At 35.8% G+C, this 144,179-nt stretch overlaps 1 protein-coding gene and 1 non-coding gene across 2 annotated transcripts; both read left to right on the top strand.

Moving 5' to 3' along the window:
- Positions 1-30,747: 30,747 nt before the first annotated feature.
- SYT10 (synaptotagmin 10) lies at positions 30,748-98,117 on the top strand. The gene is made up of 7 exons (XM_032432829.1): positions 30,748-31,182; positions 48,832-49,189; positions 62,932-63,499; positions 85,024-85,144; positions 88,068-88,239; positions 90,825-90,954; positions 93,952-98,117. Exons 1-7 carry the CDS (start codon positions 31,032-31,034, stop codon positions 94,021-94,023), a joined length of 1,572 nt encoding a protein of 523 aa, XP_032288720.1. The 5' UTR covers positions 30,748-31,031; the 3' UTR covers positions 94,024-98,117.
- A 10,052-nt stretch (positions 98,118-108,169) lies between these two features.
- LOC116621622 lies at positions 108,170-108,242 on the top strand. Its single transcript, XR_004297427.1, has one exon. It is a non-coding gene; the product is annotated as a small nucleolar RNA SNORD112 (small nucleolar RNA).
- The last annotated feature ends 35,937 nt before the right edge of the window (positions 108,243-144,179 follow it).

Genomic DNA, 144,179 nt, shown 5'->3' with positions numbered 1-144,179 from the left:
GGAATGATATCCAATAGTGTGATATAAATATAATTAGAGATCTAGAAGAAAAAAATTGAGGGAGAATGAAACAGAAGAAATACTGGAAGAAATAAAACAGAGTATTTTCCAAAACTGGTGAAAGATATCAAGCTCCAAAACTTCAAGAAATTCAGCAAACCTGCTACAGGATTAAGAAAACACATATTCAGGCATGCCTGGATGGCTCAGTCGATTAAGCCTCCAACTCTTAATTTTGGTTCAGGTCATGATCTCAGGATCATGAGATTGAACCCCACAGTGGATACCATGCTCTGAGCAGAGTCTGCTTGAAATTCTCTTTCTCCCTCTGCCCCTCCCCCAGCTTGCACACACTTTCTCTAATTAATTTTTTAAAAATTTTTAAATAAAAATTTTTTTAAATTAAAAAACAAATATTGAAAAAACACATGTGGTCATCATCATAAAACTGCTAAAAAGCCAAAGATAAAGTGAAACAAGAAAAGACATTACATTCAGAAAAGCAAAGATTAACAGTAAAAACAGTGGGAGGCAAGACAACATTATGAAAGTGCTAGGGGAAAAAATGCCCATGCCAAAATTTAATATCCAATAAAAATATAATTTTTAAATCAAGTGAAAAAACATAATGATGGTGATATGTCAAAAGGACATAGGAACCAAATGAAACAGTACCCAGTGGCCAAAGCTGGAATAATTTCAGCAAAAAAATAAATAAAATAGTTTGGGGTTATAACAGTATAAAATAAGTCCCCATGAATCCATACTGATATAAATAAATGATTCAATAGGTAAATGGAAGAGAAAAGACAAATCTACCATTCAGAAGTATTCTCCCATACAGAAGATTCCAAATAATTTGGAAAATAGCAGATATTCTGCCTTTGGTGAGGTAAGACAAAACTCCCTACTCGTTCACGTTCCTTTGGGGCTCTTGCCCAGATAGAAAACTTAGAAGAGGGAGGTTATAAGAATGAACTATGATTATTGTAGTTAATTCTGGAGATGTAACTCACACTCATCCTCTCCCACTGCCATTCAAATTTTCCTCCCCTTAGCTATTACATGGCAGTTTTGGCTGGCTTATCTGGAGGTATGAGGCAAGCTTTAATTCTCACAGGGTCTGAATCCTTGTAATCACATGCTTCCCTGGCCTAGGTTGTTACATGGGTTTGGTCACACTGACGATGGGGCAAGGTAGTACCAGAGGCACTCAAGTAAATCATCCAAGTAAATGCACATGAATGTTATTATTACTATAAATTATATCATTGTATGTCATCTTCAACTTGCTTTTTTTTTACTCTATATTAGTGGTATGGTTCATTCCTCTGCAATGCAGTTTACTGTTCAGTTAACCATATTGCAATATATTTGTGTTGTTCATCTGGTAGATATTTATTCTATTTCCATTTGTCGAGATTACAAATGCTGATGCTTTGAACATTCTTAAACACATCTGTGTTTGAACAGTGCAAGAGTCTTTCTGTGGTATATGTCTAAGACAGTGCTTCCTATGTCAAAGGGTATGTGCATTTTCAATATCAGTCTTTGCCAAATTTAGAGTTCAAATTTATACCAGGAGTGTATAAAAATTTTTGTTGCTCCATGTTTTCAACAACACTTGGTATTGACAGACTTTTTACCTGTAGCTAACCTGATGAGTCTGAAATGTAAACCGTTGTGGTTTAAATTTGCATTTCTCTGATTAGTATGGTAGAGGGCATTTTTTCACATTTTTGGCAACTTATGTATTTCCTTTAGTGACATATCTGTTCAAAACTTTAGTTATTTTTTCATATTTTAATATTGTAATATTTTATATAATACATAAAAAAATTTTCATATGTGTTGAAAGCAATTTGCTTTCCAGTATAGATTTTTGTTTACTTCTTAACAATGTCTTTTGATGAGTCCGTTTTTTTAATGTAATAAAATTTATCAAATATTTATTTAAGGTTTTGTGCCTTTGTGTGATGTCCTTTCTCTATTCCAAGGCCATGAAGATAATTTCTTACATTTTCTTATACAAGTTAAAAAGCTTTGTCACACTTAAATTTTAATCCAGTAAACACTGATTTTTTTCTCAAATATTATCCCAATAATATTTACAGAAATATTCACCCTTTGTGCACCATGTGCAATGCTACCTCTGTCATGTATTAAATTTCCATATCTGCATAGGTCTGTTACTAGGCTATCCTGTGTTATTGGATTGTCTGTAACTGTACGAATAATATTCCTATATGTTTGAAACAAGTCCTTAAATCTTTGGAACAAATCCCATTTTCCTTGTCTCCCTGTCTTGTTCTTTACTTTTCTATTAGAATCATCATTAGAATGATTCATCATTAGAAATTTGACCACACGCACACACAAAAGAACTTGTCTGGATTTTAACTGAAACTGGTTAAAATTTTTAGTTCCTTTTGGGCAAATTTGATATTTTAAATGGGCTTCAAGTCATGAACATGATATATTCTTACATTTAATTAAGTTTCCTTGACTATCTTCCAATAAGTTTTTAAATTAACTCATTAAATGTTTTACAAATTTTGTTAGGGTTATTCCTAAATATCTTATATTTTCCATGCTTATTGTTAATGGTGTATTTTAAATTTTAAATTTTTAGCTCTTACTTCTTTAATGTAGTAATGCCATGGATCTCTTACACTGCTTTTACAATAATAAAAATAACATTTATATAATGCCTATTACATGCAGATACAATTCTATATTCTTTACTCAAATCTTTTAAGTCTCAGTGAGATTTATATCATTATTATCTACCTTTTTTTTAGTTTTTATTTAAATTCCAGTTACTTTACAGTGTACTACTAGTTTCAGGTGTATGATTTGGTGATTCAGCACACATACATCACTGGTGCTCATCACAACAAGGGGGCACTCCTTAATCCCCATCATCTATTTAATCCATCCCCCCACCCACCTCCACTCTGGTAGCCATCAGTTTGTTCTCTATAGATAAGAGTCTGTTTCTTGGTTTTCTTCTCTTTTTCCCCCCCTATGTTTCTCTGTTTTGTTTCTTAAATTCCACATATGAGTGAAAACATATGGTATTGGTCTTTCTCTGACTGACTTATTTTGCTTAGCATAATACTTTCTAGCTCCATCCATGTCATTGCAAATGGCAAGATTTCATTCTTTTTTATGGCTGAGTAATATTCTAGTGTGTGTGTGTGTGTGTGTGTGTGTGTGTGTGTGTTGTGTGTGTGTACCACATCTTCTTTATCCATTCATCAGGCAATGGACAAATCCAAGAATACATTAAAAAAATCATTCACCACGATCAAGTGGGATTTATTCCTGGGTTGCAAGGGTGGTTCAATATTCACAAATCAATCAACATGATACACCACATTAATAAAAGAAAGGATAAGAACTATATGGTTACTTCAATATCCTTCTGAATATGTTATCATGTGCATTAGAAATTCTTCTTTGCAATGCAAGGCTTTTGATATATATTATCTTTAACATATGAACTTTTGATTAACTAAATTATAGTCAGAACACATCTATATGATTACCAATTATTTGAAAATTTTGAGGCTTCATTTATGTCATGTTAATTGTTCAATTCGGTAAATATTTCATGAATGGTTAAGAAAGATATGAGTTGTTCATGGGGCTCCTGGGTGGCTTAGTCAGTTAAGTGTTCAACTCTTAATTTCAGCTCAGGTCATGATCTCACAGTCCTGGGACTGAGCCCCACACAGGGCTCCCCATTCAGCTGGGAGTCTGAGATTCTCTCTCTCCCTCTCCCTACACCCCTCCCCTCCCTCCGCCCCGGTGAGCAGACGCGTGTGTACCCTCTCTAAAAAAAAAAAACATGTTTTAAGAATGATATGAGTTGTTCAAATTTCAATTATGTTGTATCCACTTTATCAAGCTTACTAATTTTATCCTATATCCTTATTAATGTGTGCTTGATTCATCAATTATTTGATAGGTATATTGAAATCTCACAAGATGATGGTTAATTTGCCCACAAATGTTTATAGTTATTTGAATTTTTTCTCATATAACCTGAGATTATACTATTACAAACTTGATGTTCAGAAGTAAATTATGTTCATGGAGGCCTGAACCTATTGAAATTATATTTTGACCTTTCTTTAATAGCTTTTGCTATAAAATATATTTTGTATTGACTTAATGATACAAATATTATTTTAGCAATTAAAAACACATAATATTAAGTAGTATTAACTTATTCTCACCTATTCACCAGTTTAAGCCTTATATAAAGCCTAATTAGGAGAGACTATGCCTATGTTTTATTTAATAGTAGAAAAGAGATTATTTTCCCACTGTAAATATTATATTCTCAAATGTCAGACTCTTGTATCTTCCATCTTGGTATTGAACCAAAAAATATATATCAGGAAATGACAGAAACAGATACAAACCCAGTAAGACACGCATATACACACCATTAAAAATTCTCCAAAAAGCAAAAAAGGATCTATTCATATTTTGGTTAAATATCAGAAAATGTCATGTTTCTGGTCAAATATCCAGTAGATTTGTATGTATTTGGTTACTTTCAATAGCTCCCATGATCTGTTGATTTTTTTGCCATATGTCAGGCAACTATGCATTGTACATGTATAATATCAGGGTGTACACTTAAGCAGGTTATTTGGTTTTACCTTCGCCCCAGTTTCAGCATCTTTAAAAAAACCACAATAATATCAATTTATTTTTTGAGTTGCTTTTTGGTGTTATAAATTTATTAGAAATACCCTCTTCTATGAGTTTTCCTGAGGGGTAGAAGATAAGCCTCTGTAAGTTAACTTACAGATAAGCCTCTGTAAGTTAAAAAACAAAAAACCTAAGCTTGGAATACCGTACTGAAGGCATGTGAATCGATAAGGGTGAAAAGTAAGCCTTCAATAGGTAGCTTTTTTCTTAAAAAAATAATAATGCACACACATGTACACAAACATACACATACACAAAGAACTAACAATTTTCTCTTTAAAAATGTTTACAAGTAAAACAGTATGGAGTTTCCTCAAAAAGTTGAAAATAGAGCTACCCTATGACCCAGCAATTGCACTCCTGGGTATTTACCACAAAGATACAAATGTAGTGATCCGAAGGGGTACGTGCACCCCAATATTTATAGCAGCAATGTCCACAATAGCCAAACTATGGAAAGAGCCAAGATGTCCATCAACAGATGAATGGATAAAGAAGATGTGGTATATATATACAATGGAATATTATGCAGCCATCAAAAAAAACACACAAAATCTTGCCATTTGCAACGACATGGATGGAACTAGAGGGTATTATGCTAAGTGAAATAAGTCAATCAGAGAAAGACAAGTATCATATGATCTCACTGATATGAGGAATTCTTAATCTCAGGAAACAAACAGGGTTGCTGGAGTGGTAGGGGTGGGAGGGATGGGGTTGCTGGGTGATGGACATTGGGGACGGTATGTGCTATGGTGAGTGCTGTGAATTGTGTAAGACTGATGAATCACAGACCTGTACCTCTGAAACAAATAATACATTATATGTTAAAAAAAAAAAAAAGAAGATAGTAGGAAGGGAAAAATGAAGGGGGGGAATCAGAGGGGGAGATGAACCATGAGAGACTACGGACTATGAGAAACAAACTGAGGGTTTTAGAGGGGAGGGGGTGGGGGGATGGGTTAGCCTGGTGATGGGTATTAAGGAGGGCACGTATTGAATGGAGCATTGGGTGTTATATGCAAACAATGAATCATGGAACACTACATCAAAAACTAATGATGTAATGTATGGTGACTAACATAACATAATAAAATAAAATTTTAAAACAATTTAAAAAAATTAAAATTAAAATTAAAATAAATAAAAGAGAAAAATGTTTCCAAGTAATGAGCACACTGATAAAAGGGCAATTTAATAATAACAGTAACTGATAGGCTTATTGCCAGAATTTTATTGATCTACTTGTCTACAAGAATAAATCTCTTTTCACACTACTCATCTGTTTATGTTTTATGACTGTGCTTACAAAATTTTTCTCCTTTGCTAAATGTTTTTGTATATCAATAATTAAATGTTCTCCTTTAGTTTTCAGATTTAAAATATCCATGCAGCTCATATGAACACTTTATAATATTAGAAAAAGGTAAGAACATAGTCCCTATTAAGTATAAAATTATTTATTAAGCTATACTGTTTTTCATTTTCTGTATTTTATGATTGTGCAAAGTATAACCTTTGTCTGAGTTTCACTTTTAATTAAGCTTTGTATATTTTTCAGACTCAATGAGGATAGAAAGAGCAATCATACAACTGGTAAGAGCCAGCATATACAGCACACCAGGCTTGAAATTAGTGGTGGCAAAGATAATTAACAGATAATGTCAATGCAATGAAGTATTGTCACAAGATAATGGTCTCCTGCTGCTATATAAATGTTGAAATGGAACCCATTTTTCAAAAAAAATGTCAAAGCTGAGACAGGAATTTTTATCTCATAAAATAATAACCTTTAAACAATGTTGTATTGCAATAATTTATTTTGGATACATTATACCTTGCTCTAAAAAATGTTAGAAAAGTAAATATTTTATAATAGAGATGCTATAATTGTGTCCTGACAGTTATTTGTTATTATATTCAATGTTATGGTTATTCAGATTGATCAAAATCTGGCTTCTTTATTTTTAACAATTTAGAAATGTTTAGTGTATTTTCCAGCACAGCTACTTATCATTTTACTTCGTACACAGGTACCCTGGAAAAACTCTACTTGAAAATGATGATTAGCCTCTGAGAGACTAAATGGAAAAATTATGTGCTAATTTATTATCAATAAGCCTGACTTACTGATGTTTTTAAATTCATTGTTATATTTTTATCTAATACCTTCAATTGAATATTATAGTTTAATATGCCTATTTTTTTAACTTACATTTTTTTCTAAGGAGTATATCTTTCCAGCTCGCAGATGATTGGAAGTAATATCACAAACCCAAATGACAAGTAAGTAATCACATATGAATTATTACATGACTCATGAATTAATATTGGAGGCTATTGCCAAGATACCTTTGTGTAACTTATTTGATCTAAAACTTACTTTGTTAAAATAATTTCGTGCCAGTTAAAGATTGTTTCTCTGCTGAAAACCCTCTTTTCCCTCCTGCTATGCAATAGTGGAAATAATAATGTAAGCTTGTAAACATTTTCCTTTGCCAGTTGGTACATGTTAAGCTTTGTTAGAGCAGAGTGCTGCAGGAACTCAGCAGCAGGAAGGGTCTTTTCTTGGTTTCAGGATGCTCCTCTGGGTAAACTGCAGTGCACAACAGCCAACAGCACTCCTTCCCCCAGCAGGCAGTTTCCCAATTCACATCCTTGCAGGAGGATTACCAGCAAGTCCCCAGCCCTGGACCTCAGTGAACATTTTCACCATTGTATGAGGTACTGCTATACCCTCTCTAACCAGGTCTAGGTCTCAGCCTCGGGAAGAAGGTTCTTCCATATTTGTTCCTTCTTTCAGTACTCTGTCTCAGCCAAAAAGGTAGGGGCTCTTCCTTGTATCTGCTCTTCTTGTATTCTTTATTTTAGTAGGTAATCCATTATAATTCTTTATATTAAACCTTCCCTGCTAAAATTACTATGTAGTTTCTCTGTCTTGACTGGACTCTGACTAGCACAACTTTTTCCCATCATTTAAAAGCAAACAAAAAAAGTTACCAGAATGTAATGGGTTCCTTATTTTCTTATTGAGGTGTAATGTATTTAATACATAATTAACCATTTAAAAGTATGTAACTCAGTGCATTTAATACATTCACAATGTTACTCAACCACCACATACCTCTATCTAGTTCCAAGATTTTTTTTTTTTTGGTCCAAACATATATAAGAATTTTATTACAATTATAGTTTAAAAACAATAGAAAATAATTATTTTAAATGTGGAACTGAGACTATTGGTTAGCAATATGAAAATGAACAAATTGGATCAATATCTTTCTATGAAAAGCAAAATCATTTCCATATGGAGTAAAAATTTAAATATAAAAAAATCAAACTATCGTAAAATAAGCATACTATAATGTGCTATTAGTCTTTTTTTTAATTTTTTATTGTTATGTTAATCACCACACATTACATCATTAGTTTTTGATGTAGTGTTCCATGATTCATTGTTTGTGCATAACACCCAGTGCTCCATGCAGAATGTGCCCTCTTTAATACCCATCACCAGGCTAACCCATCCTCCCACCCCCCTCCCCTCTAGAACCCTCAGTTTGTTTTTCAGAGTCCATCGTCTCTCATGGTTCGTCTCCCCTTCTAGTTCCAAGATATTTTTATCACCTCAAAGAAAACCCTATTCTCATTAAATGGTCACTCCCCATTCACCTTTGCCTCATTCCTAGAAATCACCAATCTGCTTTCTGTCTTTATAGCTTTACCTATGTTGATTATTTCATATAAATGGAATATATGTGAACTTTTCTACCTGGCTTCATTCACATAATGCTTTCAAGCTTCATGGAGGCATGTATCAGTACTTCATTACTTCATGGATACATGGAGGCATGTATCAGTACTTCATTACTTTTTAAGGTAACATTTCATTCTATGTATATACCACGTTTGCTTATCCATACATCTATTGAAAGACATTTGAGTTATTTGTACCTTTTAGCTATTTTAAGTAGTGCTGCTATGAATATTCATATACAAGAATTGGTATGCATCTCTGTTTTTAATTCTTTGGAGTAAATACTTATGAGTGCAAATACTAGCCATATGATAATTCTGTTTAAACTTTTTGATGAACCACCAAACTGTTTTCCATGGTAGCTGCACCATTTTATATTCCCTCCAGCAATGTACAATAGTTCCAGTTTCTCCACATTCTTACCATTTGTTGTTTTTCATTTTTTTTTAAGTTATAGCCATCCTCCTGGGTGTGAAGCAGTATCTCATTGTGGCTCTAATTTGGATTTCCCTAATGATGTTGAGCATCTTATGTTTGTTGGCCATTATATATCTGCTCTGGAGAAATGTCTATTCAAGTCCTTTGCCCATTTTTAAGTTAGGTTGGATGTCATTTTGTTGAGTTGAAAAAATTCTTTACATATTCTGGATAATAGACTTTTACCAGATATATGATTTACAAATATTTTCTCCTATTATTTGGGTTGTCTTCTTACTTTCTTGATAATGTCCTTTGGTGAACAAAAGTTTTAAAATTTTACGTAGTCCAATATATCTACTTTTTCTTGTGTTGCTTGTTCTTCAGTGTTACATTGAAGAATCCATTGCCAAATCCAACATCATGAAGATGTATCACTATGGTTTCTTGTAAGAGTTTTATAGCTTTAGCTCTTATATTTACATAACTGATCCAGTTTGAGTTAACTTTTTTGCACCAGGTGAAGCAAGCATAACTTCATTCTTTTGTATGTGGATATCCAGTTGTGCCATCACCATTTGTTGAAAAAACTACTATTTCCTCATTGAATGGACTTGTCACCCTTGTCAAAAATCAGTTGCACACAGGGGTGCCTGGTTGGCTCTGTCAGTAGAGTTTGCAACCCTTGATCTCGGGGTCATGAGTTCAAGCCCCATGTTGGTATAGAGCTTACTTTAAAAATCAATTGCACACAAACATATGGATTTAATTCAGGACTTTCGATTGTATTCCACCTAGCTGTATGTCTATTCTTATACTAGTACCACACTGTTTTGACAACTGCAGCTTTTATATCATGTATCCTGGACAATGTTCCATGTGCACTTGGAAGAATGTGTATTCTGATGTTTTTGGATACAGTGTCCTATATATGTCTGTTAAGTCCAGTTACTTTATAACGCCGTTCAAGTCCTCTACTTCCTTATTAGTCTTCCATCTAAATGTTCTATCCATTACTGAAAGTGGGGTATTGAAATTTCCAATGATTATTATACAACTGTTTATTTCTCCTTTCAATTCTGTCAGTGTTTGCTTCAAATATTTTAAGGCTTTGTTGTTTGGTATATGTTTATAATTTTTATATCTTCTTGATTAATTTTGACTTAAACTCTCCTTTTCTCATATTATAATAGCTACCTTAGCTCTCTTGTTGTTTCTATTTGCATCTTTTTTCCATCCCTTCTCTTTGAACCTATTTGTACCTCTGGATCTAAAGTGAGTTTCCTGGGTCATGTTTTGGGTTTTTACATCTATTGTGCCAATCTCTGTCTTAAATTGGTGAGTTTAATCCATTTACACTTAAAGTGATTAATGATAAGTAAGGACTTCTCTATTTTGAAATTTGTTTTCTGTATGTTCTTAACTTTTATTGTTCTTCAATTTCTCTAATACTACTTTATTTTCTGCTTGGTTATTTCCAGTGTATCATTTTGACTTCCTTCTCATTTTTTTTCTGTATTCTTTCAGTAATTTTCTTAGTAATTTCCCTAGGGATTACAATTAGCAACATAAATTTAGAACAGCCTACTCTTAATTGATACCTACTTAAATTCAATAGCATTCACAAACTCTGTTTCTATATAGCTCCATGACCCCTTTATGTTTTTATTGTCAAAAATTACATCTTTGTACATTGTGTTTCTGCTGAGGTTTTTATAATAATTGTTTTATACATTTATTTTTCAAATCATATATGAAAAGAAAGAGGTGTTACAGACCAAGAATACAATAATACCTACTTTATATTTACCTGTGTAGTTACCTTTCCTGTGTATACCTTCAAGTTACTTTCTAGTCTTTTCATTTCACCATAAAGGGCTACCTTCAACATTTCTTATAGGGCGAGTCTACAGCTTTTATTTTTATATTAATATCTTAATTTCTTTTTCATTTTTGAAAGATAGTTGGCCCAGATATAAACTTCTTGGTTAACAGCTTTTTTTTCTTTCAGCAACTTAAATATGTCATGAACTGTCTGCTGGTCTGTATGATTTCTAACGGTAATTAGTTATTAATCTTATTCAGGATCAATGGTTGATGATGACTCATTTCTCTCTTACTATTTTCAAGATCTTCATCCTTGGTTTTTCAGTTTTATTATGTGTCTCAGTGTTAATCTTTGAGTTCATGCTACTGAAGTTTGATGAACTTCTTGGATTTGTAGATTCACTTCTTTCATCAAGTTTGTGAGTTTTTAGCCATTATTTCTTTATATACTGTTTTTCCTCTTTAACGCTTTGTTTTGGAGCTCCCATAATGCTATGCTAGTCCACTTGATAGTGCCCAAAAGATTCCTTAAGCCCAGTTCATTTTACATCATTTTTTTTTCTTTCTATTCCTCAGAGTGGATAATTTCAATTGTCCTCTATTTGGGTTTATTGATTCTTTCTTCTGCCTACTCAAATATACTACAATATATTGCATTTTTTTCAGCTCCAAAATTTCTATCTGATTTCTATTTTATAATTTGTATGTCCTTACTGATATTCTCTATTTCATGAGACATCAGTCTCCTGGTTTCTTTTAATTCCTTCAATGGCTTCTTTTAGCTCTTTGAGAAAATTAAGACAGTTGATTTAAAATGTTGTCTATTAAATCCAATGTCTAGGCTTTTTCAGTTATGGTTTCTGTCCATTTTTTTTTTTTTTTCTGGGAGTGGGCCATACTTTCCTGCTTCTTTTTATGCTCTTTTTTTTTTCTTTTTTTCTTTTTTTTTTGCTGCAAAGTTGATATTTTGAATATTATAATGTGGGAACTCCAGAAATCAGACTCTTCTCCTCTCCCCCCCCCCCTCAGGTTTGCTATTGTTGCTTGTTGAGGGCTGCACTTATCCATTCATTTAGTGATTTCTCCAAGCTATTTTAGCAAAATTTGTTTTCCATATTGTATGTAGTCACTCATTCTCTGTTCCATTGTCTCAAGATTTAGCCAGTGACCCAACTGACATTTCTTTAAATGCTAAAACTTAGCAACTATTTCTTTCATTAAGTACTTCCCTGGTTGCTATAAATTTTTCATAAGATTCTAGAGTTCTAAGAAGTTTATTCTTTTTTTGCCACCTTAATGATAATTTCAGTGGAGTGAGTTCCCTACTCTATTTTCCATATCATCACTGTTAAAGTGTATTTTTTAAATGTTTTATACCAAAAAAGTGACAAATTATTGACAGAATCTTGAATTACAAATGGAAAGAACTATCTTACTTGAATTCATAACTTACTTTGAACATATTCTCTATATAGGACCTAGATGATTGACAAGCTTTGCTAAATCTTTGAATCCTATAAATCAAATTATTTTTCCATGCTTTACCCATTATGTTTTCTAGAGATCTTTTCAGTAGAATTCAAAAGTAGTAAAATTTCTTAAGCAGGTATCTTTTTAAGGGATCTTATTCCACATATTGTAGTACATTTTATCAAATTCAAGGATACAGTATTATATAAAATTTATAAAAATTGCAATTATATAAAATTGCAAGAACATTTTAAAGACATTTACCATTTTCTGTTCTTTTAATATAATGATGACTGTAAGTTTTCAGCTGGTATGACCAAGATGAAATATCTTTAAAAAGGGGGCTATGATTGTAAAAATCTAAATTCTCCCCTAAAGAATCATGCTGCACCCCAGATATGAGAAACCCATTTACAGAATAATAATATCACACTGCAAAGACTAGCATACCAGATAATTTTTCCCTCTACATTTCATTTCAATTCAAATGAGAAATAAGCTCAGGAAGAGAACTTATTTTATAATAAAAAGATTTTTTTAATCTTAATTCCATTTTTGTTCATACTGCTATTCAAATATCAATAAGAAAATTGCCCATAGACAGCAAAGAAAATTTTGTCCATTTACCAACATTAACATTACAAAAAAAAGAGAGAGACGTGTAACCCATTTGAATTTTATTATAGACAACAAAATAAAAAGGCAATGCAAAAATAATTATATATATGTTTAAAATGAGAACATTCAGAATGGGTGTGCTTCTTCAATCTGGTGGCTTTGCACAGCTGATTTCTCAATGCTCTTCCAGAATTCAGCTAATGGAAAATAAGTCATTTGTATTTGTTCTCAAAATGTTGTTGTTTCTTTCCTCCAAGAAAGCAAGCAAATTAGTTCAAGGAAACAATCTAGATACTAACCCATTTGTATACGTATATATATGAATGAAAACTCAATTAAAATAATTTTTTCAAAGAATATATTCACCAAACCAGAACTGATATATGCCAGGGCTTTACAAGTCCTTAAACAAAACAAGAAGACAGAATTAAAGAAAATATTCCTGTCAGCCCAGGAGGGTGGAATTAAATAGAAAGTCCAAAATTAAAGTGGTAGCAAAGTGAATCTAATAAAAATGAACAGGAATGTGTGTGTAGGATGGGAAATTGGGCTCATAAAGAGGGAGCAGGGTAGAAAAATAATTGATTCAATTAACTTGCAAATTTTAAAGTTTCTCTTTTCTGACCTTTGTATTTTTCAACACTGGCTATGAATCAAAGCCACCTGTGGCACTTTGTAAAAATGCAGGTTTCTGGCATCTCCCCTTCTGGGAATCTTATTCATGAGTCTACCGTATAATCCAAGCATGAGTATTTTAGGAAGCCCTGTAGGTAATTCTGATGAATATCCAGAGGAGCAAATTGCTAATTTATTTGCATAGATGTTTAATGAATATATATATACATTTAATATTTTTTTACTTTTATATATCTGTGCCCATTTTACTGGCAAAATTTTAATCTCTACCCTTTTTTTAAGATTTTATTTACTTATTTGAGAGGGTGCACACACGTGCACTGGTGTGCGTGAGCAGGGGGAGGGGTAGAGGGAGAGAGACTATGAAGCAGACTCCACACTGAGCACAGAGAGCACTGAGCATGGAGATCGAGACCAAACCCAATGTGAGGCTCGATCTCACAACCGCAAGACCATGACTTGAGTCAAAACCGAGAGTCAGATGCTTAACTGATTGAGCCACCCACGTGCCCCCTAATCTCTATTCTTTGAAACTCCACAATGGTAATAGATGCATGAATTTAAATAAATTTATTTTGTGGGCAACTTAAATTTTATTTAATGATCAAATAAAAAGTAGAAACTGAGAGATATTTTAGTCTTACTATACTATAAAGAGTAAGATGCAAGAATAAATGCAAGGCCTAAAATTCAGTAACTACTCAATGTAAACTACCAAGTTTGCTCTATACTCAGAGTCTTTGCCTAGAAAGTCAAATAAAACTTGAAGTATATTTAATTCATTTCCTATTATGTCTTACATGGAAGCAAAAATGTCTGTTATGTCCTTTTTCATGGCCTGCTATGGCCCCTTGGTACAATGTCATTACAATCACCAGGATTTTTGTTTCTTCTGATAACAAATAAGATTATAAATGCGACAGAAAAATTGAGTTTTGACTCTGTTAACAGCTTGAGTGTAGCCACTCTGGGTAAAAGGGTGACCTTAATTCTAGAAAGTCTGAAAGGACATTAGGGTGATAGTGAAGTAACACCCATTCTTTCTTGGCAGATTGTGACTGTGAGTCTTAGGCTTTCTCACCCAAAAATAAATTTCCAAGGAAAGGCTACAAGTATCTATCACTCTTAGAAGACTGAACTATTGTTCATGCAGTGGAAACTTCACAGATTTTAGTCTGAATAAACTACATTTATATTCTAGCCCCAGTATGTTCTAGTTGGGTAAGTATGTGGAGTATCCAATGGCAATATTTTGCATTTCTCTATACCCACATCATGCCATGGGTTACCAGTGTTCTCTTTACCACTCAAGATAGAGTCATTAAAGCTTTTAAATCTAATGAGATTAGAGAATCAGTTCCAGAACACCCAGAACCAATTTTAAAAATTTACCCTAAAATTCCCTTTTTCTAGAACCATTCTGGGTACCGAAATCTCTATTAGTCAGGATTCTAACAGAGCAATAGTACTAGTAAGATAGATAGATAGATGATAGATGATAGATAGATAGATATAGATATAGATAGATAAATCTTTTTTAACAAAAAAGATTTGTTTCAAAGAATTAGCTTACACAGTTGTGGGGGCTAGCAAGTCTAAATTTAATTAATTAAATTAAAAACTAAATAAATAAATAATTTAATTTAAAAACTGGGTACTACCGCCCAGTCATGTTGACATGTAAAACTAACCACAGCAGACCCCTCTGCTTGGAAATGACAATAGCAACTTCTGAATAAATGAGTAATCAATTTGGATGTCTTTATGTGACCCATGTCTTCCTTACAACATATTATTATGTAATTTGTTGCATATAATTATCATTCCGTTGAAATCACCTCTTATGTTACATCTAATGTATAATTAATATGTAAATCGTTGTTTTCACAGTTAAATTTTTATAAAAATCACTATTGGTTGTTCACTTTATTCCAAAATTAAAACCGTGGGACAATATCAGCAGGTACATTGATATTTCAATATGAGGACAGGCACAGAGTGATATTAATTTCTGTCACTTCCTAAAATTTTCTGTAGGTCATGGCTATCTTCCATGAAATTCTGATGTAAAATTATAGGAAAATATGCTTCTACAAGCTCCTAAGATGTGTTGATTCATCCTAAATTTAAGAAGTATGTTCCATCTCTTTAGTGACACCTTCCGTCATGCTACAATTCTTCACATAATATGGTAGGAAGAAGAATCCTAGCCCTTCTATATGAGAGTACTCCAACCATAACACCCACTAATAATTTCATTTAGTTAAACTTTGTTCAAATATAGAGCAAAAATAGAGCATTGTTCAAATATAGTTCAAATATAGTTTTTCAATTTCAATAGCATATATTAAAAAATTATTAACTCTGAATGCAGATTTATACTTTTTGACGCCTGCAGTATCCCCAGATCCTGAGACCTTACCTGGCATAAAGAGGATTCACAATTAATTTTTTAGTTTTTTAAATATAAAAATGAGCTTTATGAGATATAATTCACACACCATAATATTCACCCTTTTAAAGGTGTATAATTCAGTGTTTTTTAGTATAATCACATAGTTGTGCAAACATCACCACTATATAATTTTAGAACATTTTTATCACCCCAAAAAGAAACCCCATATCCATTAGAAATCATTTCCCATTCCCTCATTTTTGTCTAAGACTCTGAGAGCTGGTAATCTAATTTCTATCTCTATGGATTTGTGTACTCTGAACCTTTCCTATAAATAGAATCATACAATATGTGGTTTTTGTGACGGGCTTCTTTCACTTAGCACAATATTACAGGTTCATCCATGTTGTGTTATATATCAATACTTCATTTTTATTGCCCAATGTGTGTCACTATAAGGATATACCACATTTGTTTATCCATTCATGAATTGATGGATGTTATCACTTTTTGGCTATTAGGAATAAAAATTCCATGAATATTAATGTACAATTATTTTGTGTGTGAACATGTTTTCAATTCTTTTGGGTAGATTCCTAGAAGTGGAATTTCTGGTCATATTGGGAACCCTATATTAAACATTTTGAGGAACTTCCAAACTGTTTTCCAAAATGGCTGCACCATTTACATCCCTTACTTATTTTGTTCATTGCTGTATCTCCACCACTTAGAAAATTGCCCAGTAGGTCTCATACCTATATATATTGAATGAATGAACTGATTGAATGAATAAATAAATAGAGTTTTCCTACTTATTAACAAGTTCTCACTACAACAAATTATTGCCAAGCACTTATTTAAAAGAAGTTGTAAGGAGGCATTCCTAATCTCATTGTCACTAGTTAAAGCAGAAAGGAATTTCAAATAGTTTCCTACAACTCAGGAGCACATTAGCTCAAGGAATAATCTCCTGAACATTATTTTTGTCAAGAACACAGGAATTACACATTCAAAGTAACTGACAGATATATATCAGGATTTATTCATAATTAAAACAGCAGATCAGCTCAGTTAATTAGTGTATATGCCAATAAAACCAAGATGATAAATTTGAACCCCATGAAAGGTGGTTTTCTATCTGTTTATGCACTGGCTACATACTGCATTCCTTTCCATTAGCAACTTAACATTGCCAAAGAATAAGTTAAATGCAATTACATCAGCAGAAACCATTTAGCTTTACTAGATGAAGTGCTTTGAGTTTGTTGACAGTTTCAAGAGATCTATCTGTAATCATACAATATTCAGGTGTAAATATTCAATATTCAAGGGTAATATTTACCCTGTGTACTCTGGATACTTGTGTTAAAAACAAATCAGAAGCATATTCTTATTTTAAATTCCTAGTAAATTCATTGTGTGCCCTCATTTACTATTAACTCTACTAAGAGCTATGCATGTAGATCCACAAAGCATGGACCCCTTAATTATCAGACATTGATGTGTTGCTGTATTTTGAACAACAGGCTGGCACTTATTTCAATTTGAAACAATCACTGTGCTGAAAGAATACTAAAATCACTTAAATATAAACTAGAGTTTGTTTTCTTAAGTAATGTCAAGTATAAAATACAAACTCACATGGAGAAATAACTTTCATTTAATATTTTCATGAGATTAGGACATTTATCTAAATTTATTTTGGGGTAAAGAATATAATGAAATGCAGTTCAAAGCAAAGCATTTAAGAAAGATATGCATGGATATTCTCATGATCAAGATGGAGAAATGTGAGCTCTATGAAAGTTTAAGGAGACTGCAAGGTTGCCATTTATTGAATTCCTATAAAATATTCAGCACTGTGATCTCAGCCTTACATACATTATCTCATTTAATCTTCACACCATAAATAAAGTGTTCTAATCCTCAATTTATATCAAATAATTCTGAGGTTTTAGAAGTGTTATTGCTTAAGAATGCTACAGGAGGAAGCTGGGATTTAAGCCTACATGTCTCCAGAGCCCAACTCTTAACTACCAAACTACAATACTTTCTTCCAAAAGCTATAATCTTAAAAGAAGCCCCTTTGTAAATTCAGATTTATTCTAAACAATATTATTATTATATAAATTTTTATATTATAATAGTAATATATAGTTGTTGAAAATGTATGTAATATATATAAGCTAAAGAATGAAAATAAAAATAATCCAATTGTATCCATGTTCAGAGTCCAACTGCAGAGAACCGAATCCTTTCTCCCAGTGTAAACCAAAAGAAATTTTACTGCTAAATGGCTTACAGAATTATTGTAAAGGGTGAAGAGAAAAATTCTAGGTTGTGCTTTCAGAAATGAATTCTACTGCCATACCACAGTTAACTACTGATTCTTCAAGATTAGCTATCTCCCTTAGAAAACTTAACTATTGCTTCTTAGCAATCATATTATAAGTGGGACCCCTGATGATGCCGCAACAAAAAAAAAAAAAAAAATCAAATGCTTCTCCAACTCTGTTTAGAAAATGGCAAGAGTATAATAGCTTTTGTTTCACCTGCAACTTGGAAATCTCCTGCAATGACATGGTGTTCATGGATGTTAATTAGATACAGAACCCAAGCTGTAGTGGAGTTTAAGAAATGGAATTTCTATTTTTCTAGTCTCTACAGTATAGGAAAGCCTCTGGGAAGAGGTTGGAAGAGATGTTGAGTTTCAGCCATGACAGCCACCAAGCCAAGCCCAACATCTGACATAACCACTGTGAGCATTTTGTTACTTTTTTTGTTACTTTTTCTTACTATTTATAAATCAATCTTTGTTCCTACTTCTCTATAATCTGATTATTTTTTATTGAATAGCTGAACGGTGTTCAATTTTATGGATATACACAAGTGATGTAATAAATCCCCCATTTTGGACATGCAGATTGTTACAACAATATAAAATGTTTTAATATTACAATGTTTCAATAAATATTTTTGTGGCTAAATCAATGAACTCATTTGTGATATCTTCCTTAGGATACACTGTTAGAAGGAAATTTCTCAGTAAAGTATGCAAAACTGTAATGCTGTTAAATAATTTAGAGAAATATGGTTTCAATTTGTCTTACCAGCAGTGCATATGATTACCCAGTTTCACCCCAAATCTGGCCTACATTGTACCTTACCATTTCTAAAAAGATTGTCATATTGATAAACTTTGTAGTTATTTGACTATTAATAAAGTTATTTTTACATGTTAATTTGTCATGTGTACAGCTTCTTAAATTCATGTTTCCTACTTCATTAAAATTGAGCTTTTGTTTTAATTGATTTGTAAGAGATGTCTTATTATTAATATACTATTATTGTCATTAGCCTTTTTATTGCATATATGCCACACATATTTTTCTCAATTTTTATGGTGCTTTTTCAGTATATTTTTGTCCTGTATGTTATGGTCTCAATTTTTATAATTCAAAATTCTCTAAAAGGAATTTTCATTTCATAATTAATTTTAAATATTTAAGGCATTCAAAATTAAATAAACTCCATGGTGACAAATCAGCATTTTACAAAATACAACAGCTTTGGTGAGATCTAATTCCCATACCAGAATAGTCACACTTTAATGTATATCACTCAGTGGGTCTTAGTATATTCATAGAGTTGTACAAACACTACCACTATATAATTTGGGAATATTTTCAAATGAAAATGGAGAAACCCCATCTCTATTAGCAGCCACTCTCCATTCTCTAGTTCTCTCCACCCACCCAGACCCTAAAAGCCACTAATTTACTTTCTGTCTCTATGTATTTTGTATTCTAGACTTTCATATGAATGGTTATCATATAATATGTCCTCTTTGGTGACTGACTTCTTAAAACAATCTTTTTAAGGTTCATCCATGCTGTAGAATGTATCAATAATGTATTCCTTTTTATTGCCAAGTAATATTCCATTGTATAGATACACCACATATATTTCTAGCTACTAGAAATAATGCTGCTTGAACAGCACTGTACATGTTTTTATGTGAACATGTTTCCAATTTTCTTGAGTAGATACTAAGTAGTGAATTAGTAGATACCTAATAGAACATTCCACACTGTTTTCCAAAGTGGCTGCACCAATTATATTCCTACCAGAAATGTATGAGAGTTCTAATTAGTCCATTCTCTCCAACGTATGCTTGTCTTTTTAGTAATAATTATCTTACTTACTTTAAAGTGGTATATTATTGTGGTTTTAATTTGTGTTTCCCTAGTGGCTAATGAGTTGAGCATCTTTTCATAAGCTTATTGATGTTTTGTATATTTTCCTTGGAGGAATATCTATCCAAGTACGTTGCCTATTTTTTAATTGGGTTACCTTTTTATTGTTGACTTGTAAAAGTTCATTATATACCCATCACCTGGTTTCCTAGAGCCCAGAATCTCTCATGGTTTGTCTCCCTCTCTGATTTCTTCCCATTCAGTTTTCCCTCTGCGCTATTCCTTATATTCCACATATGAGTGAAACCATATAATTGTCTTCCTCTGCTTGACTTATTTCACTTAGCATACTACCCTCCAGTTCCATCCATGTTGATGCAAATGGTAGGTATTCATCCTTTCTGATGGCTAAGTAATATTCCATTGTATATATGGACCACATCTTCTTTATCCATTCATCTGTTGATAAGTACTGGGTGTTATATGCAACTAATGAATCGTTGAACACTACATCAAAAACTAATGATGTTCTATATGTCGGCTAATAGAACATAATAAAAAAAAAGAGTTCATTATATTTTCTAGATAAAAATCCCTTATTATATATGTTTTGCAATATTTTCTCCAAACATACAGATTGCCTTTTCACTATCTTGATAATTTCCTTTGAAGCATAAGTTTTAATTTTCATTAAGTTCAATTTTTTTGTTGTTGTTGATTGAGGTTTTGGTGTCCTAGCTAAAAAATCATTGTCTAACCTAAGGTCACAAAAATATACTCCTATGTTTTCTTCTAAAAGGTTTATAATGTTAGCTCCTACATTTAGGCCTATGATCCACTATGAGTTAATTATTGTGTATGATGTGTAAAAAGGGTCCATCTTCATCCTTTCACATGTGGATACCAGTTGTCCCAGCCCATTTGTTGACAAGATTATTCTTTCCCCACTGGGGCTCTCAATTATATTCCATTGATCAATACAAGTACCTCATTGTCTGAATTGCTATAGAGCTTTTAGTAGGTTTGAAAATGGAAAGTGCGAATCCCCCAACTTTCTTCTTTTTCAAGATTGTTTTGGTAATTCTGAGTGTATTACATTTCCATATAAATTTTAAGATCATTCCATCAACTTCTGCAAAAAAAGCAGCTGCGGTTTTTATATGGATAGCATTAAATCTGCAGGTCAATTTTTTGACTCATAAACACAGGATACTTTTCATTTATTAAAGTCTTCTTTAAATTCTTTCAACAATGTTTTGCAGTTTTCAGGGTTCAAATTTTGTGCTTATGTTAACTTCATTCTTAAATATTTTATTCTTTTGATGCTATTATAAATGAAACTGCTTATTTAATTTCATTTTGGAGCATTCATTGCTAGTGTATAGCAATACAGTCTTTTAAAATATTGGTCTTGTATCTTATAACCTTGCAGAACTCACTTATTAGCTGTGATAGTTATGATACAGACGCCTTAGAATTTTCTATATAGAAGATCATGTCCTCTGTAAATATAGAGAGTTTTATTTCCCCCTTTTCAATCTGGATGCCTTTTATTTCATTTTCTTGCCTAATTTCCCTGGCTAGAACCTCCAGTACAACGTTGAATAGATATGGCAAGAGTGGACATCCTTATCATTTCCTGCTCTTAGGAGGAAAGCTTTCAGTCTTTCACTGTTAAGTATGGTGTTAACTGGGGTTTTTCATGTTTTATATTTTTTTTATCAGCTTGAGTAAGTCCTCTTTTATTCCTAGTTTGTTGAATATTTTTATCATGGAAGAATCTTGGATTCTTTTTTTTTTTTAAGTTGACATTAAGCAGCCAGTATTCAACATTGATAAAACATTTAATCAAATTACACCACTACAATTTAGGTTTTAAAAAATGGTGTTATCCTGGAGTTCTCTGGTTTTCTTGGTAGCATGTGAATTGATTTTGAAGTCAGTCCAAAAAGAAGCAATCCCAAAGTATTGAGTAAATGTAACACTCTGAAAACTAGTGATAATCCTAAAAAAAAATGACTATTCAGAAAAACAGTATGCTCCTTATTTCATAAGCACATTCTATGTTCTAGCACTAACTCTTTAATGTTTGGAGCCAAGAATGCTACAAATGCTTCTGCAGAAAACTTATTCAACAAATTAAAATTGAAATATTATGAGAATAATCATCATCAGAAAGTTGTTTCTAATATTCAGCCAAAGTTATCTTCCTAGAATTTACACCATTTAACCTAGTTCTTCTTCCAAGAGTAGACACAACAACTTTATCATTTTTCATTTTTTTCTGCTGGGAAAAGTGTACCTCATATTAGGAGAATTGGTTCTAGTGTATCAAACTAGAATTGTTTTTTTCTAGGTGAGCTTTCTTCCAAGAATATGTCTTGGAATTAAAAAGTTCCTAAAAACTTACAAACTGTTAATTTAATCATATATAAATTGTATGAGTATTTGTTCAATGAATGCATAAACTGTAATCATGTTGATTTATAAAACATTTGATCACTATATCCTTCCTCTGGAACTTCCCAAAATAACCAGTAAAGTTTCAGCTTTCTGATGTTTAAGAATTGGCTAAGTGAAATAAGTCAAGTTGAGAAAATCAATTATCATATGGTTTCACTTATTTGTGGAACATAAGGAATAGCATGGAGGACATTAGGAGAAGGAAAGGAAAAATGAAGGGGGGGGAGAATTGGAGGGGGAGACGAACCATAAGAGACTATGGACTCTGAGAAACAAACTGAGGGTTCTAGAAGGGAGGGGGTGGGAGGATGGGTTAGCCTGGTGATGCGTATTAAAGAGGGCACATTCTGAATGGAGCACTGGGTGTTATATGCAAACAATGAATCATGGAACACTACATCAGAAACTAATGATGTAATGTATGGTGATTAACATAACATAATAAAAAAAAAAAGAATTGGCATAGCGCATCCTAAGTTACTATTTCAAACCTGTCAGTCCCAGATAAAACCTACTTATAAGCTGTGGTACAGTTTCATTTAGTCCCTAAAAAGCTACATTGTTTCACTGCTACTATGCCCATCATTGTCCTCAGTTCTGGGGAGGTAGTGGGTGAAAAAAGTCAGAGAGATCTAGCTCTCATGGACTGTGGACTCTAGTATGGGGAAGATAGATTGTGAACACATAAACAGTCAAGATAATTTCAGAGAGGGGCTATTGCTACAGAGATGATAGAATATTCTAATATGATGTGGAACAACTGGGACCTCCTCGATGAGTGGAAAGTGGAGGACAGCACTGTCTAAAGAGAAATTTAGGGAAGTTAAGGGTGCGCTTGTGAGGTAATATTATCACTTATCTCTTGACAAAGATGTATTGTTACTTTTTAAGGCTTTTGTGGGTCTCCGTTGTTTTATTTATGAATGAGATGTCAGTTTGAAAAAAGCCTTGACAAGGAATGATAAATTGTAACTTGTATGGTTTACATAACAAGTAATCCTAATCCAAAGAATGATGATGATAACTTGTATATGCATAGTATTTGATAACTTTTTTTTTTTTTTAGCATTTTCACATTTGTTGCCTCTGTTGAGCCTCACGACAATCCTTTGATAGAAAATAAAACAGAATATTATTCTAAGGTTTAAAAAAGAAAAACTAGGGGTGCCTGGGAGGCTCAGTCATTGGGCGACTGCCTTCGGCTCAGATCATGATCCCAGGGTCCTGGGATTGAGCCCCGCATTCGGCTCCCTGCTCCGCAGGAAGCCTGCTTCTCCCTCTCCCATTCCCCCTGCTTGTGTTTCCTCTCTCGCTGTGTCTCTCTCTGTCAAATAAATAAATAAAATCTTTAAAAAAAAAAAAAGAAAAACTAAGCTCAAAGAGTAAGCTATATATCACACGGTCGGCAAATGATGGAATTTAGACCAAAACTAAGGTTTTCTACCTAATTTAACTAACATCTTCAATCTTCTGTTATTTTAGATTGGTTATTTTGAACTGACCAGGTATGATTATTGGGGAACTTACTTCTGGTGTAAATTCTTAGGAATACTTCTTGATTTATTTTGATTGTTTTTAAAGATTTTTTTTATTTATTTATGAGAGTGAGAGAGAGAGAGAGATAACAAGCAGGAGAGCAGCAAAAGGAGAGATAGAAGCAGGCTCCCCACTGAGCAGGGAGCCTGATGTGGGGCTCAATGCCAGGATCCCTGGATCATGACCTGGGCCGAAGGCAGACACTTAACCGACTGAGCCACCCAGGAGCCCCTACTTCTTGATTTTAAAGAGGCTCTATAGAACAGTGATTTTCAATGTGTGGTCCCTGGACAAGCAGCATTATCACCTGGGAACTTGGAAAAGCAAATCCTCAGACCCCCACCTCAGACCTACTGAATCAGAAACTCTGGGAATGGGGCTCAACGATTTGTGGTTTAGCAAGCCTTCCAGGTGATTTTGATGCACGCTATGGTTTGAAATTACTAATTTAAAAGATAAGTAATGGCTATCCCCATATTCTTGCTTTTTTAATTGAAAATAAATGTTTAAACTTTAATTTTAACTTCATTTATATATAGATAAAATTATTATATAGATAAAATTTACAAAAATGTATAAATATGACCATTTAATTCATGCTTTTTAGTGAAGTCTGAAAAAAAGTCACACAAAATAGTGGCAAGAATTCATAACATCTATTTTGTTAAGCAAGAGGTAAGAAAAAAATAATATTGTATATATTCCTGGTAGAAATGTGATTTTAAATGTGACTTCATATATCAGAATTCTCTTCCTTGGGACTCTAGATCAAATAAATAAAATTCATAGTATGTAAGTAAATGTTACAAGGAGGTTTACTGCAACATGGACTGTACACTACAACATACATTACTACTCTACAGAGAGATCCACAGTGGTAAATAACTGAAAGCAATGTGAATTCCTATCAGTGGGGCGTTGGTTGAATAAATTGTGGTATATCATCATGTTGAATAATTTATAGCCATTTAAAATAATTAGTTAAAGCTACCCAGGGAGACTAGAGATACTGTCATTACAGTCAGGCAAAAACCGCACCTTTTTGGAAAATAAACAGTGACAGAACACCTATGTATACACACGTCCACCAGTACATTTATTTAATTATATGAGAGAGAAGAAGAATATGACAAAATGCATTCTAAGTTCTTAAATGGCATAACCATTGGGGCAGGGACTGACTGCTAATGTCAAGTAGATAAAGGTCATAATTGTATCATTATACACTTTTACCAATTATAGCTGTCTGGTTGAGTAGCCCTTTAATCTCATCCCGCCCATCCTATAAGCATGCCATAAGGATAGATAAGAAGCAGCATACTACAATAGTTAAGACCTAATTTCTGCAACCTTAATGCATTAGTCTGAATCCAGGCTCTACTACCAATGGCTATGTAACCTAAGAAAGGCTACTTAACCTCTCTGTGGCTCAGTTTTCTTACCTGTAAAATGAGAACATAATAGGCCCTATCTCACAAGCTTGTTGAAAGAATTAAGTTAATATAGGGGCACCTGCGTGGCTCAGTCAGTTAAGCATCCGACTCTTGATTTCAGCTCAGGTCATGATCTCGAGGTCATGAGATCAGGCCCCGCGTCTGGCTCCTCGCTGGGCGTGGAGCCTACTTAAGATTCTCTCTCTCCCTCTACCTCTGCCCCTCCCCCCAACTCTAAAAAGAAAAAAGTAAAGAATTAAGTAAGTTAATATATGTACAAAGGCTAGTACTATACCTATCACTGTTCTATATGAGTCAATAGAAGAGTTACTGTAACAATTAGCTTACAAAGTATTAAGTTTTATATAGCTTACATATCAAACAAAAACTATCATCATTATTATTAAACCATGTATAGAATATACATAACAGACCTGGTACAAAGCAGGTATTCAAAAGTTAGTGTCTGTTCCTAAGATACAAATGACCATCTTCTTCCTTCTCAAAGGACATAGTCCACTACTATCACTCACTCTTCCTTCTCATCCCTCTCCTCTCAACTTCCCTGGGAATAGAACAGTTCATCAGTTTCTACTATACCCTGGTACTTCTTAAACAAGTAAATAAAGGCTTTTATTTCTGATAACTAGAGGGAACGAGGATTAACAAAAGACATACATTAATTTATTTGGCAAATATTATTGAGTGACTATTACTGTTGGCACAGTGAAGGCTCAGGGAAATGAGCAGGGACGAGGGAGGAAAGGTTCTCTACCTACTAGTTTATATCAAATTAATTATTTAATGTAAATTATGTTATGCGCTACAAAGGAGAAATAGACATGAAAAGAAAGCACAAGTCAAAGAATTCAGAAAAGAACAAAGAAACTAGGCAGAGGCCAGGGCACCTAGGGCTTCACAGGCCCCATTCAAGGTATTGGATGTAACTAAAGCACAAGGGGAAGGCACTGAAAGTGACATAAATCAGAATTGCCTTTTTAAACAGTTAAACATGATGGATTGAAAATGTACGTGTGTTCCTGACTGTCCTGAAAAGACACTGAGATGACAATAGAGCAATAAAAAGCTATAAACTCAAAAGGACAGAAAGAATAGAAAGGACACAGGAGATGACGTAAGGACAGAAGCTGTCAAACGGTTTACAAGATGGAAGCAGTGAAGGAGTAGTGACCGCCTTACTGAGCAGAGGGAGCTGAAACCTCCAGAGCAGAAGCAATGACAAGCTCGTGCTTCACCCCACAGAGTCTCAGAAAACCCCGGACATGGAGGCACCTCGTACTGACTCCGCAGAGGATGGCAGTAGAGGGAAAGGCTAAAAACACAGGGACTGTCACTCTGAAGGTGTCTGGAGGCTCAAGTCTCCATCCATACAGCTCCTCTGGTCAGGTGATGACCCTTCCCCAAACGTGCAAGTAAACAGTTTCCCCCTGGAGATACTGAACTAGAAAAGCTCCAGACCTAAGGCACCAGAACTATAAGAGGCCAGAACCATGACAGGCTCCGGATTGGAAAATAAAAGCAGGGAGACTTGAATTATTGCCCCATATCCCTAACAAAAGATTAGATAGTCCCTCTCTGATCTTTGGGGGTGCTCCAATTCAAAATACCCTGACTCACCTTGCAATGAAGCCCCTGGTTATAAGCCTTACTAGTATACTTAGGCCTTCAACTCCATATCTTAGTGGTGAGTATTTATACTTCATTATTTAATAGAGGATCAAACAGCTGACAAAATTTTACAACAAGAAGAACAACAACAAAACAAAACAAAGTTATACAGAGAAAAAAGACACAAGTTAGAAGCAGGGCGGGGGGGTGGGTAGTTAAAAATATATAATTAATATGGTCAAATAAATAAGCACAGACTATATATCCAAGAAATAAGTAACCAAAACAATCAATAAACAAAAAAGTATGTATATCTTAGAACTATAATAGCTGAAATTGTAGTGATTTGATAGAAGGCTCAGAAAAGAAAGCCAAGGAAGTCTCCCAAAACTTAGAGCACAAGGAGTAGGGGGTGATAGAGATGGAAAATAGAAGAGAAATGAAAATTAGAGATTCCATCCTAGCAGTCAAAAATTCAACATAAAGGAGTTCCAGAGAGGAACTACACAGAAAAAAAGAAGGCAGAGAATTAGTGAAGGAATAAATCATTAGAATTTCTCAAAATTGAAGATTCAAAACTGAGTCTGTTTGAAGTGCTTACTGAGTATCCATCAGGATGAATGAACAAAATGAACACACTGAAAAGAGAGAAGACACCAAACCTTCCAGAATGATGAATCAGGCTGATCAAAGGATCTGGAGTCAGAATAGAAATGGATTTTTCAATAGCAATACCCATCCATGCAAACCAGAAGTCTGGTCATCTTACCAGCTGGGAGTGAGTGGTGATGCCACCCTCCAAATTAAGGAATATAGGAGTAGGCTCACTTATGTACAGGCAATTAGAATTGGGCTTATATGAATCTGAGCTGTAGAACACAGAAAAGGAAGGAAAGTTTTAAGTAAGTTACAATTTAATACTTGTCTCTGATCTTCATTCAGACTGAGCTCAGCTATTCTGAGATTTCCTCATTTACCCACCTTCTTAGTGCCTGATATGGGGGTCAAGTAATATTTGAAATTATAGTCTCAGGAATGATTCCCAAATTCCCCTTACCTTAGGGAGATCTCTACCTAAGAAGATAACTGCCTCCCCTCCAGATTTTGAAAGAGCCATGGAAAGGGGAAAGAGAAAGAATTGAGAGAGGATTAAACAAGCAGGGAAATCGTAGTGTTGACCATTTAAAATTACCTCTCAAGAGGGTGGCTTAGCTTATAGGGATGGGAATGAGTGCTCCTGGGATCTTCAACTCCATACCAATTCCTCCTCTACTTAATGCAGAGATCATTCAGAAGAAAGCTGTGTCAGAGACCTACCTGTATATTTTGACTATCAATGCCTCATATATCACTTAGTATAGCAATTGTGCTTAGTAAAATCAGTCTAACCTGCTCTCCCCTCCTTTACTGTTTCAGCAACTCCTTCAGAGTATGGGTGGAGAAGTAAATGCAAATCTGTATTGCTTGGATACTTGATGGGTAGGCTCTTGTTAACTGAAATAGTTCGCCAACATTTTTTAAAAGATTGTAAATTTAAATTCTTGTCAGCTTATCCTTCAGCATTGAAAATAGTGACCTCAAATGCAGTTTCTACATTTCCCACACCTCTTACCTGAGCTGTTAATAAGTGACAAGAAAAAACTGATTTGATTCACCTGCTAATGAGCTGTATGAGATGGTCTAAAGAACAAAGGGAAAAAAATCAAAACCTTAGGGTATTAATTTTAGATTAAAGCAAAAATATTTCAGACAAATTCAGAAAAATGAATATACAACTGATATTAACTCTGCTTGTTGGGGAAACACAGGTAAGAGTAACAACAGGCCAGGAACAGCATAAACAAATACCAGGAAAGTTATTTTCAGAATTTATTTACCTAATAATATTTAACACCAAAATCAAACGTAAGAGGGTCATGAGAGAGACCTGCATTACTCCACTTAAGCAATTAGTGTCTGAGAGTAGTATAGAGATAAATTACTCATTTGGACTCCCACATAACGGTTTGCTCATATAGTAAATATGAAAGAACAGAATTGCATTTCAGGTTATCTTATGGGTCTGTCTAGACTGGAGGACTGGAAAGCAAGGACAATTGGAAAGGGCCCTATTAAAGTGTGTTACTTTACTTCAAAGATACAGTAGATATTTAATATTTTTTGACAGTGAAATCATTTCAAAAGTCAATCTTATCTAAAAACCATCCAAATCAATGTGCATAAAAACAAAAAGCGAATGAAGCCTGCAGATTTTAGTTTGCCTTGATTCATGATAAAAATAGTCCTAGTTATACCAATTGTCCTATGAATCAGGTCAAAATGATTCAACTAATGAATGCTTAGCTACTGGGATGCCATACCTAGTATTTATAGTAAATTTACCATAGTGTCCTTACACAGGAAATAATTTATCATAAACTGCCTAGTAGTTTAAAATAAGATTACTTACTCTCCTAGTATAAATATGCTAACAAGGTCCTGATATTCCACTTCATAAATAAAGATCCCCACCTAATAAAGGCTAAATCAATCTTCAGGTTATAAGAGGGTATCAAACTCTGTCTCAAAACAATTTAAAAACAATGTAAATCCATTTACTGTAACTTTGTGGCACACACTTATTAACATTATTTTGTAGTTGTAGCTCCATGAGTGATTTTCATCCATTTGCATTAAAGAATTATAAGAACAGGAGAGTCCCAGCCCTTCATTTTACAGATTGAAAGAAGGACCTGAAAGCAATTTCATCAAGTTAAGCACAGATGTGTGTGTGTGACAGATTTGAACTTCACTCCCCTCCCCTTTAACACTCATGCCCTGCTGTCTTCAGTATTTAAGTGCAAAAGTGATAAAGAAGACAAATTGTGCATTCTCAATTGCCAATTACGGATTAATCGACGGTGAATATTAATACAAATAACATTTCGTTTTGCGCAATACCTAAGTGAGTTTAAAAAAAGAAAAATCAAAGGCAATAAATTAAAATCTGACTAATCATAGTATTTATGCATAAAGAACTGAACTGGGTAAATAGGAAACGTACCTTACGGTGAATTTCAGTGATAGCAATAAAAAGAACTCTCGGGTTAAATTTTGCCTCTAAACCATCATCATTAGAAATCATTTTAAACATGCTTTCCAGGCCCATCTTTCTTTTCTGTATAGACGTCTGTCTTGATTATTCATCTATTCATTTTTTAAATTTAACTTTTTCAGTTTGTGTTCAGTTGAAATGACTTTTCAGGAAAGTAAAATCGGAGAAACCAGAGAGAGCAGCACACATGTGTCGTAAAGGTGGAGGGGCAGAGGACTGAGGCTGGGAAAAGTACGGAGAAAACGGAGATTTCTCCAACCCCCGCCCCGCACCCCCAGCCAGCCCCAGCTGCCCCAGCAGGGGCGCGGGGCCGCCCCTCCTCCCGGGCGAACTCCATCCCCAGCTCAGCGGGGAGGGGGCGCTGCGGGTACCGCCCCGGGTCGTCCAGGCCCGCGCCGGGCTGCGATTGGACGCGCCGCCGTCAGGCACCGGCCAGAAACACAAACGCGCTGGGAAGATGAGGGGGGCGTTCTAGCGAGCCGAGGGCTTAGGCTTTTTTTACGTCTCCCCCCCCAACCCCAACCCCTCCGCACTCCATGCCGGGTCTCTCTCTCCGGCTCGCCTCGACTGGCTGGCACGGCGGGAGAGTTGGCGCAAACCTCGCCGCCGCCGCCGCCTCGCGCGGGTTCCCGCCCCGGCCTCTCCGCCTTCCCCGCGCCCTCCACTCCTGCCATGGGGCTAACTTGTGGCTCCTAAGAGTTGCCGCTTCTGAGCAGCGCACTCTCCCGCCCATTTCCCCGCGGGCGGGCGATGGCTTAGGGCGCCCGAGCGGCCAGCCTAGAGGTAACGGGAAGGGGAAAGGACGGCTATCTGGGGAGTAAGAGGCCAAACGATGAGTTTCCACAAGGAGGACGGAGTGAGCAGCCTATGCCAGAAGGCGCTGCACATCGTCACCGAGCTGTGCTTCGCGGGCCAGGTGGAGTGGGAGAAGTGCTCGGGCATCTTCCCCCGGGACAGGGGCAACCAGGGCGGAAGCAGCACAGGTAACCGGGGCGGGCTCCTCTCGCTTCCGCGCGCCCAGCCGGGACCCCGCGAGGCGCCAGGCGTCTGTGGGATGCCTCGCCTTCCTACCTTGCTCCTTGTTTTCGCTCAGCTCCTGGAGACTTCGAGCGTCGGCTGTTCGGGTTTTGTGTCCTCGTCTCCACCTGCCCGGCTTCTTCCACTTCCCGGTCTGCTCCTTGCCCGCCGCGCCGTCCCCCGCTCCCCGGCTCCCGCACCCCCACTCCGCCGCTCTCCCACGCCTGCGGGCTCCCTTCCGCGGCGGCGAGGCGAGCGCGGGCGGCTGCGCCCAGCCCGCTTACCCAGCGCTGCCCGCGGGAGCCGCTCGCCCGCGGGACTCGCGCTGCCCTCTCTCGTCTCTGGTCTCGCGGGTCGCGAGCCTGGGGAAGGGGTCGGACCTGAGAAAAACCCTGCTTGGAAGCGAAGAACCGCCTTGCAAATGGGGCTGCCTTGGATTCCAGGAGCAGAAAGGTTCCCAGGAGGGGTAACTAGCGGCTGCAACCTGTCGAGCTTTTGACAGTGTCCAAGTCCCTTTATTAAATATGATTTTGTAGGGCTTCTTGACAACGTTGGCAAAACAGCAGGGCTTATTGGTCCTATTTTTTTTGAGGCGACAACGAAGGCTCAGGTCACATATAAAGATCTTATAAATCCTTTCCACACACATGTTCTCATACACACCCCAACACACGGGCATCCTCCCTCTCCGTTCAGGAAACTTGTGAAGAAATGGGGTGGGATGGTGAAGGACATCGACCGTCAGAAATCTGGAGGTGGAAAGAAGCCTCAGGAGGCAGATTTTTCTCGGGGAATGGGGGGAACCGTATCAGAACTACTGTTTGGTCACGCTTGGGTAGGGTTTTAACCACCTGCGCAATGTTTGGTTTGTGCAGCCTGTTTGCTGTTCACACGAACGAGAGGGACTCCAGAGTTGCGGGCTGCGTGGTTTCAAGAGTCCTTTGTGAGGGTCACTTGTTGCTTTGGGAGACAAACACTGGTTTCGGGATTTTCGGCATCGGGCTGGAAGATTGCCATTCCTGCCCTAGGTCTCGTTTCTCTCCCTTTGCTTTTGTGTCATTGGGCTCTCCTGGGGGGGGCTTCGTGGGTTGAGGGTAGCCAGGGCAACAAGTGAGAGCTGGACCGCTCAACTCGAGTGGAGCACGACTGCAGAAAGCCTGGGAAGCTGGGAAGGAGGTCAGGAGGGCACACTTAGTGAATCTCTCCTGCCCACCACCACCACCAAAGAAAAGGGAGAGGAAATGGGGTGGGGGGGGGGGATTAGATGTGGTTTAGCTTTTACATACCATTTTGTAAATGGAATATCTTCGGGGTTTTCAAATTCTCTGATCATGGCAACAGGAACCAAGAGAGGCTTCTTTCTGTCTGCAGTTGGCATAACCTGCGGAGATGCTGCTACTTGGACCCGGAGCAGAATGATACATAATTGGTGCTGTCCACATGCTGGAAATTTAGACATTTTGCGAATATACAAACACAAGTCTTTATCTCTTGTTCAGTGGGTGTTAATTCCTAGGAATGTATGAAACAACTATTAGTGGAAAGGACTGGTGAATACTGTGTATATGTGCATCATGTGTGTGGTTGCTAAGCATGAGATAAACACTCAAAATAGTGTGACCTTAAAAGTCCTTTGTGGTGCTATTGGATAAAGTCTTCTGAACTGTCTTTAGCGATAAACATGCTAAAGATAAGACTCAGAGAAGGGGGGCATAGTGGAAGAAATTAGAGTATTTAAAGTTAAAGACCTATAATTTGGTCATTTAACAGTTGATGCTGTAATCCAACTGGTTTGTGATCACACACCAAGTAGTGGTTTCCTGGGTCTCAGATGGGTTGGTAATGAGAATAATTTGTGAAGGTTGGAAACCAATTACTAGCTTATAAATCTTTCTAAGTACACAACCATATAAACTTAAGGTAAAACACAGTACATGAATTGCAGAAAGGGTTTGGACTTGTTCTAAGCACTACAAGAAGTAGTTGTAGTCCTCATTCCTTTTGGACTTTCCCTTGGAAAGAAGAAAGTGGGGAAAACCTAGTCTAAAACAATTACATGGATATTTTTCTTCTGTTAAGGGAAATATGTATACTATCCAAATGGGGTATTTGATTTAATATATGAATATATTTTGAGTGGCCACCACTAAAGAAGACATTCTATTAGGTTGTATATGAGATATAAAGATGCATAAGATTACATATTCTATTTGTAAATCTGTGCAACAATTAGAAATAAAATACTTTAATCCACAGATAAATTCCCAACACCAATAGATACCTTTGAAATGGATTCAAATATTATTTACTGAACCTTTGTATTAATTAGCCACTCAGCTTCACATTGTTCATTTTCTTATAACTTATGCACATGTGCCCTTTATTACAGGACCCTAAATAAAAACATTTCTAGTAGGTGATCCTTCTACTCACTGTTTGTTTAGTGGGAAACACATTATTTGTAGGAGGACATTGACATTGAATGGTACAGTGGTTATTTACTTTGTTAATCAGCACTGCCCATATGGTGTCAGTTATTCAAAGGTTGCAGTGACAATTTCAAGCTTCCAGATTGTGTATATTTTTAGATTCCTTCACATAGGAGTAGAAGGAGAGAAATTCCGGTAATCCCAATTAAAGTCATTCTACATTAAAGAACTAATGAATCATATATATAAATAAGATATTCTACTGGTTTTTTTAAATGCCAATAAAAACCATCCTCTTTACTATAGCAGCAATAGCAGAAATAGCAGCAGTGTTATTGGCATTAAGGATCTACTGATCAAGTTGACCAATCCCATGTTTTCATAAAATTTGTGAAGACGTAGATCGCGTCTGCCAACACTAGTTTACTTTCTTGGCATAGTTTATTAGAGATATTATTGATGTCAACATTACTCATACAGTAGAAAGTTCATCATGTGCAATTTTTAGAAAATCAAATTTTTGCCTTTTTTTTACCACTAATACTCCCCCCTCCCCATAGACATGTGACCCACTAAGTTCATCTTCATGCATAATATGATTAATACTAGAATGCTTAGGGAAAATACAAAACAATATATCCACCTATAATGTTATTTTTCAGATATACTGTAACTAAGATACGTAATAGTTTTTGAACTGCATTTGGGTTCATTGCTGGTCAGTCTTTAATTGCTGCTCCATATCCAAATGCTTATGAGGTTTCAGGAAACTATGTTGCTTAAAAGGCAGACCTCATAAATCATAACTAATCAAACCCACTGAAGTACACAGTCACATCATAATTGTATAGACCTGACCTTAATTTAAATATTTAAATAAACATTTAATTCATCATTGTTTTAATTTTGCATTTTATACTTTTGATTTGGGACTAAAATTCTAAAATAAAAGTTTAAATGAATTTTTCTAAATTCATACATATGTTCCTCAATTTCTTAGATGTGGGGATAAGTAGGTCTATCAAAGAATTTCCTTGAAGTCACTTGACTAATAAAAGAGATGGCTAAGTAAAATTTTAAAATTATATCATGATTTTTCCTCTGAGATTAAAGCATTTTAAGTCTATGATAAGGGCTTAACATGAATAAGGATGTTTCATAGGTTTTCTCTACAGACACAAAGCAAATGACTACTCAATCAATTTATAATTCTTGTATCACTACACCACTGAGTTTTACACATTCTAATGGTTGTATAAAGAGTTACAATTTAGAAATATAGAGGAAATGTTTCCTCAAGACTTGTAGGTCTGAGAAAGAGTAATTGAACCATAATGAATTCAGATAGGCCCATATGAAGAAGGATGTATGAGAGGATTTTTTTTCCTTCCTCCCACTGTCATTCCAATAAAGAATGGCCACCTGCTATTTCTAGTCTCATTTTTACAGGATCATCAATACATATTGTGCTTGGTCTCATTTACTCCAAAGGGAAATGAACAACTACCTTCAAAGGCCAAACCAGTCTCAGCAAACATCTGTTTTTCTTAATTCTGAGATATCAATATTTTGGCAATATTGACAGGACCTTTTTTGCTATAATCTTTTTTTTTCTTGAAACAAATCAACATCTATATTTTCTCTTTATATGAGCTGTAAATCTCTGAAATCTGATTCTTACAGGAATGATTTCTTATACAAGATCTATAGCTGCCCATTTCATTCAAGTCTCATTTTCTTTAAAAGTTAATCATCATTGTTATTTTGTTTTATGCAAAAAACAAATGGAATGCACTTGCATTTACTTATAAGATTTCTTTTTTACAAAATGCTGGTGGGAGATAAACTATCACAAATGTTTATTGGAATCTCTAATGACAATTAAAATTATCCATATTTTGAAAACATAATTGTGTGCTTCCTGCTGTGTACATTAAGTCAATAGAATATAAGCTCTTTGAGAGCAGTGGTTTGTTTACTGTCTTACCCTCAGTACCTAGAAAAATCTGTGGCTCCTACTAGAGTCTCAATAAATATTTGTCAAACAAATGAAAGAATGAATAAATGAATATATCCTCAAGAACCCAGTTTCCTTATTTGTAAAATGATGGGTGCTATTTAATAATTTTCAAATTCCTCTGAAACTATATTATATATACTTGTGTCTTTGTGTCTCCAGTGTCCAATACAGGATCCTAGGTAGATAGGCATGCAAAATATGTAGTTTATGATAATGGCTGAAATTAGAGCATTTGAGGCATTTAAAACCTAGAACATGAGCAAGATACTAATGAAAAAGCAACTGAACCCCATATGGACATCCAGTGACTTTCCCCAGAGTGTGTTCAGGAAAGGCTAAGATCCAGTGGCTAAATGTGAAAGTGTTGCATAATAAACCTATTGACTTTATTGAAGTTCTAGAAAAGTGGGAATATCTATTTAAAATATCAATTTATAATAGTAAAAGAAAGCCTGTTTGCTGAAGTAGAAAATAGCATGGGAAAAATAATCATATCATTATTCAAACACCTATTAGTCATACCACTTAGAACTAGAAATTATTTTGCAGTGGTGAAAATGAAGGCAGGAAAAGTTAGCAACTTCCCCTCAAATCACAGCCAGTTAATGATGCAACTAGGATAAGAACCAGGGCTCCTTAGATCCTATCCTAGGTTCGGCAAAAAGTAGGAATAGGAAGATTTCCTGGGGAGAGCATTCTTGGTGCTATAGACACTGGAACAGCTCGTAAAGATAGGCTCATAACTATTATAATACTATTGGCTATAATTAGTGGCATATTGGAAGGTAATTTTATTTATTTATTTTAGAGAGAGAGTGAGTCCACATAGCATAAGCAGGGCGGAGGGGCAGAGGGAAAAGGAGAGAGGGAGAGAAGCAGACTCCCGCTGAGCGCAGAGCCTGATGCTGGACTCCATCCCACAACCCTGGGATCATGACATGAGCCGAAATCAAGAGTGGAAATCAAAAGTCAGATGCTTAACTGAGTCACCCAGGTGCCATATTAGTAAGATTTCTCAGTGTGTAATTATGACCCAAATCCCCAAATTTCTTTTTATTGGATATATTGTCATGCAAATATAAGACACAACATTCTTTATTTTTCTTACTTGAGTACATGAATGCATTTGCAATTAAATGTACATGAGTGTTTATTCATGAATTCTTAGCTAAATATAACTGATTTATTTGAACGGTAAAATCATATAAAAGATTTTAGTGTGTCAAAATGCACAACTTTGAACTCCTATAATTATAAATATAGCTCCTTTTGTATGTCCATAAATAAGCCTATAATGAAAAGATATGAAATTGTCAATTAAATTACTTTTATTACTTTGTCATTAGAAGAATAATACATTAAAACATTTTCTGCTTTATTTTCCTGCCATATTTTGGGTATGTAATGTATGTTATCAACCATCTATATATATCATTATTAGCAGTGCTATGATGCCAAAGAAAACTAGACCTCCTAATAGGAAGTGTTATTATTAAAGGTCAGTAATTATTTTGCTTGTTTCTAATTTGTACAATACCAATTTTCTCTGTTGGTGGAATAGCCAACACTGGCAAAGTTTAGAAACAGAATCCCTGACTGAAGAGATGGCTTCTTGTTATTATACATTAAACTTGTTTTCTTTTTCCTTATAATGTTAAATATCTTAAATGACCACTGAAGCTGTAAGAGCTGACATTAACGTGGCTTAGGTAGACTATCAGAAAATAAAACTCTGTATGTATATATATATACACACACACACACACACACACACACACGTGTGTGTATGTATGTGTGTGTGTGTGTGTGTGTGTGTGTAGATATCACATGACTATATAATCATGAAATTGTGCTGTGATGCCTCAGAGCTGGAAGGGTAGAATGACAGAGGTGGGGGGACCGATATTAACTTTTTTTTCATCCATCCAGGTGGATTCTGAGGTGTGTTAGGATCTATTCTTTCACATCTATTTTGAATAGAGACAACATTACAGTCAATTGAAAAAACCTTGTAAATGTCAATTTGTTCATCCTGCAGAATTATTTCAGTCAAACAATGAGGACTACTGTTTACGGTCTTTATTATTCCTTTAGTTCTGTTTCAGTAGTCATAGATTTATAGGAATAATGGACAAAACAATATCAAGAAGCATATTATCATTTCTAATATGTTACAGTATGAGTTGTTACTGTATCCAAGAGGTGGTTTTAGCATTATGCGTCTATTCAACAAATATTTATTGAACACTAGGTGAAAGCCACTGTGCCAGACATTAAAATATACTCATACCATTAATTAAACACCATGCATAGTTCAAGTTATTGTAAATGTAGAATAGATAATCACAGATTATAAATTATTTACTCAATTACGAACATATGTAAAGAATTTTTATGCATTTGGATACTTTTATACTATATGTAGTTCCATATTTGATTGAATCTAAGATGCTATTGATAAGATGCACCAGTATTTTATATGGTACCAAAAAGGAAAAAGAAATGTTGTTAAATTGTGGCTTAATGCCTTCTTATCACATAGAATTTTTATTTCATACTTATGTAAAGACTTTTAAAACTGACGTAAATTTTTAAAATCATATCACTCTTGTACAAACATAAAAAGGAAAACATAAAAGACATAAATGGGTTAAATAATTTTAAATTAAAATTGAGTATGGTTCTTCTGAATGGCTTTTTGATTCAGAATTGGTGATACCTTTGTTTTGCACTCATTATTGGGCCCCATGCCATCAAGAATGCCTTAAAAGAATTCATAAAAGATATAAAGACCACTGGTGTTGTGCTCTAAGCTACCTGTACAGTTATGTGCAATGTTAGCAATGTTGGCAAACTCACTTGACTCACTGCCTTCTCCACCTATCCCCAATAAAAGTTTGGCTTATAAGGTTTAGGGCTGAGCTTCACTATTTTCTCCACTGTTTTCTTTCAAGCCACTTAGACTTGACTTTCTATGACTTTCAATGTGGATGCTTTTGCTTTAGCACATACTCAGACAGAATAAATTATGACACACTTACTTACTGGCTATTAGTGATTGTAACAAGCCATTGATACTAAAATATATTCTGATTTCAGAAAATGAAAATGTTTTAAAATACGCATTTTACAATCAAGTATATTATTAACATAAAGTTGTTTATCATTTACTGAAATTCAAGAAAAAGGCAAAAGTCAATACAGTTAAGTGGAAATTAAAGAAGCATTGTTGCAAGGATGATATGTTGATTGATTATGTATTGGATTGATAGATGAAGAAGAGACTGCTAGTTGTTTCCTAGTATTAATTTCCCCCCTTTCATTTCACAGTATCAGAATCCTTGATTTTTAGTTATGTATGTGGCAGCATTAAAATAAATTTAAAAATTTTTTTAATTTAAAAATGACAACTTTTCTGAGCTTTCTTTTTGGTTTGGTGCAGCCATGTGACTAAATGTAACCATCAAGGGGTGCCTGGGTGGCTTAGTTGGTTAAGCATCTGCCTTTGATTCAGGTCATGATCCCAGGATCCTGGGATCGAGCCCCATGTCGGGCTCCTTGCTCAGCAGGGAGCCTGCTTCTCCCTCTGCCTGCCGCTCCCCATGCTTCCTCTCTCTCTCTCTCTCTCTCTCACAAATAAGTAAAATCTTTAAAAATCAATCAATCTGACCACTAGCATGCTAGCAGCAGTGATGTGTGCTACTTCCAGACTGTGCCCTTAAAATGAAAGGACATACTCTCACCTTCCCTTTCCCTTATTATTCTGCCACCCAACTGCCTAGAATGTGGACATGGTAACTTGCCATCTTGGACTTTAAGGAGAAGGCAAAAACCTTTGAATAGCAAAACAAAAGTATAGAAGAAACCAGGATTCTAGACACCTTGAAGATGATGTGGATGCTCTGGCCTGCTTATGCTAGGACAGTTAATTACACAAGAGAGAAATAAACTTCTCCCTTGCATAAGTCACTGTTAATTTGGCCCCTTGTTATAGAAATCAGAATTATGGCCTTTTATAATATTAGAGCTGATCCTTGAACAACACAGGATTCAACTGTGTGGATCCACTTATATGTGGATTTTTTATAGTACAGTTAAGTACTCTAAATGTATTTTCCTTTTTATGATTTATTTAATAACATTGTATTTTCTCTAGATTACTTTATTCTAAAAATATAGTATATAATACATATAACATACAAAATATGTGTTAATCAAGTGTTAATGTTATTGGCAAGGCTTCTGGTCAGCAGTAGGCTATTAATAGTTAAGTTTTTGGGACACTTGGGTGGCTCAGTCAGTTAGGCGTCTGACTCTTGATCTCAGCTCAGATCTTGATCTCAGGGTCCTGAGTTTAGGCCCCATGTTGGGCTTCACGCTGGTCATGGAGCCTACTTAAAAAAAAAAACAGGGGCAACTGGGTGGCTCAGTTGGTTAAGCATCTGACTTTGCGTCAGATCATGATCTCGGGGCCTGGGGGCTCCACACTCAGCAGGGAGTCTGTTTATCCCTCTCTGTCTTCCCCTTTCCCCACTTGTGTTCCCTCTCTCTAATATAAATAAATAAAATTTTTTTAAAAAATTAAAAATAAATAAATAAAGGTAAACTTTTAGGGAGTCAAAAGTTATATGGAGATTTTCAACTGGGGGGTAGTGCCCCTAATCCCCTCCTTATTTAAGGGTCAACTGTAATACCATATGAATAGGATAAATAGGTTAACTTCAAAGATAATTCCAAATTTTTATCCTAGACACAGTTTTCCTCAGCTTTCTTTGAATAAGAGTTGCTGATTTGAGTTTTATTCCCCCTTTCTCTATGGAATGATGCCATAAATATGGTTTATGTTCTGGCAATAATGGGAAGCAACCAAAGAAACAAAAGGCTTGGAAAATCAGTGAACTAAATTATAATTTTTGATTAATTACAAGAAATCACATGTGCATACATTTTGAAAACTAAGGAACTAGAATTTTTAAATTAAAAAAATGATACAGAAATACACAGATAAGAATATCAATTAAGGCAGTGATGATGGAAATTGAGAGCATGTCAATTGGTCTGTGCTTTTCTGTGCGATCATTTCCATCTGCATAGGTAGTAGGCAATTAGATCTAACACTTTTTACAGGTCTCAGTGAATGCAAATGTTATGGTCTGGTTATATAGACTTTAGCAAAGTTCTGCTTCACTAAGTTTCTGAAGAATCACATTTTTTGGCTTACTCTGTTTTCTGATGAGAGTTGTCTTTTCTCAGTTTTTTTAGAAATGGCTCACTTTATTTTGAGATATTAAGACACGATAAGAGTAAGATCTCTATAGCAAAAGTGAGTCAGAGATACCTAGTCAGACAGACAGATAAGTAGATAGATAGTGGTAAAATAATGGTTATGCATATATATGTAATCAAACCAGAGTTTGAGAAATTTTAAACCTGATTATCTTGGCACCTAATCTAGTATCTGTATATTTCATTAACTCTTAGTCTTACCAAAATATAATAAGATGAATATCATATAATGGATTCTTTTTAACTATCCAGAGACATTAAAAATTTGAGATAGATCCTACTCATCAAGTTTGCCCATTGCAATGGGTAACTTCAGAAGCCCTACAGAGAAGGCAACCCACTTATATTCATCACCCTGGCCTCCCAGTGTTGACCCCTTTTCTCCAGTGATCTTCTTTTCTCTACCTTACCTCACCAGTCCCCAACCAAAAGTTCCTATGCTTTCACCATTTCTCATTTGGAAACTCTAGTCCATTCACCTTTCTACTTCTCTGAATTCTCTCTCAATAAATATGGCACCATACTTAATGATGCATCATTTCAGTCACTTTCTCCTTTGAAGTATATTGGATCTTCCTGTGCTGTGGGGAAGAGGGACCTCATTCATGGATAAATTAATCTTCTTCTCTATCCCTACACTGGAGCAACTGAATATTTAGGAGATTTTAAAACCAGGCAGGCTAGTGTCACTCTATTAGCCTCCCATTTCAAAAGAAGCCTCAATTTTGAACAGAAATCCTGTGTTTTCCTATTTAATTTTCTCCTGTTCTCTATAATTCCTATTTTCAAACTTCCCAAATGTGTTTAAATATTCCAAACTATTCCCCAAATATCACAAAATAACTGGCAGTTGACCCTAACTCCTACTTAGGAGAGAAAATACTAATTATAAACAAAAATTCACTTGACTTTCTGCCCAAAGACCTATAAACTTACCTGGTTCCAGAAGCATCCTCTTTTTCTTGTAAAGGAAAAAATGAGGCAGTCCTTTCACCTTTGTTTCAGACCCCATCCATCCATTGTCTCCTCTTTTGGGATTTCAACATCAATTATTCATTCTCCTTAACTGTCTATGTACTCTTATCTACTGATTCCTTCCCTTAATTTTTAAAACATGCTTGAGTATCACACATCCTAATAAAATACCTACATCAACTCCATGTGCTACTCTAGTTACTGCTTTCTCTCTCCTTTCCTACATCCAGTTTCCTGAAGGAATTATCTACTCTCATAGAATCCACTTCCTCACTCCTATCATTTATTTAACCATATTAAACTAGTTAATACAGCCTCTGCTTCACTAATTGCATTGAATTCACCAAAGACCTACTTGTTGATGTTAGTTACTTGTTCTAATTGAACTTACTTTAACTTTTTTTACATGGTTGATCACTTCTTAAAATATTTTTCTCCAAACTCTTTGAAAACACATTGACCTGACTTTTTCCCCATACCTCTCTACTATTTCTTAGTCTTCTATGCACACAGGCTCTTTGTTCCTTTAAGTTCTTTTTTCTTTAAATATTGATGTACTGAGGGGCGACTGGGTGGCTCAGTCGTTAAGAATCTGCCTTCGGCTCAGGTCCTGATCCCGGGGTCCTGGGATCGGGCCCCGCGTCGGGCTCCCTGCTCAGCGGGAAGCCTGCTTCTCCCTCTCACACTCCCCCTGCTTGTGTTCCCTCTCTCGCTGTGTCTCTCTCTGTCAAATAAATAAATAAATAAAATCTTAAAAAAAAAAAAATATTGATGTACTCAGGTTTCTATGGAACTTCTGTCTTCTCTTTCCTGGATCCAGATTCCACTATTTAAGGAATGTTTTAGGGAATATTAAGGAATATTAAGGAAGTCCTTTAATTTTATCTGTAGTCGCAGTCATGTATGACCAGTAGCTTCCTCAAATTTCTACTTGCCTGACCACAAGTACTTCAAAATCAATATGACCAAACCTGAAGTCATGATCTTCCTGACTTCATGCCTGTTTGTCTCCCACTAACTCACATTCTTGTCCAGTCTTCACACTCCTTAACTAGAGTTTTAACTTCCCAATGATCTCCTGAATCTGCTCTTTTCCCCATTTCAGCAAACCTCTTTCAGATCCACTGTAATCCCTCTGTGGATGACTATCGTAATCTGTTTACTACTTTTGCCTCTTCTAGTCTGACTTCCACTCTTATCTTCTCCCTAGCTAGAGTGTTACTTCTGAAATGTGTATCTTGATGTATGGTCAAGACTGAGACTACTAATTTTTCTTTGAACTAAGTCCAGACTCATAACGTTTTTCATGCCATGGTTAATTGTTGACTCATAATCATAAAAAAAATCATTTAAAATATTTTGATGACTTTGTAAATTCTCCCAGATCCTTCCTTAATCTTTTTATAGTCAGATTTTTTTTATTTTGCTAAACAAATTTTGTTGAAAAAAATTACAAAGACCTAAGTATTAAATAGTTGGTTTTGTTTTTTAATACTTATAATTTACTTATAATTACAATAGCAGGCAATGTAAAAATATATAAAATACAATAAGCTTATTTTTATAACTTCAGTTTTATTTTGCAGGATAAAATTCTAATTATCCCAACTTTTTTCACTTTCTGCTGTTGAGAACAAATGCCTTTTCCCCTTTGCTCTATGTTTTTGGATCAGAGGAGCTACAAGATAGGAATAATGGAATCTTGGCCCACCCCCGTCTCTGAGAAATGAGTTACCTATATCTCCTTTCTTTGAGGTGTAAGCTTCATATCCTCAGGAAACAAATATTCCCTCCTCCTCTGTGTAGTAAATTTTACAGGGTCCAGTCCTCATGGGGAATACCTGTGGTGGTCCAGCCAGGCTGTCCCTGTATGGACAAGTCTAATTAAATTAAGGTACCATATTATCAACTACTTTCTGATAGACTTAAGCGGAGAGCTGCTAGTATTTTAATTGCTACCTCTTTGAACACTGTGTATGTCTCTCAGTTGTTCTGAGCACATATGTGTAGAAAAATGGGATGTTATTTGTTAGCTTCCTGAAACATTAGTATTTACCTAGAAATGATGGTGTTCATTTTAAACAAATTCACGCCTTTCAGTACCAGATATCGTCAGATAAGTCTCTCCTCTTCTTACTAATTTGTGAATCACCGTTCAATCCATATCCAATCTATAACTATGCCTCTTTTTCCCTCAGTACTCTTGTTTAAAGGAAAGTAAATAGTTGATAGCAACCCATCACTGTACATATTATGCAAATTACAATGCTAAATACTTTATATACATTTATTTAAACCTCACAACATCCTATGAAATAAATATAAATACCCCTTTTTTCTGAGACTCTTAAAACCTAACCAACTTGCCCAAAGTCACAGGGGTGGAGTTGACATTTGAACCCAGATCTATAAGCTATTATAAGCTAAATTATAAGCTATATTATACTATCTTCCTAGTACAAGAATTTCTGCATATTTCCTCCAAATTACTCAATTTTTTTCATCCAGCCACCTTGAAATCCACAGACATTTGAGTTCCTTGTCAGATAACTCCCAAAATATGTATGCAGTAGCTCCATAAACATTTTTTGACCATGTAATAAATACCAGACACTAAAATAGGTGAATACATTTGATTTCTGCTCGGAAGGATCGAGGAATGAGAGTATTTGTAGGATGGGAACATTTGGAAAAACAAAATAAGTACAGATCCACAATCTCTTATCCACAATTATGAAACCTCAAAACCCTGAAAACTGCAAAGTATTTTGTAAATTGTAGCACTTTGGCATCAACATCTTACCTGAATTGGCATTAAGCTATTTAAAATCTTCAGTGATCCCACTCAGTGTGACTAATTCATACATTTCATTATAGACGTATTGGTGTGTTTGATTACTGGATGTTGTCCCAGATAATGTGCGTCATGTTGCCTTTCTAACATCCAAAAGAAAATAATTTTTGAAACACATTGTCATGTCTCAGAGTTTGAGGTAAAGGATTAGAAGCCAGTCAGTTATTATAATAGTAGTGTTACAGTGGTGGAGGTGCTCTCAAAGCCCTTAGGAATAGAAGAGGCAGAGAGTGTCAAGAAAGAGGTACTATTGGATCTGATTGTTGAATACAAATTTGCCCAGCAGCCAGAGAGAAAAAAATGCACTGGAGCTACGTCAAACAGGCTGAACAAAATCATAACACAGTAATGTGTGGTCGGGGGAAGGAGTTTAGGTGGGAAAGTGGCAGAAGAATAAAGCTGATCAATACTGAGCGGTCAAATCACAAAGATGCTGGGGAATGCCTTACAAAGTTTGGATTTGTCTCAGATGGTTAAGAGGTGACCTGGAAGGATGTTAGGCAAAGAGAGGTAAGGCGACCATATGTCTCAGTTGCCAGGACAGGACTTGATTTCTTCCAGCTACCCTCATTACTGATAGCACAACTTTTCACTTTCACGAGTAACTTAGTATGGATGAAATATTTTATGGTCCCCTAAATGGTAGAACCAGATGCTGATTTTAGAAAGAAAATTGTCAGCAGTAGGGAAAATGGAATTAAGGTCAGAGATTTCCACAGGACTTTTTCCTAAGATGAGAACAACCTTGTGAATGCCAAAGCCCATCACTTAGGAACAGTGGCGTAAACAAATGTCATCAAATTTTTGTGCATAGAGTATAAGTTCTCTAATGTCCATAAGTAAGAAGGGAGGCATTTTCAGTTGTGGGCTGAAAACTACTTCCATCCTTGCCCCTACCCCACATTGTCCTGCAGTTTCCTTATTTCTTGGCTTTTGGCTCCAGCTGGGTAGAAATTAGCAGATTGAAGAAATTAATTGAGTTAAAATATCCATAAAATATAATGTAAATGGAGCCAAATATACGTAAAGATTATGAATCCATAATTATAGTATTTATTCCTCCATTTAAAACCAAAGTTAATAATCAGGAAGCACATTTTATGTATTTTTTTCTTTTTTTCAAGTTATGGGGCTAATGAACAATTAAAAAGTAAAAATAAACTACAAAATATAAAGTATCACATTCCTCATCAATGGAATATAAATGGGAAATATATTCAATGGATGCTTTAATAAGTAACTGGAAAATGAGATAAAATATTAATATCTATGTATAACAGCATGTCAAATTAATTTTTATTCTTATAATTAAGTAGCATTAAAAACTTGGAATTATTTCAATTTCTGAATAGGTTTGCATTAGCTACAAATTAGGAGTTTAAACAGAACCATTTTATCTTACTAATCAGGAAAATGTAAATTAAAGCAAGGTATCATTTCCCAATCGTATCAGTGAAAAGTAAAGTACATCAGCATTTCTCTGAGACTGTAGGAACTGGTAAACTCATATCATGTTTTTGTTATAGTCACTCTGAGGTTCTTTTGGAAATATCTAGTAACATTAAATATGTGCATAATCCATGACTTTGCAATTCTATTTTTAGATATTTACCTTAGAGAGACACTCACAAATATGCACAAGAAGGGTGCAAGGACACTCACTGTAGCTCTGTTGTAACAGCACAACACTGGGCATAATCTAAATATCTGTCCTGAGGAAGTATTATGGAACACTATGTGAGATGAAGTTAGACCTCAAGGATCATTGAATAAAAAAATAAAGCAAATTGAAGAAATATGCAATAAGCTATTTATGTTTTTTAAAAAGTATATTAAGCAATTCTGTGTTTTTGTGGTTTTTTAAAGAAATATCTTTGTTTATTAGTGCTTGGGCTGGCCAGATACACACCAAACTGGGATCAAAGGTTGCTTCTAAGGAGGGGTGGGAAATCCTGGATTTACAGTAGTGGTTAAAGGAAATTAGATTTGTTCTTTATTAGATTGCTAGGACTTTCATAACAAAGTACCACAGACTGGTGGCTTAAACAACAGAAACTTATTTCTTCACAGTTGTGGAAACCAGAAGTCTGAGATGAAGGTGTCAGGAGGGTTAGTTTTTTTTTTCTGAGGCCTCTCCCCTTTGGCTTGTAGGTGGCCTTCTCCCTGTGTCTTCACATGGTCTTTCTGAGTATCTTTGTCCTAATCTCCTCTTCTTATAAGGACACCAGTCACTGGAATAGTGCCTATTCAGATGACCTCATTTTGCCTTAATTACTAATTTAAAGGCCCTGTCTCCAAATACAGTCACATTCTGAGGCTCTAGGGCATTAGGACTTCAATATAAGAAAGTGGAAGGGATGAAGGGACAGACATAATTCAGCCTCTAACATATTCCTAACATTTTTATTTTAAACAAATAAAAGATATTGGATTCATATTTTACACTGAGGCTAAGCAAAGTTGTAAAAGAAAACTACATGGTTATTTACATCTAGAAAAACCTGCCTTTACAGGAACTCTATTTGGTTTTGAAGAGTACTGTTACACCAGATTGCTAGTATTGGTCATCTTAGGAGGCTGAAAATGGAAGTGGGTAGTGGGATATCATTAACTTTTTTAAAAACAGACTTTACTGTTTAGAGCAGTTTTAGATTTACATAATTTACATAGATTTACATAAAAATTGGGGGAAATAGTCCAGAGGTCCCATATACCCCATACCCAGTTTCTCCTATTATTAACATTTTACATTAATATGGGACATTTGTTATAATTAATGAACTAGTATTGATACATTGTTAATTTAAGTCCATACTTTATTTATATTTCCTTAGTTTTTATCTAATATCCTTTTTCTATTCCAGGACTCTGTTTAGGATGCCACATTATATTTAGTTGTCATGCCTCTGTAATCTCCTCTTGTCTGTGATAGTTTCTCAGACTCTCTCTTTATCTGAGAACCTTGGCAGTCTTGAAGAGTACTGGTCAGATATTTTATCGAGTGCCCTCCTACTGGAATCTGTCTTATATATTTCTAATGTTTAGACTCAGGTTACGGGTTTGGGGAAGAAGACCACAGAGGTAGAGTGCCATATTCATCACTTATCAGGGGTGCATACTATCAACATGATTCATTATTGTCGATATTCACCTTGATCACCAGGTGAGGTTTCTCCACTGTAGAGTTACCCTTTATTTATTTGTTTGTTTTTACCTTTTTCCATACTCTCCTTTTTGAAAGGAAGTCACTATGTGCAGCCACACTTAAGGAGTGGGGAGCTGTGCTCCACTCCTTGAGAGCAGAGTATCTACGTAAATTGTTTGGAATTCTTCTGCACAGGAGATTTGTTTCTTCTCCCCCATTCATTTATTTACTCAATCTTACTAACTTTTTTTACTATATTTCTTTAAGTTATTTTGCATAATGAGCATGTATTAAGTTTGTGAGTATTTTGAAGTAAGAATATTTTAGAGATACTTAAGTAACACATCACTAATTTAGGACTTTAGAAAGTAGGAACATGCAAGGTTATCAGAAAGGACCTGGGGAGTTTAAAAATACAGCTACTAGTATACCCATTCTCTGTTAGTAACATGTTATCCTTATGTAGACTATAGAAAGTGGTTTATGCAAATATTTAACATTATTCCCTGCTTCAAGAGTGAGAAGTTTACATCTTTAGATAAAAGATGAAGCCAACAGAGGTCTTTCCTGTTGTGTGCATTTCCCGAGTTTCTTAAGATTCATAACTTCAAGGCAGGTTGCAAGTTGCCACCCTTCAGTTTGCAAACTCTTGGACCCTTTGTAGTGTTCTTGGAAGTGATATGCTTTTTCTGTGTACAATTCGAAATTTTCATATATCTCTTTTGAGAATTTCCAGGCGCAATTATTAATCTTTCCTCCCTACAAAGATAACTTAAAAGTAAATTTTGAAACTCTCAATCAGAAAGCTATTAATAATAATCATAATGTAAATTATCTCACCATTGCTGTTCTTTTATCTATACTACCAATGAATTAATATTTCTTTACATTGTAATTTTTTTCCAGACATTTCGGTCAGCTTGTTGGCGGTGGTTGTCAGCTTCTGTGGCCTGGCCTTGTTGGTTGTTTCACTTTTTGTCTTCTGGAAGTTGTGCTGGCCTTGCTGGAAAAGCAAACCAGTGACTTCCAACATCAGTACCCTTCCACAGAGCATTTCAAGTGCTCCTACTGAAGTTTTTGAGACTGAAGAGAAAAAAGAAGTTAAAGAAAATGAAAAGCAAGCTCTAAAAGTTACTGAACCTGCTATAAAAATCAGCCACACTTCCCCTGACATCCCAGCAGAAGTCCAAACTGCTTTAAAAGAGCATTTAATTAAACATGCACGTGTGCAAAGACAAACTACTGAGCCTACATCTTCATCCCGGTAAGGAAGATCAAATACATAAAACTGGGTACGTGCGTGCACGCATGCGTGTGTCTGTGTGTGTGTTTGTGTGCGTGTGTGTGTGTGATTTTGTAAGAGAAAAAAACTGAGGTGGGAAAGGAGAAAAGAAAAGACAAACAGGAGAAATGAGAAGGACATAGGAAACAGATAACTGAATAAAAAGGAAAAGGGTAGAGTAAGCAAGGATGAGAGAAACTGAGGAAAAAGGATCCAAACAGGGAGCAGTACCAAGAAAGGAGTTTAGTAGATTTTGAGGTCTCAGTAAAATCATGTAACTACAGACTATTATTTATTAACTCTTTCCCTTGAAATGTCATGGCTTGATAGTTGCTACTTGCAGTCTTTCAATTTAGTTTAAGTCAACCAATAAATATTGAGAAAACAGCCATTTGCAATGTCTGTCATGAAATCATCTAGAACTTCACAATCAAAATTGAGTAACAGAGACTAAAGTTTAGTCTGCAGTTGTTTAGCAACTACACCGTCAACATGGAACCACTGGAAACTGTTATTTGAACCCACATAGACCAAACTCTTACACTGGGCAGAGTGTGATAAGCTCTGCCAGAGTTTTGGTGAATATCATGAGCATACTAAAGATTGTACACAAAAAGAGGGAAAAGGGAGGCCTCTTTGTGGAGATACATTTTAACTCCGCTTGGAAAAATCAGCAAAAGATTGCTTGAATGAAAATAATTTGCTATAATGTATTTCTGATTGCGTTAACTATAAAAGAAAAATAGATTTTTGTGAAGAGTAAAGCCTTAAAGAGACTCAGAAATTTTAGGGTAAAAACGTTCAATTAATTTATAAAACATTTTTTAAATATTAGCAGCAACTATGTACATCAGTGAGCTTATTAGCATTCAGAATTATTCAGCTCTTTTAACTGATAAGTGCACCCTACATAAGGACACTTTTTCTTTCAATCTTAAAAAAACATAAAGATTGAATTATACGTATCTCATATTTTCTAAGAGAAAAAGTGGAATACAAATTCAGAGTTTTGCTAGAACTTTGGTATCATTTCATCTGCCTCTTTGAATTTCCTTGTTTATATGAGTGGCTAGGAAAGGAAGAAAGAAAGAATTATTTTTGAGCACTTACAATTTAGCCATATGCCAGGCACCCTTCCTGATAATCCTCTGCCAATCTGCATGAAGTAAGTATTATTAATTGTTCCCATTACTTGTGAGTTAACTCAAGCCCAGAGAGATTTAAAAATTTGCCTAAAGTCATGCAGCTGGCGAAAGTTAGAATTCAAATTTATCCAGATTGATGGTTTCACATTTTAAGCATTAAAGCCAAGGGGGATATAGTTTTCTGAAATCAAGATGTTGGTTACAAAGTCTGCTGAGGACAGATAGTTTGGAGATTGAAAAATAAGGGTATCTTCCTGCTCAATTTACTCAGAAATCTAAAATCGTAAGTGGTTATTATGAATGAGCAGAGTCATGATTTTAATCTCTTTGGTGTTGGGATGAATTCCTTTTAAAAAACTTGATTACACTTAGTTCTCAAAACCCCTCATCTACATTAATTATTTCATCATACCAGAAATTACCTTATGTAGAAGGAGGAGGAAATTGCTGAGTTCATTATGCAGCCCACTTGGACACAGAGATCAAAGGTACATTATCATAAATTAGATTATTCTGCTCAAATCATAACTTCACTGAAATTTAGCAAAATCAAACCACACATATACATGCACACATTCATACACACACATAATTAATTTAACTTTAATGCTTGATTTCATCATCTTATTAGGCTATGTCAACTCCAGTTTGCTGTTGGGACTCCCTTTGACTTGGCTCACACAGTAGATGACAAACATCTTACCCTTTCAAGCTTTATTTGTCTCTATAATTAACATTTTGATTGGTCCGAACTTAACAGCATTAGTGGAAACTGGCACATTTTCCAAGTTCTCATCTTCCTTTACAAGTGCCTGGCCATTTGGCCCCATCAGCCTGCCAGAGGCCAAACAGCCAGGAGGCATCCATGTAGTTCTTCATTACTAACATTCTTCTAGCCTGTATCTTGATTGATTGTTCATTCATCCAGTAGTCTTATTCAAGTAGATATTTACTAATGGGTATCATCAGGTATTATGTACACTCCGTCCACTCTGCAAATCCAAGGGAGCTGGAAAAAAATTTATAACATAATGCAAAGATAAGACATATAAGACCAACTTCAGTATAAGGAATTACAAGTGCAAACTGTGGTGGAGAATGTGGAATTCTGAGAACAGAAAAGTTATTTCCAGCATGAGGCTGAGAGAAGGGAGATTAAGCAGAGGCTAAAGGAAACCAAGAATTCACATGAATGGCAATTGGGAGAAGGTGTGCATCCCAGATGGAAACATTTTATGCAAAAAGACATAGAATAGGAAATGTTGCCATGAAAACAGCAGGTAAAATACCTTGATCAGAAAACAGAGTTTAGTGGAGGAGTAAAGGAAGAAGAGAAAGTTGGCTGGAATCAAAGTATAAGAGGCCTTGAAATCATGGCCAGGATGTTCAAGTTCTGTCCTATCAAAAAATATTTGCCACAGAAGAGTCCCTTGTTAAAGCCCTTGATAAAGAGCTAGGTTTTAGAAAAATTAATTTGGCAATAGCTTATAGGACAGACTAAAGAAAAAGACATCTATTTGGAAACTAATATAATAGTTAAGGCATGATAAAAATCAGGAAAGAGCAAACAACAACCAAAAGACAAAAGCCTGGGAGAAGTTGTAAGGGAAGAATCTAAGATCCCTTATAAAAAGCACTGTGACACTTCAAATCATTACAAGTATAGCCTAAACCTTTGCAAAGCCTGCCATTTGAACTATTATAATCTGATGATACCAAGCTGCCATTCAAGCATTTTAATTCCATATTCCCCCACACATATAGCTCTGTGTTGCTTTCTTAGGCAGCAAATCTGCCCAAGATTGCTCTTGGTATTGCTCTTGACACCTAGACAAAGTACTGTAGGAACTCAGGCTATATTTGTTGGTTTAAAAAAAAATGAATTTGATGACCCCATCTATCTATCCAAATAGGTATTTTATGATTGCCACGAGAGGAATGCTTGGTCTTTTTACTATCCTCCTGTAGACCTTACCTCTATCTCTGTGCTATTGCTTATATTGCTTCCCACATCTAGAATGGTGACCTCTTTTTTATCTACTATAAGCTGTTTAAGGAAAATGTATCTGAGAGTCTATTTTCTCTGCCCAATTATAAATTATTTAATTTATTATTTAAAGCCATAGTTACAATCTAGCAATTATTTATTGTCCTAATATTGAGGTGTAGCTACTTGCCAAACTCAATGCTAAGTTCTCAGAGAACAAGACTGTGTAGCCTACTTTTATGCATTCCTAATTTCTGTCACTGTGTAGGTACATAATAAGCATCAAGTGACACTTTTGATTGATTGGTCATCTCTCCACTTCACTTTGCTCCTTTAAATAACAGCATCAGGTGGTAAGATAAACTGTCCATATTAGAAAGAGGTTAATGATGGTATACTCCCAGGATGAGTATGAGGACCAATTTTCTGTGCATTCATTAAGGGTGCCCAGAAAAGTTGAATAATAAATGGCAAAATAATTTGTTGAGGATGAGGAATTATGTAGGTTAGCCACTGTTAGAGAGGATTCTAAGTACCTACTGAAAAATAATTAGGAAACCTAATGGCAGAGCCAATTGAACTTATGAACAAAAGCAAGAAAATGTTCATGGGAAGAAATCACTGACTTACATGTGCTCATGGATTTACAATAAGCTATGGTTGCTTAGAAAAGTAATTTTTAAAATCATCACATAAGAGAAATGAAAGCATTATGTAAAAATACATAAAATTGGATTGTATAGTTTAAGAGATTTTTTTTAATTAAATTCCTCTGAAAAGATAGCAAAAATTGCAATTATTCATCCAGGGCACTGTAAGGAATGGAAAGCAAGATGTTACACAAAAGGAAAGTTTAAAAGATATATACCTAGCTAGGATAGCAAGAAGCAACACTTACCCAAAACTGTGAGGACCTGAGATCTATCTCTTTGAATTAAATTTCATGAAAAATGCTGTACAGATGCTTGAGATGGTTAAATAAGCTTTTTCATGAAACATGTATTCAATAAATACAACAACTTCTTTTCTGAAATGGGATGGCTGTTTGTACCAAGGTCAGAGACAAAACCTTATAAAATAAAATCAGACTTGGAGAGTTTGTTTTCTGGCACTGATAAATATCATCTCCTCTTTACAAACACTAATTATAAATTGATTGGGCCCTCCTTTATAATATAAATCATTCTTGGGGTATTTGATTTCATTAGTCACAGGAGTATTAGGGTAAATGATTTTTTTAAAAGATTTTATTTATTTGAAAGAGAGAGCGCTCCAGAGAGAGAGCACAACCACAGGGGAAGGGTAGGGGGAGAGGGAAAAGCAGACTCCCTGCTGAGCAAGGAGCCCCACAGGGGACTCAATCCCAGGGCCCTGGGATCATGACCTAAGCCAAAGGCAAACGCTTAACTGACTGAGCCACCCAGGTGCCTGGTAAATGATTTTTTAAAAAGATTTATTTATTTGAGAGAGAGAGAGAGAGAGAGAGCACGAGTGGGAGGGGCAGAGGGAGAGGGAGAGAGAATCTCAAGCAGGCTCCACACTCAGTGCTGAGCCCTGACAAGGGGCTTGATTTCAGGACCCTAAGCTCATGCCCTGAACCAAATCCTAAAGTCCAACACTTAACGGACAGTGCCACCCAGGTGCCCCCAGGGTAAATTATTTTAATACAAACTCCAACAAACATTTCCTGAATCCCAGTATATGTTAGTATGAAATTCATGAAAAGATGAATAATACATAGTCTCTGCCATTATAAAGACCACCGTCTAGCAAAAGTGTTGAGGAATGGAAGACTGATGTGAAAACAAGTAATTTCAAAACACTGTTTGCAGACATCAGGAACAGCATAGTAGACTTAGAAAGTAGAGACTAAAAGTAGTCTCTTATTTACAATAGACAATTTACAATTTACAATTTACAATTTACAATTTACTTTACTAAAAGTAGGAGAAAAGCCAGGAGGGTTTGGGAGCCAAGTGAAGAGTGTATGTAAACAACCGGGAGAGATTAAATGTTAATTGGCTCCAGTAAGGCTGGCTGGGATAAAGACTGTGAATTGCCCTGTGAGTTTAGCAATGTGCGGAAGTCATTGTTCACATTTTCAAGAGTGGTTATGGTGGAGTTGAGCATGTGTAAAGCTAGTTAGAGTATGTTTAAATAGAATAGAAAGAAACAAATTGGACAGTGAACGGACTGTCTCAACTCTTTCAAGGAGTTTTGCTACAAATGTGTCAGAGAAACAGAGTAGTACAGAGAGAGGAAGTGGTATGAGGTTTTCTTTAAGATAGGAGAAACAACAGTGTGCTTTTATGCTGACAGTAGTGATCCAATGGAGAGGGAGGATTAATAATGCAAGAATCAGAGGGAATATTCTTGAAGGTGACATGAGAGAAAATGGGATTATCTTTAAGGCAAAATATATGGGTTACAGATGCTGCTGAGAGGGTTGATGAGGTGGTGTCTGTGGAAGGTTCTGCTCTTTGCTTCAATTTTTCTGAGTGAAGTGGAAAACTAGGTCATTAATTGAGCCTTAGCATGAGGAAGAAGGGTGATGGAGGTTTGTAGAAAGGTGAGAAGGTGTGAAATGGTCTTCTTGCAAATCTAGGAGATTGAGAGGGAGAAGGAATTGCTGTGCTACATTTGGGTTTACATGAGAAATGTCATGAATTTAAAGTGGAGCAGTGAGAGTTATTTTATGTTTTTCTCCAATTGCATTCACTTGCACGTGGGCAGGTGTAGAGATGATGGAGGCTTGAATTCAACCAGAGCTGCAGTTATTTTTTTTGTTGTTGTCCTGCAACTAAGAAGGTAGAGAGCAATAGGGAATTGGGGATGTGTCCCTGAGAGTGACTCTAATGATTAGCCATGGAATTAAAACTGGATAATAAGAGGGAAATGGTATCAGGGACAGAGGGATTATGAAATGGTGGTACAGTCACAGATTGGAGGTTCTCGTCATTTGGAAAGGTTGTCTGAGGGGTATAAGAGGGTCTGAGCTAGAAAGATAAGAGGTGTATTGATCAGAGAGAGGTAAGCATGACATTGGGGTTGTGGAGAGTTTGTAGCTAATGATGACAAAATCTATGTACATGGTAGTAATTTCAGTAAGTAAAGGGCATCATTGCAGGAGGGGAGTTCAAAGAACCTAGAGGCCACAAGGTAGAAAGAAACATGTGCATTGCTAGAAATTAGAACAAAAACATTGTCAAAGAGAGTGTTAGTGAACCATGAAATGAAAATAATGAAGACTTTAAAGGGAGTGATTTATTAATCAATAGACGGTTAACAATAAGTAATAATGGGGATGTGACTTGCTGACTTGAGCTTCAGGGCTGGTAGAGGTGGATGGAGGGAGAATGGTGTCAAAGTGACAATGGGGAACAAGAGGAATGCAGGACTGCCCCACCTCCAGGCTAGTGGAACAAGGACTGTGGGGAACATATCAGCCGCCGCATGAGAGGGGCACAGAGGAAACCATGTCCTAAAGAAAAGCCATGTTTCTACTGAGCAATAAGGTGAGAAGAACATTCAAAGAAGAGATTAAGGCTATAGAGGATTTTGATGATGTCCAATATTTATTTTTAAAACTTCATTGTGACATACAACTTAGTCTGCCTTCATGTATGTAGTGCCTTGCCTTGGTTAAGCGTGGCACTACGTATGTTTGTTGGTTTGTGGGTGGGTTTTTTTGCTGAGATTTTTGTGTATTGAGTGAATCACTCCTGTTCTTGTTTCAAAATGAATAGAGGAAAACAGGAAACAAAGATGAAAACTTAGTTTACCACACACTTGATTTAGTCTTAACTATTCAAGCCTTCTTAACTGTGAAGTGGGGCTATAGCTTTTAATATATGCTCATAGTTTCTGATAAAAAGTTCAGTACTAACAAAAACAAGGAGAGATGAGTTCCTTACAAACATATTGAATAAATCAATAAAATGCTGCTAAATATATTTCTGCTTTTCCTCTCTGAATTCTCAAGCAATATCTAAGGTAAACTTAACAGATGATAAAGACACTGCAGTTAAGGGCGCCTGGGTGGCTCAGTCAGTTAAGCAACTGCCTTTGGCTCAGATCATGATCCCAGGGTCCTGGGATGGAGCCCTGCATCAGGCTCCCTGCTCAGCTGGGAGCCTGCTTCTCCTTCTCCCTCTGCCGGCCTCTCTGCCTACTTGTGCGCTCTCTCTCTCTCTCTCAATCTCTCTGTCAAATAAATAAATAAATAAAATCTTAAAAAAAAAAGACACTGCAGCTGAGAATAGGAGGATAAAAGTTTCCCATTTAAGGGAAAGAGAACTGCTAGTGCTAAGAAGTGAGTGAATTAGAGAGCCCTGTTATCCAGGGCTGTGGCCCAGGACGTGCTCACACAGGAATGACTTTGTTCCACCTCTGCAGCCCCAAACAGCAACCCTAGGCTTGCGATCATCAGAACCAGAGAATTCATTATGGTATTTGCACTTCAGCTGAATTCTAATGATAATAACTGTTAATCGAGTACAAGAAGTTATAGTTTTCAAAGTCGTCTTATCTAATATCTCATTCGGTCTTCACACTGTGAAAGGACTATTTTATAGATAAGGAGAGTAAAGCTCAAACAAGTTAAGTGACTTGCCCAAGGGAAGCTGGGAGCACACTGTCTGATTCCAGGCCAGCACTTTTCCCATCTCCTCTCAGTGTTACGATCTTCAAGCACCTTCTTCTGGGTAGTAGGGAAAAGCTGGCTTGGTTTCCAGTGAGATTCCAAGACTCCACCCACACAATAACCGGAGCAGCTCTGTCTTTACATACTCAACTTCTGGCTTCTGATTTTGTTTGAAGGAAAGGATCTGTTGGTAATAAGTATTTGAAAATCACCATGTTAATGCATGTTATTCCTATGGCATCAAGTAATTTTGACTCCAGCTACTGTCAGATGTTCCAGGTTACAGGTAGGGAAAGTTTTTCCTTCCCTACCTGGAAAAGTACTTGGGTGGTGCTGTTCTAGGTTTGAAGGCTAAGAATGAGATCAGTAACAGTCAAGTGGCCTATACTTTGATTGGTTGTATATTTGTGTGAGACTAGCCACTTATCATGTCATTCCAAAAGAGAAAAAGAAAAGGGGCCGGTGGGCTGGGGAGAGAGCAAGAAAAAAAGATCTATTTTGTCATGGCAATAGTTTAGCATTGTAATAATTAAAGCTTCTCTTAACTGACTAGCTAAACTATGACTTAGAATATACACTATTTGCCTTAATTATAGGGCATTACTACTCTTTGATTCCTGCTGGAGGGGCTTTACAGCTGTACAATTATATTCAGAGACATAAGAAAGAAATTACTGATTTTTAGGGAGAGGATAGAAGATTAAAATTTTATGATATTGAAAAGTATAAGTGAGTGTGAATGGAATCAATCTATAAAAAATAAAGAATTAGGGGCGCCTGGGTGGCTCAGATGGTTAAGTGTCTGCCTTTGGCTCAGGTCATGATCTCAGGGTCCTGGGATCGAGCCCCGCATCGGGCTCCCTGCTTGGCGGGGAGCCTGCTTCTCCCTCTCGCTCTACTGTTCCCCCTGCTTGTGCTCTCTCGCTCTCTCTGTCAAATAAATAAATAAAATCTTTAAAAAAAATTTTTTTTAAAAAATAAAGAATTTACCTTTGGGGGTATTTTGTTTACAAAATTTTTTTTTAAAATCATTATATAAGTAAAAGTGATTTGGGCAGAAATATTAAATTATTTAACAAAATATCCTAATCTCTTAGGTACACTGAATATAGAACTAAGTTATACTAGACTCCTTTCATAATACAGAACATATACTACTTGTATTCCTTTATTATTTTTTTTAATTTATATCATTATTTTTCATGCATCATTTCACATAATTTGCACCACACATTATGGTGTGGGTAATACCATTACACCCATTTTTCAGACTGAAGCCCTGAGAGGCCCTGCCCAGAGTCATGCAACTGGCAAGTGAAGGGAGTGAGATTTGTACTATTGTTGGTCTGAACTTGTATTCCTTTTAAAATTCTTCTTACTTTCCTAAATACTCTCTAATGGTTGCCTGTCCCTAATTTAAGCCCCTAATCCTGTGTATCAAAGATAGATATACAGGCTTAAAGAAATAAATGGTATTCCATTATCAGATTAGCGCTAAAGAATATCAAGAATTAGAATGGGGGGGCGCCTGGGTGGTTCAGTTGTTGGGCATCTGCCTTCGGCTCGGGTCATGATCCCAGGCTCCTGGGATCAAGCCCCGCATCAGGCTCCCTGCTCGGTGGGAAGCCTGCTTCTCCCTCTCACACTCCGCCTGCTTCTGTTCCCTCTCTAGCTGTGTCTCTCTCTGTCAAATAAATAAATAAAATCTTTAAAAAAAAAAAGAATTAGAATGGGATTAGCTGTACCATTTCTATGGTATTTAAATAGTTGTTTAGTGTCCTAGCCTCAGCAATCAGACAACAAAAAGAAAAGGTATCCAAATCAGCAGGGAAGAAGTCAAACTTTGACTATTCACAGACAACATGATACTTTACGTAGAAAACCCAAAAGCCTCCCCCAAAAAATTGCTAGGCCTGATACACGAATTCAGAAAAGTCACATGATACAAAATCAATGTACAAAAATCTGTTGCATTTCTATACACCAATAATGAAGCAGCAGAAAGAGAAATCAAGGAATCGATCCCATTTACAATTGCACCAAAAACCGTAAGACCCTAGAAATAAACCTAACCAAAGAGGTAAAGGATCTGTACTCTGAAAACTAGAACACTTATGAAAGAAATTGAAGAGGACACAAAGAAATGGAAAAATATTCCATGCTCATATTTAACAAATATTGTTAAAATGTCTATACTACCCAAAGTGATCTACACATTTAATGCAATCCCTAACAAAATACCACCAGCATTCTCCACAGAACTAGAATAAACAATCCTAAAATTCATATTGAACCACAAAAGACCCTGAATAGCCAAAACAATCTGGAAAAAGAAAAGCAAAGTGGGAGGCATCAAATTCCAGACTTCAAGCTCTATTACAAACCTGTAGTGATCAAGGCAGCACCGGCACAAAAACAGACACATAGATCAGTAGAACAGAAAAGAAACCCAGAAATGGACCCTCAACTGTCTGGTCAACTAATCTTTGACAGAGCAGAAAAGAATATCTGATTGAAAAAAAGACAGTCTCTTCAACAAATGGCTTTGGGAAAACTGGACAGTAACATGCAGAAGAATGAAACTGGACCACTTCCTTACACCACACACAAAAATAAATTCAAAACGGATGAAAGACCTAAATGTGAAAAGAAATCATCAAAATCCTAGATTAAAACACAGACAGCAACCTCTTTGACATCAGCCATAGCAAATTCTTGCTAGATATATCTCTGGAGGCAAGGGAAACAAAGGCAAAAATGAACTATTGGGACTTCACCAAGATAAAGATTCTACACAGCAAAGGAAAAAATCAACAAAATTAAAAGGCAACCTTCAGAATGGGAGAAGATATTTGCAAATGACATATCTAATAAAGGGTTAGTATCCAAAATCTATAAAGAACTTCTCAAACTCAACACCCCCAAAAAACAAATAATCCAGTTAAGAAATGGGCAAAAGATATGAATAGTCATTTTTCCAAAGAAGACATACAGATGGCTAACAGACACATGAAAAGATGCTCAACATCACTCATCATCAGGGACATACAAATCAAAACCACAATGAGATACCACCTCACACCTGTCAGAATGGCTAAAATGAACAACTCAGGAAACAACAATGTTGGTGAGGATATGGAGAAAGGGGAGCCCTCTTACACGGTTGGTGGGAATGCAAGCTGGTGCAGCCACTCTGAAAACAGTATGGAGGTTCCTCAAAAAGTTGAAAATAGAACTATCCTATGACCCAGCAATTACACTACTAAGTATTTATCCAAAGGACACAAAAATATTGATTCAAAGGGGCACATGCACCCCAAAGTTTATAGCAGCATTATCAACAATAGCCAAATTATGGAAAGAGCTCAAATGACCATCAATTGATAAATGGGTAAAGAAGATGTGGTATACACACACACTGGAATGTTACTCAGCCATGAAAAAGAATGAAATCTTGCCATTTGCAATGATGTGGACAGAGCTAGAGTGTATTATGCTAAGAGAAATAAGTCAGTCAGAGAAAGACAAATACCATATGATTTCACTCATATGTGGAATTTAAGAAACAAAACAGATGAACATAGGGGAAGGAAGAAAAAAGAAAGAGAGGGAGGCAAACCATAAAATGGACTCTTAATGATAGAGAACAAACTGAGGGTTGCTGGAGGGGAGGTGGGTGGGCAGATGGGCTAAATGGGTGATGGGCATTAAGGTGGGCACTTGTGCTGAGCACTAGGGGTTATATGTAAGTGATGAATAACCAAATTCTCCTGAAACCAATATTGCCCTGTATGTTAACTAACTAGAATATAAATAAATACTTCAAACAACAACACAAAAAGGAAATATGGAAAATGCCACACACAAAAAAGATAGTTGTTTAGTATTTCAGTCCCATTAATAGAAAATAAGCTAATTCATTGTAAGAGAATGAATTTGGGACACCTCAGATTATAATTCTGATTTTACATAATTTACAATTTGCATAATAAAATTCTATTTTATTAATACACATAATAATGATATCTTGAATAAAATTATTAAAGAGTCACAGAATGATAGAGAATCATAGAAATTAAGGGTTAGAAAACACTTAGAAGTCTAGCATCTCACCTGAGGCAGAAACCTTTTCCTTCAACATCTGACCTTTGTTTCTATACATTGTGTTTGTGGAAGTTCATTACTTCACCATTTTGTACAGCTCTAGATATTTTTAAATGTTCCCTTATATCAAGCTGAAGTCTATCTTTACCTGTAACTTCCACTGATTCTTATTAATTCTGCCATGACAGTCCTTCGGATATTAGAAGTCAGATTCCTGTCCTTTCTAGGTTCAATATCCTCAGCTCTTCGAGCTACTTCTCAAATGGTATCTTGGCTAGGTATCTTACTTCTGATTATCACTACTTTTTTATCCCTCTTAAATCAGTCCTTATGTGTGCATCAATGAATCAAGTATTAGTTAAGCAATAGCCTCAGTATTACTTAGCGCTTGCTGTAAAAAATAATGTAGACCTGATGTAATAAACAACAGAAGTGAGTAGAGGATTTTGAAGTAAGTGCTAGATAGATATTAAGTATAAAAGAGTGCTGAAAGAAGGAAAATCAGCCAAAGGCTAGTATAGAAAGCCAAATATAGGGTGATGAGGATCTGGACTGAGTTGCAATGGAAATGAAACAGAATGGACAAGTATATGGGATGTTTCAAAGCAAACATCAACAAGATTTAGAAAATTGAGTAAATCTCACGAATAAAGGAAAGGTGATCCAAAGCATAATGCAGGCTCCCAAGCATATGTGGCTGATAATGTTAGAGCTATTTTTTAAGATTGTGGAAGGGAGCACCAGTTTGGGAGTAAAAGGCAGAAAATAATGAATTTGCTTGAGTTTGGAGCAAAATTAAGATAACCATTTAGAAATCTCCCTTAGAGATATAGAAATATGAAACTAGAAGTTTATATATCTGAGATATATGCAAGGAACCATCAGATTTAAGATGACAGTTATAGTCTGAGAAATGATTAGACTGATGGAGAGACCAAGGAGAATAAAGAACAAAATACCTGGGACTGAGCATTGAGTAGTCACATAAGTTGATATGGTTCCTGCCAGAAATCACAGAGGAAGTAGAAGAGAAGCAGATCTTAGTGCAGGTCACATTTACAAGGCGCTAGTTAGTTGATACAGCCAGTGTTCTGGAAATGTTGACTAAATTAGTAGTAACAGTGATAATAGGAAAGTCAGTTTGAATTCTAAAACACTCTATTATGTTGGCCCCAAATTCTAAAATTCTACATTTTTTAATCCTCAGGATTTCTGAAGCCCACTCCATGTTGAAAAAAGAAAAATGTACTAATTTTGGCTGTCACCACTATATATTCTCTTTACAAGTAAATACTCATTTAATTATCTTAAGTATTAGAAATAATTAACACAGTGTAAGAATAGGTGGACTTATGTTTTTTATTGTAATGGGGGGTAGTCAGTAAGACAGGAGATTCATGAGACTCAAATATGTAGATATAAAGAAACCAGCCATCTGAATGATTGGTCTGCATAAGAGTGACAGCTAGATATAACCAGATGATTGATGATTCACAGTATTTTGTGGAATACTAAACTTTGTTGGTAATCATGTTTTTTTACAACAGTATGTAATTTATGTAATTATATCCTTGTGATTGATGGTACAAAATTCCAAAAGCTCATAAAAAATGTACATTTGAGTGTTTCAGGTGCTTCTATCATTTTAGAAGCCTTTTCCTTTGAATATTGCATTTCTCCCATTTTTCAAAAGTAGCTCTTTGTGTGTGTGTGTGTGTCTGTCTGTCTGTCTATTGATACAAATGCAATGCTTTCATTATCCTGGGGATGGGGGAAAGTTTATATGCCACCATATAATGTTGTCATCAAATGATCTTCCTAAATTATTTTGTGTGTGTGTGTACAGCCACAATTCCTTCCGGAGACACCTACCAAGGCAAATGCAGGTTTCCAGTGTTGATTTTAGCATGGGCACAGAACCCGTTTTACAAAGAGGAGAAACAACAACCAGCATTGGGAGGATAAAACCAGAGCTCTACAAACAGAAATCAGTTGACTCTGAGGGCAACAGGCAAGAAGATATCAAAACCTGTGGGAAACTTAACTTCACCCTCCAGTATGACTATGAAAATGAACTTCTAGTTGTTAAAATTATCAAAGCCTTAGATCTCCCTGCTAAAGACTTCACAGGCACTTCTGACCCTTATGTGAAGATGTATCTTCTTCCAGACAGGAAGAAGAAATTTCAGACCCGTGTGCACAGAAAGACTTTAAATCCTCTATTTGATGAAACTTTTCAATTTCCTGTAGCATATGATCAACTAAGCAACCGAAAACTACATTTCAGTGTATATGATTTTGACAGATTTTCTAGACATGACATGATTGGGGAAGTGATTCTTGATAATTTGTTTGAAGTCTCTGATCTCTCCAGGGAAGCCACAGTGTGGAAAGATATTCATTGTGCTACCACGGTAAGTAAGAATTCCACCAATATACTGGTTTTTATTTGACCAGCAGTGGTATATAAAACTAATTATCACCAGCTTATTGTAGTAAGTTTACAAAGTTATAGAATTTATATGCTAAGAACCTGCAAAGGTAGGATTTGATTACATACATAATAATAATTCAGCCACCTAACACAATATTAGTAATTATGTAAATAAAAAAATAGCTCTTTAAGTTACCAAAAATAGTGGTTGTTTTCTCTCATAAAATGTTTATTTAACCTGTGTCTTCGTAGTTAATATTGACTTTCATTATTTAAGAAGATTTTGTTCCTCAGATCAAACCTAAAATGTACTTTGATGCTATTTTGAAAAGCCCTTGGGTGAGTTTAAAATAGCCCATTCCTACAGAGGCTTTCATGAAATAGACATGATTACAGAATTTGAAATGTTGAATGATGATCATAAGTGATCGTTTATATTAGAATTTTTCTTTTCCATTACAAAATGCTTTCTCTGAATATAAAATAGTAACTTTAATAATGAAAATTTGGAAAACAGTAAAAAACAGTACAAAATTAAAATATTCTATAATGCTACCAATTATATGTAATATTATGGCATATTGCTTTCTAAATTTTTTCTATACATGTTTTAAAATTATTGAGATCAAACTATGTTTAAAAATTTCCACACTGATTTTCTTTCATGCTACATTTGTTTTAGTGCATGGTGTTTAAATATACGATCTATTTACCTAACCATTCTCTTATTGTTGGATATTTGAGTTAGGCATAAATTTTGTTATACTAAAAAATGTTGTGTTCTTTGTTACATAAATCTGTTTTATCTGAGATTATGTGTCTAGGACAGAATTATGGAATTGGAACTAGAGAACTGGTCACTTAGGTTAGACTGCAGAATTGTTTTGTTTTGGGGGTTTTTTTTGTTTTGTTTTAAGAGAGAGACAGAGCTGGCCTGGGGGCGGGGGGGAGGGGCAAAGGGAGAGGGAGAAAGAGACTCTTAAACAGGCTCCACACTCAGCACAGAGCCCAACATGGGGCTTGATCTCCTGACCCCGAGATCATGACCTGAGCAGAAATCAAGAGTGGGATGCTTAGCCAACTGAGCCACCCAGGTGCTCCTGATTTTTGGGGTTTTCAATGGAGCCATTTAATTTTTTACCACCAGGTTAGGTTGTCTTTATGAATTTACCATCTTTTGTCCAAATTTTACCAAAATTTATAAGCTTAAAATTTGGAGTTTTTAATAGAGGTAAGGGATTATTTTAAAAATAAGGAAATTATATTTTAATTCAGAGTAATTCCTTTTTTTATTTTTCTCCCATCAGTGTTTTACTAATTAAAATCAGTATTTGGGGTCATTATGTTTTCACTATAATTATTATACGGATGAGGTAACTTAAAATTTTATACTTCCAATTTGTTGCATTGCATCATCATAACATTTTCAATTGTTAGGTTTTTATTCCACGGGAACAAAGAAGAAATTTTCAAACTGGATCATATTTCAAAGGTACATTGGGGCTCTTTCGATTTCATGGTGTTTTTCACTTTATTACCTATATTCCTACAGGGAAAAAAATGGTGAGCAGTGATTTTTACTGTTTTAAAAAGTATGACACCTTCTAGAATTCTACAAATACAGATAATAATTAATTGTTACGTTCTTTCTTTCTTGATTCCCCAATATTATATTATTCCTTCTTTTATTCATTCAACAAATATTTGCTAAGTGCCTACTATGGGTTTGGCATGTTCTAAGTAATAGGGATGCAAAAAATTGTTCCGAAACATGTTCTTGGGCCCACGTGGGTAATCTAGGATAACTTCCCCATCTTAAAGTTCATAATAATCTTAATCACATCGGCAAAGTCCCTTTTGCCATGTAGGTAACATATTCACAGATTCTAGAAATTAGGATGTGGCCATCTTTGGGAGTGTATTTATTCTGAGTACAACATCTATCAACATTTTCATTTCAATATTCTGGATACAAAAAGAAGTAGGTAGATAATAAAATATATTATTAAATTATTCTAGCCAAATGACATTTCTCTGTAACTGGAACATTGAGCCACTCATTGTTCTAGATACTGCTTATGGCTTTTCTGTTGGGAAGATAGTAATGAAACCTAAATTTCTTGACTATGACACCAAATATTTACTAGTATCATCTTTATGGTTAGTGTAATATACACTAGTATCATCTTTATGGTTAGTGTAATGTTTAAGTAAAGCTTCTCTTCAGCTTTTGAAAAATCAGTAAACAATTTTATATTTCAGATTAATAAAGTGAAAAAATGTGAGTTGAAGTTTGCTTAAGAAATCTTTTCTTACACATTTTAACTTTAAATAATTTCATACAGAAATATAGAGTTTTCTACAGAGAAGAAGAAAGAAAGGAAAGAAATAAAAAGAAATGTAGTCATATACCTTCACTTATCCAAGTTTTGTAGAAACCTGCAAAGGTGATCCAACTATGTAAACACAGATTTTATGTAACAGATAAATCTCTTTATATCAGGAGACACTAATGACAAATACACATAAATAACTAGTTAAACATAGATCTTAAGCCACTCTTATAATTTAAGGTTCTTATTTGAAATAATCACGTATGAGTTTTTTAAAAGAGTAACTTTATATCCTGCAAACTTCCAACTTAAAAATTCTAAAATTTAGTCAAAAAATTTTGTTACCAACTTGAAATAGTTGATATATTTTTAATGTTTAATGAATCTCTTTAGTATCATTAAGTCCTACTTTACTATCATATTGATATAAATGCCATGGATCTCTTTTTACTTTTTCAGGCCAATGATAATGATTATTAAAAGTAGAACTCTATGGAAATCAGAGTTGCTGCTTTTTTGCGATTGTTGTTTTTAATTATTTTGTTTCTCATTCCAACAAATTTTTATCATAGAGTCTCTGTCAGTTTTTTCCCCATGTATCCAAAGACCTGTCCAGGGGCGCCTGGGTGGCTCAGTCAGTTAAGCGGCTGCCTTTGGCTCAGGTCATGATCCCAGGGTCCTGGGATCAAGCCCCACATCAGGCTCCCTGCTCGGCAGAGAGCCTGCTTCTCCCTCTCCCTCTGCCTGCCTCTCTGCCTACTTGTGCTCTCTCTCCTTCTGTCAAATAAATAAATAAATAATAAATAATAAATCTTTAAAGAAAAAAAAAGACCCATCCAAGGCCTTATTCAAAAAATCTTCCTAGGCCAGTTCACTAAATGAAATTGATTTTTTTTTTCTACAGCATTGGATTCAAATAACTTCAATTTGATTACATAAGTATTTACTGAGAAACTTCTATGTACAAAGCTTATACTTCGTTCTAAAGTGGAAATAAAGACTAGTAAAATACAAGTTTTGGTCAAGAACTTTAGTCTAATAGAAGAAACAAGTAAACAAAGAAGTAAAGTATATGCTAATATATAATTAATAACTATGTAATATCTTCCTGATAACCTCCACAAATGTGGTCTTGTTCACACACACACATTCACACGCTCTCACTCTCTCTCATACAGATTATGTCTAATATGAATATAGTATAAAAGATCACCATATGAGGATGACAGAATTCTGAAAAAAAGAAAGGGATGTTTCTTGAAGAGAAAACAGCATGAGGAAAAAGAAAGCAAGTTCTAGGACATTTTCAGGGGGAAAACAGTAGGCTTGTGAGTTTGGGAATATGAGATGAAGAAGGGACCAAAGGGAACCAAAACTAGAATGTTCTATTTAAACTACACTCAGTAAGCCCTTTATTGCTGTAGAGGTTTATATTTATTTTGTGAAGAGTGAAACTATTAGAGCTGTTACCCTCTATGGCATTGTGTGTACGCTGGGTAGGAGTGAGGGCATATGAAATGTAGGGGGCCAGGTAGGAGTCTAACATGGCAGTCTAGATTAGAAGAAATAAAGACTGGCTGAGACTGGTAGTAATGGAAATGGAAAGAAGCTAGCATCGGCCATGGAAGTGCCATCTGAGGCATGTATTTAAACATTTTCCAAGTAGATGTCTTACGTCTTCCCCTTGCCTCTAAGCTGGAAGACAGAAATCATCTTGTACATCTCTTGTATTCTTTACAGCATATATGAGCACTTTGTAATTAATCAGTAAATACTTGTTGAATAAATTAATGTAGCAAATTCTCATAGTAGGTCAAGTTTAAGAATGTATATAAGTATAAATCTGCCACTACCAGAGGGCAAAAACAATGCAGTCTTGTACCCTGTTTACAAATTAATAAATATATGCTTAGTTCTATTTGTTAACATCAACTACTTTCTGTAACAAAAAATTAAAAATTTATTCAGTGTGTGGCATAAATTCATATGCAAAATAAAGCAGGAATATTTTATTGTCAAAAATCCTTTCAGGTTGAAACAAAAGTCACATATTTTGTATTCATAATTTCATTACTAATTATTTCTATACAAGAAAGATTAATATTTTTATCAGGAATTAGCAAGGTTTTTAAAATTTAAGATTGGGAATAAAAAGGAAGTTTGAGGAATAAGGAAATAAAAAGGTATGTCTTTATTCTTTACAAAAAATTAATTTTCACTTGAAGGATCATCCCACTATATACAGAAATATGGCAAGCCAGTCATCGCTTGCACTAATATAGAAATATCTCCCAACATAGGGAAAAATCACATTGAAGAACAGTGTGTACCCTATGCCACTATTTTGGTAATGAGAAAGAAATATATATTCATATTTGGTTATATATATATTAGTAAAGCCTATTTAAGGACACACAAGAATCTAATAGTTACCTATTGGCAAAAGTGGTAGAAACTAGTTGAACATAGAAAAGGAATGATTTGCAACATATTGCTCCATATACATTAATTTTTAAGCTATGTAAGTATATTTTTCAAATTTTTAATTAACTTTTTTCAAGAAGTCACTCATTATAAAGACTAATTTAAATGTAGTGATCTCATGCACACTCAAGAAGCCATTGAAAGTATAGGTAGCTAAAGAAAAGCTTTTCTTTTTTTGAATAGAACTAGCTCTATTTTACATATTTATTTACTCATCTAATCAATGAACATTTTTTTCAGCACCAATGATGTTCAGACACTGAGGAATTCTCACAGGAAAAGAGAGTGTATGCACATAACCACAATGACCTGGTTTACAGCTATAAAGTACTTTAATCTATTATCTTTTAACCAAGGATCTGTCAAGTTTGAAAGAGTAGACCTTGACATGCCAAATACAAACTATTGTGTTTGTTGTACCAACCAGAGTGCTGAATGTACTAGCTGAGCTTGAGTTTGAAGTTATGTATTTTAATACCCAGTACCAAAATATCTTTAAATGTTTAAAAGTTTTTTTTATTTGTTTTCTTGCTTCTAGTGACATATTTTTAATTTTTCCCGTGAGCATCCTGAATCTATTCCAGGATCAAAATAATACTGTTTTTTATTTTGTTTTGGTTTTTTGCATTTAGCTATCAATTCTCTCTTAAATTTTGTTAACTCTGGAATAATTTGTTATCCAATAACATTTTAAAGAGTGGCAAAATTCCAACTTCATTCTAAAGGAAAAACTGTGGTGGAAGGCAAGGCAGTAGAGAGTAAATTTTTTGGTTAGGGGCCATCTAGCTCAACCTTTGGGGTGCAGCAAGCAATATTACAGTCATAGGCCTGCAGATTGGGACAATGAACCCGGATCTGCTCCTCCTTAGGCATTCCTAATTTTCTCTTTCATCTCTGCCATAAACCCTGTCCTGGAGTGTCACAGATACCACATCTGCTAATGGGCCACCATTAATTGACTATTAACTCAAATGATGCAGATAAATTCTATGAACCTATCTATAATGTCTTTTAGTCATTTTGCAAGAATTTATAGCAAGTACCTATGTTGTAATATAAAATCAAATTAAAATTAAGTTCAAAATAACAAAGTCTATCATAGACTATCAAAAGATTATGAAAGTTCCCAAAGTGTGGTTCTTCTTGGCTTTAACACCTGTTCAACTCAGGAAGACTGTTAAGGGACTTTGTCTCCACAAAACAAACAAACAAAGCAGGAACACACCCGTAAAAACACCAGACAAACTAGTGGTTGCTGGAGGGGAAGCGAGTAGAGGGATGGGCAAATGGGGGAAAAGGGAAAAAAAAAATAAGGAACTTTGTCTCATGAATATTTGGTATTCAATAAATCACCATAGTTTTTTATATTATTTTGAAAGTTAAACCTCATCTATGTACATTTAGAGAACAAGGACTTCAGTGTTCTGTCTGTTTTGACTGCCTTTGCATTTCACATGAAAGATTGCAGGCAAATTAGCTTTAAAATAGCCCACAACAATTAAATTAGCCTTTATTATCAGTTTAAGCAGTAGATCCCTGTAATATCGGTTACAGCATTTTGTTTCACAAAACAAAGAAAGTTAATGCATATCTAACACTTAAATTGGTGCCACCAGTTTTAGTCTTTTTTTTTTTTTAAGATTTTATTTATTTATTTGACTGAGAGACACAGCGAGAGAGGGAACACAAGCAGGGAGAGTGGGAGAGGGAGAAGCAGGCTTCCCGCCGAGCGGGGAGCCCAATGCGTGATGCAGGGCTCAATGTGGGGCTCAATGTGGGGCTCAATCCCAGGACCCTGGGATCATGACCTGAGCCGAAGGCAGACGCTTAACGACTGAGCCACCTAGGCGCCCCACCAGTTTTAGTCTTAATTCAACACTGATGCCACACTTTTTAAATAAATAGAGAATTGTTGGGTAAGCACAGTAAGACATTTTGAATCATTGAAAAAACATCAGTCAAAAATTGGTAGCTAACTATATTTTAGTCATAATATTTGGGGTTGTTCAAAAAGCAAGATGATTTTTTTTTTTTTGCCTAAATTCATTGCATCCACATAGTTTCTAATTTAAATTCCTACCTTGCTCAACTTGTAAAGATTTATAACTAACTTCTCTATCACCCTTGGGTCTCTCCCTCTCCCCCCTTCCCCATTGCCTACCCTCATCCCTCTACCCTCTCCCTATCTGGCTATTGTTGAAAGCCCTGTAGCCTAATCACTGAAGAACTTAGCCTTTGGGACAAACTAACAAGCTTTGCATCCCTGCTGTGTCACTTCCCTCTATGGTTTTGAGCAAGTTACAAAATCTCTCTAAACTTTAATTACCTTATCTGTAAAACAGGGATTACGGGAAGGCAAACCATAGTTTGTTGAATAAATAAGATAAATGCTTAGCAGAGCTAGGCATTTGTCAATGTTTACTGTATGTTAGCTGCCAAGAAGTTTTACAGATGCTATCATCAGGCTGTGGTTTTGGTTGTTGTTATGTAGCTTACATATTAAACAGGAATAAAGATCTTGGTGCTAAAAAGTGGTTATGTCCTATTATTATGGTAGGAGGTAGTTTTAGGTGGTATGCTTATCTATGTAGGGTGGAAAGTTTTGCCTAAGAGTTTATTTAAATCTTTTTAGTGACTGTGTACTGTGATTCAGTGAGTATATAATTTTTTATGAAGTATATACTCATAATGTCACATTGCATGCCCCTCATCTGCAACCTGACTCTTCCTTTAACACCGGGCACTTCTCCTCTTTGTTCCTTTACCAACCTGTACGTGCGCTTATTGAGCGCATCTTATAAAACTTCAGGAGCTAAAGTTGCTAGATGTACTCCGTGTGTTCCTTCAGGTTCACTCTCTATCATCCTCTACACTGTTCGGTAGCTCAGGGGGCTGGACTGTTAGGTCCACAGACACTGTTCTCTGGGTTCTGGCAAGAGATGTTAGGGCAGGAGGAGAATGTCATTTGGATATGTATTCTCTCATCTTGCTCTGAGAGATTGCCTCAGTCTGACTGTGTCCTTCACCTGAGGGCACAGTTCCTCTCAAAGCAGCCTTTTCTTTTCACCACTTTTTCCTTCTGAGTCCAGGTAGCTGTCCCCCTTCCCTTGTCCTTTCAGACCTAGGGGTCATCACAGCCCCCCCCACCCACCCACCCACCCATTACCAGTGCCCGGTGCTGTACTCTCTTTTGTGGTTTTCTGACCCCTGCTCACATCTCTGTAGATAGTCCATTCGTTAAGCCCTCTGGAATTAGCCTAGTTTATGTGTGCCATCTATTTCCTCCTGGATCCCTGACTGATAGGCCAAAGGGGAAAAAAAGAACAACAACAAAGAATTCCTGACTACAAACAGTTTAATTTCCTATAACCTTCTTGGACTTTGCCATGTGTCTGAGATATTCTGTGTGTTCATTACCTTTAGTCCTTTAAACGCTTGATTGTAAGACAAGGCCTTCAACCACAGAAAGTGAGAAAGAACCATGGCCATGCTAAAATCCTCTAGTCTTTATACACAGAGAATTTCAAAGGAACTCCTTAAAATGGAATCTCACATTTCACCACAATTGAAAAAGTCAGAATTTCTGCCTCTTAAAAATCAAGATTTCAAACAAGAATAATACATCATTTATTTAGAGTCATCTAGAAAAGTGTATGTTAATATTATAGGTTTCAAAACATGTCTATGTGCCCAATTTCTTACTTTAAAAATTTAAAATAGAAACACTTATAAAACACTATGCATGTCCCTGTTTTTTAAGTAAAATGTACTGAATAATTTGACCTTTTCTGAAGAGAGGTGATCTTTATGACCATTAGTTATAATAAATTTAAAAAGCAGATTTTTATTTCTGTCAATTGCTCTTCTATTACACTATTTCGTCCCCATTATAAGTATACATGCTTCCTGCATTCCTTACCTCTCCAATTTGTTGCTTTTAAAATACCTAAGTTGGGAGAATTGTATACAAATAAAATCAATACATTTTAAATATTGACCAGTGATCTTTTACTCAGAGTAAAGTGCATGAGACTTGTAATAGGTCAGAAGTCTTTTCATATTAATTTTAAAATTCTAGAGTATTTTGGAGTAGGATTTTGAGAACACTCATGTCTAGATCATGTGGTCGTATTATTTTAGAATTGCTAGAGAGTTCAAGTATAATCCTTTAATTTTATAGTTTAGAAAATGAAGGCTTGGAATATTTAAAAAAAATTACTTATGCTCACCCAACTGATTAATAGAAGATCCAGAACTAGATTTTAAATCTTTAACTCTTAGTTCAGTGTTCCTTGTCTTGAATTATCTTGGAGTGTTACCATGTTTGGAATATACTAAAAAGAAATTAAAAGAATTGAATTTTTTTAACATGGAAGTTCAACTTTTGGCTTACAGGGTTGAAATCTCAAAATACTTACATAATTTGAATTAAATAATTTTTTAATATGATACTTATGATAAAAATATGTGTTTAAGGCCTTTAAAATGTCTAATCCTATCAAATCTATCTTGTTCACAACTTGTATCAAAATACATGGAGAACTAAATAATGACTCTCTTGGCCTTTTTAAAAGAACAGTTGGAATCAATGTTATTTCAGGAAATTTCTAGGCAAGTTTTCCTCTCAGATGTAATTAGTGAAAAATCTGTATGTGGGGTATAATTGAATTTTATCATTTGTGTCCTGCTGTATTTTAATGTTTGGAAGTTTCAGGGGATAAGGAGAAGCTCTTCAGCCCCATGACATGCTAGCAACATGCCTGTATCTGTTGCAAGTTTTAGGAATTCAGTATAGTTCTAAAGGTACCATGAGTTAAAGTTGTTCCTTTCTTGTGCTTACCTAGTTTATTATTAACATGCTCTTATATAGTGAAGGGAATATGCAGTTGACTTTTAAATGTGAATGTTCAAAATATTCTCCTCCTTCTCTCTAATAGACTGCATTAGAGTTTCCTATAAATCAGGTAACTGATTTTCTAATTTCTAAAGCATTTTTTCAAAGAAATATAGTACTTCAACTGCTAGCTTTGAAATCTAAGGCCATGAAAACAATTTAAAGTTTGTTGTCCTGGCTAGTAAAATTTGAAGCACTGTTTCTGCTGGGGAAAGTCACAGAGGGAAGCAGAAATCTACAGGAACTAAGTGAGTGTAGTTTCATTGGAAAACTGGCTCTGCTCCCTTCTGCCTCCATTACTTTGGATAAGTTGCTTCACATTTTTGCACTTGTTTCCTCATCCACAAAAAAAAAAAAAAAAAGTTTTATAATAATATCAACCCCACAGGAATATTTTGAAAATCACACGAGATAATAAATGTGAACTTCCTGTAAAAGTTGCCCAGTGTCATTTATCACCAACATGCTACACTCTTGCACACAGCTATTTGTTATCTACTTGATTGCTAATATCCCAGTGTCTTCCATGTTTTAAATTTCTTACCCTAATAATTAAATTTCCTAAATGAATCACCTTCATGTTTTTTAAAAAAATGAATGAGATACTTTTTCTTGATCCTTTTCTTCAATCTTGAATAAAATATGACAATGTTATAAGAGACTATGCCATGGCTTATATCACATTCAGTCTTTCTATAAATTTAATTCACTAAACCAGAGATCTTACTGACTGAATATCAATTTTATTCATGTCTTTGGAGTGCTTTTAAATTTTTAAATGCTCTATGCACAATCCCACACCCCATGGTAAGCAAAGGGATGCTTTACAAGTACAGGCACTTATCAAATGCCAGTCTACAAAAGAGCTGATAATCAGAAGCAGAAAATTATGCCCAATCAGGCTTTGGTCAAAGGAAATAGGCTGCAAATATGTAACTTACAGTCTAGTTATGTATGAGTAGCAAGTGTGATATACTGGCCATCCAGAGAAAATAATGGATAGAAAAACATTTTGTAGGGGCGCCTGGGTGGCTCAGTCGGTTCAGTGTCCAGCTCTTGGTTTAGGCTCAGGTCAAGATCTCATGGGTTGTGGGATCAAGCCCCCACAGGGCTCCACACTCAGCAGGGAGTCGGCTGGATTCTCTCTCTGACCCTCCCCCAACTTACACGTCTACACACGCTCTCTAAATAAATCTTTTAAAAAAAAGAACATTTTGTAATGGAGGCTAGTTACCTGCTCTGCTCACTTACAGAATAGGGATCTTAAATCCATCAATTCAACCAACTCTATTTCTCCTATTTACCAGGCATTCTTCTGGATGTTTTAGAGCATAATCTGTCCCCAGTGTATAAGGCCTACTTTCTAGAAAAGGGAGGCAGGTAATAAGGAAGGAAATAGGTAGTGTGTCCAATGAATGAACTGCTATGTGAAACAGAGGCAGGGTAAAAGGACAGGAAGTGGCAGTGGAGCGGGGCCACTCTAGATAGAGTGGTCAGAAAGGGAGCTCTCTGATGACACTGTTAGGAGATGAGATCAAAGACAGCTCAAGGTCAGATCTTTTGGAGCCCTCGAGCCATGGAAAGAGCTTTTAGTTTTAGTCCGAGTGACTTGTGAGACCATTGGTGGCTTTTGATCAGAAGTGAGCCATGGTGTCACTTAGCATCGATAAGATCTCTGACGACTATGTGGAGAATAGACACTGGGGAACAGAGGTTGTTTGGTTTGCATCAAATCATGCTCAGAGACTAGATTGTCTTTGCCAGTAATTTGTTTAACATGGGTTCACCATAGGAATTATAATGTATAATAATATTTCACAAACCAATAGCATACGGGATAACGTCTCTTAGTATGCCAATAAAGAGATACCAAGCCAATAATAGATTAATTACACTCTTGTTCCAGGCCAAGAGGAAATGAATGAAATAAAGTCCACATTTTGTTGAGGTACTCCTTTTAGCAGGTTTGTTCTCGGTAGAGTCGGTCTTTCCAACTGAACTGTGGGTATCAGCTGCTGGCCTTGCAGGAGCTAGGAGGATGTAGCTAGCAGGCGGCGGCACCGCATGCAGAGAAGATGGGCTGCCCGGAAGGTTACTACCCGAGGGACACAGCTTGCCTCACTACCTGGCCTGAGTAGCCTGGCCAAGGCAGGAACACGTGTCCCTTCTCTTCCTGACACTGCTGCACAGTTTCCCAGCACTGCCAACCAAGAGTAGCCTGGCCATGGCAGGTGCAGCGGTCTCAAAATCGACAGACAGCCATTCAGATTAGCAAAGAGGAGCCTTGCCCAGACCAAACACTCAAGTTACTGGTCAAATCTTGGTTTTTAAAGTTTTAAGGTCCATCACATGATGGACACCCCTGCCATTACTCTGGTATCAATAAGGTAATGATCCTCTCCTTTTCATGTGCAAGAATTTGGTAAGAAAATTTTAATATCTAACTGCAGAACAACTTCATTGAGACAAGGTATTCAAAACAAGTCCAAACCACAAACAGTGTTGTCCAAAACAAGCTTTCAAAACATGGGTTTGAAATCATAATGAGTCAGTACACAATAGGGGTGAAACTATATAAACTAATTTAAGGTAGACCCTAAAATAGGGAAGCCAGGTTCATCCAGTCCAAGTGTCTTTGTACAACTGTACTGAGAGGGATGTCTCTAATGAGGAATTTAGGTATTTAAAAGCTTCAAATAGGGGCGCCTGGGTGGCTCAGGCATTAAGCGTCTGCCTTCGGCTCAGGTCGTGATCCCAGGGTCCTGGGATCGAGCCCCACATCGGGCTCTCTGCTCGGCAGGAAGGCTGCTTATCCCTCTCCCATTCCCCCTGCTTGTGTTCCCTCTCTCGCTGTGTCTCTCTCTGTCAAATGAATAAAATCTTTTTAAAAAACAATAAATTTAAAAAATAAAACTTTCAAATACTCCAAGGAGAGCTGCATAGTGTACTGTGCAAGTTTCTATGCCACTATCTATAAGCAGTGATTAAGGTTTGAGAATAAGTCTCCAGTTCCTCTCACCAAAAAGTTTAAGGTATCTCTTAATCAGTATTATAAAGGGAAAAGTTCTTATTAAAGTTGGATCTTCTTGTGCCCCAAGTTGCTCTTGTCCCAGTGTCTACATTGGGCTATCCCCTCTGCTTCAGGCTGCTCATTATACCAGTAGTTATGAAATTTGATTTGTTAAGTCTGTGAAAGACCTCAGCTCTTCCAAGGCCTCAGCTCTTCTCTACAGCCTCAGCATTTTGTCCCTCCTAGTGGCTAAGTCTGAGGCTGTGTTGGATAGGATAAAAGCTAAACCATTTGGCAGGCAAAATTATTTCCCGCTGGGATTGGGAGCGGAAAATGGTTCTCCCACTGAGCAGAAACACGGCACTATTAAATAGCATCGCTGACAATAGTAGCTCTGGGTCGTGACTATTGATCACTTAATGCTCAGTGGGGTTTGTAATCATCCCATTTCTAACACTGCCATGTTCTCTGCCCCCTTTCTGCCCTGACTTCAGCAAAGTTTCACCTGGACTTTGTGCCATGGCCAAGCACAACACTTAATATTACACACTTACTGAAAAGTGTGTTCTTTCCTTCCTGCAGAAATACAAGCAAGTCCTGCTAAAGGACACCTACTGAGCATTTTCTGTCTTCAAGTGGAGATGGTGGGGAAGAATCAATAATGCAAATGTATGTAAAAGTCCAGGAGTCTAAATAGGTGCTGTGACAGAACCTTCCTTTGCCTCCCCCATCCTCGTTGACCATGGTGAGATCTGGTTTAATCACAATCACTAGGAGAAGGAGGAAGGGCAGGAAGGAAGTGTTGTGCGAAAATTGTGGTTCTTTGAAAGAAAAGGAAGGAAGTGGGCTAGAAACTGGAGAAGATTTTAATGTTAATTACATTTTTTAATTGTATTCTTTTTTTTTTAAGATTTTATTTATTTATTTGACAGAGAGATATAGCGAGAGAGGGAACACAAGCAGGGGGAGTGGAAGAGGGAGAAACAGGCTTCCTGCTGAGCAGGGAGCCCGATGCAGGGCTCGATCCCAGGACCCTGGGATCATGACCTGAGCTGAAGGCAGACACGCTGAACCGACTGAGCCACCCAGGCGCCCCTTCTAATTGTATTCTATTAAACAGCTTCCTCCTCCTTCTTTGCCTCCCAGAGTCACGAGACAGCCTGTTTGGTGGAAATGCCCAGATGTGCAAGGAAAAAATGCAATTTATACACCTTAAGGATACATTTGATTCTGAAATTCCAATGCACTATAGAATTACAGCAAACATAATTCCAGATCACACTAGAGTAGAGAGATCTATGAAAAATAAAGTTTAGTAAAAACCAATAGATAAGTATCCTCTAAGTTAAGCTCCCCAAACCTTTAGCGTATCTTTACATGGCTCAAAACTCTTAACGACTATTATACTCCCAGGTCTACCATACATACACATGCCCTTGCACAGTTCCAGGGGGCTCCACTCAGAGCCTGCACACAACATCCATAAACAGTGTCTTTGCTAACTTGTTCTCTGGTTACTGAGTAGCCTTCAGTCCTTCAAACAGTAGATGTCCTTACTGCCACTGAAGTCATGACCTGGCCTGATGCTTTTATGATTTATTCATTCAATACGTTTTTTTTTTTTATTGAGCATCAACCTTATGCCAGTCACTGATCCTAGAAAAATTGTTGTAAACAAGGAAAGATATATTATTTTTGTTCAACATCTACTGTGTGTCAGACTGGGCCCATAACATATATTAGCTTTGTATATCATCAATTTATAATTTAAATGCAACCCTTCCGGGTAATTGTCATAACCATGAAAATGGATCTCATCCTGACTATGATAAAAATCAGGGTTGATCTACGTATTCCTGAGGAGGGGTCATTTTTTTTTTTTTAATTAGAGAGAGAGCACAAGCAGGGTGGAGGGTCAGAGGGAGAGGGAGAAGCAGACTCCCCACTAAGCAGGGAGCCCGATGTGGGGCTCGATCCCAGGACCCTGAGATCATGACCTGAGCAGAAGCCAGACACGCTGAACCGACTGAGCCACGCAGGCACCACAAGGAGGGGTCATTTAGAATAAGGCCAGTGTGTTGCCATTTAAATTATCCTATGTCATTGCCAGAGCCAGTGGTCTCTGTTTACCTTTTAGTCATGGTTGGACCCCCTTCTCTGCATCTCAAGCCTCTTTATATGCTGCTCCCTCTGTTTTTAATTCTCTTTACCTTTAGTCATTCTTCAAAATTCAGATTAAAAGTCACCTACCTCTGAAGTCCTCCTAGATTTCATGAAAAGAATCAGGTATGTTCATTATCCAGTATGGTCTTTCCCCATGTTTCCCCAACCAGATCAACCGTGACCCTGTTCTTGAATTTGAAATTGAGCTATTAGCACTAGTTGATCCTTTGTGGTTTTTCTAATGAAGCTCTGCTGGGTCTATAGCAAACAAGGGCTAAAGGGGCCTATTCATACATTCCTGAACATGCTTGAACTATATATACTATTTAGTACTCATTTTACCAGTGCTTAAAGTTACAAAATTTTAGAGCTGGAAAATAAATTAGTTCATCTCTTTGAACACCCTCATGTTATACCAAAGAAACTGAGGTCGAGTGAGGCTAAGTGGATTGCCCAAGGTTAAATTCCATGATTTTCTCAGGTGGATGGATGATGTGAGTCAGAGAGAAATAAATATTTTATAGTAGTTTGAATGCAGTAGACCCACTCTGGGTCTGCGTTGCACAGTAGCTTCATTTTGTGAGCAGACGAATGAAAAACTAGTAATTTAATGAAGTTGCTCATTTGATCTAACACATTGTTTAACAGTGTGAGGAAAACCATCCATTTTCTTACCATCCAGGAAATGTGGAAGGCAGGCAGCATTTAGGGTGCTAAGTGGATGTGAGGACTACTGTCACCATGGCAACCAGTTTTTTTTTTTTCAATAAGTCTTAATGATCTTACTTTCTAATATATCTCTGAATTCAAACCTTTCCTCAGCCAACCTTCACATACCTGTTTATTTTAATGGCCCCTCTCCCTTTTTAAAAAATATTTATTTATTTGAGAGAAAGAGCTGGGGGTTTGTAGAAGGAGAGAGAGTCTTAAGCAGACTCCATGCTGAGTGTAGAGCCCGATGTGGGGTTCGATCTAATGACACTGAGATCACGACCTGAGCTGAAACCAAGAGTCCGACACTCAACCAACTATGTCACCTAGGCGCCCCACCCCTCTCTTTTTTTCATCCTAATCTAGCCTACTCAAAACAAAGAAATTTTTTCCAAATATTATTTTCATTACCAACTAGTACATGGGAGATGTAGGATTTTAACTCTGGCTTTCCTGATCTGGGAACCTATATGCCCTTTTCATTCTGCCAAGCTCCCACTCTTTCATATTACCAACACCTTTGGATCCCTTTTATCCCTATTATCCATAGGAGTCACAGAATAAACTACATAGAGCCTTAAACCTCCTCCTCCATGTCACCAAACTCCTTATTTCTCAACATAAACTGCCCGTTCTTATTTGTAAATATTAATCATCGTACTCACATACAACATTATTCCTCTTCTTCTCTGCCAGTCCCATGTCTTTAGGTTCTCAAACCCTAATGTGCTGTTTACTTCCCTCCAGGGGTGATTCCCTTGGTTAGAACATGCTGTAGTTATCAAGCCTTGAATCTGCTTCCCCTCCATCTCTGTACTCAGTTGCTATAGTTTAATCTTACTATTAGCTCAGTCCTGAAATAAGATGTGCAATGCAACTATTTGTATATCAACTTACCTTTCCAATGACTTTTATTTCTATCTTGGAGAGATGGTACATGGAAAAATCTTTATAACTGTGACTGGGTTTATGAGGTTAACTTTAGCCAATTATTAGAAAATGATCTTTATCTACCCAGCTCTATGTCTGTGGAACCAGGATGAAGAAATCAAATGTAAGTCCCTGACCCAGCCTCAGTGTTAGCCTTTTTCACAATACAGTCAGAAGATTGTCACTGTGAATGTTCCAACAAATACATTAGTGTGTATGAGAATGGTCTTCTTACTTGAAAGAAATTTTATGGAACACTATATGCTAGACTTAAAGCAGGGTTTCAAATGATTATTTGCCCAAAGATACAATGGTTTTTCCAAGGTTAATATGGGAAGTTCGTGTTTATATAGAATTGAAATAAATGAGGTTATCCATAATTAAACTTTTCAGAAACCCAAAGCCTTTCTCATTCTAAGAAACTAAAACCCAAAATTACCAGTTCAAATATTTTAAGGATTTTGGATAAAAATAACTCCAAAGTAGTGTATGCTTCTCTACTTTCTTAAACAGAACATATAGAATATTTTTTCTAAGCTTAGTGACTCAAAAACCATCATTTTGAATATTAATTACTGTTGAAATCTATAATAAAATGATGTTTTTAAGTTAGTGAGGCATTATTAGTGTCAGTTCCCCTTGATACAAAATGATTCCAGATTGTTATCCTTTTTCAAATGTTTCCTTCTTTCTTGTATGAGTAGTGTCTTTCCAGCTATCATTTATTGCTGCCTTCACCAGACCGACAGCTGTTACTTTCCCCATCTCCACATTCCACCTGTGAGTTTTGACCTGCTGTAGATTAATATACCAAGTAAACATTCTTGTTAGAATTTTGTCAAAAAAAATAGTAAATGGGTAAATGAATAAGTAAATAGTAAATGAATAAGAAATGAGGTAGTCTCATTTAAAAGAATTTCACCATATAACTTTGTTCTATTTATGCTATATGTTCAGAGAACTTTCAACTTATTTTCTGGGTCTTTGCGGTGCAGGAGGGGGTTCAGACTGTTGGGACTGAGTATGGCCTTATAAATTGCAATGATCTTGAGCAGAGAAGAAGTGGCAATTAAAACTCAACCCGCTCTCTGGAGCTGGGCCATCAACACAGAGACAGACTCAGTGGGGTTACCAACAATTAGTGCACACTAGCTCATAGGACTGTAGCCAAAATCTGGAGTTCTGCTGTTACATTTGTTACAGGACCTTTTTAAAGGTTATACAGCCATTTACCTTCATTAAGTTCATTTCTCATAATTATCTCTTAGATTGCTTCCAGATTTAAAAAGTTGTAGAATATTGGTATTTACCTTAGAGAGTATTCTGCCCTTTTCAGTGTGTATGCAATTTCAGTTCTTTCACATTCATACTTCCTGAAGGAAATATCTAGTCTAATGAAAAATCTAACTTTTGTGCAGTTATTATGCGTGCATACTATACATTAATCTTTACCACCAGTTCATTCCAGTTTCATTAAAACTCCTGACCTCATGGAGTTTAAATATTTAAGGAGACTTCTTACTACTACAGTAGGCAAAAAGCCAGCTAGCCTGTCATACAGAGCTGCCTGGGAATGTTCTTTAATCATGCTCTTTGCTTTCAATTTATTTAGGCTAGTGCTTTGGTCAGCTCCTCAGTTTAACTTCTTTATGTTTACCACTACCTGTTAATAACAGACAGTCAAAATCATGTTGCAGCTGGATAGAAAGGACCTTTGAGAGATGGAACCAAATACAGTAAACTTTCTTTGTTCCAACCAGTAAGCATGTGATATAGCTAGAGAAGTAGAAAAATTACTTCCACAGATTGTTTCATGTGTGAAAGTAAAACCATATCAATCATACACATAAAAATATGTTTTATTTACTAATCCCTTTAGATGTCTCTGTCTGTGTACTTTTGTCTGTTTGTATGTGGTACGTTCCCTCTTGGACTGTAATCACTTCATCTCTGAGATCATGTCCCCTATTTCCTCCCTAGTTTCTCCATTGCCATCCCCACCATGTTTCTTGGTAGAACTTAATACTTGCTCTCTACATTCATAAAGGGATCCCTTAATTTTTTTACCAGCTGGTGACAAAATATGCCTACTTTTATAGATAGTTCCTGGAAGGAGAAATACAGAGTGAGAGAAAGGGAGGGGTGGTGGCTGCCAGACAGAAAACTTCAGAGAAAACTCTATTGACTCAGCCTAAAGAAACACTGGAAAAGAGATAGAAAGAGAAACAGGAAGATAATCATCAGATAAAATAAGATCCAGACTTATTTTCTTAGCCTTTTAGAGCCTACTCTTTTCCTTCTCAACTGAGATTTTCAAGGACAGACTCATGCCAAATCTATCTTGGTATGTATGGCACCTACCAGCACACCTATCAAATAATACTCAGTAATTGCCTGGTGGTGAAAAGAATGAATCCTTAGTAGGAGGTTGTACTCTTTCTGTTTTTTTCTCAGGCCTCTCCCGTTGGATCTTGCTCACTATTTTGGGTTTGCAGCATTCCAACAGCCCAGAAGAGACCCAGTTGGATATATCTTTGCTTTAAAATATTTTTTTACTGAAGTTCTTAAAAAGTAATAACTGCTTTCCTTAATTAATTTTTTCTCATTATCCAGTACTTACCAAGCACCTGATCTGTGTAAGGTACTGCTCCATGTGATGGCAATACAGCCATGAATAAAACAACATCCTTTATTGTATTTCAGACCTGTGTTAAATGCCGTAGACTTTACTTACATTACTTACATGTAATGTCAGTACTTTACTTACATTATCTCATTTAATGATTAAAACCATGGTTGAGTGGGTATTTTCCTCAATTTGAAAATGAAGTTTCAGAGATTCAAAGCTTAATTAAATTTCCTAGGATCTCACAGCTAGGAAGTAGAAAACAGAAGTCAAACACAAGTTTAAATGACTCTAGGTTTATGCTCTTAATTAGCAGGCTCTACTACTTCTAGACCATGAATAAAGAAACAGGAATTACATAAATCAGAACCTAAGCTGTAAGAGTAAGTCCAACAAAGGTTAATAGTTTGTCATGAAGAATTTTTAAGAACCGGGGCGCCTGGGTGGCTCAGTCGTTAAGCGTCTGCCTTCGGCTCAGGTCATGATCCCAGGGTCCTGGGATTGAGTCCCACATCGGGCTCCCTGCTTGGCAGGAAGCCTGCTTCTCCCTCTCCCTCTCCCCCTGCTTGTGTTCCCTCTCTCTCTGTGTCTCTCTCTGTCAAATAAATAAATAAAATTTAAAAAAAAAAGAATTTTTAGGAACCTAGTTCTATGGGCCTGGGTGCATAGCAGCTTATTTCCTGCCAAATTAAATCTCCCACATATTGTCTTACCAGGAATGATCTGATTAAATCCTGTAAGCAGCTTTTTGACAAGCATCCTAAATATGCATTGTTCACACTCATTTTCATTTGTCCACCATCTGTGCAGCTATGGAGAGGAAATATATATCAGGGTACTGTGGACAGTTCAAATTCATATTTGATACAAAGCGGGTCAGTTTTTGTCCATCTGAACTATAATCTTTTCATTCCTTCAAAAAGATGCACTGAGAGCCAGCTATGTACCAGGCACTTCAGGAGGATGTAGCAATAAAAAGACAAGAATTCTGCTGTCCTAGACCTTATATATGGGAATTGGGGAAACAAAAGATGAATTTAAAAGATAATTTCTGATGATTATAAGTGCTATGAAAAAAAAAACGTGAAGGATCTGTGAGTAGGTGAGCATAGGATAGGAAGGGGGAAGGTCTTACCGAGGAGATGCCGTTTGAGCTGAGTCCTGCATAGTTAGGAGTCATCCATGGAAAGATACATGAGAAAAAAAGAAAATGCACCAGGCAAAAGCAGGAACAAACTGCATTTGTTTGAATAACAGAAAAAAAAAAAAAAAGGCTTTTGAGTCTGTATCAGAATAAGCTGAGAAGAGAGGCGAGAAATAAAGTTAGAAAGATGGGTAGGGGGCGTCTGGGTGGCTCAGTCGTTAAGCATCTGCCTTCAGCTCAGGGCATGATCCCAGGTTCCTGGGATCAAGTCCCACATCGGGCTCCCTGCTTGGCGGGAAGCCTGCTTCTCCCTCTCCCACTCCCCCTGCTTGTGTTTCCTCTCTCACTGTGTCTCTCTCTCTCAAATAAATAAATAAAATCTTTAAGGAAAAAAAAAGAAAAGACAGACAGGATCCCAATCACACAGGGCCTTATATTTGTGACCTTGTGATGCACTGTCCAAACCAAAGACATATTCAAGAATTGAAGGAGATGTTCCTACTAATTATACCAGGACAATGGGTATAAACCCAGAATTTCTCATAAATACCAAGATTTATAGTTACCCCGCTAATATGCCAGGAGTTTGAATTTTATTCCAGTATAATTGCGAGCCCTTAGATGGTTTTAAGCAGGAGAATGAAATAACTTGATTTGCATTTCATAAGTAATCACTTTGGCTGCTTCTGAGATGGATCAACTTTAGAGACTCATAATGTAATCCTGAGAAGTGATATTGGCTTGAATGGTATTAATACAGCTGAAAAGGAAGTCACTAATTTGGGATCTATTTTGTAGACAGTGTAGACAAGACATGGGTTGGATGTGTAAGGGTGAGGGAAAGAGAAGAATAAAAGCACCTGCTGGGCTCTGGCTCCTGCCTCTGGTGAATGAAGACATCCTTTACTGGGTTTTGGAAGGACTGACAGAGGGATTGGTTTCGGAAGATGGGAGTGAGTGGAATGAGAAGTCTGATTTTGACCATATTAAGTTTGAGATTCCAGTTAAAAACACAAGTGGAGCTGGAATATACTTTCTTTTCTTACTCTGTTTAGAACAGCTTTCTTGCAATATTATCTGTATCCTTAATAAATTTAGAATGACATTCAAATATTCTATTGAAGTGATTTTTCACTTAGCCTCTTCAATTATATCTTGTTTTCACTATCTGGTGTTTGAAATTACTAACATTACCAATTGCCTTTCTAGGAAAGTATAGATCTGGGTGAAATCATGTTCTCCCTTTGTTATTTGCCAACTGCTGGACGTATGACATTGACGGTCATCAAGTGCAGAAATCTGAAGGCTATGGACATCACTGGCTCATCAGGTATGTACACAGTTGGCTAGTGGGTCAAGGGTACATTCCAAATAAAACATTTCCTGTATCCAAAATTATATATGGCTATTGAATTTGAGTTCATTTGTTTATAGTGGGGTATTAATATCAAAGTAGAAAAAGAAATTACCAAAGTACTTCAAATCACCTCTTGTGTTTACATTATCATTACAAAATTTTTAAAAGATGTTATCAAATAGATTGACTATGAACTTGGATTTTTATTTCTTTCTCTACCGATTTTGTTCTCAAAAATTCATAATTTACCAATCACTGCCCTACTTCTAACTAGTCAGTTGCTTATAAAAAAACATCCTTGACCTCAAGTTTGCATTACCCTACAAGTATGGAAACACACGTAGACTGAATTTATCTCCCTCACCTGATCTGCAGAGAAATAACAAGTTTCCAAGGCCATCATTTGCATTTGCATTCTTACCACCTTTCAAAATAAAAATTTGGGCAAGTGTAGGGACTGAAAGAAATAATAAAGTAAAGGAATGCTTCTTGAAGTTTCTTAAAGATGTTCTTGGAGGAAATTTCTCTTTCTGTGCTAATTTTGATGAAAAGGTAAAGCCACATCATGCTCTTTTACCCTTTCATTTATATCACTACAGTCTGGAGGGGTGTGTGTTAACTTAACATGTGAACTCTGGCACAGCTCTATAGAAGAAAAAATGATCAGGACAGAGGATGGAGGTCAGTAAGCATTTGTCAAATTAAACAAATAAGAAATGGTAGTGGAGATACAGGAAAGGATGACATGGGGAAAGGAATCTCTAACTTTGTGGTTCTTCAGAACAAAGAAATAAACTAAATTTGCGTTACAAAAAACATGAGGGAACTCTAAGTTCTAGTGTAGAAAGGGCTCCAAGATATACTAAGTGAATAAAAGAAAGTGAGGTACAAAAATAAATATGGGTATCATGCTCCTTTCTGTGTAAGAATGGGGAGTGTTACAATATATATTTATGTTGTTACTATTTGCAAAAAGAAATAGCAGAGTGACACAGGAAAACTAGGGGTGGAGAGAGACATGTGGGAACAGATGGGTGGGAGCCTCCTCATTGTAGGTCGTTCTCTATCATCTTCACTTTCGAACTGTTTTGTGAATAATTTTTTCATTTTTCAAAATTTGCAACACGTCATTGATATATAAATGTAGAAAGAAAGTAAATTCCACATTTATTTTGGTGAAAACGTCCTGGGTCAGTAAATGTTGAAGAATTTAAGCAGTGTGCTCTGCAAATTATCGTTTATCCTACTCTTTCCACCATATATCAAAAGAGATCAAATTTTGAGACAAGCAGACAGCATCAAAGTTGTAATTAAGTGCAAGATTACTTTTTGTTTATATGAAGCTTTTCATGGGAGGAGTGCCTGCTCTGAGAACAGCATCTCATTAATTCTCACAAGAGGTTTGTTAATCAACTAAGGAACCAGTAAATTATCCTTGTCACTGGTGGAGAAATGTCGTCAGAGATATGATGGGGGTGGCAGGGAATAAAGCATGCCTTGTTCCCATTGTTAATGAGAGGTCTAGGCCTGGGGCCTCATACACAAAAGAGTATCACAGAAGTGAGTTTCTTCCTTAGAACATACTGCCTATTATTAAAAAATTGAGAAGTAAATGGGAAACAGCCATTGAACATTGCCATTTTACTTTGTTTTCCTTTACATACCCTATTTCTAGCCAGAAAATATATTTTTGCTCCTTGATGGAAATGCTTATGCAATATACAGATACATTTTTCTAGAGCTTAAAAGGCATAAATTCAAGTAAATTTATACTGCCATGATTTTGGCTTATTCTAAGGAAATGAGACTTATTACTACATTGGTGGAAAGAGGCAGAAAGATGTGGTTGTGCTACTGTTGGAGGGCCACCAGAATAAATGGGGGAAAATAAATGAATGTAGAGCAGACCCTGATTGTTTTAACCAGCTAGCGTTCTCACCCCAGTGCCAACACCCCCTCCCAAAGCCATGCCTCCTTCTTGTAAAAAGGTACAAAGGTAAGGCTTTTATAGAAACTTCCGTATAATACTGCGTAATTTTCTGTAATACTGTAACAGTTTTCCTACTCAAGGTGGGAGAAGTAAAAATAGAGATCAGTCAACTGGGGCAGAACTTGTTAAACATTTATTTGACCCCTTTGGCCCATAAAAATATACCCCTACTAATTTTTTCCCTTTCAAGTCGGCATCATATAGACAATGTCATATCAAGAACCTTCCTTGAGAACATCTTTAAACCAAATATTACCTTTTTTATTGTATACTATTGTTTATAATTAAACACAATGTATTTAATATATTTGTAGTGATCATTTCTTCAGCCTGAGCCCCTTATCAAGCACCAACACTATGACTGTAAAATGAAACTTCTTATTTTAGTACCTTTCCAACAACTGAGGAAATTCTAACTTCTACTCATTGTGGTCACACACACACACACACACACACACACACACATATGCACTAGATACAATGTTACTCTTTCACAAATTTTAGTCTTCTTATCCTAAATCATTTTGAAGGAAATTAACTTTAAGGCAATTATACTTACTTGTTAGGATTACATTCCCTAGAAATCACTTTTAACAAAATGTGTCTTCAAATAGCTGTGACTAGAAGACATTATTACAGTTCTGCACTGGCTCTTGATAGACTAGGTTTTCTCTGTTGTATTAAAAACAGATAAAGTTAGTGCTTTTTTGGTTCATTCAAGATAAATTCTTACATTTAAAAGAAAGTGTTAGTCTACTGCCCCTAAATAAGTCATTTTGAATTTAAAACTGATAACACTAAAAGGCTTAATATACCACCTTTCTTATTTAGTAGCAATTAAATACAGTTTTATTTATACTATGTACTATTACTTTCATTTTAATGAAATTACCTTACCATTCCTAGATCCTTATGTCAAAGTGTCTCTGATGTGTGAGGGTCGAAGATTAAAAAAGAGGAAAACAACTACAAAGAAAAATACTCTAAACCCTGTGTACAATGAGGCCATTATTTTCGATATCCCTCCAGAAAATGTGGACCAGGTCAGCCTCTCCATTGCGGTCATGGATTACGATAGGTATGTACATGTATTTCTCACTCACTGAAGAACAGCCATGTTTAGTCATATGCAGAGCAAATTCAACTTTCCAGGTTATTTACTGCTCTAACAGTTTTAATTTAAAATGGAAGAGGAAAAAATTGTTCATTCAAAATTCATTTTTCCCATGTTATAATATTTCTTTTTTCTTTTCCAAAAGAAGTCATTCTTAAGTTGAAGAACAGGACACCTGGGGCTGGTGAAAGAGTAGTGCAGAAGTAATATGGAACCCATTACAGAAAGCACTATAGTGACGTCTTTTTACAGTAACAACAGAAATCACAATCAATGGAGTTTGTTTTCCCAACTGGGCTGGAATATGAATATCATAATTCTTACCCAAGGGCAAGTTATGTAATCTCTTTGGGATTCACTTTTCCCATTTGTAAGACATTAGCATAATACAGAACCATTAACAGTGAGTATTAAGGGTGGAAGGTGAATAATGGCCATAGGGACACAGCCTTGATGCCTTCACATCAATCTTAAAATGTGCTTTGTAGGTAATTCTTTCAGCTCACACCTTTTGAGTCAATTCTTTCATAAAATAAATTGCAAACTCCCAATTGTAGCTCTGACATTTCTTCCTGCTTCAGCTCCAGCTTTACTCTCCCACTCTTGCCTTGTCTGAAACGTCACCCTGCTCTGTGATCTCATCCCACCCAGGCTTCACAACCCTGCTCAAGTCACCCCTTCTGTGTCTTTCTCAGCTAACCAACCTCTTCTTCCTCTGAACTCTTGTCCCACTAAAGGTTCAGATCTCTTATTTGGCCCTTGTTATATACTTCTTTGTATTGTTTTACCTTTTATATTTATAAACCTTTTGGAAAGGTATACTGTTATGTTTAACCTACAAAATTACCAGCATATAGACAGTGTTCTACTATGTTTATTTTGTTCTAATGTATTCAAAAGGAGTGCTCCATTTTATAGTATCATGAAAATAGTAGTAACCAGGACCCTATAACCTAGAGAAATTAATATGCTATTCTCTGGCTCAGAGCTAGAAAATGAAGCACTAAAAAAGTAAAATGATTTATACCATCTATTTGCAATTAATTAATATCACAGTTTGGAAAAAAAAAAACTGTCACTATTTAGAGAGAGAAAAGTCTTGAATTAGTTAAAATTTCAAACTAAAAATGTTGCAGTGTTTTCATCAGAAGCCCTTGTTCTGCTTTCCAAAAAAGTATTCCTATTGATTTTTCACAGTGATTGCAGGTAGATAGAACAGAGCGTTTGTCATGCAGACAATTTCAGGGAAATGGATCTTGACAATATACACAAAAGAAAGATTTAAAAAATTATTCCTAAAAATATGCTTGTTTGGGGGTGCCTGGGTGGGTCAGTCAGTTAAGCATCTGCCTTCGGCTCAGGTCATGATCCCAGGGTCCTGGGATCGAGCCCCGCATCGGGCTCCCTGCTCAGCGGGGAGCCTGCTTCTCCTTCTCCTCCCTGCTCCTGCTCTCTCTTGCTATCTCTGTCTCTCTCTCAAATAAATAACAAATAAAATCTTTAAAAATATATGCTTGTTTGGGAAACTTCATATGGAAGAAACAACTAACTAAACATTCATATCTATATCAATGACAGGAAGAAAGTAATGAAAGGTCCTAAAATCATCTCAAAAGTCTCCTTAGAGAAGTCTGTCAAAAGAACGCTGCAGAAATGCCTTTAAATTACATTCCATTCTTGAGAAGCAACTTAGCACATGCACACTTGAGTCAACTGTCTTAATTCAAATCCTGTCTCTGCCTCTTACTATGTAGAGGTGGGTCCCTTAACTTCTGGGTGTTTAGTTTCTTTATCCGTAAAATGAGGTGATGATAATGATACTCATGGTCATGGTGTGAGAAGTAAGTGATTCAGTACATTTACATTACTTATAACAGTGTCTGGCACATAATAAGCTCTCAAAATTATTAAGTATCATTGTTATTTTGATTTGTTGCTGTGAAAACAGGACAGGAATAGAAAATAGCAATGATGTGGAGTATGCTCTGGTGCTGTGCAGTAATAAATCAAATCCATAGTACTGAAGATAGCCCTACCCTGTTTAATTGTAGTACAAGTAGTGACATATGCTGACATGTCACGGAGAGGCAATTAAATACGGTCATTTGTACAAGAATTGGGTATTGAGCTCTTGGTAAGAAATCTAAGCATCATTATAAAACATTAAGCCTTGTGGAAAAAAACAAGATCTGATTTATATCACTTAAAGTTAATAGTAGTGCTGCTAAAAAGGAAACTCAACAATATAGATAAGGAGCAGCCGGCATTTCTCATTCAGTTTTTTTGTAAAATGTGCTCAAGTTACAGAGAACTAAAATGGTTTGTGTGTGCTCCTTTTACAAATTCATATTTGAATTGATATCCTGTGTAGGAAATTTTGTTTACTTAAGATTTTTAATTTGACCTACAGTAGTTTAACCTGCAGGATCATTTGGAACCTATCATAAAATCTAGTGTTTAAATCACATGTTTAAAATTCTGCTAAGCTGTGTGAAACTCCATTTATCTTTGAATGTTGGAGTGAAAGTGTAATATTCTCCAAATTATAGGGTAGGACACAATGAGGTCATAGGAGTGTGTAGAACAGGACTGGACGCTGAAGGTCTTGGGCGAGACCACTGGAATGAAATGCTGGCCTATCACCGAAAACCAATAACACATTGGCACCCCTTGCTGGAGGTATGCTGTGGTTCCCGGGCATCTACTCTCTTTTTTTTTTATCTCTTTTGCCTTATATATTATTTATCTGCTAACATTTGTCTGTCATTTTATATATTCATCTATTTTTTTTTAAACATTGCTCTTACTTCCATCCCACATACTCTTTCATCCAGTATTCAAAGTTCTGTGTGCCTTGTAGGATTTTAGAAACCACTAAATTTTCTGGGTTTGATATTCCTTTAGACAGTAAGCTCATAAAAATTGCAAGTCTGTCATTTTCTTTGTATAGCCTGAAAACTTGTATCAATGAGTGATAGAGCAGTCAAGTAAATTCATTACTAACTGGAAACTGAATTTTGCTGCTTCTCTTTTGTGAAAACAGCCACCTCACCTAAACTTTCCTAGAATCCCTAAATAGAAGTACTATCTTCTAATACAACTCCTCTATGTAAAGGGACAGGTATATCTCCCAATACTCTGGGCAGTAAGTAAAAGTGCTCACAGATTTTTAAAATACTGAGGCATCAGCTTGCCCAAGTTCAAAGCCTGGCTCTGCTGTGTGACTACATATTGGAGAACTTTGGGCAAGTTCCTGTAACCTCTCTACACTTCTGCTGTTAGTTTGTAATAGTAGCAAACTCAAAGAGTAAAACTAAATAAAATGCCAAATTTTAAGTGCTTAGCACAGAGTTTGACATAATGTTACTCTGATTATAACTACTATTAATAGTTATATTAACCAGAAGTATCAACACCAGTTTCTGTCAGGATTTTTAGCCTTTAAGTTAGTGGTCAGTCTACTTGATACACGGAATGTTGCTAGATGGAATGACTTTCTTTCCCAAAGATAATTGCTGGAGACTCTTGAAAAGTCACAAAGTAAGTCTTTTATGTGACCTGATTGAGAAGTAATGCAGGTTGACAAAAGGACGTGGGGTAGATGATGGAATTTCTGCAATTCGATTAAAAGAACAGTTATGATGGTAGGGCGCCTGGGTGGCTCAGTTGGTTAAGCAACTGCCTTCGGCTCAGGTCATGATCCTGGAGTCCCGGGATCGAGTCCCGCATCGGGCTCCCTGCTCAGTGGAGAGTCTGCTTCTCCCTCTGACCCTCCTCCCTCTCATGCTCTCTGTCTCTCATTCTCTCTCTCGCAAATAAATAAATAAAAAAAATAAAATAAAATAAAAGAACAGTTATGATGGCCAAATAGTAAGTGAAGAATGCACTGCCACCTGTTCATGTTCTCCTTCTTGTTCTGGCTTTAAGCACTGGCTTACATGCAGGAGGCAGCACAGTGTAATTAACTAAATGTCAGTGGACCCAGGTTCTTTTCAGCTTAGTCACAAAAATGTGACCTTGGCTGTGTTACCCAGGACATTATAGGGAAAATTTGATGAACACTGTATGAACACTGCATGCTCAGTCAAGAGAGGTCAGATATTCTCATGGATAAGATATCTGCTTATATATATTAATGTTCTGAATCTTTATCTCACTTCGTTTAATGTAAATCATAAAAGACACACATACACAAACATGAATGCCCATTCACACAGCACTTTCCCCTAGAGTGCTTCAGAAGTACAAATAGATGTATTCAGCAAGTCTTGGGAAAGCTGGGTTTCATGTCAACGGTGTGTATTGTCTAAAGTATAAAGTATACTCTCCTTCTTATTATACAATCACTATCCTTTTCCTGCTTCTCATCTTGCTTTCCATTAAAGTTTGAAAAGCGAATATTAATTCTAAGAATCTAGACATGAGAGTAAAGTTTGCTGGGCAGAGAACCACACTGAAAAGTGATGTGGGATCTAATCCTTGCTCCTCTGGCTGTCTAATCCTGAGCAGATCACTTGTTCTGTCTACAGCTGGATTTCTCCATATTTAATGCAAATAGAAATGCGTGCCCTTACAGACTTCACAGGAATTATGTAAGGAGAAAAGAGATAATGTGAGCAAGAACTTTTCACTAATGAAAAGACAGGGGTGGTATATCATATTATAAATACTTATGACTGTTACATAAGCAGCTATACATTTATCTGGTGAAGGGGAGCTCTGGAATAGGCATATGTTTGTGTCTCAGGACATGTGAACACTTTTCAGTCATTGTAGGACATACAGGATGAACAAGCTACATATGGGCATCAGAAGAAGATCCCAGATATTTTTCTAGCAGCTGAGTATCAGAGGACAAATGGGACTAAAAGACTATGTAAATGTACTTTCTCCAGCAAGTAACTCCTTTTTTCCAACTCCTGCACCTACATTCATTGGTCAAACAGAATATATGGACTAGAGACCTAAGAACTGGCTGGATTTTGCATTTTGGGAAAGTGGTGAGTGTATAATCATATGTTTTATTGCCAAAGAAGGGATTAAAATGAGAAGGGAACAATTATTTGAAAACCGGATAAGTTGGTGGGACAGAGACTAAAGCATCATTTAGAACATCTTGTTACTTGTACCTAGTCAAAAGTTTATCCCATTGTAACTGAACTCTTTAAATACGCATAATATTTAGGGACCATGAGAAATTATTCATCAACACTCATAACTCCCATTAGCCAAAGTCAGTCCCTCTTGTCTCATCATTCGCCCCTGGAAAAATCACCTCCTGCCTTAGAGCAAGTGCAGTGCGGTCTCTTGTACCTTGAGCCTTCTTGCTCTTACCTAGCAGTCACCCCCCACTACCACAAACCATTAATTATTTGACAGTAAGAATTAAAAGCCTATCATCGAATGTGAAAGGAGTCTGCATCATGAATAGTTGTGTGTACAGTGCTGCTGTGCTTGCCAGTTTGCATCATGCTCTGCCTACATCTCCATGAGACGCCTGTGCCCCATCACGCTGCCTGAGAAGGTGAGTTCTAGAGGGCGGGGGGAATTATGTCCATCTTCTCTTCAGAAACACGCATAGCATGGGTGAATATGCACTAGTAAAAGGTAGCAGCAACTACCCACTTTATTATTTTTTTGCACTAGATCATGCATTATGAAATTATTGTCTTTCAGTTACCTGGCCGAGCAACCAGTTTTGATAGTCAAGGATCCTGTCCATCACCCAAACCACCTTCCACACCATAATGCCTCCAAAATAAAGAACATTATAATAAGGAACCAGGACCCTGTGCTCATCAGATCAGAAAAAGAGTGGAAGGTTTGATTTCCTCATTTAAAATATATCTTGATAATGAACAAACTTGACATATAATTTTTCATTTACTTTTTTTGTCTGTTCATTAACTTTGGACATCTTGATATATTTTACTTGAATACAAATATCCCTTACTTGCATAAGGCATTTTATTCTTCATGTCATATGCCTATTAGCACAAAGAGTGTTTTCATTAAGTTGCAATTCTTTGCATAAGTAAAGAAATGCATTCCTTTAAAAGAATCTGTATTTATCTAAAATTATAGTTTATGCTGCTATTGTATAAAGTAGCACATGTCACGTATGTATGGTTTTGATCTTGTTACAACAATGTTAATCTCTAGTTGTGCAGATGGTTCCATATAAACTTTAATGGAAATTTTGAACTTAACTTACACAGCATTAAATCCTTGTGCAAATTAATGTTACTTATCTGATAATATATTCTTTCATTCTCAGCAAATTACGTCCTCAGTGAGGTTTGGCTCTGCTAAACTCAGAACTTTGTCTCTCAAGCTCATTCTTTAAAACATACAGATAATGTTATAATTTAAAAAACAATTTTGAGTTAAATTTAAGAAGTAATACTTAGCATCTGGAAAATGGAGGTTGAACCATTTGGGCTACCATTTTATACTGTCTTAATGTTACATTAGTTCAAACATCTGTTGAACTGTTTAACTGATACTTTAAAAATTCTAATACTCTTTATCTCAAATGTAGCATTAGTATTCCTAATGAATAGAATCAGAAATTGTTCATTTTTTAAGTATTTGTAAGGTTCTCAAGTACTCTGACATGTATATTTTGTGACATGAAACTATCATGTAGATGCATATTTCTGACAGAACATACTAACAGACACCAAAGGGACAATAAATGTCTGTGCTCATTGTCAATTAGATTGTACATAGTAATAGTGACTTCTAAGCCCAATCAGAAACTAATCACTAGAATTGGGTATTTTCCTAAAGAAGGGATGACTTATTTTTCAGAAAATTATATAAATATACCATAAATAACATAACCTCCACATTTAATAAAAATAAAAATAATTCTAAAGGCCAAGACACATAGTCCTTTCATGAAAGGATCAAGGATCAGGCCAGGAGTTGTAAAAACTATGCAAATGTTTTTACGTGACAGGACTTTCTTTTAAATCAGGTCAACTTTTTATTGTCTCATGTCTGGGCCCTATCAGAAGGTATCCATATTGAATGACCCCAATCTTATTTTTGAGATATATACTATGGATAGTGCATATTTCAAGATTATCCCAAGATAGAAGGTTAAAAGAACAAAAAAAAAAAAAAGAGCAAGAAAATCTGTACTTAGAATATAAAAACATATTCATCAGAATGAGAAAATTTTATCAGCAGTTATAAAATTTTGATTTTAGTAAAATCTCTTATTTCTAAATATTAAAAATTTAAAAGCTGTGAAATTTTGTTTGTGGCATCTCTCATATGATGGCATTACTGCTAATTCAGATGTAAATATTTTACACTTTAACATTTTAAAGGCAAACACAATCCCCTAAAATTTTTCAAGAATGCCTGTATCATCCTAGTAAAAGCAAGTATTTCTAGCTAGCATTAGCTGACAGAAAATAATAGAAGGAAACTGTTTGAAAATACCTATCTACCTTATGAAGCCTAAAAGAACCATTTGTTATAGACAGTCTGACTGAAGATGACACTTCCATTTTGGAATTCTTTGTTTTACTAGGAAATAAAAATTGTCAAATGGGAAGACAAGTTATACTTTTAAAAAATGACATTTTTGCAGACAGGTGTTTTATTAGTAGATATAGCTGCAGCTTTCAATTAGGTAGCAACTATATTTCCTGAGCATAATAATTATTTTCATCTGAAAAGATATTTTAAGGACTTTGTATGCATTCTTAGAAACTCTTGCTTTTCTTTGCCTCCTATGGAGAAAAAGCCAATGCTTGTGATGAAAAAACACAAACAACCAGCCAAACAGGAGACTTTACTGTGGGGATTATGGATTAAAATATGAATATGTTTTTAAGGTAATTTTTAAAAACTGTTTCATAGGGACTAGAATAAGCTCATCATGCCCAATATTTGTTGATCCTGTTAGGGAGATGAAGGAGAAACAACCACAACTTTCTCATGCAATGCATGAGGGAGGTGTACCCTCCTATCCATAAATTGTGATCATTTTAGAGGATATTTTATGTTATAAAGACATAATCTTAGCACTTTCAATACAACACACCCTCACTCTCTACACAGACACATCCATGCAAACCTGTATTATCCTCCTCCTGCGTGTGATTGAAGAAGGATGTTTTTAATTTCAGTATTTAAAATAAATTTTGATGTTATAGATATCCACCACTAATTTGTGTGGGACACCACATTTTGATGATAGCACTGACCCATTCTGAAGTCGAAGTTTAGGTATATAATGAACACCTAATTTCAGGGACTATTCAGGGACTTGTCAAACCTAAGTCTAGGGAAGGGGAGCAAGTCTTGATTCATTATGTAACAATACTAATGTTCTTTTCGGTTTTTAAATTTTATTTATTTATTTATTTATTTATTTATTTGTGTATTTTACCCAATTCACTAAGTAATCAGAGGAATGAGGAAATTTAATATGAAAAGTATGCTAATGTTTGAGGAGTGTACAATCTTCTCAGAAAAATCTGAATGGATGCTTTTCTTTTTTACAGTGGTTTCTTAATAATATGTTTCTTGACAGTTTTAATTTTCTTTGTTAGGCTAGCCATTCTGGAATTTTGTTTCACATGTAAAAACTCATGATATTAATATATTCACAGTTCAGTAAAAAATATCATTATAATTATGCCAGGGAACTAGAGACAGGAATGCAGAGCCAAGCATCCACTTTCTTATGCAGTTTTGGGGAGTGTGTGCATGTTCTAGTTACTGCAGGGAGATCACAACTGATCAATACTGACTCAGGTTTTAGATAAAAGCAAATATATTTGAACTTATTTGATTGTGATATTTAATTGGCATTTCCACCCGTGTTTATTCTCATATAATGTTTATTATTTTAAAATTTTGCAGACTCAATAAGGAACTATCAATCTCATAAGACTTTAACTTAATAATTGCTTTAAAAATGAAAAAGCCAAACTTTCACTCCCTTCTCAGCTTTTGTTATCCATAAAACAGAATATAACTTATTTCAGAATGAGTTCTCAAAAGAGCCAAAGGCTATTAATAATAAAGAGACACAAAATCTTAACTTTGAACACATAGTCATTTCTTTACCTCTTTAAAAAGAGTACTTGATGTTAACTAAGTAGATATATTTTCATGGAATGCAGTTCCATCTGATTATTTCTTGCCACCTTAGTTGTGATTATTACCAGGTAATTTAATTACCTGATAAGTGAAACAAAACAAAACAAAAAAAGAAAAAGAACCTCTACTAAATCTAAAGAAAATGTGGAGATCTGTTTTCTTCACAACTTTTCTTGAAGCAGCTCTGGTTGTTCTGATCTACTTTAATTGATCTAAACTTCTATAGTTTTTAGGCTAAGAATGTATTGCTGCCAGTAAGAGATGATGCAAAAGCACAGAAAGTAAATAATTTAAAGTGAAAGTCTACATAACTAGATGGTAGTTAAACACAGATTTTAAAGCACATAGAAATAAAGATTTTGAATGCGAAATCGAAATCTCCTTTGTGCCACCTTTAACTTCTAGTGTAAGGTAAATCCTCTAATACTGCTTAAAAAAACTCATGACACAGAATTTTAATAGTTCCTCAGTGACATGGCTCAGGATATGATTCATCTGAACCTACTAAGACTCATTCTTTAAAAGAAAATAGTGAGTTTATATTTTACATAGGAAACAGCTGATTAAACGAAATTCTGTTTCCAATGTATTACTTAGCGATGCTCTTTAAGGTAAGAATTTTCTATTTCATTAAAAGACTTTTCCTATATTTACTCATTTTTATGTTAATTAGCGTGAATGGTAATTTAATAAAAGTTGCATTGGCGGGGCGCCTGGGTGGCTCAGTTGTTAAGCGTCTGCCTTCTGCTCAGGTCATGATCCCAGGGTCCTGGGATTGAGCCCTGCGTCGGGCTCTCTGCTCAGCGGGAAGCCTGCTTCTCCCTCTCCCTCTGCCCCTGCTTGTGTTCCCTCTCTTGCTGTCTCTCTCTCTGTGTCAAATAAATAAATAAAATATTTTTTTTAAAAAGATGCATTGGTAATACTTGTCATCTTCCATTAACAGTTAACCAAAAAGATGTCTATTTGAACAGTGGCAGTAAATTAATATTCAGTTCAAGTGTTTTCTTATCAAAGTAAAAAGGCGTTTTCGTTTCACCCTGTTCATCAGGAAGGTGGGTAACCAGGGTTGGATTTGATGGCATGACAATATCATGCTATAGATACTTAACAAGAAAGAGCTAAATTAAGGGCTGAAGTGAGGTTTAAGGATTTATTGAATGCAAACATTTTGAATACTAGAAATGGTGATTTAAAAACCAAGTAGGTGTTTAAGAGAAAAGATAGGCTTCTTTATGCTTGAAATGATTTAAATACACTCCTACAAGGAGGAATTGATTAGAATAATTCTATTTTTATCTACACTGAAACACTGGAAATGACTTGCTATTGATAGATCTAGAGGTACAGATAGTATTTATATGGAAATGTTTTCATCTCCAACTGACAATTAATCTCTTCTGAGCTCACCTGGGTCATAAGAACCCTCTCCAAAGAGCAAACTATGCCTGATCTTATGAAAGGGTAAAAATAGGTCATTTTCTTCAGAAATTTTGTTGCGATTTACATCTGCTGTGCATAGAATCCCTATTTACTGTACAGGGTGGTGGATTTCAATTATTCAATTTCATATTTTTGTTCCCTCAAAAACAATTTAATGCATAACGAGGCATATTATAGAAATGAATGAAAAATTGTTAAGAGAAGTAAGTCTCAATGTTGGATGGTTAATGCATTGGATTTTTGTTTTTGTTATCTATTTCAAAACTTTTTTTTTCCCCCCAGTCTGACCATCAATACACAGAATTATGTTTGGCAATAATTTTACTGTAGAATAAAGTTTGTGAACCAAAAACAACAACAAAAACACTATAATCCTTAAGGCTATGGACAAGCTAGCCACAGAATCGGTCTCTATAAATATTGCATGATTTACTCTATTTGTACTATCTGTATTTACTCTATATAGATCATTTTGTGGGTTTTATTTTTTTCCTTAAAAAGACCCTTTAAGCTTTCCATTTTAAAAGACAGTAATCCCCAGTATGAATAGCTTCATAAATTCTATCACTGTATAAGGAAGAAGTAGGTGAACCAACTTTAATATAAAAAACATTTGCATTTATAGTTTTTTATAAGGAGTCCAACCCAAGTTCATGTCATTTGCATTCACTTTCTATTGACCCTTCCAACTGAGAGAAGTGATGGGGTTCATCGGCAGTATATGGGTAAGTTATGGAACACAGTGAAGTGAGACCTTCTTTCAGAATGAAGAATCGATGTCAAAATAGAAAAGAGCTGCCTCACATTGTAAATGTGATGATTCAACCAACAAATAGTCCATGATACTTGCCAATTATCTAAACTGCCAGAAAACACAAACATTTTTCATTCACACATGATATTGAATAATTTAGATCCATCATATTTGATCTTTTTTGGTATCCTTCAGTCATTGTTCATAAGGTGACTTTTTAACTGGTTTGTGATGTAATACGTAGCCATTGTTCAAATCAATATCTTTGACTTCCGCATTATAGAGCAGAAATTTTAAAATCTTTTGAAATTCGTGTTTCGGGTTTTTGTACATGGTAACCAGCCATTTGTGAAACTTGACCACATATAATTGTATTACTTAGAACAAATGTTTTGCAACCACCTTTAAAAGATGTTATACATTTCAGTATTTTTACAATGTCTTCTTTAGAATGTGTGGGAACATATTTGTCAGGTTCAGATGAATTATGTAACAATGAAACCTCAAAGCTGTTATGAAGTGTACAGTTTATGATTACTTTTGTAAAAGAAAATGGAAAAGCACTTGAAATATAATTTTACGGTTTCATATGTATTTTGAAAAATAAATAAAGTGATTATAAATTATTTTTGTCTTTGAAGAAAATACCTTTTTAAGATTGAATTTTGAGACCTTTGCATTGCTAAGTTTTACTTTAGTAGTCATTGTCTTTGCCACTCATTAGAGAGCTGTGTGATGCATCTATCAATAATTCACTAACACGAGCAACTGAATGTATCTTAAAAATCTCATTTAATACACACATTTTTTTTGCAAAACTTAATTTAAGGTCCTGGATTATTTCCATCAAGGAATAATGAAACAATCATTAATCAAATGTAAATACTACCTACGCATGTTAGCTACGTTTTTTTCATCTGCAAAAAGTCCCTATAAATAGCAAGTGATCCAGTAGCTGGAGTATACCAGTTATTTTGTTCATTTGCTTCTGTTTTTCTTCAGATTTTCAAAATGATTTTCATAAGGAACATTGGTGTCACAACTAGTCTTAGGCGGTCAACACAGCACGTGACTCAAAGGAAATCATGATCATTGATAAACCAGATGTGCTATACTAGAATCATCACTTTAAAAAAAAAAAAAAACAGCTTATAAGAAGAAGCAAGTAAATAAATCTGGATAGAATGCAAGATAGAGGGGCGCCTGGGTGGCTCAGTCGTTAAGCGTCTGCCTTCGGCTCAGGTCATGATCCTGGGGTCCTGGGATCGAGCCCCGCATCGGGCTCCCTGCTCAGCGGGAAGCCTGCTTCTCCCTCTCCCACTCCCCCTGCTTGTGTTCCCTCTCTCGCTGTGTCTCTCTGTCAAATAAATAAATAAAATCTTAAAAAAAAAAAAAAAGAATGCAAGATAAAATGCAAGATAAAGAGTTAGTGATCTGACCTGTCTGGCCTTACTTAAGTTTCTACACTCAAATGGTGTGTAGAAACCTAAATAAGGTGTGCAGCACCTAAATGTAATCCAAGTTGCTTCTGAAAAAAGCAATTAAATGTCTACTTTTAAAGATTGTTTTTGTTAGTATTTCCAAATATCTCAACAAACGTTTATATTTCTATCCACACTGATTTAAAATTTACACTTCCACTAACAATATAGGATAGTTTCTAAGTACCCTGGTCAGTACTTGGTAGTGTTATTATTCAAATCTTTGCCAATTTGAACATGACAAAGATGATATCTCTTCAATGTTTTAATTTTTATTTCTTTTTTTCTAGTGTTATTGATCACTTTTCATATGTATTGATTGGAAATTTGGATTTCATTGTTTAAGACTTTTCCCATTCTTCTATTAAATTTCTTCCTTACTGATTTTTAGAGGTTGTTATCCCATTTTTTTAATGCATACAAATTCTTCATATGATCACATCTTAAACATAGCTCCATTCTGCTAACCAGAAGGCATAATAATTAGATTATGATCATATAGGCAACTTATACAATATATATGATGAAAAATATACATTAAAAAATATATGTGAGAAATATAAAGCAAACTGCAATCAAAATTTATCATCTCTTGAAAAGCATGAGTTGTTATCTTGACAATTTGGGCTGTCACCACCAATGTATCTGACAAATTGAAAGCATCCAATTCATGGGTAAGCTATTTAAAATTCCTTTGTGTGCGAGATTTGAACAGTTTTGATTCTATCCACTCTTATAAAATAATACAATACAATAGGAATATATATCCATTAATGTCTACAGAGAATAAAACCAAAAATCTGAATAGTAACCACAAATAGGACACTTGACAGTTTCTGGTTTTTTAACCCACTTTTCCTCCAAATGGAAAAAATCATCCAAAGTTCCAAATATGAGTATGAATTATGTGAACAGAATCAATTCCCACTTTGAATGCACTTAGTGAGTTTAATTGTTAGCTTATATGCATTTTCATGAGCAATTTTTTTTGTGTGAATTTCAGAACGAATAAGACTGAACATTTTATCTTAAATGGGAAGCTACACCTGAGTCAGAGATGGGAAATCAAATCAGAACATAAAGGAACTAACATGTAAGAATCATATTGAGAACACAAAACACAAACAGGCCACCAAATTGCACAATTCCTGAGGGTACTGATCACACTGTAGTGTATGTAAATGGTGCCTCCAGGAGCACACAAATCTAACCAACTTAAATTAGTGAACAACAATGGAGAAGCAGTACTAAAAGCCATAGAGTTACCTCAACCAGAAGCTATAACTGAAAGCGAGGGTGAAGAATTAAAGGAGAGTTTTTTTGTTGTGTTTTGTTTCAAATTGGGCATATTGCCTAAAACACACAGCTCATGTACTATGCACCAAGCACTGTGCTCACTGCATACCTTATCCCTATTTATACAAAATCCCTATGAAGTATTATTATGACCTTTTTTAAATGGAGAAATTGAGGTTCAGATCAATTAAGTGGATATACATAATATTTAATGGTAGAGCACAGCTTTGAACAAATGGTTAAGCCATTCCAAAGTCTGGGCTTTTATTCTCTACATGTCATGAAATATAAAAGCTAATATTTATGCAATTTAAAAATTTTTTCATGGATGCTATTTTTTTTTCTTTTTTCACACATGCTGTTTCTTGGTCCTTACCACAAAGCGTGTGAGTTTTATCACTCCCATTTCCCAGAGATGGTGTTTGTGATTGAGAGAGGTTAAATGAAAGCTCGAAGTCATGAAGTAGATGGTGGGACCAGGCCTCAAATCTAGGTCTTTGGCCCTCAAACTGCATGCACAATTTATTAGCTGATGCTTTCCCAGAACACAACACTAAACATGCTATGAAACAAAGGAGAATTTATTGGCTTTTTTTGCCTCTGTAGGTAAATCACAAAGATGAAAGATATATAAACTTCATTGACTTTTATTTTACCCATCTATAAATTGAGATCAATTTTGTCTGCTTGACCTACTGATTAGTTAATGTATATGTCATTTTTATAATGTGTAAACCATTATGCAAATAGTAGGTACTGGTTTTTGTCACCAATACCATTCCTATCATTAATGCCTAATGTCTATGGATGGGATAGATATTTGTAAGAGCCATAAACTGGGTGTACATGCAGATCAAGTTGCTAAAAAGAAGGGAGGAGATACCAAATTGACCCTGACCTTACAGAAAAGGGCAAAGAAGGGAAGAGAAAGAGCATGGTAAAAAGCTTAGGTCCTATAAGATCCTGCTAATCATATCTCATTTTTAAATTATTTTTCCATTGCCACTATTCTAGTTCAAGCCATGAAACCTCTTTTCTGAGTTTTATAAATCTTGCTAATTGTTTTAAAAACCTCCAGATTCTCATAGAAGTCACTCTCTACTGCCCAGTGCCACCTCTAGGAAATATATCTTTGTACATCCCATATCCTTACACAAGAACCCTAAATGAATCTTAAAGCAAAAAAGAATGGTATTGGAACATCTGGAAATTCAGTTTAAAAATAATAATTTGAAAACCTACTTCATATCATACATAAAGTTAATTTCAGACATATTGGACCTAATTGTAAGTCTTAAGCCTATAAAGCTTCTGAAAGACCAAGCAGTATATCTTCATGACCTTGGGGTAGGCACACTTGGCTAAAACTTTCTAGTTTCTTAGAAATAGCCCAAGGCAATTATGGAATGTCTTAAAAATGGAAAGATTTAAATTCCCTCCAAATTGATAAGCAACTCAAAGTTTCAAAGCCACTCTAATCAGAACCCAAATGAGGTTTTTTTATTTTAATAGAACTTGATGTAAATGTGTTTAGAAAAGTAAAGGTCTATGAACAGTCATATTGCTGAAATAGAAGGAGGAAGAGCTGAGACTTTAAAAATATCATGGCTTATTCTGAAGGTATAGTTATTAAAACAGTGTGACAATAGTGCAAGGTTAGACAAATTGGCAAAACAAATTGAGCAAAAACATGTCAAGTAGATGTGGAAATTAGATATGTGACAGAGGACATACTAGATTGTGGGAAGAATGGAGCTATTTATTTAATAATTACACTTGTAAGAATGGTTATTCATAGGGAAAAATAGAGTCCACGTACTAAATTCAACTTCAAATGGCATTAAATGTCAAAAACTTTCAAAATTTTATTGTAGAGTATAAATTTTTTAGAGACAGAAATGGTTTCTTAAGCTAAAAAATATGCTTGACATTTTTTAAAAAGACCAATAAATCATATTACATTTAATGATTTGATACCAAAAGCAAAGACAACAAAAGCAAAAATAAATGGGACTACACTAACTAAAAATTTCTGCACAGCCAAGAAAACCACCAACAAAATGAAAAGGCAACCAACTGAATGAGAGAAAATATTTGCAAGTCATAAATCTGATAAGGGGTCAATATCCAAAATATATAAAGAACTCTTCTGACTCAATAACTGTAGAGCAATCTAATTAAAAATTGGGCAGAGGAACTGAACAGATTTTCCAAAAAGGACATTAAAATAACCAACAGGCACATGAAAAGATACTCATCACTACTCATCAGGGAAATGCAAATCAAAACCACAATGAGCTGTCACCTTACACTATTAGAATGGCTATTATCAAAAAGATAAGAAATAACAAGTGTTGGCAAGGATGTGGAGAAAAGGGAACTCTCCAGCACCATTGGTGGGAATGTAAATTGGGATAGCCACTATGGAAAACAGTCTGAAGGTTTCTCAAATATTAAAAATAGAACTACCAGCAGCTCCTGGGTGGCTCGGTCAACTGAGCGTCTGATTTGGTTTTGGCTCAGGTTGTGATCATATGGGTTGTGGGATCGAGCCCTGCATCAGGCTCCCTGCTCAGGGCGGAATCTGCTTGAGATTCTCTGCCCTGCCTCACTGCCGCATTCATGTGAGCTATCTCTCAAATAAATAAATCTTAAAAAAAAAAAAATAGGACTACCATATGATGCGGCATTTCCACTTCTGGGAATATATGCAAAGAAAATGAAAACACTAACTTGCAAAGGTATCTGCACTCACCCCCCTCCATGTTCATTTCAGCATTATTTACAATAGCCAAGATATGGAAAGAACCTAAGTGTCCATCAATAGATGAATGGATAAAGAAAATGTGAAATATATATGCAATGGAATATTAGTCATTAAAAAGAATGAAATCTTGCCATTTACTGTAACAACATGGATGGACCTCGAGGGCATTATGTGAAGTGAAATAAGTCAGACCAAGAAAGACAAACACCATATGATCTCATTATGTGTGGAATCTTAAAAAAAAAAAAAAACCAACTACTAAGCTCATAGATACAAAGAACAGATTGGTGGCTGCCAGAGGTGGTGGGGGGGGGGGGGGCGGGTAGGAGGAGTTGGGGGAGGGGGTTGTGGTGTGAAATTGGTGAAGAGAGGCAAAAGATACAAATTTCCACTTATAAAATAAGTAAGTCATGGGTTTGTAATGTACATCATGGCAACTATAGTTAATAATACTGTATTGAATATTTGAAAGTTCTCAAGAGTACAGATTTTAAAAGTTCTCATAACAAGAACAAAAAATGCTGTAACAATGTATGGTGAAAGATGTTAACTAGACTTACTGTGGTGATCATTTCACAAATATCAAGTCATTATGTTGTACACCTGAAACTAATAAAATGTCAATTATACCTCAATTTTTAAAAAAACTTAATTTGTCATTATCAAAAACACCTTTAAAAAGTGAGAAGGCAGCTCAAATTGGGGATAAGATATTTACAACACTTATGATTACCAAAGGGTTAGTAGCAAGTTATATGAAAAAAATCTTACCAATCAGTAGGAGCTTAAATAACCTAATTTAAAATTTAAAACATGAAAACCATGAAAGGTATTTTAAGGAGGAGGAGAAAATGCATAGGGCAATAAACATATAAAGAGATATTCCATCTTATTAGTCAAGGAAATACAAATCAACAATTTTAACTGACAAACTCACAAAGTCTAACAATACCAACTCTAAAAAGGTGGTGACTAATAGGATTCCTAATACATTTTGTATAGGGGAGTAATATTTGGAAATATCTATTAAACACCCACATACCCAGGATGGAGCAATTCCACCCCTGAGTGTACACCCAGAGAAACCTTTACTCATGTGGATTTAGTAGAGAGGTACAAGAATTTTCATAGAAACACTGTACAAATAGGAGGCATAAAAGCAAGAAATGACCCATATGCCTATAGAAAGGGTGCTGGATAAAGAAAGTATGGTATATTCAATAACAAAATATTACAGAGCAGTGAAATCACTAAATTATTTCTACCTATGACATGGATAAATTTTAGTAAAAAATGTTGACTAAAAACACTAAACTCTGAAGAAGTTATGTATACACCTTTGTATAATTTTTTAATCTCTAAAGAATATTGTATCATTGCAAACAAAAACTACTCACAAACTAACTTAAGAGGGCAACAGAATAAAAACTGTGATAATTGAGTAAGAATATACTATAAATCAGTGGCATGAAATTTAGGTTCCAGAAATAAACCCTCATATTTATGATCAATTTTTGACAAGTATGCAAAAATAATTCAATGAGGAAACAATTTTCAACAAATACTGCTAGGACAATTGGATATCCACATCCAAATGAATGAAGTGGGACCACACAATATACAAAAACTAACTCAAAATGGATCAAATACCTACATGTAAGAGCAAAAATGATAAAATTCTTAGAAGAAAACATAAGCATAAATTTCCATGACCTTGGATATAGCAATGATTTTTTTAAGTGTGAAAACAAGAGCACTAGCAATCAGAGAAATAAATAAAATGAATTTCATCAAAATTAAAAACTCATGCTTCAAAGGATACCATCAAGAAAGTAAAAAGACAAACTAATGAATAGGAGAAAATATATGCAACTTATATATCTTATAAAAGACTTGTGTCTAGATATATAAAGAACTCTTATAACTCAGTAATAAAAAGACAAAGAACCCAATTTAAAAATGGGTGAGGGACCTGAAAAGACATTTCCCCCAAAAGACATACATATGGCCAAAGAGCAATAAAGATGTTCAGCATCATCAGTTATCAGGGAAATGGAAATCAAAACCACAATGAGATACCATTTAACACCCACTAAAGTGTCTATAATTTTAAAAGATAATAACAAGAATTGACAAAATTGTAAAAAATTAAATGGAACCCTCATTGATGGTTAATAGAAATGTAAAATGGTGTAGCCAGTTTAGAAAATTATCTGGCAGTTCCTCAAAATTGTACACATAAAGTTATCATATGACCCAGCAATTCTACTTCCTAAATATATCCCCAAGAGAAATATAAACACATGTCTGCAAAAACACTTGTACATGGATGTTCATAGCACCATTATTCATAATAGCAAAAAAAGAGGAAACAATCCAAATGCCCATCAACTGGTGAATAGAAAAATAAAATGTGGTATAACCACACAGTGGAATATTATTTGGCAATAAATAAGAATGAAACACTAGTACATGCTACAACATTGTGAGCCTTGGAACATTAGGCTGAGTTAAAGAAGCCAGTGACAAAAGTCATTATCAACATGATGATTCCATTTAAGTGAAATGGCTAGCATAGAAATATATATAGAAACAGAAAGTAGATTTGTGGATGCCTGGAGCTGCAGGAGATGAGGAGCATGGGGAGAACTGCAAAGGGCACAGGATTAGTTTGGGGATGATGAAAATATTCTAAAATTGATTGTAGTGATGATTGTACCAGTATGTGAATACACTAAAAAAAATTAATTATATGCTTTAAGTGGATGCATTTTTTGGTATATGAATTGTATCCCAATAAAGCTGTTGCTACAAAGAAAGAGAGAGAGAAAATGAATGACAAAAAATCCAGGGTAGTGTTTACTTGGAAGTGGGAGCTAGAAGAACAGAATAAGGATGAATAAATGTATAGGTATAAATAACTAGAAATAGTCTAGTTCTTGATTAAGTTGTGAGTTTATGGATGTTCTTTATATTAATAATACACATATGTACCATACCTACAAACATAAAATAAAAGAGGACCTTGCATGGACCAATGAAGATAATTTGTCTACAAACCAAGCATTATGATTAACACAATTCTGTGCAACTAAGGTCCATTTAAAAATTAATTAATTAACATCTATCCTGTTAAATCCTATAAATCACATCCCCAGTTCAGAAAACTGGGTTAGTGGATCAATATGCTTAGTGGAATCTGTTAAACAGAGATAAAAATTTAATTTTATGACCTAAAATAATAAATGCAAGAATGAACAGGCACTGATCTCTTTCAATCTCTCTTCCACCAGGATCAATAATTACATCTGTGTTCATTCCCCCCACTGTCCCCATTTCCTCCATACCCATATTCCCTTTTGAATAAATTTGTTTCATTGTATTTACCACCACAGTCTCAGTGGTTGTATAGACTATGGAGAAATGAAAGAAAGAGTAAGGATAGTAGCAGTGCTGGCCGAAGGGCTGCCATATAAAACTGGCAATGGAATAGAGATTGGGGAGAGTGCTCTTATATTATAAAACATGGTTTATAGGGGTGCACAGGTGGCTCAGTCGTTAAGCAGCTGCCTTCGGCTCAGGTCATGATCCCAGGGTCCTGGGATTGAGCCCCTCATGGGGCTCCCTGCTCCACGGGAAGCCTGCTTCTCCCTCTCCCACTCCCCCTGCCTGTGTTCCCTCTCTCGTTGTGTCTCTCTGTCAAATAATAAAACCTTTAAAAAAAAAAGGTTCATAACTAGTCTCACAAAATGTTTAATCTAAAAATGTTTGTTTTATTATTTATAACTTTGAAATATTAGTTTTGATGTTTGCTTTTTTGTTTGGTTTGGGGATTTTTGCTTTTACATAATTCCTCTTTACCCTCCTCCATGGTTTAGTTTCTAGTCAATGCTCCTACTTTTGAACAGGAAGTGGGGAATAGCTATACTCTTACTTTGGCACCCTTAAAGCAAAAGCCCCAGCTCTTAACATACAATGCAGAAGTTTCAAGGAAAAGATAACATGTGAATCTGAAAGCAAGTTTCAGCAAATCACTCCAATTATTAGCCGAGTTACATTTTTGAAACATTATTTCATATAACCCATGATGATATACAATTCAATGTGTTTTCAACAAACAATATCATTTCTTACATGCTACATCTTTGCCTTCTTCACACAAATTTTGGGAAACAAAATGCCCGAATTTCAAATGCTTAGTGTCAGATAATTTTTTTTTTAATTCAGAGTATTTTGGAATTCTCTTATTCCTTACAAAGCCTTATCATTGTTCAATCCAAAAGGTGGGTTTTCTAAATCACCATTAAAATTCAAATTTATGTAGATACCATAAATATTAGCACAGATCTTATTTAAATTAACTTTGATTTATTTGACATTCATTATAACTTCTTTGAATTTTTCCATTTGTCTCTTCAACAACAATAAAATTTAAGAAGTTTGTTTTAAACACATTTTGGCATTTAATCCAGCTATCTTGCATGAACTGACAGCTGTCATTTATTTGTGCATCAATATTTCCGCCAGAAACAACTAAATAAGCCCAAAAGAATCTAGCTACCAATGTCATACAGCATTCCAGTCTTTATAATTCTATTTTAAATTTGCACAATTTTATAGGAATATTATCTTAAGAACTAAAACACTGAAACAATGCTCATTTTATGGTCAAGAAATAAATGTCACCTGACCACAGCTGAGATTTAGGAGATTTTAATGTGTCTTACGTGATAACATTGTACAGTGTCATCATAAACAAGCAAGTATGCTTAAACAGGCATGTAGGCAGGACATACGCAGGACAGAGAAGGTGAGATAGAAGTACCAGAATCAGTTGTGTTATTTTTATTTTCTTTCTGGCTAAAAATATTCCAGTGTTCACTTTGCCACATAGCAGACAAAAACATGATTTATCTTTTTACATCCCTTTCTACCTGTATTTTTGAAAATTTTACCACATTTTAACAGTGGCACATTCTTCCCCCTCCAAATTGTGGGTATGATACAGGACATATGTATCCCCAAACTTCACTGAACTTATTCTTTAGATCAGAAAGTAGAACAATATTCTCTGAGTTTTGCAGAGAGAATAATGTGATAAAATAATCTGTACAAGACTAAATTTGCATTCAACTATGAGGACAAAAAAAGATATTTTTAGATGTTCAAGCAACCAGAAAGTATAGTATAACACGTACACTTAATACAAAATATTTGAAGAAGTAATTCAACAAAATGAGAAAAGAACAAAAAACAAAGAACTTGAGAACAGAGAAGTCATAGTACAAACAAAAACTAGAAATGAAATTAGGAAAATATGGAAGAAGAAAGGCCAGTTGAATTTATCATGATATATGGAGGTTGTTAATACATGCTTAAACACATATATTCAAGGAAAATAATAGTTATATTATAGTTACCTAAAAACCAGTATTACTAAAATAAAAAAGTTTATGCCTTCTAAATTGAGAGAAGAAAGCAAAGTAGTCCATATAGCAAAAGACAAAAAAAAAAAAAAAAAGAAGGAAAACAATAAGAAACCATTAAAAACAATAAATTACATAACAAGATAACATAAGATCAGATATTAGTTGAGATAAAGCAAATAGAAAACCTCCCCTGTTTATATCAAACACTGTCAGATTAAGTAAATAGATACATGTCCAACAGTAGGACTTCGGTAAAATAAATTATGCCACATACTGCATTAAAAAATATCACACTTAGAAAAATACTTGATATCAGAAAATTATTTTTATAAATTTTAAAGAGAAATTGCAAGCAAAAGATTTTATAAAACCAGGGGATAGGGCGCCTGGGTGGCTCAGTCTGTTAAGCATCTGCCTTCAGTTCAGGTCATGATCTCAGGGTCCTGGTATCGAGCCCCATGTCTGGGCTCTCTGCTCAGCAGGGAGTCTGCTTCTCCTTCTCACTCTGTCCCTCCCCCCTGCTTATGCTCTCTCTCACTATCTCTCTCTCTCTCTCTCAAATAAATAAATAAAATCTTTAAAAAAACAAAAACAAAAAACCATTTACCTTCTGAAGAGCATGAACACATAGCAGTGCAGGAGAGGAGAGGTGAGGTGGTCTTGGCCACCATCTCAGTTACATGCAGATGCACAGATTTAAAAGTAGATAAACTGTGACTGCTTCAGGACAATGCTTTTTGCTGTGATTGTTTTTTTTCTTTTTCTTTTTTTTTTTTTAAAGATTTTATTTATTTACTTGACAGAGAGAGACACAATGAGAGAGGGAACACAAGCAGGGGGAGTGGGAGAGGGAGAAGTAGGTCTCCCGTGGAGTAGGGAGCCCAATGCGGGACTCAATCCCAGGACCCCGGGATCTTGACCTGAGCTGAAGACAGACACTTAACGACTGAGCCACCCAGGCACCGCTGACTGGTTTTTTTCTTTAATGAAATTGTCTTTTGCTAATCTTTTCCTTGGATTTTGATATATCAGTTTCAACAGAAAGAGGCAGAGCTAAATTGTTTTGCAAAATTAAGGAAAGAAGAACTTGAACTTAACCAGAGGCAAGCAAGAGGTTGGAGCCAACAAGACTGGGAACTATAGGGGAAAGTGTCAGAAAGAAACTTCTGGTGACAACAAACCTAGAAGGAGCATCAGAGAATAGACATATCTAATGAGATTTTAAGATTCTGCTATGACCCCCTTAACATTCTTCCTTCTGTAAAGCCCTCATTGTTCGCATTGACATCTGTGTGAGCAGATGTGTAAGGGGACTTGTACAGGTGCTGAGTTCCACGCCAGGGTGATGCTGGCAGGAGGAAAGAAAGCACACAGCAGCCCAGGAGAGGAGGGGTGGGGTGCTCTCAGCTGCCATCTCCGTTACATATTGATGCATAGAAAGAAAATTAAAAGTAGATAAAACTGTCACTGTTTCAGGACAATGCATTTTGCTGTGATTGGTTTTTTTTTTCTTTATACATATATTGTAATATTTCAAATATAGTGAACATAATTTACTATAAATGCCAAAGATTTTCTAACAAGGAAAAAAATCCTTTAGTCATTAGTTCAATCCATATCTACCGAGCTGCTACTCTATGTCAGCCATTTTCTGAAGACTTAAAATTCAACAGTGATCAAAAATACAAAAATAATCAAAATTCATTATCTTATGGTGATCAAATTCTACTGAGAGTCAGACCATGAACTATACATAGTAAATAGATGAAATATGTAAGGCAGAATCGAATAATGGCATTAAATAAAGAGAATAAATTAAGAGGAACCACTGGCGCTAGGAAGGGTAGGTTGTCATTTTAAATAGGGTAGTAGAATAAAAAATTAAATAGGGTAAGCCTTTGAGAGGTCAAATTTAAGCAAAGACTTGAAGCAAGGAAAGAGTTAAACATAAAGCTATCTAGAAAGAAGAATGTCCCAGGCAAAGAGAATAACCAGTGAAAGAACCTAAAATAGAGAATACTTAAATGTTCAAAGAAAAGCAAGCTGGCTACTGGGCTGCAATAGAGTGAGTGAGGAAGAGAGGAACCAGAGATGAATAAGTCAGAGCACAAGTGCATGCAGATCATGTAGGATTTTTTGGGTTATTGTAAGGAATTTTACTTCCTTCCAAATTAGGAAGCCATTATGAGGGTTTCAGAACATGAGTGACAAAATCCAACTGTTTGACCAAAAATCAGCCCAGCTAGTATGTCAGATATAGACTACATTATAGGGAGGCAGAGAGAGACCAGTGAAAACTAGGTGAAGGATGAATGGCCACTCACCAGTGTAACAGTAGTTAGAGATGGAGAGAATTGATTGTTTTTTAACATAATTGAAAGTTTGAACCAAGATTTACTGGCAGATTCAAAAATGGCTAAAAGTCTGTTGGCCTAAACAGCTGGAAGGACTAAGCTGCCCTCAACTGAAATGGGAACACATAGAAAGAGTGGATTTGGAAGCAGAAGAACAGAAGTTTAGTTTGGGATAAGTTTAAGCTTGAAATACTTGTAGGCCTGGAGTGGGCAGTTGTATATATGAGAGAAGTCCACACCGATAACATGAATTTGAAAGTAAACTGCATATAATTAGGAGTGCCTGGGTGGTGTAGTCGGTTAACCAGCCGACTCTTGGTTTTGGCTCAGGTCATGATCTCAGGGTGGTGAGATCAACCCCCTGTTGGGCTCCTCACTCAGTGCAGAGTCTGCTTAAAGACTCTCTCTCTCCCTCTCCCTCTGTCCCCCCTACATGCGCTCTCTCTCTCTCTTTCTCTCTCTCAAAATAAATAAATAAATCTTTAAAAAAATTAAACTGTATATAATTGGAATTTAAAGCCACGGTATTATTAAGGGAGTGAATATAGGCAAATAAGGACTGAGCTCCAGGGCATTGATTCCCACATTGAGGCATGGATCCTGTAGAGGGAGCAGTAAAGCAGACTAAGAAGGCACAGCAGAGGTGGTAAAGGAAAATCAGGAGGGTGCAGATTTCTACAAGTCAGGTGAGGAAAGTATATTAAGGAGAAGGATATAATCAACTGAGTCAAATGTTTCAAAAAGATGAAGCAAGATGAGGACTGAGAATTGGCCAACAGATTTAGTAAGTGACTTGGGACCTTAATACACACAGTTCCAACGGAAGGATGAAGCCAAAGTCTGGCTGGGAAGGAGAGAACAAATAATAATACAAGAGAAAACATAATAATACCAGAGAGAGAGGCAGAATCTGTGGAGCAATGTCTTTATATGAGAGGAGCCAAGGTCTAACGCACCCGTGGAAGGATTGAATGAAGGGCACAGACAGTTCATTTATCAATGGCTGCCAGAGCTTTTAGCTACAGGCGTTGTTGGTATGTTGGTCAATATGATGCTGGAATCTGAGGAAGTTCTCCTTTGAACACTTCAGGATTCTCAGCAGAGAAGGAAGCAAAGGTGTCACCTGAAAGGGAAGGCCACAGGGGAAGTATTCAAAGTCTGAGAGAGGAAGAGGTGAGAAAATCTTACAGAAGAGTGGTGGGTAAGCAGCCCAGGGAAATGTACTATGATTGCAGAGCAGAATTCAGGGTCTACTTTCAGGTTCATGGCCCTGAATTTGAAGTAGGAGCAGTCAATGTGGTTGCACATTTTTCTCCAGTCATGCTCAGCTTCAGGAGTATAGGCATAAAATTTTGATAGAATAGGAATAATTTAGGGGATGAGCTGGAAAGATAGGAGATAGCAATCCAAGAAAAGAGTGCATGTTAGTGAGATAATAGGTTTCCAGTTACTTGTCTTCTTTGAGGAAAGAAAATCATACCACTGTAAGTCACAATAAATTCACTTTGTAAAATATAGTAAGCAGATTGATTTAAAGTCATTCATTCACTTTGTTCCATGGATGTTATTGAGAATCTCTATGAGTGAAGAAAATGGACCTAGCCCCTATCATTATGGAGCTTAATTTGAGGGCAGGAAAGGCCTATTAATCAATAATTCTAATTGACACATGCGAACTTTTTATACTATATAGCAGGAAGACCTAACCTACTCTGTTGGAAAGCTTGGTTGATGGAAACTTCACTGGAAGAAGGGATACTTTAGTTGTGACATGAAAAATGGGCAGTTGTGAGTGTGGTAGAAAACAGAGAAAAATGCCTATACCAAGACCCTGAGCATATTAGAAGAAAAGAAAGATGCTGATTATGGGTAGAACAAAAAGGTTGGCCAAGTGAGGAGCAGTACAAGGTGAAGCTAGGTAGGAACCAGCCCATGAAGTAGTATGACTACTAATCATCTGGACTTTCTTTTTTTTTAAGATTTATTTATTTGACACAGAGAGAGAGCACAAACAGGGGGAGCAGCAGGCAGATGGAGGGGGAGAAACAGGCTCACCACGGAGCAGGAAGCCCAATGTGGGGTTCGATGTGGTGCTCAATCCCAGGACCCTGGGATCATGACCTGAGTGAGCCAAAGGCAGATGCTTAACAGACTGAGCCACCCAGGCACCCCTGGACTTTCTAATAGTGGAATGGTTGCTCATAGACAGTAAAGTTTCAGGTTTACATTTTTTTAATATTGAGGGAATAAATTGGAGGTGTGCAAGAGTGAAACAAAGATAAAGAACACTGAAGGCAGGACATTTCTGATGGAGGAGGAGGATTCAAAAATATTTTTCCACATACTGAATTTGAGGTGACTGCAATGTCTAAACATCTCTGTCAAGTAATCCAAAACATTTGCTGATGGTAAGAAGGAAGCAAGGTCTTTAAGGATAGAGAGGAAAATTCTGAAATAGTTATTGGAGAGCAAGAGAAAGCTACATAAGTCAATGTTGATGCTGAAGGGTTGAAGCATAAAAATAAAAAAAACTATGCCACAACATACCTTGAGGGCATTATGCTAAGTGAAATAAGTCAGACAGAGAAAGACAAATAGTATATGATCTCAGTTATATGTGGAATCTAAAAACAGTGAACTCACAGAACAATTAGTAGATTGGTGGCTGCCAGGGGAAGATGGGGAGATGTTGGTCAAAATGTACAAACTGAGATGAATGAGTTCCTGGGATCTAATGTGCAGCATGGTGACTATAGTTAACAATACCATATCGTATACTGGAAATTTGCCGTAAGAGTAGAGCTTTAATGGTCTCACCATAACAACAACAACAAAATGATAATTAAATGAGGTAAAATATGTGTTAACTAATCTTATTGTGGTAAACATTTTGCAATATATATATATACATATATAAATCATCACATTGTACACCTTAAATTTACACAATGTTACATGTCAATTATATCTCAATTAAGCAGGAAAAAGTTAATTAAGCCAAAAGGTTATAAAAACTGACAAGTATAAGAGGTTGTGGCCTTACAGTGGGATGTCTGAATTGGTGACTTTAAGTTGGAGCAGTTTGGGGTAGCCAAAGATATAGGATGTACACATGGAAGTGAGAATCTCAGATGGTTGGGAGAACATCATTTCAGGCAGGTGACTAAGGTATTAGTAACCTAAGTGTTTCATTATGATCTAACCCAGAGATGAGTGTGGTATGAGCAGGTGAACAACTGCTGCTTGAGAACTGCTACAGGAGGAAGTTAGGTTAAAGCAAACATGTGGATGACACTGAGGCTTTATAAGAGTTTGCTGATCACAGATAAGGAATAGCAAATGGCACAGTCAGAGGGTTTAGGTGAGTCTAAAGGGATGAGAGACCAGATCAGTGCAGAGGAGCCCCAGAAGCATTAGGAGAATGTGAACTTTGGAGTGGTGGGATGATAGAGTGTCTGAGGACAGTAGGAACACGAAACAGCAGATTTCACTTCAGCAGTCCCTGGAAGGTGGTGGGCTCTCAGCTTCCCAGGGTCGCTGAAGTCTGGAAAAGATGCCCCTTGTCTTGTGATGGGGTAGAGGGTAAGCTCTCTTGATCTCTTTGGTGATAGCTCCTAGAGAATGTTTCCTCTGTTAAATTGCATTATTCAACACCCAACTTTTACTTCAATTCTCTGAAAAAGTTAACAGTTTTCCCAAAAAGAAGAAAGATTAATAGCTTTTAGTGAGGGTTGGGAGCATGAGTCACTTCATCCCCAAGGGCCACCTCCGTGCCCTGTAGGATGATCTAGAAAACAAGCTCTCAAATGTAAAGTATGTATTCTCATTTTCTGCTGCTTGATGGCACCTCACTTTAGACGAAGTGGTTTGTACTTCTACCATAAATGGAGACTCTTCAGCTGAGGTATCACATAGTCTGCAATTAATGGATTCTCTTATTCTAAGTCATTTTTGACAAAAGTCAACTTATGCAACCCATTTTGGCTAAATGAATCATTCGCATGCTTTTATAAATTGTATCTATATCATGAAAGCAATGACTAAAGCACTTCAAAATCTCTTTACATAATGTGATTTGTTCACTCTGGGTAAGAAAAGTTTTATGAGTTCAGGCTGTTCACTGCCATGTGTGTGGAGGGTGCTACACACAGGCTCTATTTGGACTCCCTCAATGGAAATAGCACCAAAAGAAAGTTTCAAACAAATGTTTATCACTTAAACTGCTGCCCTGAATCTCTGTCTCATTAGTACCTTAGTGAATAGTTTGGAATAATTTGGGAATAAAAAAGAGGTTTGCTTAAGCTCTCTTCCTCCAAAATTGATGAGCAGGCCCTTGGAAGACAAATGACACTTCTCTATCATTGTTTCTCATTCCCTAGAATTCAAAACTCATCTCGAATAGCAGGTATTCCCTTCATTAATTGGGAGAAAGACTGAGAGCAAGAGCCCATCAAAACCCCAACCTGAAAAGGCACATCTAAAATTTCAAATGACCATGAAACTTCCTTTGCGTTGGAAGGAATTTGGTAATCCCATTTCTGCTCTTAAGAAAGCTATTCCTATTAGTAATTCTAACAGACATTGAATGCTTATTCAGAACCATTTATCAGTAACTGGCTATGTTCTTGGTAGGTGCATTTACAACATTAGTTTACTGACAGATGAGAAACTGAGTCATGGAAGCTCTCAATAGCCTCTTCTGAATCACACAATTTGTAAATGGTAGGGCCAGTTTTTTATTCAGGAAGCCAAACTCAGACTTATATCTTGAAAATTGCACTCTACCACCTTAAGGAGGCTGAAAGGGAGGCGGATAGAAATGGCAGTCAGCTACCTTTCTACCTAGAGTGTAAGATTTTATTCTATTGTTTCTCAATTTCTATGTTCAATACAGTGATTCTAAACCCTAGCAGATCTGATGCTTTTTTAAACAAAAGTTTTGTAATACTTCCTTTCATGTTCTGAAATAAAATTCATAGCATGCTATGGAGGATTAATTCAACAGGCCTGGGTTGTCCAAACTCTACTCATTCCAAACAAAGTTTGGCCCTTGACTAGCTCCTAAAAGGTAATCTCTAAGTTCTAGAAATATCCTGCATGAAAAGAGTGCCTTTGTTTACCTGGGATATGGGGCCATAACAAGTAGATTTGGCCCCAAGATCAATCTGATCTTGGAGGAACTGGAGACTGCGTAAGGTCAGCCATGTGGGCACTCCGTAATTACATGACTGCCCCCCTAATTAAAACCCTGGACAACATGGCTTAAGTGAACTTCCCTGGCTGGCAATACTTTATACATGTTGTCACATATTGTTGCTGGGAGAATGAAGCACTGTCCATGTGACTCCCCTGGGAGAAGACAACTGACAGCCTGTGCCTGATCTCTCCCAATGCTACCCTATTCATACAAGACATTTACTATAATGCAAAAGAATACATGGAAGAAAAATTATTTGTAATAAAACAATAGATATTTAAATATGAAATTGTTTGAGCATGACTATAATATGTAATGTAGTTAGATGCTTGGACTTAGGTCTAAAGCCAACTGGCAGCATGTATCATTGGAGGCACAATTTTTCCAAATAGTTAACAACACTTGGTAAATTTCCAGAGTAAAGTACAATCTTCCCTCAATAGCACTATTCCTGAAAAATTAAATATATTTCAACACTATGCAAAAAATACTTTGCGTTTACATGTAAAACAGAGGTAAGTTTAGGTTCAGATAATTATGAGTAGATTTTCATCTAGCTGGATGTTCTGTGTGGATCAATTAAAAGTCATGCAGGATGCTAAACAATTCTTTCTTTTGGAAGGTTGCCCTGAATATTGCAGGACATCTAACATCTCTGATCCTTTCTTATTAAATGAAACAGAACTGTGACACCCAGAAACACCTCCCTGGGAGCAGTGTCATTCCTATTGATAAGTACTGATCTAATGATATTACTTCTTTCTCCATGGCTTAAGTCTGTGTGACATTTCTCAACTCATTCCTATTGGTCACTGGTTCCCTGAATTCCTTCTTAAGGCAGGAGAAAGTGGGGGACTTATAGCAGTTTATATGCATATATGCATACAGCTATGGTGTAACAAGCACAGCAGGATAATATTTCTAGATATTTACCAATGTTGTTGCTTTTTTCTTTTTTCCTCCTTGGAACTTTTTTCCATGCCTTTCTTCTGCTGCTTTCCAGAAGCTAGATTTTCCATGATCAGTTTTTCAGGGGAGAAATGTGACAGGGGGAAAAAAAGAGTTTCTTCCTGGCTCTTTTTGTTTCAAAAGCCTCTGCTCACTGGGACATAGAGAAGACTTAGTCAAACTGAAGCAGAACTTTCTTCCACTTCAACCTGTCTGAGAACAAGAACAGGTTTCTGTGGACTGGGTGGTGGGGAGCTGAGCCAAGATGAGAAGGCCCAACATGAGTGAATCATAGGAACAGGAATGAAGGATTTTAAAGCAAAGGATCAGTCTGAGGGAACATTTTATTCAAGAACCTGGCAGCTGGGGGGAAGCTGACCTTACCCAGTTCCACCAGAGGGAGTAGTGTCCAGCATCCATTCCCCATGGTTAAGCTTACTACTAGTGAGACGGCTTCCCTTGAAGGACAGTCACCTCTAAACTGAGCACCACCTACCTGGGAGTGCTGTTTGCCTATGCTATAATGCTTCTTGGACATTTTCTGATGTATTCCAACTACCACTGACTCACTTGGATCTCTTGGCAATGTCTCAGGATAGAAGAAGGGGTGGAGATTAGATTTGTTATAAAATTGAATTTAGGGAAAGTCACTGTAATTGTTTTTGGGTGGGGTTGCTGCTCAAGATCTTCCTGAGCTGATGTATGGCCTAATACATATCCATTATGCTAACAAAATTGGAGCCAACTCAAGTGTGGTGTCACTTCAAACTCAGATAAAAACAAATATGCTCACCTCATTTCTCCTTATAGCAGAGAAAATGGTTTGGCTATTCAAGGACAAGAGTTTGTTTGTTTGCTGGGCATGAGAAGGTAAGGAGTACAGGAAGAAGATTGGATTTTTGTTTTAACTTTGTATTTGTTGTTTAGGTTGGCTTAGGGTGCACACCAATATTGGGCAACTGGATTACATGGGTGTAACAGAACAAGATTGGGGCATAGAGAGGACTTAGTCAAACTGAGGCAGAGCTTTCCTCTACTTCAACTTATATTAATAACTTAATATATCTTGGGGTAACTTTTTACTAATAATATGTTTGTAATTTTAAAATTCTTCTAAGGCTTAGTCATATTGACCTGTCTAATGCAATGATGGTATCACATTAAGGAAAACAAACAAGATTTTTGTAGGTATATCAACACTTGGAAATTAGCAAGTCTGGCTGCTGACCCCAATGTTGTTAGTGCCCCACCCCAGCTAGATGCTGGTACTGTCTAGATCTCAGATTAGTACTTTGTCGTCTGTGTCTTCTAGCCTCATGACTCAGACAAGGTAGACTCAGGTAACCTAGGATTCCAAATTACACGTGTGTAATGCAGAGTTTTTGGTTTGGGGTTTTGTTTTGGGAAGAGAGGCAAATGGTAATGTTTTGTATTCAAATTTTATGCTCATCCAGCAGGCATAAGCAAAAGTATACAAATGTAATTGAGGAGGCACCTCCAGCTGATTCTGTGCTTTGCTTCCCAGACTGAAACTCTGAGGTGTATCTGAGTATATACAGAGAAAAAAAAGGGGTGCAACTGCCGATCTCCAGGCTATGCCCCCATCCTCTCTTACTAACTATTGTTTGCCCCCTTTGTGCCTCTCATGGGTATTGTTTCCCATTATGGACACTGCTCCCAGATCTGCCAAGCATACTGCTTCTCTACTGGCATACTGAGTGTATTAGTCTGTTCTGGTTGCCATAATAAAATATAGTGGACTGGGTGGCTTAAACAACAAACATTTATTTTCTCATAGTTCTGGAGGCTGGGAGTCTAAGATTAAGGTGCCAGCAAGGTTGGTTTCTGGTTAGATCTCTCTTCCTGGCTTGAAAATGGATGGCCACTTTCTCAGGGTGTTCCTATATGGCCTTTATGCACGCACTGAGAGAGAGTGAGAGAGAGAGAGAGATTTCTGGTGTCTCTTCCTCATAAGGACAACAGTCCTCTTGGATTAGGGCCCCATGCTTTGACCTCACTTTAACCTTAATTACCTCCTTAAAGGCCCGATCTCCAGGCATACTGGGAATCAGGACTTCAACATAAGAATTCTGGGGGGACACAATTCAGTTTATAACACTGAGTATTAGGTTAAAGGAGGGAGCTGATAACCCATATTCTATTCATCATCTAGTCTCTGTGCCTTGGCCTTATTCTCTCTTGGTTTCTCTCTGTTTCTACTTCTCTTTCTCTCTATAGCAGTATTCTCTTTGTACTTCTCCATTTCTGTTTTTCCATTTATTTTGTATCAGCATGCTAACAGTGGAAAGGATCTATAGCTCCTGAATTTTGGTAAAAAGAGAACAAATTCCAGGTTGAGTAAAGTCTGAAACCATTTTTCCTAACTGCCCTGAAGTTATGGAATCTTTAATATTTCCACTCAATATTAAAATCCCCTCCTCCTCTTTGCAAGCTACTTAAAATCTGATGCCTATTATATGCAGATACCATTAGTATCACATGTTAATTCCTGTCTGTCACATATTCCACCAAATTATTTTGTTGTTTTTCTCTAACATAAAAATACATTTCAGATTCCAGTAACTGAGAACAATCTCGGTCACATGTCCAACTGTATTTTATTATCTGGCTCAGAACATTTTGTTTTTCTATTCTGAATCACAAAGTGACCTTATCAATTAACCTCTTGTTATTAAAATAAAATCTAAATAACTTCCAAAGTGATAGCTGTCTCTAAACACATGTGGCAAAAGTGAGTAACACTGAATTTGTTCTAATTCACTTGGTGTAAACCACCTCAACAAGCCCATCCCTGTGAACAGCTAGAAACCTGGAAATCCCACAGTTCTAAAGAAAATACTACACATATTGTGGAGAGTTGGTCCAATGAAATTAGGAATTAGACAAAAATTTACTGCCCTACAGGAAGATTACACATCCTTTTGTAGAAACTGACCTTTCCTCCTCACCCATCCATGAATTTAATTCCTACATTCTGTTTAAGGGCAATCAAAATTCTACACTCCTCAATCTTAAGATGCCAACATGGAGATTTTTTTTTTACTCTCTCGTCTTTTATGCTATAAAACCAGAACTTGATAACATATATATTGCATTTCTCTTTCTACTTATTTCCTCATCAAAAGGATGAGGAAATCTACTTGTTTCCTCACTATAAAATCTGCAGCAACAAAGCCCATGTATTCCTTTACAGTACACAACATAGAACTAGGCACATAACAGGATTTTAAGAAATGTTTTTTGCTTTGATTTGATGTAGCCAATTCATGATTCAGTTAAAAATACCACCCTCCCCCAAATTCTTAATTACACAAAAAATCCCTGGCTTATTAAAAAATTTTTTAAAAAAACATATTTGAGGAACATGACTGTATTAGCACTATCAATATACCATATAGTATATTGTTGTTTTAATCGTCTGAATTGTTGCATTTTCTCTTTGGTCTTGAAAATAAAATTCCAGATGAAAAAAATCATCTTGTATATATCAAAGATATTATTTTATTATTATAAATATAAATTGTCAAATTGGATTCTTGCTCTGTAGCTTATTACCATTACTCTATTTCTCCTGGAGAGAGCTAATGAAAGAGCATTCCCTTGAATTTGTAATGGTAAATTTATGCAACAACAGAAAATGTTATGCTGTATTTTTGTTTCCTCCAGAGAATATTCAATGTTCTCTCTAGCAAAGAATTTAGATGTAAGAAACCATGAAATTTTAATCACAGAAATAACCCTCTCAGCTTGATAGTCAGCACTATCATAGGGAATAGAGATTTACTAAAACTAGAAATCAAAAGTAACTGGTAATGAACTGAAGGTAGATAGTTTGAGATAAGATACTACTGGTGTTTGGTCTGATTTTAGATGAGATCCCCTCTGGAACTTGTATTGGACAATGCTGTGAGTATAAATAAGGATAGTACTGACATTTCTGCAGACCTAAGAAAATTAGAACCAAGAGGGCTAAGTCAGTAAGAGGTGAGATGACTATGATATAAATCACCAAGAGAACCGTAATCAAAATAAAGACACTTGAAAACTTCAATGTTCTATTTCTAAATGAGACTCAAAGTTCAAAGTGAATTATACAAATGTAATGACATCTAGTATTTTTCATTTTGGGTTATTTGTAGGAGAAATTCAATGCATGATATATGCATTTGTAAGAGAAATTCAATGCATGACTAAACACATGTGAAGCACAATAAAAGTGGACCAATGCAGAAAACCAATCTTTCTTATAACCTGGCCACATGTCCAAATGGGGATAGAATAAGTTGAACATTAATACAAACTGGAGTGAAAACAAAGATCTAGAACCGGGAGGGGGAAGGCAACTGATAAAGGGTCTAAAAAAACAAAAGACAGCCAAGAAGGGGCCTGCCTGACTGTGTATGTTTGGTTCCCTGACCTTAGGGCAGCAAATCTCACCACTACAGTTGGGGATCTCAGGTTATATTAGAAGCAGCAACAGCTGGTTCAGTACTGAGTGGATATGCGCTGGCATAGATTTCTAAGTTTCTCTTTCCTTTGCCTCTGACTACACTTAAATATGGAGTATGCCTGCAATCACAGAGAATGTTGAATAATCTCAGATTTAGTGCTTAGAGAAATGTAAAGGTGAGAGTTCCAAGAGCTATTACATTCTCTAAAAGTCAAATTGGCTAGGTTTTTTAAGAAAATAAATTTGATGTATGAGAATTATAGAATAAAAAATGCCAGTGAAAACATTTCCCTGGCTATTATAATCTCAAAGTGTCCTCTGAGAAATAATTTGTTATATATTAAAACCTATTTGATAATCATATTGTTCAGTAAATCAGTAATCACACTTCTCAAATAAATATGCTTCAGTTAAATTGCCTTGACACAATCTTCTCCACAAAGTTTGCCCTCATGTTATCAAACTTATCACCTTCAAAAGGAATCACAGAAGAAGACCATTAGAAATAGGAGTATATATCACTGATGATTCATATATAAAGAAAATTAAATAATTATTTTAATTAGAGTAAATTGTACTCTTCTTCAACACTTTGGTACTCTCAGTTTAGTTTACATATATAATGAAAATAATTAAAATATTGTGCTTCAGTAATATAATTTGGTCCTAAACACTGGAGGCAGAAATAACAAAGTAACAAAAGACAGTCAACATATGGTACACATTTTTTTATTCTATTATCTTTGAGCCAGACACTGCTTGGTGCTAGGAATATATCAATAAAAAGACACACATGGTCTGTGTGGTCATAGAGTTCATATACATGTCTGAGGTAGAGAGATGGGCAATACAAAAAAAAAAAAAGATACTGCTAGATTGTAATAAATGCTAACATAAAACTAAATAAGGTAACATAATGAAGAGTACATGAGTGAGCCTACTTTGAACAAGATAATCAAAGAAGACCTTTCAGAAGATGGCACATTTAAGCTGAAACCTAAAAGATGAGAAAAGAACAAGTCAAGAGATGAGCTAAGACAATGCAAACATTCAGTAAATGCCAATCTCCTGGGCAACAAAGAGACTGATATGCAGGGAAAACCTAAAGGACATGATTTGGGTTCTACATCCTTTCAGGGCAAACTATTACCTTGAAATGGTCTGAAATGGGCTGCCTTTAATATTCCAAGTCTTTCAGATAGATGTCCAAGACCTGAAGGAGACCCATAGGTGTGTGTGAAGTGAAGCAAATGTGATAGAGTAATATAAGATTATACTGGAGCTACAATGAGGGAAGGCAGAGAGCAGTGAGAACACCTAATAAGGAGTTTAGATATTACGCAAGTGCAATAGAAATCCAAAGAATGGTATTAATCAAGATCATGACATGAAGCCATTTATATTTTTGATCAGTCATAATGGCCCCCATGTTTCTTCCTTACCCCTAGTGGCCCCACTCCCAATCCAATAGCAGTGAGAAGATGGAAGCACTGCCAGTTGAGTACACGCTATAGGTCCAGAGTGTGCCTTTGGCCCTGGCCTCTTGGGTGAACCATGCCTGGGTGAGAGAACTTCCTCCTCTGCCATAGCCATTAGTCCCTAGGGCTGAAAGGATCGCAAACTTCACACTAGCACTGCTGAGTTTTCAGAAGTTTATAAAATTAAGGTATCACAGTGATTGAGAAATTCAGTCAGTCAATCAGTCATTTTTCAGCAAAAGTTCACCACACAGCAGGGAACAAAGTGAAAGAGCTGGGTTCTCTGTGTCCTTTGAAGGTAATTATCACCTTGACAAGGCTCTGTTCTTCATCTCCTGCAACAGGCTGCTTCTAAGCCTCTCATACGGATGCCAGAAACTCAAATGTCTACAGAAGTCAGGCAGGAAATATAAATGATTGAAATGGATGTGGTGGGGACTTGGTAAACTCCAATTCATATACCCCATCTGAGGAGATCAGCAGCTACTTAGCTACAGCAGATTGTTGCCTTAGAAATCCATATTTTAAAGAGAATCATCCTGAAAGAGAAGCCAGAATTTCTATGTAAAATGCTGGTAACTAATTAAAAATTGGTTCAATCACTATATGGGTCAAATTTTTTAAAAAATAAAAAAGAATTTGCAGTCCTGCCACTTACATGTGACGTGTCAATTACGAGTTTGCTATTTCTCCCTTTAGTTACTTTTGGAAGCTCACACCAATTTAAATCTGTCCAGACGTCCTACTGTTTCCTGCACCACCAACAGAGTCTACTAAAATTTAGGAAACTTCTCGGAAGATCCAGCAAACCACATATTGGGGGACGCAGGAATATTAACATTAAGCATTTTTCTTGAGGACTGCAGGAAGCATAAAAAAGGAAAATTAAAGAGAATGAGAGAGAGTCAAAATTAGAACTGAAATGAAAAATAAAGTGAGGGGAGTAAGCAACAAGATCTGGAAAGTAGAAATATATAAAAATATAATGTAACATAATATAATCATAACATAAATAAAAAATATGATTGAAATTAATTCATGAGAAATGTAGGGGGGACAGAACTCACATAAGGTCCTAATGACCCATGTAGGAGAAGGAGAAGGAAGTGAAAGGAGAATTCCCATTGACTCAATGATCTTACCTGTGAAACTGAAAAGCAGAATACAATAAGGGTGCCAAATGGAGGAAGTGGCACGTGTGAGGAAGTGAATACAATGGTAATCACTTGATGTGAATAGCTAAATGAGGCTATATGTCTGCTAGAAGGACTTGAGACTGGAAGGGAACCACTGTTCCTGTTGATGCTGTTCTAGAAAAATGTTTTGCAAACTATCTTCATAGTCTTCTCACAAGTAGTACATCTGAAAGAATATGATGAACATGAGAGTGTGACTGTGGAACAGTAAGGAGGGAGCTCACAGGCGTGTGCTCACTGTACAGTTTTGTAGTAATCACCAGGGGTCATATCAGTATGAGAAAAGACATGATTAATGAACAGTTCTCAGGAAAACAATAGCAACAGCCCGATTCTGAATCTCCCCACACCCTCTCTAAAAACCCACACAATCAAGAGAGTAAATAAAATATTGTGATTTTCTATTTTAACAGAATAGACATTAAAATATTTTGTAGTAAAGGGCCATGATGTATGCAACTAGCCCTTAAATTGCGCAGAGGAGAAAAACTTTCTGGTCTTCCAAATGTGGTCATTTATTCATGCATTCATTGTTCATTCACTCAACAAGCATCATCTGTTACAGATGCCTTATTCAACATTACCTCTCCAAATACAAATACAGTGCCTGCTATTTGATATGTGCTTAATAGGTACAGCACACATAAAATGAGGGTATCTTATTACATTTACAAGATATAGAAGCCCAGCTCCATGAAACATTGAGAATATTGAAAGCCTTTATTGCAGTTCACTTGAAAATGTATTAGAATTACTTTCCACATTAGAGAGTAAAACTTCCCAAACTCCCCCTAAATTTCACTTTAAATAGCAGTTACTCACATCTCTTAAGTCATTCCTATTTCCAAAATTTAACAAGGCCCCTTTCTTCTTGCTTGTTCTTTCCCTGTTTGGCCAAGCTCTTCTCTGACTTTCTTTCTGCCATTTCTGGTATCAGTGATCATCAGACCCTCTCAATTTCTTCCAGCACCTACTCTTAACCTCCACCAATTTTAGGTTCTATAGGAATGCCAGAGACTTGCAGCTGACCAAACTACAAGGCATTCTTCCTCCTCAAAAACCTAGGGCACAGCAGAGAAGGAGTTTGAAGAGGAGACAGAAGTGAAAAGGAGGGGCACCTGGGTGGCTCAGTTGGTTAAACCTCTGCCTTCAGCTCAGGTCATGATGCTGGGGTCCTGGGATTGAGCCCTGAGATGCGCACCCTGCTCAGCGGGGAGTCTGTTTCTCCCTCTCCCTCTGCCCATCCCCCCACCCCCCATCCCCTGCTCATGAGCGCTCTCTCTCTCTCAGATAAATAAAATCTTAAAAAAAAAAAAGTGAAAAGGAAGTGGAAACTCTTACAATTATATTTCTCCATTATTCCTAATATGTATATGGAATAAATAAAACAGACTATTCTGCTATTTCTTCAAAATGAAATAAAGATAGTTTCTTTCCCTAAGAAACTCCCAATCTGATATCCAGTCTAGACTCTAGACAAGAAAACAAGCAAAATAAATCATCATCATCATCATCATCATCATCATCATGAGTCATAAAGTAACAGAACCAAGTATAATATAAGAATTTCTCTTGATGTGGGACCGTAGATTCCCTGAGACAGTACTGGTTTATGACTGCAATCCCTGTGTGTTTATTAACAGTGTGCCCTCTACTCTTCAATTGTCTCAGTTTGGATGTAAAATTGCATTTGCCATATCCATTAGCAAAGAGGGATGAGCTCTAACTTTAATATGAAAAAAGTTCCTTTTCAAAGACAGAGTTGGCCTCTACCCATAGGAACTCATACTTAATGCTATTAAAAGGAGCTTCCTTTAAATTGTAATTGTTAGGGCTCCCAAGAAAACTGCAGATACCCTAACCTGCTCAAACACCAAAATCCTCCATTACTCTGAGTTTTAGAACAATCAGTTGCAGAGAGTGTTCCATGCTGGGCCTTTCCTGACCCTTAGGAAACTGGATGACATCCTTTCCAACTTTGAGAATTTTGATAATTACAATGATGTCAAATCGTTATCTTAATAGAATGGTCAAACAAATCAATGGTCAATTCTGAAGGGAAATTAAGAAAGACTTCACAGGTATCTAGAGATTGGTACACATCGAATCTTTTGAAAACAAAGATTCCAAATCAGAAAAAAAACATATTCTAACCCATTTAATCGAACAAGTGGGCATTTAAAAAAATTTTTTATAGAACTGAATTTTGGTAGCTTTTAGAAATGGGGAATAAATAGAATAAAAATAAAGTGATTTTTAGAACTTCCTTCACTCTCCTTCCATCTCTGGCTAACAGGTTTCCTGCCTCAGACATCGGCTTTAGGCAACCAATTGAATGAGTAAACATTTCTCTTTGAGAATCCAAAAACCTCAATTATCTGACTGTTTGGAATGCGTAGTTTAGCTTCTTAGCTATCCTTTCCTTTGAATGTATAAACCTAAGGTGATCACTGCCAAAATCTGCATACAAAGAACACAGGCCTTTTAAACACATATGGTCTTTAGGGCCTCTTTACTCAATTTTTTTCAAAAAGCCCCCAAGAGGTGGTTCTTTACCCTTTCAAAGCAAACACAATCTGAAAACAACTAGGTACCACATAGCATCTGTACATGCTGCCATACTGTGCTGATCCTGTTAAATCCCCTAATGAAGTTTGAAGCACTACTTTAAAGAGTTCCATATCTTCTTAATTCACCATCACCTTAATCTTCAAAATAAGTCATTTTGATAAAATAAGTCCCATCCAAATGTGAATATTTTATAAATAAATTTATCCAGGGGAGAGATCATTCAAATTCAATAAACAGTTTTTGAGCACTTATTATGTACCAAGTAGTGTTAGGTACAAAGATGAAAGTGACCCAAGTTAGTCCTCCAGAAACTCATAATATAGTGAAGGAGAAAAACATAAACAAACCATGCAAGACAGACTACATAAGGCACATAACAAAATGAAGTTTCACCCGAAAAGAGTTTACAATTTCCTGGCAGAGATGAACATTCTACCAGTGCTGATACTAAGAGTAGAATGTCCTAGGAGGTTTGTTAGAAGTACAAAGTGCAATCATTTCAGGTACAAACATTTTAAAAGCTTCCATTATTTGCCAGTCTCTATGTATGACTCTGTTGTATTCACTAGTTCATTTAAAGAAAGGGGACATTAATTCTGAGGGGGAAATTAAGGGACATTTCACGGTTACCTAGAGCCTTACCGGTACAGATCAAGCAAAAGCAAAAGTTTATAACTCTGGCTACCAAACTGGTTTGGCAGAGCCTTTCTGGGCTGTAGTACCTCTGCATCTCTTGGTAATGCAATTGCATAGGTTGCTTGGGCAACAGCCATCACCTGGTACATTGTTGACTATCTCAACCTATCAACCCGAGAAAGATGGGAATAAGATTACTAAGAAGGGACAGCTAAGCAAAACATTTGTGACCTCAAAAATATTTTCCAGCTCTGAGGCACCTGGGTGGCTCAGAGAGTTAAGCATCCAGACTATTGATTTTGGATCAGGTCATGATCTCAGGACTGTGAAATCAAGTCCCGCATCAGGCTCTGCACTGGGCATGGAGCCTGCTTAAGATTCTCTCTCTCTCTCTCTCCCCCTCTTTCCCTCTTGCTCTCTCCCTAAAAAGCAGATATTTTCCAGTTCTAAAACATTAATTATTCTGTTTGTTGTCTTGCATAAGGGAAGGTTCATGGCAAATGTCTTAACATTTGGCTTTAATTGGTCATACTTGTTTTTTCTTTAGCTTGTTACCCAATATAAAACAATGAAAAATATATACCTTAGTAACTAAGGATGAGAAGTTCAAAGAGCAAAGAGGAGGTATATTTTAAAAACTCTTGACTCATATTTGTTGTAGTATTAGTGTCCTGTTAATAAAATTTACTTATGAAGAAAATATAGTAATTGAATTCTAATGATTTGTAATTTGTGACTTATCACTTAAGATACTGACAACGCCTTATACCCATATTACATAGCCAAAATTTACTTTGACAAGCATATTCTATGTATCACTCATTTATTCATCTGTGGAATAAATTTCCCAAGAGAGAATGAATTGATTCTCTGTGATTTTTTTTAATGGAAACTTAAGAGAAAAATGTTCATATTATACTGATCATTAAATATTTTGTCTATAATTGTGTCAGTCTTCTCTTCATAAATTTTTAACTCAAAAAACTATAAATGTCATTCTAGTGGGAAGATATATAACTGAGCAATCTTTATTTATGGTAAAGTACACATTATTTCTAAAACAATTGCTAAAAATCAAGGCTGGCTATGTGTAAACAGTGATAGCAGAATCAAAATGTAACCAAAAATTGACCTGGTTCATTAAAAATTGATGTTGTGGGTGTATATACACATATAGTATACAATCCCTACAAATTGACAGGGGTGAATTTGTCAGGGTAGAGGAGAAAAAGATAATTTTTTCCATCTACTCTCCTAAGTTCTTGCCTGGGGCCCCTGTAACAGAAAAACAGACTAACAAAAAAATTTGTATTAGCTTGTGCATTGCACTTACAGATGGGAGCACCCAGAGATGATTAACTCCAAGGGGTGGTTAGAACTTGGATTTATATGCCATTTTAGGTAAAACAAAAGAAAAGGGATTGGGGCTTCAGTGTGGAAGAGACAAATTATGAGAAGGTGATCAGGAAAAGTATGGTAAATAAGGATTGTTTTAGTAAAGTTTATTATGCAGAATTAAGTCAGTGTGTTTTCCACTGATAAGAGTTAAGAGTCCTCCTCTTCCGGTACTGGAGAGGGAGACAGCTCTTCAAATGGAAATTTTCTTTATAAATGTAAATTTCCTTTACAAAAGGAAAATTTGCACCCTGTTTTTAGAGCTTTTCCTGCATCTGCTGGTTCTCAATGGCCTTTAACTAAAAATAATCAATATGCCAAAGAAACCTACTTTGGGGGTGACACGTTCTGGTACCTCTTCATTGATCTTTGAAACTGCACACTCTAGTACCTATAACTGCTCCTTTTTCTGTATAATGTCAGAGTGATCCTATACTGAAGTTGATGGCTACCTTATTGCTTGTACTTCAATCTTTTTCAGTCTGCAGGCTTTGCATATAACTTTTATGAAAATTACAAAATGTTATCGATTTACTTACCAAGAATTTCACTGAAGATCTATTCATTTAGTTTTATTAGGCTTATGGGTATTCCTCAGATTCCTGCCTTGGTCTCTTGGCACTTTGAGTTTAATTGCCTGGTATAACAGTATTATTCTTTCCATCTTCTAGTTAAGGAGATTTGTTTTAAGAAGATAAACTACTCCAACTGCCAAAGATTTTCTCAAATTTGTTAACCCATAAACTGTTACCATATAATATAATTACAGCTAATGTTGCCTTATTCAATGTTCTTAAATATATTTAGACTTCTCCAGTCTGCAGTTTGGTATCCCAAAAACAATTAATTTTTTTCCTGACATTAATTCATTATCAGTTATCTGGTAAAATATCAATTTTTTTATAAGAATACTGTAGGAAATGTTGATTTATGTTGTGAAATGCCTCTATCCATTTTTTAAATTCTTAATAAATCCTTTCTGTATCAAATTTTATACAGGCTTAATACACAATGTTTGATGAGAGTTGAATTAGTCATGAAAAGCTAGGCTATACTTTGTAAAAAGAAAAAAAAAAGAGGGGCACCTGGATGGCTCAGTCATTAAGCGTCTGCCTTCGGCTCAGGTCATGATCCCAGGGTCCTGGGATAGAGCCCCACATCAGGCTCCCTGCTCCTTGGTCCTGGGATGAAGCCCAGCATCAGGGTCCCTGCTCTGGGGGAAGCCTGCTTCTCCCTCTCCCACTCCCCCTGCTTGCGTTCCCTGTCACAGTGTCTCTCTCTGTTGAATAAATAAAATCTTAAAAAAAAAAAAAAACCTGAAATCTTAAATTGTTTAATCTAATAAAGATTATTTCTTGCTCACACCAAGGCCAACGTGAGTTGGCCACCCTTACAGCTATCTCTGTAATGTATGGTTTCCAAAATGCCCACCTCAGAAAAAGAGAGAGAATTATTATTACAAGAGCCATTTTTAAGACACAGGCTTGAGTGCTACCTACTTTGGCAATTAGTTTAGGACCCAGTCATTTGACCCCAATTTAATTGCAAGGGAGCTTGGGAAATGTTGTATTCCTGTGCGCTTAGGAAGAAAACGAAATGAGATTTGATAAATGTATAGCATTATCCTTGCCATGCAAAATCTTCAAGAAGAGTGCCAAGAAGGCTGGAGAAAACAAGAAAGCATTTTTTTTAACAAAGTGTAATTTTGATGTTTATTGCTAGAGTGAACTGTCATTTTAAGTCATAGAGACAATGAACTTCATTGTGAAAGTATAAACTAAAAATTAACTCCTTGGTTTTAAAACAAATCAAAAACACCATATGTGTTTTCGTGGAAGATACAGTTTATTATTTAAAATGTGACACTAAATTGCTGTAATTCAAAAGCAAAAAGAAAACAAATTAAAACAAAAACAAAAAACAACAACCAAAAAGATAGATAAGCTGATTTAAAAATGGGAAAGGACTTGGATAGACATTTTTTCTAATAAAATACACAAATGGCCAATGGGTATATGAAAAGATGTTCAACATTGCTAATCATTAGGGAAATGCAAGTCAAAATCACAATAAGATGTTACTTCACACTAGTGGATGGCTATTATAAAAAAAAAAAAAAGATACCAAGAGTTAGCAGGGTTGTAGAGAAATTGGAACCTTTGTACACCGTTGGTGGGAATGCAAAATGGTGCGGCTGCTATGGAAAACAGTATGGGGGTACCTCAAAAAATTAAAAATAGAAATACCAGATTGTAGGGGAGGAAAAATAATTTCCCTGTAACTTTCTGACTTCTTGGCTGAGACCCCTATAATAAAAGACAGATTAACAAGAGAAAAACAAACCGAAGTTACTAATATGTATACCTCATGTATACATGGGAGATACCCAGGGAAAATGAGTAATTCAGAGAGGTGATTTAGAACTCCAGCTTAAATACCATTTTCAACTAAAGACAAAAGAAGAAAGGTGTGTGGGTGAGGGTGGTCAGTGACCAGGAGGTAACCAGAGAAAGCTTGGTAATCAAGGGTAAGATTTGTTGTGTAGATTTTAATTGTATCCTTCTCCATTGATAAAACTCTCTTGTGATTTAGTCATCCTTCTCTTCCTGGAACAGACAAGGAGACACTATTACAAATGGAGCTTTCCTTTATAGATGTAAATTTTCCTTATAAAAGGGTAACTTCTACTCTGTTCCCAGAACTGCTTCAGTATCTGCTATTTCTCAAAATAATGAGCTCAAAATAATCCTTATCCCCAAAAGGCATATTTGAAGGAGGCATATTCTGCTACCCTCCACCTACATAATATGAGAAAGAGTAAAGAAAATTTCATTGTTTACTGGTAGATTGATTTTTTCAACCAATCATTTATACACTGTAAATCTATTATTAATATCAAAGAGCAATTTTCTTGTGACTGTAAGTTCTCCTTTCCTTGATATTTCTGATATAAACATTCTAATTTATTAAGAAAATTTAAAAATGAGAGACAATATTTAACAGAATTTATAAACATATGCTTTATTTTCTGTGGAGGTTAAAACCATGGAGGTTAAAACTTGACCTATGCATTTTGTAGGGGAGAGAAAATATATTTTCCTTCTACCTTTCTAAATTCTTGGCTGGGTCTCTGTAACAAAAGACAGATTAACAAGAGAAAAGCATACAACCTTATTTAATATAAGTTTTATGTGTCAAGGGAGCATTCATAAGGAAATGAAGACCTGAGTAAAGGCCAAACATTTTTTTAAAAGATTTTATTTATTCATTTGACAGAGAGAGACACGGCGAGAGAGGGAACACAAGTAGGGGGAATGGGAGAGGGAGAAGCAGACTTCCCGCCAAGCAGGGAGCCCAATGTGGGGCTCCATCCCAGGGTCCTGGGCTCATGACCTGAGCCAAAGGCAGACGCCTAACAACTAAGCCACCTAGGTGCCCCCAAACCTGAACATTTTTATACTAGGCTTGATTAAGAGTAGAAAGTCATGGAAATGTGATAGGACAAAGGGTATGAACCAAGTGCAGTAAACTGGGGAAAATTTAGCAAGGCCTTTTTGTTCAGATTCCTCTTGATGTGACTCCATCTTCAGAGATAAGGATGCTCCTTTCTTTTGGGAGTAGGAAGGGCATCCCTCACATGACCTGCTTCAAGGGAAAGTCAGAAAGTCTCCTGCACATACCATTACTCAAATTCCTTCATTTTAAAATATTTAGTATGTCAATGTACCATATTTTGGGGTAGTGTGTCCTAAATTTTTCACCTTATTACCATGCAGATAATCAAGGGATAACCCAAGGTAGTAATAAATTTATTGGTTTAAGACAATGACTCTTTCCAATGGATTTTAACTGATATTTCTGTTATTGTCACATGAGTACAAGACAATGTCTGAAATTCCATTGTCTTCAATGAATAAAACTATTGAAAAAAATTATGAATGGCTGTAGGTATAGGCTCTATTTCTTCCATATGACATGGAAAATATGTTTACATGTTTCATTTTAGGCAAATACGTGTCACTTTAATAATGTCTTTGGTCTTTGTTGTAGGAGCACAGTAGACACTGAAATAGAATTCTAAGAGCTCAAACATCAGCAAAAATAACAGATAAGGGAAAGAGGGGCCATAATTTTTTAAATGTGTATGACACAGAAATTAGGGTTCTTGCTTCTTGAGATCTAAATAAAATTAACTCAGACTCTCAATTCATTACATATAGGAGTCCAGAAATCTTCCCCAAATTCCTGCAGTTTCTTAGAGGGCTTATATCTTCAAGATTATATCTTTTCCTAAACTCTTCTTCTATTTAATCTGTTCAGGTTATGAACTATTTCACTGCACACATGAATAGTGCTTATCCCACATTTCTCTGCCAAGTGATGAAACTCAAGTCTATGCCTCAATTTCCACATTTATATTAAGTTGTGAATGTGTATATTTTTGAAGACTTTTTTTGATTGAGGGAATCGAAGAAGGGGTATATATTATAGCATTCATGGAAACTCAAATTAAATAGTTGGTATCTCTATTCAAAATATCTTTAGTTCACCACTCGGCTACAGCAGATATTTTTCACTGATGACTTACCCAATGGACTGCTTCAGTCTTATATCACTCTATTTTCCTTTCCCTTTATCTCAAACCTCCACTTCATTCCTTCTCTCTGGGATCACCTTGGAATTTATACCACTTCTTACTCTTTTTTTTACAGAGTAATTTAGTTCTTTACAGCACACTGTCAAAACTAGCATCAGGCCGTCCTTCCCATATCCAAACCCATCAGGGCAGTCAGCATACCAGAGTTCTTTATTTTATATGACTCACCTTTCTTAGCAGGCAGTGGTCATTTTATTCTCCATTGTAAGTGAACACAGAAAACCTCTTCTAGATATTTTGTAGCAATATATGGTCATAATCCAGGCAGAGATTAACTCCATTTAAACTCCTTCTAAATTTCTCTGATAATTTTTGTTCATAAAATGTCTACAAAGATAAGACAAGTTTTAAAAAACTCTACTTGAATCCAGCAATACTGTATTTATTAAGCATGTCATATTTTGTCATCATCTCTGCTATATATGGATCTAAAGAAGCATTAGATTTGAAATAAATGCCTTTACCAATTCTAGTCACTGGTCTGATAGAAAAAAATTAAAAGGTCCCTCTAAGGGTTAACCAAATCCAAATTACAAGAGCTAAAAAAACAATGGGAAAAGAAAGAAACATGGCTGAATCATAGATAACGAGAGGAAAGATATTAAGAAGGCTGGCACAAAAAATGTAGTGGGGGTACAGGAAAGATTTCCTATCACTTGCCAGCCTCCAAACATGCTTCTGGGTTAATCATAAGAATATTACATTGGTTCACAGAATAAGTGGAATTGGACAAAAAGGAAGTCTGACCCACATGGTGCCATAGAACATTCAGGTTTCTGGTCTCCTTATCAGTAGGACAGAAGACACCCACCTTGCTTAGGTTTCTGAGTATGTGCAGGACAAGATGCAGAAAGTTGGAGATGATATGAGCAAATTTTCAAGGCTAAACCTAGAATAGAAGCTAATAATACTGGGGGGAAAGATTGTGCCTAAAGGGGTTTGTAAATATTCACTTTTGTGCAAACTGATTAAATGTAGTCAGGATACATGATGACTGCTTCAGTTCACATACATGCAGATCACCTGTGACCAAGAACAATCCTGAAACCTAACTTGAAAAAGGATGAGGTGCCCTGTATTAGTCAGCATTCTCCAGAGAAACAGAACCAAAGGAACAATATATAAAGAGAATTATTATAAGGAATTGACTCATGTGATTATGCAGGCTGGCAGGCCCCAAGGTCTACAGTTGTAAGTAAGTTGGCAAGCTGGAGACCCAGAACAGCTGATGGTATAGTTCCAATCCAAAAGCCACTAGAGCCCCAGGAAGAGCCAATGTTTCAGTCCAAGTCTGAAGGCAAGAAAAAAGTTGACAACCCAGTTCAAAGGCTGTCAGGGGAAAAAAATCTCTTTGACTCAAGGGAGGCTCAACCTTTTTTTTTCTGTACAGGCCTTCAGCTATCTAGATGAGGCCAATCCACATTAGGAAGGGCAATCCGCTCTACTCAGTCTACCAATGGAAATGTTAATTTTATCCAAAAACACCTTCACAAAAAGACTTAAAATGTGTGACCAAGTGCCTGCTTGCCCTGTGTTCTAATCAAGTTGACACAGAAAATTAACCATCACATTCCTCTTTCTCAACTCTTCTCACAGCAAAGTTGCCGTAAGAAAGTTTTTAAGTATTTCAAATTCAAGATCTTTACATTTTAAAATCATGTTTTATGAAACAAAAGAACCTACGTCTTTTAATTACTTTGCTGACACATTTCTAAAATAAGGTATTGCACGTATTTATTCAAATTGAGTCAATCAAAAACTGACAAAACAAGATGAGCAATGACATGTCATCCAGAAAAATACAAAATTTTTAAAAGACTAAGTTTTACTAAGATAGACTTTTTTGATAGACTGATTTTATTCCCATTTTTCTGTAAGATCTCCAAATATTTCATAGAAATTCACCATAAACTTTCTCATATATTATTATTAACCACATTTTATTGAGCCTTACTATATGCCAAGCACTTTGCAAAGTGTTTGGGGTGGGGGAGCTTTGAGGAAGATACTATTATTATACCCATCTGTCAGATGAGAAAGCAGAGGCTCAGGGAAGTTAGTTACAAGAGGTCACAAGCTAATAAACTACAGGGTCAGGACTCAAGCCCAGGTTTATTTGTTTGGAAATCCAGCACTCTAAACCACTATACTGTACAACAACACAGTTAGGAGTTTGCCAAGTTAATTGGGAAAGTCAGATCTTTCCAGACAAATAGAAAAGCATGTGTCAAGTCTTGGAGTATAGAAAAGTCCTGGCTTGTCCAGGGAATGCCAAGAAATCCAGCATCACTCCCTACTTCCAGTTTGTTATATATTTTTATTTTTATTTTTTTTTTTTTTAAAGATTTTATTTATTTATTTGACAGAGAGAGACAGCGAGAACAGGAACACAAGCCGGGGGAGTGGGAGAGGGAGAAGCAGGCTTCCCGCTGAGCAGGGAGCCCGATGTGGGACTCGATCCCAGGACCCTGGGATCATGACCTGAGCCGAAGGCAGACGCTTAACGACTGAGCCACCCAGGCGCCCTGTTATATATTTTTAGTTGGTCACTCTACATTGTCTTGGTTTCCAATTATTTAAACCAAGGTGTCCTAACTAATACACTCAAAATATCTCACTCAGAAAGCTGTGACCTAAAACCACATATTCCTGGCCATTCTCAGGTTTTTTTTTTTCTTATACTTATTCCTTGTTATGCCCTTAGCTTAACTTGAGGGGTGGTGTTAGAGCTTGCTGTGTGAGACAGATAATTCTACCTACTGTTTAATTGTATTTAACTTTACAATGAATTACATCACTTTGTGCCTCCCATGTAAGTATTCCCAAAGATAATTTATTTTCAGAGAGGAAAATATTTTGCTTCTCCTGAAATGCCAGCATTCTCCTTTTGAAGACAATGCAAATCATATAATGATTCTGGGTTTGTTTTTTGGCTTTGGGGTTTGGGGTTTTTTTGCTTTGGCAACTGGAAAGATCAGAGACATACTCATAATTCTATCATAATAATTATTCTTGCTTCCCCCCCAACCCTGCTATATCTCATCTTTACTCTCCAATTCTAGTTTTTAAATTTTCTTATTTTTATAGTAATTCTATTTTTGATTGATATTCTTAAGAATCACTTCAAATCCTGTGTAGCAAAGCAGGGAGTAAATGAATGAATAAATGAATGAATATATGAGAGAATAAATCAATTAATGAATGAACAAACAAATAAGCAAGCCACTTCCCCTGGCTCTGCATTTGCCAGAAAATTTTTGGAAATTGGTTGAAGACATTGAGCATCTTTACCTGTTCTTATTTATTATCTAGTGAAAAATTTTAAAAAGTAAAGAGAGCTAAGGCAAGTTACTCCCAAATGTGTAGATAACATTTCTATATTATCAGAGCTATGACAGAGCTAAGAAACCAGTAAAAAAATTGGTAAAACCATTCTAAGGTATTCTGCTGGCTAAGGTGTTCTGAAGGACACTGGCATAAATTTTATTTGATAGGCTATTTAAACCTGTTTTGGGATTTAATTAAATTACTCCTGAGTATATGGGGAGTATACTATCTCAATTAAATTCAGCTGAGTGGTTTGAATTAAGTAATTCAAAGCCTACAATTACTCTGCTTCTCTAAGACAAGCTCCAAGCATCTCTTGATGCTACAACATGCTGAGATTATCCATGTCTTTTCAAAAGTGATAGAAACATCAAAATGTGCCTTTTTGTCTACATTAATTGTCATTTTTTGGAACTGGATTTTCCTTTATGAGTTTAATATTAAAAATGAAACTTGATATTCATTTTTTAAAATATGACTTAAGTAAAGGAGCATTTGCAGGACATGAGCTATATAGACCAAGCATCCTTCTCACACAGTAAAAATTGTTAATATCTCCATTGAAATTTCCTTTTTTTATAACCTTTGTTGGGCTCTGTGCCTACAAAGATACTAATATGGAAGCATGAGAAGCAGTTAACCTGCCAATAAAGGTGGCTGCTTCAAAAACTCAGAGGTGTCAACTAAGGTTCAGTCTTCTCACATAGACAGGTGTGTGTCTCTCCACACACCACAAGATGCATGAAACTTAAGACTGAGGGCACTAAAATACTTAAATCTTCACTCTCTCTAAATCAGTATTTATTATAGTATTAATTTTGAGATGTGTTTATATTTTCATTCTTTTTAACACAAAGGTCTAAGACTGAAGTGAATGTTAAAGTGAGAAAGCTCTATATTATAGCTACTTCCAGTGATGACCATCTCACTGCCCATCACCTAGCTCTTATGTGTCAGGTATGCCATACACTTCCTTGAATTTGTTGTACGAAATGTGTTTTGGTTGAGCAGTCATTCTTTAGTCAAATACAGTGTGCACATGTGTTCTTTCTCTAGCTTTTGGCAGCTTAACTGCAACACTGTCAGAAAGATCACAGCAAAAAGTCTATTCATTTCTCATCGTTCTCATTCAAATCTGTCTTGCGTAGTGTGTTTGAATTTGTTAAGTAGGAGAAAGATGTAAAATGTATATTTTCAAAGTATGAATAATATGCATATTTGTTTTTATTAAAGTCAAAAATAAGAGCACTGTGTGGACAGAATAAAACATTTAAACTCTCATAAATACTGTGAGTATTCAAATGATTAACAAAATACTCATTGTTAAGTCAGTTGGCAACATATATCCCTCCCCAAAATGAGTTCTGAATAGTATACATTTCTTCTCCATTTACCTCTCAAAAATATTTTGCTGTTGAGTGTAACTTCTGACAGAAATTCAAACCATTATTTAAAGTCAAATTGAACTTATATTATGAAATACATTAAATACTAGATAACTTTCAGTCATATAGAAATTCCTTAGACCTCCTTTTACTTACTATTGTTTTATTGTCTCTTCTCTTCAAGTAGGTCACCAGGAAGAAGTGGTAATGCCTTAGTTAAGTTGGGTCAGTTTAACAGCTGGGAAGATATTATAACTAATGGCAAAAATAAGGGATGATGTATCAGTGTTATCTGCCCCATAAATCTACCCAAGGTCATTGTTAAATAGAATAGCCTTTCATTTCCTCTATAAAGATCTTATTTAATAGACCATGTCATCTATGGGCCATATCACCTTAGACCATTTTAGTCAGATCTTGGAGACAGATTCAAAATGACAGCAATATTATCTATCAGTGAGAATGGGGTTTAGCTGCATGTAACAACAGAAATAATAGAATTCAGCATTAATACTGGATAAATGTATATGAAATTATTTGTTTCTCAGGTAAAAGAAGTCCTAAAACAGAGCCCAGGGTTAATATTGCTGTTTCTTATTCATTAGTGGTTGTTTCTATTCAATCATCCTAAGTGCATAACTTTTATCCTCAAGGTTACCTCATGTCCCAACATGGATGTTGGAATAATGGTCATCACTAAAAATATTTCAGGAAGGAAGTAGCAGGAAAAGCGGCCACAAAGGGAAAAAAAAATCAATCAATATAGTCTCAATAACTCTTGAATTTGGGGAATTTATATTTTGTGTGTGTGTTCTACAATTTAAATCATTATTTAAACTATATAAAATATTTATAATTATTCCATTACCATCTGAAAAGGGTCATATTCTCTATCTATTGTTGGGGAGGAAGAAATTTTCTGTCATTCAAGTTCTTCTAGCTGGACTAAGAATTAAATTGACATGTGAGATTAATAGGAAAACATCAAATTTAATTTTGTATGTATGAAGAATCCACACAGACATTAAATTCCAAAGACAGTCAGGCAAAATGAGGTATATATGCCATCCTGAAATAAGGAGAAGTGGGTAGGGGTCTGGACTTCAAAGAGAAGGAATGCAATTTACAGGAAGATGAAAAAGAGCAAATGTTTGATAAACAAATGTTTGCTGGGCCATTTAGTAACAATAAGACATAGAGGGGACTTTGATCAAACAGGCCTTGCTAGTATAGTAGGCACTCATTAAATATTGAATAAACACTGTATACTTCTGGACCTGGCTGTAAACCATATCTGGTGTCATAATAAAATAAATTCTATCAGTTTTCAACATCTAATGCTAACCTGTGGGCAATGTGCATACCCTTGGTTAGGGTTGTAGAGCAGAATATGAATATTGGGAGCCTTTGCAATATACAAGTGAAAGTATAACTACCAGAAGCTAAAAACTGAAGGAAGATGTCCAAAAGCACAGATTTGATAATTCTCATTTTATATCAAATTGAGGCATGATACTGGGAAATGTTGATTAAACACAAGGTAGGGTACATTCATTATATAAAATTACAGAAGTAGAGGCACCTGGTGGCTCAGTCGGTTAAGCATCTGCCTTCGGCTCAGGTCATGATCCCAGGGTCTTGGGATGGAGACCCACGTTGGACTCCCAGCTCAGCGGGGAGTCTGTTTCACCCTCTCGTCCCCACTTGTGCTCTCTCTCACTGTCTCTGTCTCTCTCTCTCAAGTAAGTAAATAAAATCTTTTAAAAAAAATTAGAGAAGTAGCTAAAAGAAAAACCCAAACAGTAATATAATAAACATTTGAGAGGGGGAAAGGGAGATCATATAGGTGAGATACATTCTCCTTTTCATAGCTCATAGCAGGAAGTTAGTAAGGATTGTCTAGACTTGACAAATAAATAGATATATGAGCATATTATTTCAATTTAGCATTTGGGGCTGTTATATGACTAAGTATGCAGGAGTCCATTGTCATATGTTATGATCTATATAGGTTTTGCAGGGGTCAGACCAATGAATTGAAAAGAGACGTAATGGAGACTGCCATTCATCATCACTCAAGTTTTTGATGATGTCACTTAAACTCTCTGCCATTTCTTCTAGGATGTTTTTATGTTGACCTGGGAAAGTGGCCTGAGTTTCAAAGGCTTCCACTTGGCCTCTCCTATTATAAATCAGCTCTTACTCCACAGGTTAAGAAACCAATGTGAGCATTTTGCCAACTTCTAAGTATGTCCATTGCAATTATAAGTTTAGGAATTATGGAAATGACAACTGGGTATATCTGAGGACCTATTAGGTCCACTGTGAGATGTGTCTCATTTATAATCTGACCCCCATAAGCCTCTGCTCTAACAGAGGGATCATATGGTAATTCGTTTCCCATGCCTCTGCATTAATTTGTCCACATGGTCTCTAATTCACCATCAGGCACTGGCAGGGATAACTGATCTTGATCATTGTGACCAAAGGCTGCTGCTACAAACAGGGGTAGGTAGGAAAATATTTAGCCCTTAAGTAATCTACTAGGTTGTCCTTCCATTACTTATATTACAGTTTTAATTATATCTCAGCAATTTCAGTAACCATAGACTAACAAATTTGTAGTAACCACAACACAAAACCATCAGAAATGAGGGTTTTCAGTACCAAACAAGGTCAGCCACCTAGGCCTACAGAAATATTAGAATGAAGAGGAAGAAAAACCCTCTTGCCCTGGAGGTTACATTTCACCTCACCTTAAGTACACCTGAAGTGCAGAAATCTGGCCCCTTGTCTTAATGTGGGGCCAAATAAGTAGTATACTCTGTCCTCCAGAGCTCCCCACTAACTCAGGTTGAAGTTAGTTTCCAGCTGAGCCAATCCTTTGATTAGCTCTTTTTCTCATGTTATATCCTTAATATTAACCTCACTCTTTCTCCTGAGAGCACTTCTCAACAACCACACACCCCTCGGATTCACTGTCTCTGGATCCGCTTCTAGGGATTCTGATCTAAAATGAACATTTTCTTGCCTCTTGTTTGGAGATTTTTTTTTTCTGTTCATGAAGGAAAGTCAGGATATTATAAATTAAATCTTAGATGTAAGTCTTTGTTTCATCACTGAGGTTTTTCTTTTTTTCTCCATTTTTACTCTGAGAAGTTGGGAGAGACTATATACACAGTATATGTATAAATTGTGATACCAATTTATAGCTAAATACATTTTAGTGCAGCTACATAATGGACTATAGATCAAATGCTACTTTCTTCATAAACAGTGTTAGTAACACAGTACAGCCTCTGCCCTTTACATTCTTATGTAAAAAAATAGAGAGAGAGAATAAAATCTATAAAAGTTTTGAGATCAACATTTTTAAAATGTGGACAGAAATAATAGCTCTTTGGAGATAGACAAGATCTGTTTCCCACGTTTTCTAAATCACAGTATATATTTTTATAATAACTGATTTTAAAAATAATTCTGGCTAATTTTTTCTGCATGTTTTATATATTCTATGTTTAGACCTTTTGATCAGTTCTTCCTACATTTTAATACATAATAGCATTTCAAAATTTTTGCAATACATATAATGTTAATTCTTAAGGTTATAATTTTTTATAAGATGTGTAGAACTTTATACACAGGAGTGATTATTTTCACCTCTTTTGCCTATCTTTCCTTATTATATTTTAATATATTTTCATCCCTATTAATATTTTAATAATATATTTAAAACTTAAGAGACCAAGTCTTACAAAAAATTCCTCCTTCTCCTTGAATTTATATTCTTTCTCTCTCCTTTTGAGTACTGAATTCCTACTCACTCACAATTAGTCATCTCAAATGTTACCTTCTCTGAGAACTTCCCGACTTTCACTTATGTCACAGTAGTTAAGTACTCTATCTTCCATAGCACTACAGGTCTTTGAACAAACCTCTTCTGTAGCATTTATAAATTACCTTATCACTAAATATTATTGTGTTTATCTTTTTCAT

The sequence above is a fragment of the Phoca vitulina genome, unplaced genomic scaffold (assembly GCF_004348235.1).
Source record: "Phoca vitulina isolate PV1807 unplaced genomic scaffold, GSC_HSeal_1.0 scaffold49, whole genome shotgun sequence".
NCBI classification, from domain to species: domain Eukaryota; kingdom Metazoa; phylum Chordata; class Mammalia; order Carnivora; family Phocidae; genus Phoca; species Phoca vitulina.
Note: the sequence above shows the minus strand (reverse complement) of the source record. Positions and strands in the feature narration are given on the sequence as shown.

What these genes read in the sequence shown, in the direction of transcription:
- SYT10 (XM_032432829.1), top strand. Translation starts at nt 31,032, where the DNA reads ATGAGTTTCCACAAGGAGGACGGAGTGAGCAGCCTATGCCAGAAGGCG. An exon ending in GGACATCACTGGCTCATCAG is followed by an intron (nt 85,145 to 88,067) that starts GTATGTACACAG and finishes TACCATTCCTAG; the next exon opens with ATCCTTATGTCAAAGTGTCT. An exon ending in ATTGGCACCCCTTGCTGGAG is followed by an intron (nt 90,955 to 93,951) that starts GTATGCTGTGGT and finishes ATTGTCTTTCAG; the next exon opens with TTACCTGGCCGAGCAACCAG.